Here is a 127830-nt window from a genome sequence, read left to right on the forward strand (position 1 = left end):
ATTTTTCTTATTTGTTGACATATTTTAGTTTGAATGTGAGTGGATTCTTTCTCTGTAGCTAGAAGCTGCTCTGTTGTATGCCTTCTGTTCCTGGTGATTTATTTCTCCCAAGTGCCCTAAGTGTAGCTTCCATTTCACTTTCTAAAATTGTAGGTTCCTCTTCAAATGGTTCTTCTCTGAATAAATCTGTCATTCTTTCGTCTCTTATATTCTTCTTCTGTGTATTGTTTCCATCAATATATTCCTCAGCTGATGGTAGAGCAACACCACTCTTGGTTTAAATTTCCCTTTGATTTCTCAGATCTTGTGGTAGAGGTCTCTTGCTCTTCATTTTCTCCTTCTATATCTCTCAATTAGTTATGTAATTCTCTTTGTCCCTGCACACAACAGTTGTATTCAGGGTTCTATCTTTTTGCATTCCTCCCTGACAGTGTTCCCGGAAATACATTCTATTTCTTGTTTCACTATGTCTAGTTTCCCGATTAATGCTTTTCTCATGCTTCTCTTATTTTCCATATTCCTGTAATACGTGTTGTACAGCTTCAGACTTTCCTTTCACCTCTGAATGTCAACAGCTGAATGTCCTTTCAGCTAGAGTGCAGTTGCATCATTAACCTTAGTGCTAAGTCATAGTTATTGTCTACTATGCCCCAGTAACGTATTGAGCTCACACTTTTGGTTCTCATTTTATAATGCAATCTGTATTAAAAACTGTACCTAAGAATACTGTTAAAATGTATTTATTTTGTTTTTAACGTTTCTGATCCTTCTTTCATTCCAGGACAGTGTAGAACACTAAAAATACAATATGAAAGACAAAACACTTCCTTCATATAATTTAGCTGGGAGGTAACAACACCATAAAATTGCAGACAGAGGTGATAAAAACCAACATAAAATGCCTGAATAGGCAGATAGTCTTTGTGTTGAGGAACCATTAATTTTCTGCATTAAGTATAACTGGTCCTGTGCTGGCAAAAACATTTCTGGTTTTTAGTCAAGATACAACCCTTGAGGGCATGTATGGCACAAAATTTGCACTAGAAATGTAAGAGAGGTAGTTTATTTTATTTTTTTTTATTTTGACTATGTGTTTTCCCCCCCCCCCCCCCACACACACACACTACTTATATAAATATGTTTTTGCTGGGTGATATAGAAATGTAGTTATACAAATACTAGTTACAAATTGTGCCATGAAAACATGGACTTTCTTTTCTTTTTCAGGTGGGCAATCATGTTGATGTAGTAACTGCCAAATGGGTAGCCCAAGATGCTGGGATTGGAGCAGGAGTGGATTCTTATTTTGAATATCTTGTTAAAGGAGCCATCCTTTTGCAAGATGAAGAACTCATGTCCATGTTCTTAGGTAAGAAGCACGTATGGTTTACTAGATTCCTACTCAAGAACCTTCTTCAGTATGTTGTCAATGGATATAGGATAAGAACCTACTTGTAGGGCTGCTGTTAAAAACAAAACCTCTGGATCAGGATTAGAGCTGCTTCTTCACTCTCCCATGATTATTTAGGCGGGTTACACACCGCCATTAAAGTACCCGTGGAGCGCGTACTAGGGTTAGGGAGGTGCGGTGCTTCCGTACCTCCCTAACCCTAATACGCGCTCTGCGCGTAAAAAATGACGGCAGCCGTTCCAGACGGCTGCTGCCATGAGGACGTCACGGCCGCGCCGCCTCTATACGGGGCGGCGCGGATGTGACGTCCTCGCTCCACGCCAGGGCGCCTAGTGCGCCCTTAGTGCGGACCAGGAAGGAGCTCCATTTCGGAGCTCCTTCCTGGTTTGCAGCGCCGCTTTGCGTCGCTGGGCGCAGCCTTCAGACGGCTGCACCCAGTGAAGCAAGGGAGAAAGGGGCCAAGCGGCCCCTTTCTCCTCCTCCCTGCCACCGTGGGGTGTCCTTGGGGCTTGAAGCCCCAAGGACACCCCTTTTCAGGCTGCAGGGAAGCAGAGTTTTGCTGCTTCCCCGCAGCCTGAAAAGCGGCAGATTGGGGCCTCAGCGGCTGCCGTTCTGGCAGCTGAGGCCCCGATACACCAGGGAAAGGGGCAGGTACAGACCGCCCCAAATGGGCGGTCTGTAACCCGCCTTAGCCTTGAGATGGTCATAACTAGAAAAGGAGATTTGATTTGCTCTCCTGAGCTGCTTATTCTTATGTTACTTCCTGTTTCTCATTAACTTTAAATTCACAATCATATAGGCATTTTGAAGAACTGATGACAACACACTTGCACAGAGGCTTGGTTAACCTGTCTGCCCTAGCCTCTGGCAAGAAATCATGGATCTGGTTTAGCTTAGAAACATTTTTGTGAGACAAGTAGCCATTTCATTCAGTGCAGTCTGATCTTATTTACTTGCTCATCACGTTTAAGGGGACTCTGGGGCTGAACAGACCATCCCTAAGGGGCGGCCTGCAGCCGCCTCTTTCATTGTCGGATCGGCATTTCCACGGCTCCTTTTTGCGCCGCAGAAAGGGCACCCTAGCCGCAGACTTTCCTTTCACCTCTGAATGTCAACAGCTGAATGTCCTTTCAGCTAGAGTGCAGTTGCATCATTAACCTTAGTGCTAAGTCATAGTTATTGTCTACTATGCCCCAGTAGCGTATTGAGCTCACACTTTTGGTTCTCATTTTATAATGCAGCTTTTATAGCCGCAGCTTTTGACAGTTGTTCAGCACAGCGCATGTAAGCCAAAGACGCGGTGTGACTCTGCCCGCCGTCTGGTCAGGTGGGCAGCATGGGGTGGCGTATGGGTGACCAGCGTGTGGACACCATACCCCTACTCCACCCCAAGGCCGGCTCTTTATGCCCGTCTGTTGAGGCCCGCAGTGAGCTTTTCTATCTGTGTAGCAAATTTCATACCTTTAAAGAAAGTCATTTTCATGTTGCCATTCTTATGATATGTTCAAGTATAACAAGAGAATTGGCTGATACATTTCCCAAAGGGTGACCTCTTGCAGTATCGGTAGCAAGAAGACATACAATTTCGCTCTGAAATTTTACATTTCTTATCTGATCTTTATTACTGGCTTTGACTTGTCCTTTCTACAGACTATAACAGAGCTATAAAGAACTATACAAAATTTGATGATTGGTACCTCTGGGTCCAAATGTACAAAGGGACTGTCTCAATGCCAGTTTTTCAGTCCCTTGAAGCCTACTGGCCTGGATTACAGGTAAGGGATTCTCTTGAACAATCATATTTCAATTGCCTTTCAATTCTAGTTCAGTTAGTTCTGTAAAAAGTGAAAGTAGACACTACGCAAAGTAGAATCTGGATCCAATATTCAGCCTGTATAAATGGAAATTCAAGGAAGCCAATCTCACCATTGACTGTGTGAACCACCATTCCTATTGAGCATCTGGGGAAATTATTCCAGTATTGAAATTAAAGGAGTGATTTCTTAAGCAGAGTAGTTATTGAAATCAGAAGGCTAAAGTCTTCTACAGCCATCCTACCCTGTAATTATTATTTGTAGCTTTTAGTTTTCATGTCAGCTTAGAAGAAAAAAGGTGATGTTAAGTCTGGTGTGGTCAGTTCCTTATTATCTCATTGGTTCGTTTCCCCCATCCCACAGAGCCTCATTGGAGACATAGATAGTGCAATGCGAACATTCCTCAATTATTACACGGTTTGGAAGCAGTTTGGTGGGCTGCCTGAGTTCTACAATATTCCTCAGGGCTATACAGTGGAAAAGCGTGAAGGATACCCACTGAGACCTGGTAAGTATGTACATGACCATATTTGTACAGGCATATGTCACTTAATAAAACATCTGAACAAGAAACTCCTTTTTACAGGCTGAGTCTTGCTTATCCGAAATGCTTGTGACCAGAAAAGTTTGGGTGTTTGGATTTTTTTGGATTTTGGAATATTTGCATATACATAATACCTTGGAGATGGGATCCAAGCTTAAACACAAAATTAATTTGCTTCATATGTTCATTTATGATTCATTCACCTTGTACACATAGCCTGTGTCCAATAGACAATATTTTAAATAATTTTTGTCTTAAAACAAAGTTTGCGTTCATTGAACCATCAGAAAGCAAATGTTTCTAGTTCAGCTATTCATGTGTACAATTTTGGATTTTGCAGTATTTTGGATTTTGGAATTCCAGACAAGGAAGACTCAACCTGTACAAAGTATTTTTATGCCTCCCCAGCCTGCCCTTCTCTTCCTTGTCCTCTGTCTAACTTGAAGGATTTTTAGCAGCATCAGAAATGGGTGGATGGTGAAGGAGGGCTGGAGGAACAGATTTTTGATACTCTGTTACAGCAGTGTGCTTGCAGCAAATACAGTGTGCCCACATTATAGGTGGGTGCTCCATATGCGGCTTCTAGCATATGCTGGAAGCCGCACTGGAAGAACTCCTCTCGCACCACGGAAGAAGTAATGTGATGTGTGCCCCATGGCGTGCCACGTACATGAGCCCCATTATAGTGCACCTGCGTCATACACGGCTTTCAGCGTATGCTGAAAGCCGCACGGGGAAGAAGGGATGCCGCGTCCCATAGGGACTAATAGTGCGTGCATGCCACCACGTGCACAAGCCCCATTCATTTAAATGGGGCTCGAGCATATGCGGAATTTGCTTTACACGGGGGAGTCTGGAATGGATCGCCCGCATAAAGCAAGGGCACACTGTACTTCTAATGGGGCTCAAGCATACATGGTTTTTCCCTTATGCGGGGGGGTGGGGTGGTGGTGTCTGGAACGGATCCCCACATAAGGGAAGGGCGCACTGTAATACAATAAAAATAAACCTGAAAAAGAGCAGGATTCTAGCCAACCTGACTGTAGTCATATATTCCTGCCTACAACAGATAAGGCAAACAGCAGCTGCCTCCAGAATCCCTTACCAAGCATGCATAAATAGCAAAGCAGATAGAAAAGGGGAAAGTAAATAAGCCTGTCTCTCCAACTTCACCCAGCATGTTAAAGAAGCATAGATCTGATGGTTCAATATACACAAACTTTGTTTCATGCGAAAAATTATAGAAATGATGAGGAAAGTAAGGCTAATGAAATAATAAAAAAGTCATCCTTGGAAACTAATCCTATTACAGTCAGCCCTTTATCAGTGCGGTTTCAGTTTATGACATACACATACCTCAGAACATAACAAAAAACATTGGACCTCAAGTCCCATCAGGGGTCAGTGAATGCCAACACACGCCACCATTGATAGCAATGGGGCAAGGGACATGTGGATTCTCCATTCTGACTAGCCCACCAATATGGAGGGCTGATTGTATTTCTATGTCATTTTCATCTCTGGAACCAAATTTTCTGTTATAGCTGTAAAGCCCAGGAACACATCTACTTTGTTAACTGAGGTATACCTGTAATAAGTTTCTCACTTTCTGTATGCAAGATGTAAATACATAAATAGTATTGATGGCTTCCTTCTGGGAGTTCCCCATATTACCTTATGGATTGGCTTGGTTGTAGACATAAGGCAGGCAAACTCCAGAGATCCAAGGACTATTGTTACAGCTCCAACAGCCTCTGAGGGTCACACCACCTCTCCATATGAAACGAGTAATGATAAGAAAGTCACTTCCAGTTTGCAAATTTAAAAAATGTGAAAGAGGACTTTCTGCTAAAACAAAACCCCTTTGACACTACTAGCAGTGATTCTGTTTTAACTTCCATGGCTGCATCCTATGGAATCCTGAGGTTTGTAATTCAGTGAGGTGCTAGAGCTCTCTGGCTGAGAATTTTAAATGCCCCTCTAGACTGCAAATCCCAGGAATCCACTGGATGGAATTATGGTGGTTAAAGTGAAATCATAGTACTGTAAAAAAGTGTAGTTTGAAAGGGCTCTAGATATTTAATGCTCTCAGAGTTTTGGCAGAGGAGTCAAGAAAATCTGAGGTCACAAAAACATCCTTGGAGGTCACAAAAACAGCTGGAAGAGCTGCATAAATCCTTTCTTTGCTGTAAATCAATCCAAATTTCAAAAGCTGTACTTCTATTTCAGATTTCTTCAAAACTCCTTGCTAACTGGAGTGAGTGAGTGAGTGAGTGAGTGAGTGAATGCAGGGTGAGGAAAGCCCAAATAGCCGAGCTGATGAATATGTCTAGAATGGGTGTTATATTTTAATTATATGAAAAAAAGATCAGCTGCATCTTACATAGAATGTGATGCATTCTAAACATAAGAGTGGTATGCTAAAAGATTCCATGTACAGCAGCAGGAGACATTTCCTTTATAATTTCCTGTATTCAGAATTTTAGGAGACTGACCAGGTGTACTGTATATATTGCATCCCTGCCTATGCAAAAAGGTGGTTAAGTGTATTTTTTCTCTGTTTTGGATTTTGCAGAACTAATAGAGAGTGCTATGTATCTCTATCGAGCTACACGGGATCCCACCCTTTTGGAGCTGGGCAGAGATGTTGTAGAGGCAATAGAAAAAATCTGCAAGGTTGAGTGCGGCTTTGCAACAGTTAAGTATTTCTTTTGAACCTTCTAGTAGCGGATTGGCTCTCTCAAGCTTTCTTTACCAGCAGCGTAAACAAAAAAACAAATAAAGAAACCAAAACTCTTTGCTGTCTGAGGCAAAGAACAAAATGGCACCTCCATCTGCACTTAGGAGTCTCCCAAGATCAAGTCAGGACATGTTGTATTACCCACATAGCTCTGTCTTCTAATAGAGGAGAATAGATGGGTTGCTTAAGAGGAATAGCCAGGTAACTGTTTTTGCAGTCCCCTCCCCACCCCTAGCATCCACTACCTGTGATGGCTACTTCTTTCTACTTAATGTTAGGGCCAGTCCTGCCCAGTATCTGTTCAGTCATCTTTCTGTAGCACAAATACATCATTGATTCTTAGTCATAATTCTGAACCAGCAGAATTGAAGCAGAGTCAGTCCCCTAATTCTTGTTTCTTGTGTGTTCTTCCAGTGCAACAGATAGCTTACTTCTGAAATAGTTAAATGTTGAGTTCTGACATGCAATGTAACTACTTCTTCCCTCCCTTTAGATCAAAGACCTGAGAGATCACAGACTAGATAATCGCATGGAATCCTTCTTCCTGGCTGAAACAGTGAAATACCTATATCTGCTGTTTGACCCTGACAACTTCATTCATAACAATGGCTCATCTTTTGACGTCACACTGACACCGTATGGGGAGTGTATTCTTGATGCTGGTGGATACATTTTCAATACTGAAGCCCACCCGATAGACCCTGCTGCCCTGCACTGTTGCAGGAAACAAAAGGAAGAGCAGTGGGAAGTGGAGGATTTAATGCGGGAGTTCTATTCTCTCAAAAGAAGCAAGAAGTTCTCTTTTGCAAGAACCTCTGATCAAAGGGAAGAGGGCAGGCAAAAGCATTCTGCAGATACTTCCTCAGAAAACTGCAAGGGACAAATAAAACAGAAAGAAAAAAGAAGAACAATACTAAGCTGTCCCAGTCAACCCTTCAACTCAAAACTGGCTGTTCTGGGTCAGGTTTTCCTGGACAATACATGATTCCTCTGCTCTGATCCAGAGTTGCTGAATTAATAAACATCTATTTTATTTGCACCTTTCTGCTGCTGTTTCCTTGATAAATAGGAGATACTATTCTTCAAAGCAGGGTAGTTTTTGTTTTGAGGAACATCCACAGTGGAAAGCAGAAGTATTTTGTCAATGAAAGATCAGCTACTGTCTGACACTTCTGTATTGTTTTCAGATTCTACCAGTCCCCTTCACACCTCCATTTTTTACTCCTCCCCCCTTTTCAGAGAGTGTGTTTGCTGTTGAACTAAAGTTGAGCCAAAGAAAAGTACTGTAATCTGATATTAATAACCATGCTGGCCTCATGCAATGAAAAATTTAGAGCCTCTTACTATTAGACTGCTATTAATATTGCAAGAAAGCTTTTGAATTATTCTTTGGGTAAAGATGTTTAGAACAAAGATGAGGGGGAAATGTTACATGTCCATGTTGTGGGTGCCTAGATGAAATTCTGTCAGCTGGATGAGACCAAAACCAGTAATGGGCAGCCTGACTAGCTGATTTGGAAGCCATAGGCTGTTACAATAGTTCTCTAGTTAACAAAGGTATTGGAGGGAGACAGTAAAGTTAACATAAGTGAGTTGCTGGATTAGATTCAGGCAGGCTATTTTGTCAACAGGAGGGCTCTGCCCATTCAGAGGAAGCACCAAGCTAGAGGAAGGTAATGCAGAGATGACCTGTGCAGATCCCTTGAAGGAGCATCCAGCCCTTCAGGGCTACTTTTCTGGAGGATGCATGAGCAAGACATTCATGTTTGCCTCCCTACTTTTCCTCCACTGCAAGTGGTGCTCTGTTAAGTGTTTGAATTAAACTCCTACTACACTGTGCTATCTAGGAAATAGCTGATGCCTGAGAAGTAGCTGGTTCAGGTTTGAGCCCAGACAGTCTGTCTGAGACAGGAGTTTGCTTATGTGAAAGTACTACTGAATTTGCTTTATCTTTCTGTTAATTTGAAGCCATGTTATTAAACTTGACAAAACTCTGGGAAAAGACTGAACTCAGGGCAGTTATGTTGGGTTTCTTTGAAACTGGCATCCCTCTTAGGCCTCTGCTGAGTGGGTTGTACACCATGAAGTTGAATTTACTTGAATATTTTAGGACTTGAGTATAACATTAGAATGCTGTGTGCTCTCAGACTTTGCTTCCTATCTACAAAATTAAGATATTACCTTCCATAGCCATTTGAAAGGGCCAAACTATATGTTAAAAATGTAGCTAGAATTTTTACTGCCAGAAGTGGTCCACTGACAGTGCATTTTGGCAATAAAACTGCAGTTGTGGGGAATCATGGCCCATGCCAGGACCACAGCAAGGAGCAAAGGACTTTCTCTAGAGAAAAGGAAAAACATAGCTGCTGGCTAAGTCTTTACAACATGGGTAGGTAATGTGTAGCCTTTCAGATGAGGTTGGGTCAGAAATATTTCTCTCCATTGGCTATGCTTGATATGGGCTCTTGGGAATTGCAGTGCAGTAATATCTGAAAGATCACCAAAATTCCACTCATGCTTTAACATATCTTCTGGTCACAAAACCCAAAGACTGAGCTAGTAAAACCTTTTCCTTTTGGCAATATTGGTTAAGATGTAAACAGTAAAATACATTACAAAGATAGTATTCTTTTGGATAATTGTATTCTACTGAAATAACACTGATACCAACATTGTTATACCATCAGATGTGTTGGTTTTATTTCTTTCAGCTTTGTGTATACGATATTGGCCTAAATCCAATTAACAGTTCCGATTAGAAGAAACTCATAGGTGCAGTTGGACTCTCTATATAGGTTTTGACTTGCCATTCACTAGCTGATTTGATGGTGTTACTCTAATTAGAACTGGCAATTGGATTTATGCTATTTCCTGTAATCCTGCCAAATAAAGGCACTATGAGGATCCTGCACCCTGTAGAGAGCATAGAATTGTCCATCTTAAATCAATTGTTTTAAAAATATTCATGAGTTGACTCACCAGCTGTTTAACATAGCATGAAACTGGAATATATACCATGCAATAAAATACTTAAAGTGGCCTATATGGTCCTTTATTTCAGTGTTACTTAAGTTATCTGATGTGGGAAACCAGCAGGTTGTTTTTGTCCAGTGCCAGGGACCCATGTGATATTTGTTCCCATTCTTTCTTTGAAACTTTCCAGGGACCAGCAGCTGGTGGTTCTTGCACTGGCAGTGGTCCTTGGGCCCCCACTTTCAGTAGCACTACTCAACAACTGTCAGAAAGCAGTCTTTTATTTGCCTGTTTCTTCTCTTTGAAGGGCTATCCATTTCATGTATGCTTTAATGATCAAAAGCATTAAGAAGGGCATTCATCATGACAATACAGAGTTTCACTCATTCCTGGCATAGAAATTGAAGAGAATGGTAATTACTTATCATCATGGAATATAGGAAACTGCCTTTTAATGAGCGGAGAGCCAGTGTGGAGTGGTCTGAGTGTTGGACTACAACTGGAGACGGGTTTGAATTCCTCCTTGGCCATGGAAACCCAAGGGCAACCTTGGGCAAGTCATATTCTCCCAGCCTCAGAGGAAGGCAAAGGCAAAAACCACTCTGAACAAATCTTGCCAAGAAAACCCCATGACAGTTTCATCTTTGGGCTGCCAAATATCAGAAATGACTTGATTGATGGCAACTTTTAATGAGTCAAACTAGTGAACCATCAAGCCCGATTGTCTAATTTGTCAGTGACTATTCAGGCATATTTCTTTTCTAGTCCCATCTAGAGATTCCTTGTATGTCCTGCTGGTCCCCCTTCTAAGTAGCAAGCAGTTTTGACTCTACTTAGCTTTGGAAATCAAGTCAAGATGGGGCTTCTGATGCATATGTAACTGTTCTGGTGAAAACATCCCACCTATAATTCCACACAATTGGTAGCAAACTGTATTTTTAATATTACCAAGGGCAGATTCCTAGATCTGCAGGAAGTAGCTTTGGACAAAGTAGAAACCACATCTGTCACATTATTAAAGAAATGCAAAAAATATCACTTTTTTCCCATGGGTGATAATTGAGATAGAACAGATGATGTAATTTAATGATGAATTACTGATATGTAGCGGATATAGAGCATTTCTGGTGGCCAAACCAGTAGAAGATGGAGAACAACTATCCCATTTTGCAATTCCATCCTTTTAATTTAATGTTGTTAAAAATTAGTTGTTTGTTGCATAAAATATTTCTGATGCCGAAATGGAGGAAAATGCTGCCTGTTATGCAAGCAGGAAATGCTGTTCATCAAAAAATGTGTTGAAAACCCTTTTCTATCTCTGGATATTCTGATGATGTGCTTTTAAAAAAAAAATCCTGTACCGATTAATAGTTTTATATACTTTTTAATTTTCCATGCTCCTTTCTCTGCTATCTTGCAGTTGGCAGGATTTCCCTTCCCTCCACCTTTTTTTAATTGGGGGGGGGAATCTGTTTTCTTAAATTATAATAGGCCATTGTCTTACTATTTTTGCATCATGCCTGTTGCATATTAAGCACAGTTAATAAATAATAAATGAAGATAAATGGGTTAGCAGGAAAACTAAATCCTGAAACAGTTTGAGAGGAGACTAGTGGAACAGAAGATCCATGTTGGCAATTCTGCCTCCACCTTTCATTCTAATAAGACCATTTGTCTGGAAGGAACAGAGAGGTTTCTATTTTCTGACTCTAATTGCATAGAAGGGTTCTGTATTTATTTTATTTTTTTCTGCCAGCCTGTCATTCCAAGATCCAATTTAAGCATTTACATAAGTAAAAAGTAGTGAATGCTATGTCTAAAGTGTGTTGAATGATATTTTAAGCAACATGCAAAAATGGTGCATTTTTATTGTGTTTGAGAGTGATTTGTTCTGCAGAACTGGAAGGAGAAAGTGGACCCACATGTTTTTTTAATCAATAATATTTGCTGGATTTTTTGACCTCTCTTCACACTTCCTTTCCCCTTGCTTGTATCTGTAGGTTTGTCAAAGAGTGCTTGATTCACTATGGTACAAACTATGGTATGCACAAAAGCTCCCAAGCTGCAGGATATAGTCTGATGTCAGCATGTCAGCTTTGCAAATGTACAAATAGTCTCATGAAACCTGGCTAGAATCCTTTCTATAGATCCCAAAATCACAGACAGCTGCAAATGGATATGTACTCCCACACCTCTGTCCCTCTCCAAATTCGAATTTCTAGAATTGGATAGCAGCTCTAATAGTGATATGATTCTGTATAAATGCACCTAGAATTACAATATAATTAGCTGCTTCTTAGGGGACCATAAATATGACCTCTTGCAGACCCCGATCTGAACCTCTGGTCCTCCAGATGACAGAGTGCATCTGACATGCTAAAACATACATGGGGCAGATTATGTTTGATTTATACTTTCTGCCTCTGTAATAACCCTATGCATTTTCTTTCATGACTGTTATTACCAAGAGGCTGGGGAAAATCTAATACTGTACAACACATCATACAGCTTTTCCCAGGCCACTGCCCTGAACTCTGGACCATTTTGCTCCATGACCTCATGACAAGCAAGTCACTGAGCAAGTGGCTAAATTTCTTGAATGTGGCAGTCTTCACCAGATCACTTATTGATTTGATGTATTATTTTTATAAATACAAAGTCTATAAATACTACATCTATACATGTTAGTTTAATGTATGCTTAATATGATGCCTTAATGATCTCTAACATTCCATTTTTGGGAAACATTCCAGAGCGTGTAGTGGCCTCCCAGCTCCAAGGGTTTTGGGATGAGACAGATTATATAGATCCATTTAAATCTGGTTTCAAGCCTAGTTAGAATCATGGAGTTGGAGGAGATCACAAGGGCCAGCCAGTCCAAACCCATGCCATGTAGGAGCAAATTCAGAGCATCCTAGACAAATGGCCATCCAGCCTCTCTTTAAAATTTCCAACAAAGGAGACTCCACCACACTTCAAGACAATGTATCCACTGTTGAACAGCTCTTACCATTGGTAAATTCTTCCTAAGGTTTAGGTGGAATATCTTCCCCTGTAGCTTAAATCCATTGCTCCGTGTCCTAGTCTCTGGAGCAATAGAAAGCAAGCTTGCTTTATCCTCAATATGACACCCTTTCAAATATTTAAACACAGCTATCATGTCACCTCTAGCCAACTCCCTAAGTTGTTCCTCATAGGACATGATTTCCAGACCTTTCACCATTTTGGTCACCCTCCTCTAGACAGCTCCAGCTTGCCAACATCCTTCCTTCCTTCCTTCCTTCATAGTTTTTATACCCGGCTCTTCTGCCAGAGCTGTTTACAAATTGTTAATTACGCAGTTTCCTGTCCTCAGGCTTACAATCTAAAATAGATATGAAATAAAAGAAGAAGGGAATGACAGTGGGGAAGGGGATCAAGTCTAGTGGTTCTTCCCTCCCTCTGAGGCCAAGGCCATGGCAGATGAATGGAGGGAGGGCTATTCTGGGTCTGGTAGAACTTATTGAATTGTGGTGTCCAGAACTGGACACACTATCCCAGATGAGAGGCCTGACCAAAGCAGAACAATGTGGTACTATTGCTTCCCTCAATTTAGACACAATACAGTCTAGAATCATATTGGCTTTTTTAGCTGCCGCATCATACTGTTGACTCATGTTCAACTTGTGGTCTACTAGGGCCTCATTCATATTATTATTATTATTATTATTATTATTATTATTATTATTAACCTTTATTTATAAAGCGCTGTAAATTTACACAGCGCTGTACATGCAATCTTTTTAATTGGATGGTTCCCTGCCCTCAGGCTTACAATCTAACAAGACATGACACAAAAGGAGAAGGGAGTAGTGGTGGGGAAGAGACCTCTCTAGTAGAATAATACATATAAAGTACATGGCAATACAGGAAATGATTCAATAAAACAGGCAACAAAAGGACATCAAATAGCAAGTGACAGTTATGCAATGCCTGGGAACGCTTCCCTGAACAGGATGGTCTTCAGCTCCGTTTTGAAGCTGGTTAAAGAACTGATGGCTCTTGCTTGTGGGGGAAGAAGGTTCCAGGAGTGAGGGGCAGCGAGCGAAAAGGGGTGAATCCGGGATGGGGCAGAGGAAATCCTGGGCTGAGACAGCAGACCTTGACTACCAGAACAGAGGGCCCTAGTGGGAAGGTGAGGAGAAATAAGGTCTGATAAGTAAGGAGGGGCCAGTCCATGGAGGGCTTTAAATGTCGACAGCAGGAGCTTATACTGAATGTGGAAAGGGAGGGGGAGCCAGTGAAGGGATGCCAACACAGGAGAGATGTGGTCAGAGAGGTGGGTGGAAGTGATAATGCGTGCAGCTGAATGCTGGACAGAGATTAAAGGACGGAGGTGAGAAAGAGGAAGCCCAGCCAGGAGGATGTTACAGTAATCGAGTCGTGAGACCACTAGGGCATGGACCAGGATCTTGGCAGGAGAGGCGGAGAGATACGGTCGGATTTTGGCAATATTGTATAGAAAGAATCTACAAGCCTTGGCTGTGGTCTGGATCTGAGGGATACATGACAGAGAAGAATCAAAGATAAAACCAAGACTGTGGGCTTGCTGGAATGGTTGAATAGAAATGTTGTCCACAGAGACAGAAAAGGAGTGTTGAAGGGTGGACTTAGGAAGAAAGACAAGAAGCTCCGTCTTGGATATGTTGAGCTTCAAACGCCGATGGTGCATCCACTGCGAGACAGCTGTGAGACGATGAAACTTGCTGTTCAAGTGTTGGAGAAAGGTCGGGGTGGAAAGATACAACTGGGTGTCATCAGCATACAGATGGTAGGAAAAACCAAAAATCTTTTCTTTTACCGGAATGATACAAATAATGTTGCACTCACACATTTTGGGTTCGTGTGTAGAGAGATCTTGTAGTACCTTTGAGACCAACTTTTGCTCTGGGTTTTCCAGAAAAACCTGGAGTGCTGTGCAACGGTGGCGGGTGGTTGTTACTTGCCACTACTGCACAGCACTCCCAAGTCTTTCTGGAAAATCCAGAGCAAAAGTTGGTCTCAAAGGTACTACAAGATCTATCTACATGCTGATTCTACAGGCTAACATGGCTATATTTTTACATTCTGGGTTTGTTATTCACACCATGGAACCATATCTTTCTGGGAACCCTATTACTCCTCATCTCTGTGAGTTCATCATCCTTCCCTCGTCCCTGCACCCACCAGAATGCAAATGCATTCAAAGCCCATTAAAGCATGAAGAGTTTTATCTCGAGTCTATTTGGGTCGATTCGCATTGTTGTTCACACAGCCAAGGATTCAAATCTTTTGTAAAAATCCAAGGAAATGTCTGATATCGATTATCCCAGGGTAAGTGGGGGGTTTTTGAAGAAAAAAAACCCATAAAAAAACTTAACTGAGTGCATTTGGGATGCATGTGAACAAAAGAGATTCATCATTATTTTCATCATGTGAATAACCCCTAGGCTTCCTACAGCTTTCTTAGATGATGATGATGATGATGATGATGATGATAATGTGTAGAGAGATCTTGTAGCACCTTTGAGACTAATTGAAAGAAAGAAGTTGGCAGCACAAGCTTTCCCAGACTTAAATAATGATAATAGTTTTTTGTGGGGTTTTTATGCTATGTGGCCATGTTCTAGAAGAGTTTTCCATATATATAACTATAAGTCGACCTCATGGTTAAATCGAGGGCAGATTTTCAGGGCAAAATTATGGATTTTGATATGACCCATGGATAAGTCGAGGGTAAAACTCAACAAAGGCATATAAGAAAGGATGAGGAGGATGAAGGAAAGGAAAGTAATGCCAAACAGCCTTCAAAATTCTGGCAGGCATAACTGTTTTTGCTCACAGTAAAGGCTGGATGGAAGAGAAAGTAGAGGGAGGTCAGTGCTTCCATGACAGATTGCACTCTTGCCTTTCACTGGGGAATGGTTCCCTTTTTTATAAGAGTTAAAGTATAGTATTTTCATCAACCTGTGGATAAGTCGACCTGGGTTTTTGGGGTCACTTTTCTGACTAAAATTTCTAGACTTATACATGAGTATATACAGTATCCCTGACATTTTGCCTGCAGCTGTGGCTGGTGTCTTCATAGAATGCCAGCCACAGACGCAGGCGAAATGTGAGGAAGAAACTCTTCTAGAACATGGCCGCATAGCCCGAAAAACCCAGAAAAAAACTATGGATGCCGGCCGTGAAAGCCTTCGACTTCACAGTAATGATAATGATAATAATATGCAGAGAGATCTTGTGGCACCTCTGAGACTCACTGAACGAAAGAAATTGGCAGCATGGGCTTTACTAGACCTAAATCTACTTCCTCAGATGCGTTTGATCCAAATGCAGCTGAGGAAATAGACTGAAGTCCAGGAAATCTCATGCTGCCAACTTCTTTCTTCCAGTGAGTCTCAAAGGTGCCACAAGACCTCTCTTTCTCTATTATTAGTATTGTTATTATTATAGTCTAGGGAAGCTCATATTGCCAGTGGGTCTCACAGGTGCTACAAGACTCTGAATTCTATCATCATCACCATTGGGCAAGCAGGCAGGCAGGCAGGCAGAGGCCCACTGCCAAAAGACTACATTTCCCATCAGCCTCCGGGGGCGGACAGTGCTGGCGCGTGCTCCCTCTCTCTCTCTCTCTCTCTCTCTCAGCCAATGAGGAGGCGCCCCTGCTCCGGCGCATGAGCGTCCGGGCCTGTAGGTGGCGCTGTGGTGCGGCCTTGCTACAAAGCGGCGGAGTTTCCTGTTTGCCAGAGTCAGGAACGGCAATGGCGGCGTTTGGAGGCGGCGGAGGGAAGGGGGCGACCCCGGCCCTGGCGGTGGGGCCTGCTTCCCCTCCTCTCGCTCCCGGTCCGGGCCGGTGCGAGGCTCCTCGGGGAGGGACGCTGAACATCTTGACGCAGCTCCGGAGGGCGCAGCTGAGCGGCCGAGGCCTGACTCGAGGGCCGCAGGTAGCTCAGCTCCCAGAGCGTCCTCCATTTTGGGCACAACTAAAAAGCCTGGGTCTCTTGATATCGGCGCTTTCGAGCCTTTGCTTTCTGCCCAGGAGGGATCCCAGAGCGCCCTCCATTTTGAGCAGGGCTAAGAAGCATAAGATTTGTGTTCATGGGAGTGGTTTTGGCTGTTTATTCTCTGCCCAGAGGAATCCCAGCATGTCCTCCATTTTGGGCACAACTAAAAACCATGATTTCTGTTTACATGAGTACTTTGAGCTTTTGGTTTTCTGCCCGGGAGGAATCCCAGAGCGCCCTCCATTTTGAGCAGGGCTAAGAAGCATGGGTTTATACTTATGCGGCTCTCTTTGGGTTTTCTGCCCAGGAGGAATTCCAAAACACTCAAAGAAGCGTCTTTTTAGTTGTGCTCAAAATGGAGGGCGCCTTGGAACTCCTCCTGAACAGAAAATAAAAGCTCAAAACACTCATATCAGGATAAACGCATTCTGCTTAGTCCTGCTCAGTGTTTCTAAGCCCTGGCCCAGCGATTCTTAAACATCGGTCTTCAGGTGTTTTTGACTTCAGCTCCCAGAATCCCTGGCTGTTAGCCAAGCTGGATGGGGATTCTGGGAGCTGAAGTCCACAATAGTTTGGGAACTGCTGCTCTGGCTCAAAGTGAGAGTGGAACAAGGGGTTTGTGTCCCTCCTCTTGCACCCAGATTTTGTGCCTCTGTTTGCAACTGGATGGAGCCCTGAGCGCCATTTCTCTCCCCACAGCCCCAGAGGAGGCTTTATGCCCCTGGTCTTGCTGCTTTCTCGGCTTCTGGGGCCTTTTTTGTTTTCTGCTTGTGATTTGACAGCTTTTCCGTAACCAGACAGTGCCTCAGTAGTTACTGAAGCTCCTCCACTCCTCCTCTCTAGTAGTCAGGTATCGTGTACTTAGTTGGAAAGATGACTTCTTTCAGCGTCATCCCATAAACAGGTATCCATGGCAGGTCATATGCGACATCCGTGGCTCAGGATGTGACTTCATGCCCCTGGTCTTGCAATAGCAACAGCAAGTACGTTTATATACCACCTATCTGTGCACTTAAGCACTCCCTGAGCCAGTGGTGGCAAACATTTTAGAGAACAAGGGCCCAAACTGCAACTCAAAACCCACTTATTTATCGCAAAGTGCCATATCCCTCTGGCTTTCTAGTAACAAACTTTGGCGAACTGTACTGGGACGATGGGGTGTGTGCCCACAGAAAGTAGTTAGGTATCATGTACTTACTTGGAAGGATGACTTCTCTCAGTGTCATCCCACAAACCAAGTATCCATGGCAGGTCATATGTGACATCCATGGCTCAGGATGTGACTGACATCTACAGTGGAATCCTGTTTTAAATCATGAGTTAACAGTTAACAGAGGTAACTTTTGTAAGCAGTCCTGATAAATGTGTGTGCAGTAATTACTTTGTTGTTTGTACAATATCCTTGGTGTGTTCGATGTTTCATTATGTATGTTTATTAAGTTTTACTATGCACCTTAAAACTGTTGGCCTGTGACTAAAGTATGTAAGATATTAACTATTATTCATTACTAATAATAGGTCCTTATAATTCCCATGTTCTTGTTACAGTTTCTGTCTAGTGCTTGAATGTTCTCTTTAAATGTTGAAACAATCCAATGCTAGTATTAATGTGGAGCAGGTTTTTCGTGTTGTTTTTTTTAAGAATATGCCAGTCTACAGCTTTCTCTAAGGTACATTTCAATTCTAGAAGTCTTAGATTTTGTTCTGAAATTCTGGCTTCATTATCAGAATAGTTTTAATTCCCATTCTTTCTTTATTGAGGGGAAAAGTACAGTATACAACAGTGTGCCATTTTTGTAATTTCTTATAAACACCAAAATAGTTTGACTGAAAGTGATGGTCCGTAAATCAGTACTGATCCATGGTGAGTTTCCAGAGAAGAAGGAAAGAAAGCTGTGGCCAGTGGCCCCAAGTATGGTACCCTGGGTGCAGGGAAATTGCTGGTCTCACACATGAGAGGGAGAGGATCTCTGATATGATGCTTTGTCTGCTGCTACTTAATACTGACCACAGCAGAAAAGGCAATGTTCTTAAACTGTAGTCAGGTTTCTTGAAATTGTAGTCGAGCTTCTTGAACAGGTGTTGAAACTTACTCCATATGTATTTTGCCTGTATTCTTCTATTCTTTTTGGCACAATGGCTGGCAGCAGGTATGCCTGGAAACCTTTGCTGGTGCATGTGCAGACTTTTTTCTGTAAGTGGTGGAGCCACCATCTTGGTGTTAGACCATCGAGATGTAACACCATCAAGATGTTACTTGAGGCCAGGGTGAGTGGATGATCATATGTGGTGTGTGCACAAATTCCATCCACAATGGGTTGAATTAAGACAGTTGCTTCCTGGCACACTATATATAACACTGGGTGCTCTTAAGCTGTTTAATGTACTGTATCTCCTTTCTGGTTCCCAGCCTGCATACACCATATTCGTCCGTCCAAGACCATAGTTAAAACTGAATCTACCCACATGTTTTGCATTTCCATGGGTATTCAAACAGTCTGTTAAGGTCCTTCCTGGGCATGAGTTCACTCCATGCATCTGAGGAAATAGACTGAATTGAGGCAAACTAATGTTACAACTTCTTGTGCTGCAAGATCCCTTTGCATACTTATATTCCAGACTAGCACAGCTATGTCTCTCTATTCTTTATGGAGATCATTCTGCTCATAATGCAGAGAGATGCCCCCTGTAAATATGCCTGAATATAAACAATTAAACCAGTCAGGTACATTGTTGCCTGTCTTCTCTCTTTACTTTTTTTAGTTGTATTTGTGAGTAGATAGTTGTCATATCTGTAATCAGTTTTTAGGTTGCTGTAAAAGCAGATTCAATTTCCAGCTTGGCCATGAAACCCATTGGGTGACCTTGAGTAAGTCATTACTTCTCAACTTCAGAGGAAGGCAAGAGAAAACCTCCTCTGAATAAATCTTGACAAGAAAACCCCATGCCTTAGGGTCAGGGTATGTGGGAAATGACTTGCAGGCTCACAACAACAACAAAGTCATCCAAGTCTAATATAGAAATAGTCCCTGGTTCCCATAATCCTTCATTACTGGCTGTGCTATCTGGGCTGGTGAAAATTGGTTCTTTAGTCTCTGCTAGGATTCAGTTTTATTGTCTTTTTTTAAAATTGAAAAGCAAGTGAGAAAATGAGGGGTTTTATTTTGACTGCTCTTGATAATAGCTAGACTGTGTTAGTCAGTTGAGGGAAATAGCTCAAAATGAGGGTTAGGGAAATATTTTCAATTTGTCTTAGAGTTACCCTGTTCAGGAGTCTAGAACATTCAGTTATCAAAGGATTTACTTCAATTGATCAAGATCACAGCAATTATTTTTTAACAGTTATTTCCAAAATGGAGTACTGGAATATACAGTTATGAAGCATTATGGAGAATTTGAGCATAAGAAGGGAGGAAGGATGGATCTAGCAGCACCTTTGAGACTGATACATTTCAGCATCCCTCTTTTGTGTCCATTTCATCAGTCCATGAAAACCTGTGCTGAAATGTCTCAGTCCTGTTTTCCTCCTGATGCTGAAACAGCTTAGCAAGATGTCTCCATGATGAGGTTGTCCAAGAGTTCTAGGGAATCTGAAGGTGGCACATGCTAAGGATGGCTGCACCTAGTATAGCATGTGAAGTTAGCTGGAACCCCAGCCATTGCCCAGCTGATTCTCTGGGGAGAAAAAAAATCTTGATCCATTTGTGCTGTTATCTGTAATAGGACAGCAGTCTGCTGGGGATCATTGTGGGTTGGGAGAAGCTTTTGTCTCTCCCAAACCTCAGTGGTCCAGCTTTTGAGATTGCTGTTCAGTGGTCCAGCTTTTGAGATTGCTGTTTATTTGTGACTAATAGTCCTAGCAAAACAACACTCAGTGGTGATACCTGTGGAATGGGAAAGGCTTTTACCTCCACCATCCCTCTGCATTTCAGTGGATGAGGAGAGGAGGTTTGATACCCTCCCATTCCTGGTTACTGGGGGGAGCAGTCTTGTGTGTGCATGTATGACCCCTGCCATCACTACATGAAGATTGTGGGGCCAGAAATGTTGCCCACCCCTGTGCTGTTTAAAGTATACCTATGTTTATGAGGTGAGGGCATAGAATAAGATCTAGCTTTGTTCTTTTTAAGCTGAACTGGAGGTAAGCTTTAATTCTGTTTTTAGAAGCTGGAAAAAAATATGTGACATAATTATATGTGTACAATCTGACAACTTGGGATAGTAAATAAAGTATTGGTTGTATTGTATATGTGCCACAGCACAGGCTTGGCATGATAATTCTACAAGGCTTTAAATATCTGCTTTGGCCTGAATAAGAACATTTGGCACTCACAATGTTAATTACTTATAAATAAAGAAATACAGGCAAAAGTTATAATTGTCAATACAGTAAAGACACTCTTTTCTTGTTAAGAGACTGAATAAATATCGGTGCCCCTCTTCTGTAAACCATTACAATCTGCTTGGCACTGAAGACCTGTTGTAATTAAGGTCACATGGTGTAGTCTGTCTCAGCATACAGAACCTTCTTTGTATTCAGATTTTCATGGGAATGACAACTACATTTTCAAATCTTGTTTTCTGTGAGAAATTTTCCATTCTTGTCAGTGCATTGTTAGTACCCTATCAAGTATATTTGTTATTCATAGACATCACTGATGTGGGGGGAACCTTAAAAAGTATTAAAATATTTTGGGTTTTTTATTACATTGGTAATTCCAGACACCATTATTCAATGTCAGGTGATTCTACTGGTGGATGAGGGAACTGCCATTCTGATATTGAACTTTCCAGCTTGGATTAGAGATAAGACAAAGTTTGGTATGAATGCAAAGAGTCAGAAGGCACAGCTGAAGCCATGGATGCTTTTTCCCTTGACTCTCCTGTACCTTTTTCCCTTTCCCCCCATCCTCCCAAAGCTGTCTGCTACAGCCTTACTCTTTAACTTAGTCCCATACCATCATGGATGAGGGGAGCTGCTGATACTGACATTAGTCAAACAAATGTCTGCATAAGCCATGCAATAGGACAGGCAAATGAAGACACTGGGTGCAGATGGCTCTGAGCGCCACAGTATGAAAAGTACTGCTAAAATGGGAATGTCTTAAAAGTACCTCAAAGATCTTTCTTAACCTACAACTAAGATAGTTTGAGAGGTTACGCATGGGAATATTAAAACCTGTAATGGATAAATGTGTCTCCTTCCAGCATAGTTCCTTTATGCCTTTTCCCAGCCCCACTCTTAACAAAAACAGAGACAGGCAGACAAAATTGTCCATGACTGATCAGTTGAAGGAAAGATGCTAATAGTTTCGAGACAAACTAGGGCTAAACTGTTTTCATATAGGAAACTGAAAATCCTCCATTTGGCAAATAGGAATGTAAGTATTTACATTTGAGAGTTAATCAGACTGGTTCTTCATTTGCATAGAAAACCTTCTTTGACTCAATATATTTGGAAAAGATTCATTCATGTTAGAACAGAGATGGGGATCTATGGCTCATGAACTACATAAAATTGGAGAACCTTTTGATACAGAATTGATTAAATAGCATATGAGCCATAGCTTTATCTGAAAAATTAGCACATAAAATAATATTAAAGAGATGAGAAATAAAAGAAAATTTATTCAAGGCCATATGGAAATCATTTGTAAGTTACATGTGTCAGAGTAATAAATTTAAACCACTGTTAGATCAGGTGAGATTTTGGATAAATAACTAGTGGAAGATTAACATTAATGAAAATAGATAAATAAGTAGAGATACTTTTCAAAGTAAGAGAATTGACAGAGAAGTGTTTTGTACAATTGTATAATGGATGGGAGGGAAGGTGGATGAGTTTAAAGGAAGCTTAGATTATGATTTGTTGTTGGGTTCTTAAACTGTGTGTATTGTAATTTTAGTTAATAAAAGTGTTTTGGGGGGAGGGGAATTTCACAATCCTTTTAGAGAGAGTCCTGTAAGATCCCTGGGATATCTCTGGGGTACTCTCCCCAACTCCTCTCAAAAATTTCCAGACTAAAAAAAACATTTTTATTGTTGTTGTTAACCACCCTTGAGTCAATATCAGCCCATGATGACCCTGTGGATGAGACATCTCCAAGACTCCCTGTCCTCCACTGCTCTGCTTACCGTAGTTCCTTCAAACTCATACACATGACCTTCCTAATAAAGCCCATCCATCTAGCATGCAGCCTTCGTCTCTTTCTGCTTCCTTCCACCTTTCCTAGCATTATTGTTTTTTTCCAATGAACCATGTCTTCCCATGATGTGTCCGAAGTACAGCAGCCTCAGTTTTGTCATCTTGTCTTTCAGGGAAATATCTGGCCTGATCTCCTGTAGGATCCATTTGTTTGTCTTTTTGGCTGTCCATGGGATCCTCAGCACTCTTCTCCAACATCTCAGTTTAATTGAAGTTTTTCCTATTTCTTTCTTAACTGTTCAGCTCTCATATCCATACATGGTAATAGGGAAGACAATGGCTTATCAAAAATTACGCAAAAAAAACACCCTACTTGTTTGGGTCAGATTAGGCCATTCTAAGATGTTGGTGATGAAAAGCCTACTCTGAAATGGCTTTACTTTCTCCTAAACTATATTTACAGTGGGCACTTGTTATCTGCTGTGGTTTGGTTCCACTCACCCACCCCCCACGTGAATAACAAAATCCATGGATGCTCAAGTCCCATTAAATATAATGGCACAACAAAATGGTGTCCCTTATATAAAATAGAAAATCAAGGTTTGTTATTTGGAACATACACTTTTTAAAAAAATATTTTCAAGCCGTGGATGCTCAATTCCATGGATAAAAAATCCGTGAATAAGGAAGGCCGACTGTATGTATTTAATTTCTTTCCTGCCTTTCTGCCAGCACAGTCCATAATTTCTGGTCCACAAAAATGGCTCTTGCAAAAGACGTCTGTGCGCCCTGCCTCCATCCCCCCCTCCCAAAGAAGAGCTAGAAAAGTAATTGAAAACTGAAATATTTTTCTAATGTACCAGGGATTGGTACCACATTTGTGATCATTGGTTGCACACCTTTCTTTTCAGTGCATCCCAATAACTGAATTCCAATAGCTGATAATGGCTCAGGGACTGACAGTGGTTTGTTAACTATCACTCTGAGTAGCGCTGCTCTAAGCCAGTCTTATATTTAGAATAGAAACAGAAATATGACTTCAGTTTGTTTTTTTAAAATGTCTTTCTGTTTTAAAAATTATCACTGTTTTTGTCAACTCTCATTTTCAAGAACATCTTAAGAATATTAGAATGGTTATACAAAAGAGAAACACAACCTGGCATGTTCAGGGACAGCTGATGGATTCAGTGCTGTAGCGGCAGCAAATTACCATCTCAGTTTTATGGCTCCCTCTCTTACAATTGTCCCAGGTTGTACAGGAACCATCCAGGTGCTGGACCATATTTCTCCCACAAGATTGGCATTGAAGGGCCTTCCATACAACCTGGAGCAGCTGTGGGAGGAATAGCCATAAACCGTGATTGAACGTCCTTCCCCCATGGCAACACATCCGCCAGCCACCCCTGAGGATGCTGTATCTCATGCTTAATATTTAATGACAATAATTTTGGTTAAAAATTGAAATAAATATTTGTATTTTCCATATTTATATAATAATGTATACATACCATCAGATGAAAAAGCTCTCTGTTTAAGAATATATTGACCAACTTAAAACCATTGTCAAGCATGGACAAGATGCAAATTCTTAGTTTTGAAAATGTATGTGTCCTCCCATTTTGTAGATTACAGAAGCATTGTTAAAGGAAAGAGATAAACAAGCAAAATGGAATGGCATTCCGTTGCTCCTACAAAAGCTGTATGAAAATAGCCATCCCAACAGTGATTTTTCCCAGTGCCAAAGCATCTTAAAGGTAAGGTTTCTGATTGACAGGCAGAATGTTGTGTGAAGAAGGATGTGTTGTGTTCTATTTATTTTCATTTTCCTCAAATATTTTAAACCTGGGCCCTTAAGAATTGCACAAATTCACTGATTCTGAGGTGAGTGAAATATCCAGTTTGCTGTTCTCCCCCATGCTTTGCACAATTTTATTAGAGTACAGTGGGCCCTACTATCAGTGGGAATTCAGGTCCAGAGCAACACAGAGGCTAAAAAGCATGGACGATCACACCACATATTATTGCATGGTGCTGATGTGAACATGCACGCTTCAGCATGTAAACTCAGGTCTCTGCTATTGAATAATATGGGGGTGGAAACTCACGGGCGGTCAGAGTCACAGATTGGAAGCCCGCCAATGGAGAGGGCCCACTATAAGAGAAAGTCCAAGCTAGTTCAGAAAAAAAAGGCACTAGGGAACATTTTGCAAACATCCCTTGGGAAATTAACTTGTGTACAGCAAAGCCTTTGATTGTGTAGATCTTGAGAAATTATGATTTGCTAGAAATGGGAATGTCACGACATGTGATTGTCCTGATATGTACATGACTTCTACATCTGTTTAATTTGTATGCAAAACATATACAGAAAGCAGGATTAGACTCAGAGGAAGGAGGTATTAATATTGGGAAAAGGAAAACCAGCAATTTAAGATATTCAGTATATAGTGTGTGTGTGTAAATTGCAGTATATTGAAAAGATTTTGAATGACAACTGATGAAAGTTGAGGAAGACTATGAAAAAACAGGGTTATAGATGAATATTAAGAAGACAGAATAATGACTACACATGATTTACATAACTTTAAAGTAGTTAACAAAGTGTTTGCAATAGTCAAAGGTTTCCTATACCTTCACTCAATTATTAATCAAAATGGAGACTGCGGTCAAGAAATCAGGAGACAACTAAGACTTAGGAAGGCCGCCATAAAGGAACTAGATGAGGTCCTCAAGTGTAAAGACATATTATTACCAAGCTGATAGGAAGAAAATCAACTCCTCTGAAATGTGCTGGAGAAGAATTCTACAGATAGGGTCATTCATACGGTGACCATTGTTGCAAATAACAATTTAATTTGTTTTCTAGGCCCCAAAGCTTTAGCCATTCTTTATAAGGAAGGTTCCCTTGGTCATTTTTGGTTTCCAATTTTTGTAGTAGAAATTGCTGTAGAGTCAAAATTGGATATTGGCACAGAGACTGCTTATCTGACACTTCCCCCATAATCTTGCCTATTTGGAAGCTTCACAAGTCTAGCTTGACTGGCAGCATATGTGGTTGAGACAAGACTCGATCGTGCCTAAAGTAGACTGACTAAAATCAATGGCTGAATGTACATTTGTTGTTATGAAATCGTTTGTTGATACTAGTAGGTGTATGCTCCCAATGTGACTTAGATGGGGGAAAAAACACTGCAGAAATAATCCAATTTGAGGCCACTTTAACTGCCCTGGCTCAATGATAGAGAATCCTGGAAATAGTAGTTTATTGTGGCACCAAGCTCTTTGACAGAGAAGGCTAAATAAATGTCTCACAAAACTACAGTTCCCAAAATTCCCTAGCATTGAGCCAGGGCAGTTAAAGCAGTCTGAAACTGGATTATTTCAGCAGTATATTTTGGGCCTAAGTTGTGATCCAGTCTATTATGCAAACTTTTATTTCTGTTGCCTTTAGCTGATGCAGTTATTTAGTGTGCATTTGTTGATGAAATAGAGTATCTGATTATGTAAATTAGTGTTCTGAAAATGCCTTAAGTAACATTCACTCAGTAACATTTGCTTGTAACTTGACTTATTTTTTCTGGTATGAAATGTAGCTGGGTGCTTGTAACTGTATTTTTATTTCCTGACAGGAGATTTCTCCCCTCCTTTCAATGGAAGCCATGGCATTTGTTACAGAAGAAAGAAAAACTGCTCAAGAATCCACTTTTCCAAATACATACACATTTGACTTGTTTGGAGGAGTTGATGTAAGTGATATATGGGTTCTGTTTTGCTCTTACCTCAGAAAGAATCAATGTGTGGCTTTTGCTCAAGTTTGAACTGATCTCTTTATTGGCTGTTAAGATGGTAGTTCCCAAAGATAGTTCAACCCTTGGGGAAGGAGAAGCTTGTTTCTCTCACACAGAGACTGCTTGGCAACCTATGAGCCCTAGTTGTCTTGTAAGAAGATGAAAGCCATGCATACCAACACAAGACCAAATCTTTAAACTTCACTAGAAATATCAATCTTATCTGTCCACTGCATTTTAAGTGTGTCTTCTTCATTGGGGTACTCGGCATTATATTATGTATGGTAAAGTATTTGAAAAATAGAATATAGAACACAGCTCCTCTAAAGTATTCACTCAAAATGTATTAGGGGAAAGAAAATACACATTTCTATTTCACAGTAAAACAAAAGTGGAGGATCTGTGGTTTCCCATGTGCAAATAATCCACTACTCTCATCATCCTTTACTATTGGCCATGCCAACTGAAGCTAATGGAAATGGGGAACAACATCTGGAGAGCCACAGGCCCTCCTCTTCTACCTTACAGGTGTCCTCTAAATATTTGCGACCAACTGGTTTGGTTCCAATTGTCCATCTGGTACGTAGTAACACAGAGATGGCACTTTACACTATTTTGGTCTCAGTTAATTCCATTGGGCCAATTGCAGTATACAAATTCTGTTTCTAAGCTGGCCAGCCAGATCTTTCTTGAACTTCTGAAACATCTCCAAGACATCCTTTTTCTTAGTGCTCAGAAGTGGCTCAGATCAGAAGTGGCATGGGATTCTTTGTAATGTCATACTTTGCAGGATCTAGCAGTGTATGTAATTTATAACTAGTCTCAGTCTGTACTGCAGTTCACTTTGTCCAAATACAGTTAAGTCTTGCACCTGCAAGATGCTATCAAATCTTAAATATTGCTTCATTTTAATGGAATGTTATGGCTCTGACAGCTCATATGTATGTGTGTAAATATAGGATGCAATAAGATAAGATCTTAATAAATGTATCATGGGTAGACCCAAATAAAAATCATTTAAAAATGAAATACAAGGTCAAAATTCCAGTTTTTAAAAATAGCATGCATAACTTTTTAAAAGATCCAGTTAAAATGGCATCTTCTTTTATTATCAGGAAATCTTCATAACTTTTGCTTAAATAGAGCTACCTATTACATCAAAATCTTATCCTTTTTCATTTTTACTCGAGAGTTATAATTTACCTGATTTGTGCGTAGACTGCAGTGGGAAAATGCAACTTGTGCTCTGATTGTTTTCAGGCAAGCATTCTCTGAAGATGCCAGCCACAGATGCTGACGAAACATCAGGAAGAAACTCTTCTAGAACATGGCCACATAGCCTGAAAACCCCACAAAAAACTATGGATGCCGGCCATGAAAGCCTTTGACTCCACTGTGGGCTGATTGTGCCCACAGCCCCATTTTTGCAATCCCAAAGCCCCCTGAACTGTCCCAGTTTTTTTTTAAAAATTGGTGCACTTCTGAGTCAATTTTTGACTGAAAACAATGCCAAACCCCACCAAAATGCATAAAACCATTCTAAAAAAATGTATAACACCACCTTCACGTGCCTCGAATCCTCCACTCCCAACAACACTTGTGTTATCGAACATATACTTCCCAAAATGGTAGTGGTAGTAATGTCACATCACTTGCAGTAGCCTTTTGGACTGTACAAAACAAAAAGCAGATATTTTCACACATTATCAGGAGGTTGGATCCTGCATGGAATTAGGGAAAATTCACCCCTGTCATTATGCAGTTGTTTACGCTTTGCTATAATACAATGAACACTAACCATAGTAATCCAGACATAACAGGCAAATAAATATTTTCTGTGTCCATTCCCTGGGAGTATACAAGCCCAAGAGTTGTGTACAGAACACTAAGCTGTGGGTAAGCATTATTTTTGAACACATCCATTGTGTGTACCCACTCTTGAAATAGGGCTACTATTATTTAGAGAAATTGGATTTTTGTGTGCTATGAAAAATAGGTGTAGTGTCTATTATTACTTAATACTTTTATTAAAACTGAAACAGTTACTTTTAAAGTAATGGCTATACCACTTTTATGTAAATATATCTAATGTAATTGTATATTTCATTCATAGCTACTGGTAGAGATACTTATGAGGCCAACTCTTATTACACAGAAGAAAAAACAGAAAAGTAAGTAAATACATAAAGTGTTATTTTGGTTCCTTGTTTTCCCCTTGTATCTTCAAAGAAGAATTAGCCACTTGTGCAGGCTCGTATGTACTTAACTGTGTACAAAAACATCAGTGTTAGGTTAGAATTAATATGATGGCTTCAGGGTGGTAAATTTTAGATTAAAGACATATTTTTCTGAAGCATTGAAGGTTAAATCCAAACTGTGTCAGCCTCACAATTTCTTACTTGACTGGCAATTTAATACATTGTTTTTTTTAAAAAAACCATTAGTTTCAAAATGAGAGTATGGCAAGATGACTGCATTCTGTGTCAGCTGTGGATAGATTTGACTTACAACACTAACTTGGTGATTTTGATCTGAAGGAATTGCCTACCTGCCATAATTGTTGGCTTCTCATCATTAGTGATATCTCTTCAGCTGTGATCGGATTTGTTTTTACTTATGTTTTTAAGTGTGGCCTTGTTTTTACTTACCGTATTTTCTGGCGTATAAGACGACCCCCAGCTTTTCCAGTTAAAATATAGAGTTTGGGATATACTCGCCGTATAAGACTATCTCTCTTGCAATGCAAACCAAATAAAAAATTTAAAAATCAGATTTGATTTCAATATGGTAATTTTAATTCAAATGCTTATGACATGCAGGTACTTAGCAGGAAAACTTGTTGTATGCAAAGCCTGCTTGAATTGGTCAGCTCTCCCTGCCTGCCCAGCCCTCCCTGTCTCCAAGATTTTATTCTACCGTACTTGCACAGCGCCGCCCTTGCTGCTTTCGTACGGTCACCACATATGGAGGGGATGCGGCCATGGCCATTTTGAGCTTGCCCCACATATGCAGCAACCACAGATTCTCCAGTCCAGCTCGGAAGTTTCAGCACCCATCCTATAAGACAATACCCGGCATATAAGACGAACCCCGACTTTTGAGAAGATTTTCCTGGGTTAAAAAGTAGTCTTATACGCCAGAAAATACAGTATTAAATTTTTTAAAAAAAAATCTTTACAAGTGTTTCATTTAGATAATTTCATGGTGGTGCTTACAGAATTGAAAACAAACAAACAAAAACTTGGTTATAGTTTTGTTTTGCTTTTAAAATAAAACATTAGATGACAACAGCACAAAATGATAACCAAAATTAAGACAGCACGCTATAAAACTGCTCTAGGAAAGCGGTGTATAAAGTTCATAGGAGGAAGGACCAAGAATATAGTTCCACAGTTGGGGAGTGAGAGGGAGTACAAACCTGTATTGCCACATGCCTGCCTACATGTGCCTTACCCTTATTGGTCCATTAACTCTAAACCTGTTGAATTTTACCAGCTGATATGCTTGCTGTTTATATAATTCCTGTATCTGTTGGGTGTGCACATATTCTTGCATGAAAAACATGTCTATGAGAAAAATCTATTTTATGAAATTATACATATAAGTGTATGTTTCAGATTGGTAGTTCAGGAAGCATTAACTGGTGTTTTATCTCTTGCAGTAAGTGATGACCTCATCAAGGATTGTTTAAGCATATTGTACAACACTTGCATATGTGTAAGTCATAGACTATGAACTAAAGAGCACTTTTGCTTTATGATGTAGCCAGCCATAAAAGATTCTTGACATGACTGGATTAATCTGATGCACAGCAGTAATCCTGATACAAACTTTTTAGTAGTACAGTCATCCCTCCATATTTGTGGCTTCGATATTTGTGGAGTTGATTATTCACAGATTTCATTAATAGGTTCTCTCTGGGTCCTCCAGTGCAACTCTGTGGTCAACTTTAACTAAAAGTTGCACTGAAAGACCATTTGTAGCAAATCCAGTGCCATTCTATGGTCAGTGTATGTTGGATATTGACCACAGAGTTGCCCTGGAGGACCTAGAGATTCCTAGGGAGGTGTCCTCTCAGGTAAAAACAGTGTTTTTGTTATTTCCTGTTTTTTTCATATTCACAGGGGTCTTGTTCCCCTAACCCTAGTGAATATGGAGGGAAAACTGTATTTCATTTGTTGTAGTATAGTAGTAAAATTATTACTACTACTTTTGTCCAGATTTCTGTAATGATTTCTTTGATGTTAATTGCTGAAATAAATACTGAGCAATACAGTGGGTGTCTGTGGGAATTTGATAGCTTTCACCAGGGATACAAAGATAAGGCATGCCTTACCTTGGCAATGTGAAAGTTTGATCATGTATGTCCCTTTTCTTATTTGTGTAGACTGAAGGAGTCACTAAACGATTGGCAGAAAGGAATGATTTTGTGTTGTTTTTGTTTACATTAATGACAAACAAAAAGACATTCCTGCAAACAGCCACTCTTATTGAAGACATCCTGGGAGTGAAAAAGGTTTGTCAATAATCCTTTATTATGTAATTAATCTTGAAAACATTTTGACTGTTAGAAAGTATGTCTAAAAATTGAAGATATTTATCAGATATATGTTAGATATTTTTACCACAGTGTTAATTGATAAACCTGCAGTGCCTACACATATGTAGTTTAAGACTGAAAACATTAATAAGAAAAAGAACTAGTTTTCTGTTTTCCTAGGGAAGAATTAGGGTTGCCACACTGTCAGCTGTATATTTCAGTTACTGGTCGAAGCTGAATGGAATAGATGTTTAATCAATTGAGGTTTGGAGGCCATACACAGCATTTTTAAAATGGAGGAAGAGGGCAACATGAACATGAACTTTCAAGGAGGGAAAGCAGAATGATGATTGGGGTCAACTCCATATAAGCAGAATTTCTGTACTTGGTGTGACAATATACATAAATACATACAAAACATTATCAGTTTTTAAGCACTTCCATTATGGATTATAAATTGCACAGCAAAGAAAACTAAGTAAAATGTTCATTATAAATTTTGTATTCTCTTCTGGAGTATAGACTGTGATCTATCTGAATGTACAAGATTTTTAATAAGATTCATTAACAAACAATATGGCACTTGTCTCCTTTTAGGAAATGATTCAACTGGAGGATATTCCAAATCTCTCCAGTCTGGTTTCTAGCTTTGATCAACAGCAACTTGCAAATTTCTGCAGGATCCTTGCAGTTACAATTTCAGAGCTTGACACAGGCAGTGATGATAAACATACACTACTAGCAAAAAATGCTCAACAGAAGAAAAGCTTGGGTCCTTCTCGGGCTGAAATTAATCAAGGTAAAATGTCCCACATTGTGTGTTTCAAGTAAAGATGGATGGGGTAGGGAGGGACTGTATGCTTCCCTTAAGTCTACAGGGTAAGAATGTTAAAACATTTTATCCTCTGGAAATAAACAAATGACTCCAAGGGAAACAAAAATCTCTAACTATAGTCATTAATTAATTAAAATGCCTAGAATGTTTTGGAAAAGTTCCTAATTCCTGCAACAGGAGTAAACATTTAAAATATGCTCAATCATTTTCAGGATCCAAGTCTGTACTGGGCTTTTTAATTGATAAATCTAAGCACTTTAAAAACTTTGCTTCAGTATGCAAAGTAATGATCAACTGAAAAATCCTGAGACGGAAGTAAACTTTCCAACATTTTAATATTTTAAAACAATACTGTTTGCTTCTTGTGATAGCTACACTTCTAAATATACCAGGCTTCATTGAACGATTGTGTAAACTAGCAACCAGAAAAGTTTCAGAAACAACAGGAACTTCCAGTTTTCTTCAAGAATTAGAAGAGTGGTACACCTGGCTAGATAATGCACTTGTCCTCGATGCACTAATGCGTGTGGCAGATGAAGAGACAGAGCAAAGCAGCACAGGTATCTACTTTGAATAACTCCTTAGCTTTATCACCTCCATCTGTGCACTATGTCTTGAGAAGAGGGTCAACTATACGTTTTTTAAAATCTTTTATTAAGTGTTCATAAATCATATTGAGACAAAAGATAAAGGAGTTTAATAGCTTTTTGCCATTCAATAGTTATGCTTTATGACAATTTTTTTGGCAAATTAAAGTATGTTTTGCCAAATTAATACGGTCTTAAGTCTCTCACTATGTTTGCTTATCTCTCACTATGGTTGCATATTTCCCCCTGCAGAAATGAGCAACCACACTCCCTTGCATGTTAACAGTTTGCCCTGTCATGAGAGTCAAATCTGAGGTCTTGATCTCATTTGGCCATGTCTACTGGTTCAAATATTTAAAGAATTATTGTGGGTCTTGCACACTAGAAATACTTTTAAGTATGTTTGATATACAAGTGTATATCTCCCATCTTGAGGGAGAGAGAGGCAGGCTAGCTCCAACAGGCTTGCCTGGAAGAAAACAAGCCCTCCCTTCATCCACCATCTTGAGGAAGAGAGACGCAGGCTAGCTCCATGAGGCCTGCCTGGATGACGAGAAGCCCTCCCTTCATCCACCATCTTGAGGGGGAGAGAGGCAGGCTAGCTCCACCAGGTCTGCCAAGAAGAAGAAAAGCCCTCCATTCATCTTGAGGGAGAGAGAGGCAGGCTAGCTCCAACAGGCCTGCCTGGAAGAAGACAAGCCCTCTCTTCATCCACCATCTTGAGGGAGAGAGAGGCAGGCTAGCTCCAACAGGCCTGCCTGGATGAAGATTAACCATCCATTAAGAAGCCAAGTCCTCCCTCCAGTCCATCTCCCTTGGTCCAGACCTCAGAGGTAGAGAAGAACTGCTGGACCTGATCCCCTTCCCCACCACCATTCCCTTCTCTTTTTGTGTCGTGTCTTTTTAGATTGTAAGCCTGAGGGCAGGGAACCGTCTAATTAAAAATATTGTATGTACAGCGCTGTGTAAATTTACAGTGCTTTCTAAAGGTTAATAATAATAATAATAATAATAATAATAATAATAATAATAATAATTGTGTACCTATATGATTTGCCGTTCTAAACAGGAGAAATTAGACACATCTGATATGGGGTTTTTCTGTATTCATGCATTTTAATACTGGGATGGGGCATACACTTAACATGTGCAAGCAAACTCTCTAGGTACTATGATCCATTTCTACTTCATCAAATAAAACAACTTGTTTCTGTGTTCTACATTTTTAATACATTGATAACTATTGCTTTTTGTAAATGCTGCCAAGCTGAACATTTCTGTGCCTTTTAGAATCTTCAGATGAGAGTGGGTTTGCCAACCCCTCTACAAGGAATCAGCTTCCGCAATCTATGAAGATCATGCATGAGATCATGTATAAGCTGGAAGTTTTGTATGTTCTCTGTGTACTTTTAATGGGCAGACAAAGGAATCAGGTGAGAATCCATCCTTAAATATTCAAATACATAAAATGAAATGAAATGCATAATCTACCCAAAGCCAAATGGAAGTCTGACTATTCCAATGAGGCTTGAATATTGGCGTTTTTCATTTGGGGGGGGGGGGGGTCCGGAACGAATCCCCCACGAAAATGGAGGGGTGACTGTATTTTAAACAGACAATTATTTTCATATTTTATATTTATTCATGGTGTGTGTCCAAGATAGATTATTTTGTGGAAAGGTGAAGGGAAGAAGTGTAAAGAATAATTTACTTTGAACATCTTCAAAGAGTTTACCTGCTGGTGAACCTTGATATCTTTCTTGTAAATGGGATCTATAAATGTATTGAAGTGCTTGATTTGATTTGAAGTTATTTTAATAAAACTATTATATATATATGCAGGGTTGTTTACTGTGTACTGATAGAAGATGCAGAGATGAGACATTGACTGAACATTCCTTCTGCCTAGGTTCACAAAATGATTGCGGAGTTCAGATTGATCCCTGGCCTTAACAATTTGTTTGATAAATTGATCTGGCGGAAACATTCAGCATCAGCTCTTGTTCTACATGGGCATAATCAAAACTGTGACTGTAGTCCAGTGAGTATTGGGCAAAGATCTATAACCTTTCTAGACCTATGGCTACACTTTGAAATTTCAAGGGCATGCGGTAAACAGAATAAATAGGTCTTAATTTGATTCAGCACAGTGGTCCTCTGTTGCCCTCAATAGAAACAAGGTATGTTTGGTATGGGAAGGTTGCATACTTCTGCCCTTCCACCCCATGTTGCTTTGCTTGAGCCTTATTAAACAGGTGCAGGGTAGCCACTTGGTTCTCACCCTCTGCAGGCAGTCATTTGACAGTCCTCAGAATGCATTGCCCAGATAGCAAGAGCCTTCAAAGCATCTCACTGGAAATACCAAGTATAAAGTACCGTATATACTCATGTATAAGTTGACCTGATGTATAAGTCGAGGGCAGTTTTTGAGGCCAAAATCGTGGATTTTGATATGACCCGTGGATAAGTCGAGGGCATGTTACGAAAGATCTAAAGGGGGAAACAAAGCACCTCTTCCCTCTCTACATCTCCCTCTTTGAACCTCTCTCAAGAGTCACAGTATCAGCATGGGGAAACAAGTCTGGGTGCATATACACACACACACACACACCTCTTTGCATCAGCATTTCCAGACTCATGGCTTGCAAAAAAAGAGGCACCAGCCTTGCTTTTTCCCTGCCTTTAACCTCAGTATTTCCAGACTCATGGCTTGCAAAAAAAAGAGGACACCAACCTTGCTTTCTCCCTGCCTTTAGCCCCAGCATTTCCAGGCTCATGGCTTGCAAAACGGGGCCCAAGCCTGGGTATGCTCCCTCTCTGCATCCCTTCCCTCAGCAGCTGCTTGTTAGCTCCAGCTGTGAGGGAAGGCTGAAGGATCACACACACACACACACACACTCGTGGAGAGAGGAGAGGCTGCCAGCGCCGGGACTCAAACGGGGAGCTGTTTACCTGGCTACAGAGGAAGGTGGGCACTTTTTTTTTATGAACTTTATCAGTATTAGTAACCTATTGCCCCGTACATAAGTCGATCCTTGATTTTGGAGTCCATTTTGGGGCATAAATTTCTCGACTTATAGTCGAGTATATATGGTATGCCTTTGGAGATGGGCATTAACAGCTCAGATGTACAGTGCTATTATATATATAAAATATTGTTTTCTCCAATGGCTAAAGACAATTTCATTAGTCCCTGAATTCCATTCATATTTTCAAAAGATTGCTTTAAAGTGATTTGAGTTTACCACTAGGCCCGTAGTAATGGTATTCTATAATAGTAGTTGTAAAAGGAATTGTCAACCTTTTTCTTTTTTAGGATATTACCCTGAAGATCCAGTTTTTGAGATTGCTTCAGAGTTTTAGTGATCATCATGAGTGAGTATAGAGGATGTTCACTAAACATTTTGATGTCCTTTCATATCTGAATTGTGTGAACATCAAACTTAATTTGGATATTCAGAACTGCCTTAAAGATATATAGATAAAAATAGTTGCTCATTGTTTCCCTGTTACACTTCAAGGAGTAAGTGCAAAGAAACTGAGCTATCTGGATTAATGTGGCATGTTTTTGGAGATTGTCTTGAGACAAAGGGACATGTGAAACCTAATGCCTAGTAATAGCTGGATAACTAGTGTGTCTCAAATGTCAGTAGAGACCTGCAGTTGCATCAAAATATGTGGGGAACCCTTTTTTGAGCACTGAATGCTTCTAGGGAGTAATTTCAAAAATGATCTACCGTTAACCATCTATCCTTTCTGTCTACATCTACTTACTCTCCCCCACCCCACCCCCACATGTCTTCTATTTCTAACAAAATGACCAAAGGGCCATGTTCAGAAGTATCTGAAATGGTATGTACCAAGTATCTGTTTGGAGTACCATTGGTACTGCTGGGATTTTAAAGGGCATTAAGCCTGCTGAGCTCCCTCAATGAACCAATGTGGAGTTAGAATTAAGCTCTGAATTTCTTTCTACATTGACCCAATTTATTGACATTTTGCTTTAATACAAAAGCATACTTTAGTAGCCCTGTATTCTGTTCAGCACTTGGGTCAAACTTAGAGGTGAGCAAACAGTATATGGGTGTCAGCATGGGTGTGAGGAAGGAACCAAATAATTTGGCTGTTGGTTGAGGCCCTCCCTAAAAGCCAGCTGCTATTGGAAGCCACCATGTGCATAAAGCACTTTAGCAGTTTGTCCCATGTTCAAAATCTAGGAACTTCTGTCATGGTGATAGTGTTGCCACCAGTGTGTTTCTCCTATGAAACTGATCAGAGATTTAAGACCAGGGGGAATCTGATATTATTGTAGGTTGTGTCAAAATAACACCAACATAAAAAATTGAAAGTAAATGATGCATTAGTGATGAAAATAGATGTGCTCAGTCTGCCTGTTCTGATTTTTGTATTAGGAACAAATACTTGCTTTTAAACAGCCAAGAGCTAAATGAACTGAGTGCGATCTCTCTCAAAGCCAACATTCCTGAAGTAGAGGCAGTTGTGAACACAGACAGGTAAAAAGAATGGAATGTATGTTTGTGTACCAATTGGTTGTTTCTGAAATTGTAATTGCCTATATTCCATTTTACCAGACCTGCCTTAGAGTTCTGTGATCTCTTACTAACTTAAATAGTATGCTGAACTCTTAAGGCCCCATACCAGAACAAGCAGCTGCATCTGTCAGAGTTGTATATTGAATAAACAGATTGCTGTTTAAACCATTGGGTTGTTTATAATCCTCTATAATTTGTCCCTTACTCCCATCACTGAAGTTTACCCTGATCCCTTATGTGGTAAAAGCTGTAGAGTTATGAGGCATTCTAACCAAGGATTATAGTACACTGAAATACAAGAACTGTTTTTTGCTCTAGCTTTGCAAGAACGGACACAGTATATTTGATTTCTGTGTAAAACTGGTCACTGTGTTTAGATTAGAGCGAAACTGCTAGACATTTTCTTTGTATCTTCCCAATACAATCAGTGGTGGTTTCCTTACTGTTACTTCTCTCTATATTTTAGAAGTTTAGTTTGTGATGGAAAAAGAGGCTTGCTAACCAGACTGCTTCAGGTAATGAAGAAGGAACCAGCAGAATCTTCATTTAGGTGAGTTTCCTTCCTGCTGCCTTAAGGTAGAAGTTTTTAAAAGAGACCTCCAGAGATAAGATATTCCTGTTTTATGGAAAGAAGGGATATTTTGTTGTCTTAATATATAGTTAACAAAATGACCTGTTCCCAACAATAGCTTCTTTTATTTTCTGCTTTCCAGGTTTTGGCAAGCAAGGGCAGTTGAAAGCTTCTTACGAGGTGCTACTTCCTATGCCGACCAGATGTTCCTGCTAAAGAGAGGGCTCCTAGAGGTAATGTAATCCAAACAAGCCCGGGCCTCTTTATACAGTATGTACTTTATAATTTAGTGTGGGGTGGGAAAAAATTGGCAATCCAGATGTGTGACTATGGCATCCATCATCCCTGGTCATTGGTTTCACAGGCAGGGATTAATGGGAAGTTTTTGGGAGGGGGGAGAGGGGAGAAAAGCATATTATGAAATATGAATTGTGTAATTTGAATTATGTACTGTGTAATAAAAATGAATTTGTTTTAAAAAAAGAATGTTTGATTGCCAGCCTGTGAAAAAGCAAAATGTAAATGTTACATATCAAATCATGAATTCATCTTGGTTCTTTGTCACATTTTTCTCCTTATCAGCATATTCTCTACTGCATTGTTGACAGCGAGTGCAAGTCACGAGATGTGCTTCAGAGTTACTTTGACCTACTGGGCGAACTGATGAAATTTAACATAGATGCTTTTAAGAGGTTCAATAAATACATTAATACAGATGAAAAGGTAAAATTAAAATTCCAGAATCCCACTTGTGAAACCTCAGCTTTGTATTAACTTTACATTCTGGACAGAGTCTAATGGGCTCTTTTACTTTAGTTTCAGATATTTTTGAATCAGATCAACAGTTCACTGGTGGATTCCAACATGCTAGTTCGCTGTATTACTTTATCCCTAGATCGATTTGAGAGCCAGTCAGATATTAAAGGTAATGGCATAATCATTTTTGAAGTGAAGAAAGATTTTTAAAAGTGTGAGCAAGTATGTTGTTAAAAGATTTCTTTGCACAGCCATGGAACTTATAACGAACATTGGAAAGCAACAAAAATGAAGAAAACATTAAGCCGAACCCCAAGGCTATGTATTTAGAGTCTTCCCGATATGTCATGCAGTACCTTCAGTTTAACCTCTCCTGATGCAGAGCTCTGATGTAAGGGAAGAATGCTGTGTACTGCAGTGCAGGAGTATTATTAGCAGTTTCCACGTGGCCAAGGGATGTGTGAAGTTTAATTATTAACATAATCATTTAGCATTTTTAGCAGTGTGGAAGCTTTTCTTCAAACTTCACACCTGCAAAGTGTGTCTAGCATGTAATAGTAATTTAGGGAAGTACTGTACTCAGACTAATAATTGCATTATCAGTGGAAACAAGACTGACAATCCCTTTACTTTGACACATGATAATCTGATTTTTATTTTATTTTATTTTTGGTTCAGCTCTTTAAAACCTAATTAATTATTTATTTCCTGCAGTTGCAGAAGTCTTGTCTGAGTGCCGCCTGTTATCATATATGTCACAGATGTCCATGAGGATGTCCTTCCTTTTTCGGCTCATTAATATTATTCATGTACAGACACTCACACAGGTAAAGACGGAGCACTAAGGTCCCATGGATACATATGAATAGATTTCTAGTATGCTATTTTCCATTAAGTTAATATCCTATAGAGTCTTGGGGCCAAAATCCCAGACGTTCCTGTTAATGCAGCCTTTTATCTGTTCTTTCAAGGTTTAACTTTACTTTTATTCTTATTTTATTTTTAATTTAGGAAAATGTAAGTTGTCTGAACACAAGTCTAGTTATCTTAATGCTGGCCCGAAGGAAAGACAAGTTGCCATTCTATCTGCGTACGCTCCAAGAGATGGAATACACGAAGAAATATCCTGGCTTCATCCTGAATAATTTTCACAGTCTTCTGCGTTTCTGGCAACAGCATTACCTCAATAAGGACAAGGATAGCACCTGCTTAGAAAATGTATGTCTGCAATCCAATTGCTTTGTCATAATCTCTCTTTGTTTTGTGATTGTGACCCAGTAGAAGAGAAAATATTTTTGAGGCCAGTGCAGTTTGGCAGCACATTAGTTTGTCAGGCTGTATCGTACAATGGGATAAGTAAGAATTTCAAATGGTTGTGTTTCAGCTCTCAGAAACATAGAAGCATTGTGTAGCATTTAATTTTTTCCCTTCAGAGTCAGCACAGACACTGTACTGCACAGAAACATTAGTGCTTTGTCCAGCCTGAAAATTTGTACTGGTGTAGACTACTTTCAGTTATAATCTGCTGCATTGACCAGGTGGGAAGCTTGTATTAAATGTAGGTAGGTCTAAATGAACTCAAAGTACCTATGTGATTAATTCATGCTTTTTAGAGCAACACCCTGTTATTTTATTAAGTGGCAAATACTTTATCATGCAATAGCTTTCAAAATACCCTTTGATTAGCATGGAAGATGCCTTATGCTGCATAACAAATTGTGGCATAACACTTTTCCATGAAAATTTATTTAAAGAACATTTAAGTTAACTTTGAGAGCACACAGCTACCACAAGACAGCTTACAAACCCATAAGATAAAAAAAAATACAATTATAGGGTAGTTTTGTAATTTCTTTTGGTGGAGGAAAATATAGAAGGCATTATCATTGTGGGCTTCATAGTTTCAAGGATTGGATGATTGAATTATTGGATAAAGAATCTGTGGATATCGAAGTCATCTGTGCTAAATGGACATTCTGGTATAATCCACCAGGTGTCTTATGAGTATTCTTGTGAACAATAAACATAGTGATACTGAATTTCTGCACCTGAGAAGCTTTGCTTTCATTTCAAAAGTAGAAAGCTGGTTAAGCTTAAATAGTATGTTTGAGCAGTCTTTGAAATCCCTAAAGGGAGAAAAATTCTCTTGTATTTTCAATGGACAGAGAAATGAGCCTGCTTAAGCAGGAGAAATTAGATGAAATTTACAGTATACAGGGAGCAAATCAGCTTTTTTTTTGTACTCAAATTATTATTTTTCTGTTGTATGTATATTATGCTAACCAGTATGTTAGCCTAGAGTGTGTTATGCTGCTGTATAACAAAAAAAGTCTAGATACATGTCTTTGAAACATTACCTGAGTTGACATGAAACCACGCTGAACCTAATTCTGAGACGGAAGGAGCAGACATACAGTATGTGGGATAAAGCTTCCAAGTTGCTCAGAGTTGTGTTAAACATTGCTGTTCTCTTCTTTCCTGCCAGTACACTTGTCACAGTTATCTCAGTCCTACATTTCTGTATTAGAACCAGTTCTCAAACAGTTCCTGTGCTAGTGTGCAACATGCTTACAAAAGCAGAATTAGTTAGGATGTGCATGCAGGTACTCTGATCTTAACTCAGTGGAACATTTAGGTTTGTCAGTACTTGATTAAAGGTGGGGATAGGATTTGGTGTCTGTTCAGAGATCTTGGTGTTATTTTTCTGTGGCTCTTTATGTTTTACTATAGCCTAAACTTTGTCCTTTCCTTCCACAGAGTTCATGTATTAGTTTTTCCTACTGGAAAGAGACTGTATCTATACTGCTTAGCCCAGACCGGACATCACCTTGTGCCATAGTTAGCTACATTGATGAGGCATACATGGACATTGACAGAGACTTCACTGAGGAGTGATTCTTCAGTTTCTGACTTCCAGTGGACTGTGCTTCAGAGGGAATCTTGCAGACAACGGATTTTCAGGGATATGCTATGTGCACAAGCTTAGACATATGGGGTGTCACCATGTTAAAAGTTTTTTCTCCACTCCATCCCCCACCCCAGCTCTGTTTGGAAGAGCAGGACTTCACAAACTTCCAGGGCAACATATTCAGGGACACTCATGTGCTGTGAGAAATTGTCTGCAAAAAAAAAAAAGTCCAGCTTTTTTTCCTGCTCGTAATGGCTAGAACTCCGTGAGCCTGATAGATGGGATCCATCAGATGTGCAGTGATTAGCTGTGGCTTTCCTGCCTGATTACCAGAATAAGATGTTAAAAGTACAAACAGTTTTCTGGACAATTCAGACAAGCCAGTTTTGTGGTATGATACATACCAAGTGCACACCAGCTGTATTTAAGCCATCTTGAAAGTTTTTTTCCATTCTTCTTCCTTTGCATTGGGATTTTGAGCTGCTTGTTTATGGGTTTTGTTTTAAACTTCATGATGGAAGTGGCTGTCTGAGCCTCAGCATACTACTTTGGAATTGTTTCTTTCCTACAAAACTGTACCCAAACAGCCTTTTTTACTGTACTATGGTACTGCATACAGAAGTACCTCTCTCTCTCCAATGGAATTTTTTTTTTTGTTTCCAGTTGAGTTTACAGTAGAGTGGGCATACATTATGGTGATAGTTTTAATCTAAAAGCCTAGCTTTGACTAGGTACTAACAAACTGAAACTTAACTTTTTCTAAATGCTGCAGCCTGACCATTTTGTCAATAAAGAATCTATAGAAATGTAAACCTTCCTACCAAATTCCTGCTTTAATGGAACATAAAATCTGCTCTTGAACAGTCATGCTAATCTTCAGTCTGGGGACCTAGTAACACAGCCTACAATTATTAAATTAACACCTTTATTCTGATGAATGTATTTTATGTTCCTGAAGCATAATAGTTATTGGAACTTTCCATACTTCTGTTGATACCTGTATTAGATGCTGCATGTTGTACTTTATATGGGATGAGGTATTCAGCAAAACCTGAGCTGATTTTTGAAGTCAGAAACTTTCTGGAATGAACATTTCATTGCAATACTGTGCTAAAACACTTTATAGGGTTTATGAAACATTATCAATTCTATCTTCCCCTGTTTTGAATTATTCTGATCATCCCTTAATCTGTACATAATGTGTAGTTCTGGAACATATTATATACTGCAGAATATATCCCTGTAAAGCCTTGTGTTAGAATGGTAAGTCCTTGTGGTATTTTTCTTCTGACACAAAGCATTTCTCTAAATTAAAATTAAGTGGCAGAATCACTTCTTAGTTACATCAGCAATTTCCAGGCATCCACATAAAGCTAGCAGTGTCTAGGACTGAAGATTACTTGACTTGCTATTTTGCCTCGTCTTGCATTCTTTCCGACATCTTATTTAGGGTATAACTTTTGGTGGAGAAACATGGTTGTTCAGCCACAGATATTGTCTTCATTACTGGAGTATTTACTAGGGGTGGGGGGAATAAAGGCTCTCACTTCCAATATAAATTATATAGTAGTATTCCCTATCACACAGGTCTAGTTGCTCTTTCATTTAAAGAGTACAACTGGCTGTGCATTTATTAGTAGAACAAGACTGCACTTTATTAAGACTAAGTCCATGTCTTTTTTTTTCCTTTTTGAAAATTAAAGTGGAATCCTGGGAGCAAATCATGTATTTGCTGTATAGTAGTAGACAGCTGCATGCTTGAAAAAATCTCAATGATACATTGATGTTTTCTTCTTGAGAGGTGCTTTGGTTTTTACTATACTGCCTTTTCAATTCCACATGCTCTTGTAGATGTTACTCAAGAGTCAAAACGTTTGAACAACTGAATGCATGTGTCTCCCTCTTGTGCTGATTCTGTGACAGCAATACCCATGCACTTCAAAGTAACTGTTGTGTATTAAAAAAGAAATTAATTTGGACTTTATTAATAGCAATTATTACAGCTAAATAGCACTGCCACAAATCTGCAGTCTACATCAGTATGTCTTTCTTTGCCATTGAATGGTCAGGCTGCTTTTTTCCTTTATAAATCTGGCTTGAGTGAGACTGATCTCACTAGTGAAAATTCTTCAACTGCTCCTGGGACAACTTGGGGGTTTCAGCCATCATGGTCTTTGTTTCCGAATTACTGGTGGAGGCAATTCTGAGGGGTTGAGTTGAATTTTTGGCTCTGTCTACATTCTTTGCCTTCAGGTTCCTGTGAGGGAATCAGTGCACCTAAGCTTTCCTGCTACAGCAGAAACTTCTCTGCAGATGTTTATAGAGACTGCGGGGAGGGGCTTGTACAAAACACCTATTGGTTCAGGATTTGTTCCAATGATTTATACTTGCCTGTAGCTTAAAAAATTGAAGAGGTCACTAGTGGCTGTGTGTTGGAGTTGGCTTGGATTTGTAATCACTAAAGCAATGGAACTGATGTGTGACAAAAGGTGGAGCCTACCAGGCCAGCAAATGTTCCCCGAATTTTTAAGTATTTTAGATGAATTAATGTTCATGCTGCCCAGATTAATGCTGATTTACTAACAGCACATAAATGTATTAAATGGAACCTATTAAAAGAATTTTATTTTAAAAATATGCCTGGAAACATGTTTTCTTTACTCCTGACAACAATGCAGATAGCAGGTGAGCTCTTGTACTTCATATGGAGAATGTAAGTTGGTTTTAAGTATAAGTGGTATAAAATTAATCAAGTGAACTTGTCAGGGCTTCTTGCTGATATATGTTGATGTAACCTGTAGTGTCATGGGTATAGGTACTTGGGGTTTGGAACCCAAAGTATCAAATAATCTCTTCAGCAACTGACTCATCCATATCTGCTGTAGCAGCTAGTGGATTCTTCACTGAAGCTTCAACTTCACCCACTCCGGTCATGGATCAGCAGTGGAGGTACACCTAGAACATTCACCCAGGGAATAAGCAGCATCCTTACACAGAGGTGGCTCTTTCATCAGGTGTGCAAAGGTAGCTGGACAACGCTTAGACATACCCCTGGAACCAATTACTGGCCAGGAGGATAAAGCTGCACTGGTGAGACAATCTCTTCAGAGGAAAAGGAGAAGTATTGGCAGTAGACGAGGACTCTTGTATGATGGGCAACTCCAGCTATGCTGGTGGAGAGCTGTACTCTGCCAGTTGGATCTTAACTATGGAATGCAGCCCACTTCAGCTACTTCAGAAAAAGTGGATTGCTTATCTATGAAAGGTTGTGCCAAATAAAACTGACTAGTCTTTAAAGTGCCATAGAACTGTTTTTGTGCTGCAACAGATGAACATAGCTATTCCAGGCAACCTGACTGCAATTTTTTCCCCTTTAACAGAGCAAGACATGCAAGCTCACCCTGGTTGGGGATGATACTTCCTCTTTTTATGGGCTCCTTTCTCCTTAGTGTCTTAGCCATCAATTCCACTTTTCCTTGGCAGTTTTATATATGATACACCATTACTGCTTATACTTCCATTTTTAACTGGAACCAGTTTCCACCGCTCTAGAACTTGAGAAAGCAAGGCTTTTGCTGTTGTGTGCCTTCAAGTCGTTTCTGACTTATGGCAACCCTAAGGGAAACATATCATGGGGGTTCTTAGCAAGATTTGTTCAGAAGAGGTTTGCCATTGCCTTCCCCTAAGACTGAGCCCATGTGACTTGCTCAACTATGAAAGTGACCCTTGTACATGTGTATAGGAGCAGATACCTCTGTCCTAGAAAAACATAGGACTTTAAATAGAAAGCTGGGGTTTTAAAAATCCATTTAAAAAGATTTTCAGTATGAAAGAAGTATTACAATTTTCTGAAGTACTTAAAAATGAATCTGAGCCTTCCCATCATGAACACTAAGCTTTATTTACTACAAAAACTGCAATGGCTGTTGCAGCCATTTACCTCTATACAAGTGCAGACATGACAGTCATAGAGCAGTTGAGCTGTAGCTTCTTACTCTTCATGCTGTAAATGGGGGGAAAAGTTTTTTTTCAAAGTGGATCCTACAATCCCGTTTCCCTGTGAAACTCCTTCCACAATGTGTTGTCTCAGATGGAGAGCGGTGGGCCTGCCATCAGTATGCAGCCCCCAACAATTATCCCTGGGGGAATTCAACCCTCAGAGTCGCTGCCCCTACCCTAGAGCAGCTCTTACCTTCAGAGTCACAACTTCTCTAGTGCGAGCTCGCAGCTTGTTGACTTGTGTCTCTGCAATATCAGCCCTCTCTTCAGCATCATCAAGCTCATGTTGTACCTTACGGTATTTCACCAGGTTAGAGTTGGCTTGTTGCTCCTAAGCATGAATAGATGGAATTTTATGTAGGTGGGAGAGAGAGTTAATAGTGCTCCTTGTTTGCTGTCATAGTTGGATATACCAATCATGGTTTGTTAGTCAGGTGAAAGATTTGTTGTTGGGAAATGGTGAAAATCTTTGTGCCCCAGACTGGGAATGGATTATGCAGCAGCTGTGGAGGCTGACTTGCTTAAAAGAAATTACCTGAATACTGTAGAAGTAGCATGCTAACCTGTTTGGATTACCAAAGAGTCATATTGGATTATGGTTCTTGGTTGGAATTATTGTGATGGCAGAGTGGTTAAACAGAAATATATAGTATATTAATGGTTTCCCTAGGATATGGGGCAATGGATGAAGACATCTAGTTTCTGCAGCCTTTGCAGGGATGCCTTTACTTACAGCCTCCTCAAACTGGCGCTTGTAGCTCTTGACTTTGCTCTGCAGTTTGTCAATCAGCTCCTGCATCCGTGCCAGGTTCTTCCTGTCTTCTTCAGTCTGGAAAGCAATGGGCAGACATGAGCTGGCTCGGCTTCTGCCAGTGTATGTCCCCCATACTGTGATTTAGATCTTCCTTTTTCTAGCACCTCCACCTTCTGTAGTGTACACTTGCTCACTGCTGGTCTCCAGCAGCTCTCTAAATCTCTACAGGTTTGTAAACCCAAGGTTTCTATTTCCCTTTTCTTCTTTTTTCCTGGTCTATGTAGATACTTGTTCAATGTGGTCTGCGTTAATCATTCCCAAACTGGTCTTCCAGGAGATTTGGACTTCAGCTCCCAGAAGCCTCAACCATCTTGGCTAATGGTCTGGGAGCTGAAGTCCAAAACACCTGGAAGATCAGAGTTCGGAAATCATTGCCTTAAAGAGAGGTTGCCTCTTATAGCTATGTCTCCCAGTACTACCCCACCCACCCACCTTTTAAGTGATGCAGTCACCACAGCACAACCATTTCTATGTTGTTGGAGAGCAGAGGGATCAGCAGAGATGCAGCTATTTTTCCATACCTGGATGTGCTGTAAGGATGGCATCTACAAGGTCCTCCAAAAGACCCCTGGAGGTCTCCACAGAGGCTGTTGCAATGCAAGCAGCTACAAGAAAAAATTTGGATGCATCTCCTCTGATTATCTCGCTCTCCAATGACATGATGGCTACCATATGGGAGCTGCCTAGCTTAAAAGGTGGGCTTGGGAGAGTAGTTTGGTTGTTGCATAGTCAGTAGAGAATCTTTGTAGCAATGGAAAAAGTGAGTTGTGGTGGTGTATGCCTGACTTACACCATCATAACTCACCATCAGCATTCTAGACATACTATTTATTAGCGCTAAGCTGATTTTTGTGTGCAGTCATCTTCAGTGTGAAAAGGGGAGCTCCAACCTTTTGCCTCTTTTTGCTCCTGTTTACTGCTCTGTCAGCTGCTTTGAGGGTAGTGCTTGCATGTTGTGGTGCAACCAACATGGGATCATATAGCCAGTGTGATAACACCACACCACCAGACTGCCATTCAAATTTGGGAGGGGGGGGTGTTGACATTACAAACTGTTTGGAGTGAGCACAAATACTTTCTCCTCTGTCTAAATAGTAAATATTTAGAAATACTTTCCATAGAAAGTATTTTACTATAGGCTTGTTAACTTTCAACTATATTAAATATTGTTCTAATCCCACAGAATCAAGTGATACGAAGGGTGGGGCCCTGCCCTCCAAGCTCACCCACTTCCTGGCCCTGGTCTGACACTATTTCCTCTTACATGTCAGCTTTCAGATACTATAATACTGGGGGCTATGTATCAGATACTGTATAATCCCCATATCCACAAGGCATCTGTTCCCATTGTAACCATGGATAATTACCATGGTTAACAGCAATGGCTATACTTTTGGCAGAAAGAGTGATGCTGGAGGACCTTCAGATACATAGAGAGATTTTTTTCCCCAGACTTGGGTAGTAAAACTGTGATTAGCAGTCACATGGATATGGGAGGGACAAACTGTACTGTTAACTGTCACAGTCTGCAAAATGCTGGTACTGTTAATTTTTAATTAATATTAAAATATTAATTTAATATTAATTATTTGCTATCAAAATATACTTTTTTGGCATATCTTCCTCCCATAGGACACATTTTTGGTTAAGCTTGATTTTTAAGGGTTATGAGACTGTATAAATTGGTGTGAAGATTGTACCTGGTAAGTCAGTTCTTTGATCTTGCGCTCATACTTCCGAATACCCTTCTGAGTCTCTGCATTCTTCTTCTGTTCTACATCCAACTCACCCTCCAATTCTCTCACCTGGAAAGAATAAATTGTTATTAAAGTTTTTTTCCCATCTGGCTGCTTCCTTTAGAGCCCTAGAATTATTTAATGGTCACATGGAGGAAGACTGGGAATTCCTGTGTCCCCCACCACATCACAAACTGTGTAGTCTCCTGTTAGAGTCTTGCAGTGGAGATTTTGTGTGCCCTGAAGCCTGGATACAGTAGTTGCACCTTCCCTCAGAGTAGTGAATTCCACTTTTACTTTTCAAAAACAGAGACTTATTTATGCCAGTTTTATCTTTAGTCAACTCCTGTTGAGTAAGACCAGGCCCTCTTTTAGGGTTACTGATGAGGACTGTATTATATTAAGTGTCAAGGTAACCCAAATCCTATAACTAGAATGAATTGTGCAAGGTAAGCACATATGGACGAATTTCATTTTCTATATAAGCTTCTATACCATTTTCTATTGTTCTCTCTGATGTCTAGGCCTGATAGACACTGCAGAAGGATGGCTGCTGCAAGGGAAGAATATGTTTACGTAGTATTTACCCTAGCCTCCAGTTTCTGGATCTGCTTCTTGCCCCCTTTGAGGGCAATCTGCTCAGCCTCATCTAGTCGCATCTGTAGATCCTTGATGGTTTGTTCCATATTCTTTTTCATCCGTTCCAGGTGGGCGCTAGTATCTTGCTCCTTCTTCAGTTCCTCTGCCATCATGGCTGCCTGGTGAGACAAAGGTCAAATGAATTATGCCACGTTGTTTAGGCCCTGCAAAGAGTTGAGTGCCAATATGACTTGCATTTTCCTAGCTGTGCTTGAGATTCCACTATTTATCCAACCAAAAACCTAAATATTTTTACTCACTAGGAACAATTTTATAGTGGCACCATAACCATTATATTAAGCCCCTACTTCCAAGTCTCTTTGGTTTAGTGTCTCATCAAGTTCTCCACAGTGAAGATGGTACAAGTGTGCTAGCTATCATCTATTCCTACAGATATTAATCCTTAGAATCATAGAATCATAGAGTTGGAAGAGACCGCACGGGCCATCCAGTCCAACCCCCTGCCATGCAGGAAATCCAATCAAAGCATCCCCAATAGATGGCCATCTAGCCTCTGCTTAAAGACCTCCAAGGAAGGAGACTCCACTACACTCCGAGGCAGTTTATTCCACTGTCGAACAGCCCTTACTGTCAGGAAGTTCTTCCTAATGTTGAGGTGGAATCTCTTTTCCTGGAGCTTGCATCCATTGTTCCGGGTCCTGTTCTCTGGAGCAGCAGAAAACAAGCTTGCTCCCTCCTCAATATGACATCCTTTCAAATATTTAAACAGGGCTATCATATCACCTCTTGACCTTCTTTTCTCCAGTCGTTCCTCATAGGGCAAGGTTTGCAGTCCTTTCACCATTTTAGTCGCCCTCCTCTGGACACACTCCAGTTTCTCAATATCCTTTTTGAATTGTGGTGCCCAGAACTGGACACAATATTCCAGGTGAGGCCTGACCAGAGCAGAATACAGTGGCACTATTACTTCTCTTGATCTAGACACTATACTTTTATTGATGCAGCCTAAAATTGTATTGGCCTTTTTAGCTGCCGCATCGCACTGTTGACTCATGTTCAACTTGTGGTCCACTTGGACTCCCAGATCCCTTTCACATGTAGTTTCATTCAGCCAGGTGTCCCCCATCCTATATCTGTGCATTTCATTTTTCTGCCCTAAGTGCAGTACCTTACATTTCTCTGTGTTGAATTTGATTTTGTTAGCTCTGGCCCAGCTTTCTAGTCTATTCAGATCATTTTGAATGTTGATTCTGTCCTCTGGAGTACTAGCTGTTCCTCCTAATTTGGTGTCATCTGCAAATTTGATAAGTATGCTCCCAATTCTGTCATCCAGGTCATTGATAAAGATGTTGAATAACACTGGGCCCAGGACAGACCCCTGTGGGACCCCACTGGTCACTTCTCTCCAGGATGAAAAAGAGCCATTGTTGAGCACCCTTTGCATTCGGCCAGTCAACCAATTACAAATCCATGTAACAGTTACTTTGTCTAGCCCACATTTCACTAGCTTGTTTGCAAGAATGTCATGGGAAACCTTGTCAAAGGCCTTACTGAAATCAAGATATACTATATCCACAGCATTCCCTTCATCTACCAAGCTGGTAATTTTATCAAAGAAAGAGATCAGATTTGTCTGGCATGACTTGTTTCTCTGAAACCCATGTTGACTTTTTGTGATTATGGCATTGCCTTCTAGAAGTTCACAGACTCTCTGTTTAATGATCTGCTCCAGAATCTTTCCTGGTATTGATGTCAGACTGACTGGATGATAATTGTTGGGATCCTCTTTTTACCCCTTTTTGAAGATGGGGACAATGTTTGCCCTCCTCCAGTCTGCTGGGATTTCTCCTGTTTTCCAGGAGTTTTCAAAGATTATTGCCAATGGCTCCGATATTACATTTCCCAGTTCTTTTAGTACCCTTGGATGTAGTTCATCTGGTCCTGGAGACTTATATTCATTTAGATTAACAAGGTATTCCTCTACTATCTCTTTACTCATTCTGTGCTGAAATTCCCCTATTCTGTCCTTTGCTTCATTATCCTCAGGTTGAGCACCCTTTGCCTTTTCTGAGAAGACTGAGACAAAGAAAGTGTTGAGTAATTCTGCCTTTTCTCTGTCCCCTGTTAACATTTTGCCATCTTCTCCACGTAGTGGCCCTACCATTTCCCTTCTTCCTTTTGCTGCGGACATATCCAAAAAATCTCTTTTTATGCTTTTTAACCTCTCTAGCAAGCCTGAGCTCATGCTGCACTTTAGCTTTTCTGACTTTACCCCTACACATGCCTGCTATTTCTTTGAATTCCTTTTTTGTGATTTCCCCCTTTTTTCCATTTCTTGTACATGTTCCGTTTCAAACTTAGCTCGGTTGAAAGTTCCTTAGTCATCCATCTTGGTTTCTTGAGACACCTCCCATTTTTCTTTCTCACTGGAACTTTATGTGGTGTCACTTTACCTAAACTTTATCTGAACTCCTTGCCTGTCTTGTTCTGCCTCAGAGATCCAGGGGTGAGCATTTGAGTAAGCCAGGAATGGGATTATGCAGCCCTCACCTAGATAGCCAATGGTGGGGAATGTTTGCAGTAGATATTGAATAATATCTGAAAGGCTACATAATCCCCACTCAGCCTTACTATTGCCTGTTTTCCTCCTTATGACATCCCTATGATAATTGCTAAACCTTTGCATGAAACTGATGCTATAAGTCTCTTCTATCCATCCGAGCAGCAAATTATGATGATGCTCTGGCAGCCACCAATAACAAAGAGGCAGTGCCAACCCTGTCCAGTTGTTAGAAAAATGGGAGTGGGGGTAATCCAGTGAACATGTAACAGTGAAACCTCAAGCTCTCTCCTGGTAAATCTGATATATTTCAAGAATATTTAGTTAATCCCCAGATCTGAAACTTATTTTTATGGGAGGATATTGTCACCACTCAAATCTTCTATTCAACTTATGCAATTTAGATGTTGATACCAGAAATGGAACCTAAACTCCTTTTTCTATGTTTCCTCCTTAATGCAGTCTATGAAATGCTGTTTTAAGTCAGAAATTGTTAGTCCATAGCTGCCTCTGGAGGCGAGTTGGACAATTCTCTAAACCATCCAGCAATCAACCTTTTATAACAGGAGTGGGGAACGTTTTAGTACAAAGGAACACCTCTGCCCCCAAACCTGGGAGTCTGTGCTTTGAGAAGTTACTGTAGGGAGTGGCAAGCTACAACTCCCAGAATTTGTCAGCCAGCATGACTAGTACCAGTGTTCACGTTGGCTGCAGGACTTTCCCCTTCCCCAAAAATACCCTTTCAAAACTCTCCATACAAATATCCTCCATGCCCCTTACATCAGTAATGGCTTTCTTGGCTTTTTCTTCTGCATTCCGACACTCCTGCACTGCATCCTCTACTTCCGTGCTCAGCTGGGAAATGTCTGCCTCCATCTTCTTCTTCTGGTTGATCAGGCCTGTGTTCTGGGAAGGAAAAGCAACCTCTGAAATTTAACTCACCAGGGCATAGGAAAACAATTTCTACACTTAACCAAATATTTTCTACTTCAGACTCTTTGGCGGGGTACATACCTCCGCTTTGCGGCGCTCTGCCGCCGCCGCCAGTAGGTCCGCGGGGGAGCCGGAGCCTTCACACGGCCTGACTCCCGCGCGGACCAAAAAAGAAGCTCCAAAATGGAGCTTCTTTTTAAGTCGCGTTTGCGACGTAGCGAGGCGCCAGGGGCGCACTCACTACGTCACAACGCCCGCGACACATACGGACGCTCAGCGTCCGATACGTAAAGATGGCGGCGCCCGTATGAACAGGGCGCCGCCATCTTGTACGTATTCAATACGTACTAGGGTTAGGGGGGTGCAGAAGCACCGCCCCTTCCTAACCCTAGTACGTATTGATGACGTACTATTTGGCGGTCTGTAAACCGCCTTTGTGTATCCTGACTGCTAAAAGAAGTTTTCTGAAATCTCAGGCAGAGAAAGATGTTTTGAGTCATTCTGTTCACACAAAGATGTTAGGAGCTGAACCTGTGACCTTCTATATACAAAGAGGTGCCTTATTATTGAGCTAGTATTCAAAGAGAGAATCTATTTTATAAAAAGACATAAAAGAATCCAGTAGGACCTTGGGATTAAATAAAAAGAAGAAATTTTTAGCACAAGCTTTTATGGACACTGCCATTTCTTCAGATGCTAAGACTGTGTCCATGAAACCTTATGCTCTCTGGGGTACTACTACTTTCATTTATATCTTTTTATCATTGAGCTATTATCCTACCAGAGTAATATATCAGAGGTCGGAAGGGTCATGGTGGTGTGGTGCTTTTATAACTAGAGATAGTGAAAAGTGTCCAGAGAAAGTGAAAAGCAGGTGCAAAAATGGTGTACAAACACACACACAACACACACACTAACCAGTCCTTGGTGCTCTGGTGTGCAATCTATAAAGTTGTTTACATAATTTCAGTGCAACAAAACAAGACAAAATTAACTTCATGTTGCCTGATAGTTACCATTTAGCTCTGCTTGTTTTCTTTCATTGAGATCCAGGATGCATTTAAAAACTATACTGTGATTTGGAGAAATCAAATAACATTGATAATAACAGCATATAAAAATCACATGCTTTTATTCAAATTCAGTTATTCTGGGAAAACTTATTTTTGAAGTTTTGCAGACACAACTACATACAGTATATAAACATACAAGTCACTCATGAAAAGAGCTCAGAAATATTACTTTTTGAACTACAGTTCCCAGAATCCCCAACCCAGCATAGTCAAGGTAGGTTATAGTCCAAAACAGTAACAGCTCCGATCTTTATTCATGAAGAATACATTAAAACCAGGGAGGGGGGATTGGCTTTTACAAACTCACACACACGCACATATCCCAAAACAAAGTTTCTTTATACATCTGTGAATTGAACCCTTCTGTCTCACCTGGGAGTGCAACAAATTGACTCTTTCTGTTGCCTCCAAGAGCTCCTGCTCAGCCAGCTTCCTTCCACGCTCAGCCTGTTCCAGGGCTGCACGCAGTTCCTCCACCTCAGCCATCAACAAGTTGTTGCGCCTTTCCAGGGCAGCTGCCTGTTCCTTCAGATCATCATTATAGCGCAAAGTGTCATCCAGCTCTATCTGCAAGTCCTGTCAACCATAACAAAGGAAGAGTGTGAAACAAACAAGTTAGAAGCCTGTTGCTGAATGAAAGAGTGCAGAGAAATTTAAAGGAGAGCTTGGGAACATTACTTCTTTGGAAAAACAACTCCCAGAACCCCCCACTAAAATTAAATAATAATCCCCTAAAGTAACATTTTGAAGCTCTGCCTTCAAGGATCCTCAGACAGCAGGCCCAAACAAGGGAAGCATCTCACACCATTCACATATGGTCAAGTATGACCTTTTCTTACAGAGAAAATTGTTTAGTACTGAAGGTGGCAGCAATGGAGAAAGTCAGAAAGCTCATCTAGCAGATTCAGCAAGAGCATTTACCCAACTGAATAAAAGGCATGACTGACCTTCATTTGGGCCTGGAGCTGCCGCACCAATTTCTGAGATTCAGCAGCCTGGCGATTTGCATGGCTCAGCTGGATCTCCATCTCATTCAGGTCTCCCTCCATCTTCTTTCGTAACCTGACGGCCTCATTTCTGGCTTTGGCTTCTGCATCCAGTGAGGCCTGCATGGAGTCCATGGCTCTCTGGTGGTTACGCCTGTAAGTCCAAAAGAGGCAGTTTACTCAGAAATAGAGTTAATGTGAGCAATCATCCTGGTGTGAGGGATGCAGTGGCTTAGTGGCACCAATTCTTAACCAATTCTTAACTCAAGGCCCAAGTGCTGCATGATGGGGTGAGCGCCTGTCACTAGTCCCAGCTTCTGCCCATCTAGCAGTTCAAAAGCATGCACATGCAAGTAAATAAATAGGTACCACTTCAGTGGGAAGGTAACAGCATTCGGTGCGGTCACGCTGGCCACCTGACCACCAGGGCAGTTCTCAGACAATGCTGGCTCTTCTGCTTAGTAACAGAGTTGAGCACCATTCCCTACAGTCAGTTATGACTAAACATCATGTCAATTGACTACCTTTAGCTTTTTAATCATCCTGGTATTTTTTTTTCCTCAACAGTGTCTCTGAGGGGAAGATTTGCTATGTTTGTTATAAAGGCCTCAGGAGGCATAGAGCTGTGACATTCATTACTAGCAAATCCAGAGGCATTTGATGCCTCTGGATCCAGAGGCTTTGTAAAACCTGTCAAAATTCCTACCTCAAGTTTTCAAACTCTTCATCCTTCTCAGCCAGTTTCCTATCAACATCTGCTTTGATCTGGGACAATTCCAACTGAATGCGCAGAGTCTTGCTCTCCTCATGCTCCAGGGCTCCCTAAAGGCAGCAAGATAAATAAGATCTTAATGACAGGCATCATTTCTTTCAATTGGGTTTCTTTGTGAAATGGCTTCAGTGTTTCTGAGTAGCCAAAAATTCATGATAATATCTTGCACTTAGGAAAGGTGCTTCAAGCACAGGCATGAAATCTACTTTTCTGACCACTAGATGTCACCAAAAGTCTGGTTGGATGGCCTCCTTTTACTCTAATTGTTTCACCTGTTAGGCAACAGCCAGAAAAAGCAACAGAAACAAGTGATAAAGATGTTGGGAGGTAAAGGTGGAGGGGAAAATGAAAAAAGCATTGTCAAAAATTTGCATGTTTTCAAAGATGCTGTAGCTAAACAGTTTAGCACCACCATTCACTGGTCTTCATAATATCTTTCACAAGCATAATGTCAGATACAGTGAGCCCTTGGTATCTGCTAGGGTTTGATTCCAGTATGCCCTGGTGGATACCAAAATCTGTGGATGCTCAAGTCCAAGTACAGTGGACCCTTGTTATCTGCTGGGTTTTGGTTCCAGGAATCCCCGTGAATAACAAAATCCATGTATGCTCAAGTCCCATTAAATACAACGACATAGTAAAATGGTGTCCCTTATATAAAATGGGAAAATCAAGGTTTGTTACTTGAAATGTATATATTTTTTAAATATTTTCAAGCCATGGATGCTTGAATCCATGTATTAAAAAGTCCGTGGATAAAGAGGACCGACTGTATATACAATGGTGTAATAAAATGGTGTCCTTTATATAAAATGGCAAAATCAAGGTTTGTTTGGGGGGATTTATATATTTTAAAAATATTTTCAAACCATGGAAGCTTGAATCCAGTGATTTAAAAAAGCTGTGGATAGGGAAGACTGACTTTATATTTTCTCATTCATGTACACATCCAGATAAATCTCTCCACAGGGCTGGCCTGACCATTAGGAAAGAATGCGTTGCCACGGGCCACAGATTTAATTTTACATTATTTTATTTGTTATCTTGCAAGGGTAGCACACAGCGTGTTAATTTGCTCTAACCACATTGTTTACTACCAAGTACAGGGACAGATCCATGTGGGACTTGCTATCTTTATGTCACGATAACTTGCTTGGCTATGGGTGAATGGGGAATGCCATTTGCCACTCTACCTCAAGCCAGTCCTGTCCTTCAAATTATGCCATTCATTTTGCACCGATCGACTCTCTGTGGCCTCCTCTTTGGTTGGGATGCAATTTGGATTCCCTTCCCATTGAAACAGCCCACACTTTAGATTTCTCCCTCCCCTCCTCACACACTAGGACCTTACCTCAGCCTCCTCCAGGGCAGCCTGGATGTCATTCTTCTCACTCTCCAGGCCTTTCTTCAGCTTCTCCAGCTCATGAATGGTTTTGCCACTCATGCTAATCTGATCAGTCAGGTCAGTAATCTCCGCTGGATAGGAAGAGACAGAGGCAGAATTACAAACTTGTTTGCAGTCTGCATACACATTTGCTTGTTCTATTTAATGGATTCTGTTTCATCTAGTGAAGTGGAGGGCAAAAGGTGTAGTCCAAAGCTCTCCTCTCACTTTGAATATTGAACTTTTTGTCAATATTTACATTGCTCTACATTCTATATTGCTCCCACCTCTACATTGCTCCAAGATTTGTATGTACCCCTTGCAGCCATCAGGTCTAGAAAGTTGCTTTCAAGAAAGTGAAAGAAAGGACAAAGAAGGGAGGATGAGGAAGAAAAGGAACATCTGTGGAGATATTCCAACTCCTGCAACTGTAGGACACATAGAGCCCAGAGCCTGGAAAATTTACTATTGGAATTTGAAATTTCAAACCATTTGAAATACCGTATCTCCCCATACGAACCTGCCAAAACCCTAAGATCTACAGGGGAAGGTTTTCTCTTTTACAGGCTCACTTGGTGAGGACACGAGAGAGAGAGAGAGAGAGAGTCTTCTCAGTGGCTGCTCCACCCTTCTGCAACACCCTCTTATGAGAGGGCAGGCTGGCCTCCTCCCTGCTCTTCTTTCATCAGCAGGCAAAAACCTTTCAGGATTTTGATGTGTAACTTTACCCAGGGCGGATTCTTATTGGGGTGTTTGCTTTTGTATGTTTAATATTTTTTTTATCTTAGTATGTTTTTAATGATTTTATATTTTAAAATTGTTATATTAATGTGATGTTTTAAATGTGTAGTCGAAGGCTTTCATGGCCAGCATCCATAGTTTTTTGTGGTTTTTTTCGGGCTATGTGGTCATGTTCTAGAAGATTTTCTTCCTGATGTTTCGCCAGCATCTGTGGCTGACATCTTCAAAGAATGAAGATGCTGGTGAAACGTCAGGAAGAAAAATCCTGTAGAACATGGCCACATAGCCCAAAAACACCCACAAAAAACTATGATGTTTTTAAGTCTGTTTTAAAACTTGTTCTATTTTTAAGTCTCTTTTGTGAGCCACTTTTGGTCCAATTTAGGAGCCAATTTAAGCAGCATGCTAAATAAATACATAAATAATACATCTCTCAGAATAATGTTGGCTGGGGGCTTCTGGGAATTCAGAAAATAGTGTTTTCCGACCTCTACCAATAGTCCTAATTATGATACCTTGGAGGTTCTTGTTTTCCCGTTTAAGAGTCTCTAGATTCTCCAACGACTCTTCATAGGCATTCTTGAGCTTGAAGAGCTCTGTGCTTAAGCTACGAGACTCCTTCTGAGAAGACTCCAGCTCTGACTGTGTCTCCTCATATTTCTGCTTCCACTCGGAAATGATCCTGTCAAAATTGCGCTGCTTTTTGTCCAAAGCAGCAGCTGCTGAATTGGCTCTCTCCAAGTCAATTGAGAGATCCTCTATCTCTGTCTGCAGACGGTGCTTGGTCTTCTCCAGAGAGGAGCACTTGGCATGTGCGGCTTCCACAGCCTCCTCTGCCTCCTGAAGACGGATGGCCAGCTTCTTCCTACAAATGGTGTGAGTTAATTAGGAAAGTAGCAACTGCTATGCACACACAGAATAGGAGGCTTCAGAAACACAAGTAATGCCACCCATCTCTTCAAATACTTTTCACTATTACACTGGAAAAGCAATCTTCAAAGCAAAAATGAAATGATTAGTTGAAAGTGAAACTAGCAGAAGCAACCAGAACATTTGATATACTCCCTCTCTTTCCCCATAATGCTATCTTGCAACATACCCTTTTTTTGTTACTCTGCATTACAAATATATCTTGACATCAGTGTAATGTGTCCTGATGCTAAAGAAAGAATTTCACCTGGTTGCCTGTTGCTTCCACTTACTTGGCTTCCTCCAGCTCCTCTGTCCTCTGGATGGCATCTGTCTCATATTTGGTCCTCCATTGGGCCACTTCAGCATTGGCCTTGGATAAGGACCGCTGTAGTTCTCCTTTAGCCTCTACCTCTTCTTCATACTGCTCCCGCAGAAGATCACAGTCATGACGGGAAGCTTGCAAAGCATGAGCCAGTGCATTTTTGGACTGGAAGGTTGAAAGTCATATGGATTACAATTAAAACAATCACTTGCTTGAGTTAATGTAATCAGGAATTAATACTGATTTCATCCAGTGTCAAATAAAGGCAGGCATCAAATTCATCCTCACAAATACATTCTAGAAAACTGTTTTTTACAGGAACAGGGGCTATTGCTGCCAGTGAAAAGTGTATCCTTCTTTGCAAGGAATATGCACAGGCTGCAAATCAGAGCTTGGGGAGGGGGGGTGCCTTTTTGGACTATGGTTCCCAAAATCCCCTAGCAAATGGTTAACATAGCAAGTAGTTACAGGCATCTGTCCAAGTGGCACTCTGGGACTTCAAAATAGATATCTCAACACCCATTTCTCAAAACTTGAATAAGTTACTTTTTTGTGCTACCACTCCTAGAATCTCCCAGCCAGCAGAGTACAGGGCTTCTTCAAAGATGAACTGGAATTCATGGCTTTCATTATTAAGACCTTTCAGAGTCTGGAGATGAATCATGGCTAATGTCAGCTCATTTTTTAAAAAAAAAAAATAACATAGTTCACATAAGAGATTTTTGCTGTCTTAAAAATATAATTGTCACTATTTGTACTTTTATTATTCAAATCACTCTTCCACTGGAGATATGGAGCAGTGGAGGTTAAAACTGGTTGTGTTTTAATCATCCTCCACTTGTATACAGTGGTTCCAATTGTAACTGCCTATGTCTATTTGAAAGAAAGAAAGAAAGAAAGAAAGAAAGAAAGAGGAGGAGGGAGGGAGGGAGGGCCTGGAATAATATGGCAGCAGCCGGACATTTCTATCCAAGGTAAAACGTCACATTCAGTTTAAGATCATGGAAACAGGGTTGCACTTTTGGTTGTACAACACTGGTATTTAACACAGGGATTGTACTGCATAATCAATGCATACCTCTGTATGTGCAGATTTACTCTACCCAGTCCAGAGGTAGGGTCTGGGCCAGAGATCTGTACATGTGCCCTTTGCATTTCATATTAATGTTGGCTTTTGGTTTCCATATTAACGGAGTGGTAAGTCTGCTCTGGATGTTGAAGGAGCTATCCCAGGTTCTGAACTCTGTCCACAAAATAAGTTCAGCACTTTTCTCATTCTGAGGTCATTCTGAAGGCTGGAGTGGATTCACCACCCACTGACATGGAAAACTTCAGCTTCTATTGTTTAATACAGCAAGTAGTTTGGCCTCTTAGTAAACTACAAGAAAAATCTTCCTGCATGCTATGCCTTTTTCTCAGAAGGCCATGATTATAAATCCTAAGGTGTGTAGGGAGAAACTGTGGTAATTTCACTGGTGGTGTGAAAGAGTCTCAACATTCTTGGGACTTTTTTTTTTTTTTTTTTACTATTGCTGCACTTATTCCAAAATTAACTTGGATACTGAGAAATGGTATCAAGCTGAGCCCAAGTGAGCCTCTGGAGAAATTAAGTCCTATTCCCTCTAACAGCATCTATTTACTTCAATGTAATTTCAGTCATATAAATGCTCACCTTGGTCTCTTCTTCTAGCTGTCTCTTGAGTTCTTCAATTGTCTGCGTAAACGAAGTCTTGCCCCGACTCAGTTGGTTTATAAGTGACTCCTTCTCTTCAAGCAGCCGACTCAGTTCTCCTAATTTTGTTTTTAAAAAACCCATTCCCAAATGTTTCACATAAATTGTTCACTGGAAAACTCATGTTTTAATATTACTTTAGCATCCAAATAACTATGTCAGCTTTCAGGACTGATCTTGATTATCCTACTCCAACCCAGAATTTATCTTAAGCCACAATCAATCAGTGGCACTTGCTGGTGAAACATCCAAAGTTCAGATGACTGGCAGCTTTGACCAATCTCATTGTACTTATTAGCTGTCAAAGCACAGACCGATAATCCAGTAATGGACAGAAAACCTCTCCTTATTCATGAGACATGAATTAGCTACACACCAAAGATTACAGAAATTTACTAATAAGCAGTATAGCAATCCAATTCCAAACTCAATTCCCAGCTGCACTGCAGTGGTGTACCTTTTAAAGCATTGTGGGGCAGGGGAATAAAAACCCAGTCGTTTTCCCCTATGGGCTTTAAACTTTATGGAGATTTTTACATAGCTGTTTGCACCTAGATACTCTATCTGGATATTCTGCAGGTGTTTTATGGATATGCTACAGGAAAGCTTGCTATAGGCAACTGATTAGCCACTTTGTGAACAGAATGTTGGACTACTTATTCATCGACAACTGTGTCAGTATGCCTGGACACCATATCTTATCAAACATCAGATAAATAATGCATAATCTTTAACCCTCAAGGCTGCTTTGCTGAACTAATCTCTTGTAGGGTTTCAATGTGCAATCAATCAGAGATCTATAGATTAGGAAGACAGGGCTTCTATCAGCAACTTTTTGCAAAGCATTTTGTTCAACGCACCACTTTCAGTCTGCAGTCTCCCACGCTGAGTGCTCACTTCAGCCAGCTGACGTTGGAGCTCATCTACCTTTGATTTGGCTTCGCTCAGCTGATCCTCATATGTTCGGCAGAGTTTTTCAGCATTTGCCTGCAACAGCAATGAAAGCTCTGTCCACTCCAAGCAAAGACTAGTGCTCAGTTAAGAGTTCCAGCATCCTAATGTGCTGCTTCATATTGAAACTCAGGGAGTACATCCAGATTGTGGTGCACAACTGGAAATATATTAAATAATTCCTCAAAAGATAGATGCTGCTCTCCTCACCAACCCAGAGGCATGATTATCCACATGCACAGTGATGGTGGTTCTTGTCATGTGAGTAAACCAGCAAGTCATTAGTCAACATCTAAAGAATGGGAACTGGAAATGTTGAAAGCACCAAAATCTTCCAACTTGGTCTGGAAATTTTCAGCAGGAGCAGCCTCCAACATAGAGCGGCAAAGATCATGTCTCTCCATTTGTGCACCCAGACTGGAAGCTACCTCAACCCAGTGTGGAAATTGTGTTTCTGATCCACTATGTTTTAGCCATGTGATGTTTTTGACGAAATGAAAAACGGAAATGTTCTGTATTTCTAAAGAAAGGTTCATACTGACTGTGACAATCTCATGCTAGTCCAAGCAACAAACAAAAAATTAGCTGGATCCACCTAAATGGCACCGAAGCAGCAACTGTTGTGCAAAAATACTCCATCAGTTGGTAATATCCACAAGGTTCTTTCTCCTTCTCCACAATTCTAATTTATTTACAGCATTTTAACTAGATCCAGAAAAACTAAATGCCTTCACTCATTAACAATGCTACCCTGTATTTGTAAACATACTTCTACATCTTCCTAGTAGCAGCTGGTAGTTTTCATATCAGTGGGATGGTGAATCCAGTCCAGGTTTTGATCTAGGTTTAAAGGGAGTTATCCAAGATACTAAACCCTATCTTCTCAACAGGTTCAACACCTTGGATAACTCCTTAAAAGCTATTCAAAATCGGGAATGGAATCACCACCACACTGACATGGGACCAGCAACCACTGCATCTCCCTCTCCTTCCAACACACTGGTGCATAAGAAGAATACACATATTGCAAAACACAGCCATTCACCTTATTTTTGGTGAGGTAATCAATGTTGGAGGACAGGTCATCCACTTCCATCTTCAGTTCACTCTTCTCCTTCTCCAGCTTCTGTTTGACCCGCTGCAGGTTATCAATCTGTTCCCCCAATTCAGCCACAGAGTCTGCATGCTTCTTACGCAGGGCTGCAGCAGTTGACTCATGCTGCAGTGTGGCCTCTTCCAGATCCCTCCGCAGCTTCAAGAACTCTGCTTCCCGTTTCTTGTTCAGTTCTATCTGACAAGCTGTGGCACCACCTGCCTCTTCCAGACGTTCACTCAGTTCCTCCAGCTCATGTGCCACCTCTGCCCGCTGCTTCTCCACCTTGGCTCTTGCAGCTCGTTCTGCTTCAAGCTCTTCTTCTAGTTCTTCAATGCGGGCCTGCAAGTAGATAAAGGATGGTAGGAACTACCAGTTACCTCTGTCCTGAATAGTTACCTACTGATTCTGTTTGGAGCAGAATCATAAAGTTGAAAGTGATCACAAGGGCCATCTAATCCAACCTCTCACCATGCAGAAATACACAACTAAAGCACTCCCAAAAGATAACCATCCAATCTATGTTCAAAGAGTTCCAAAGAAGGAGTGTCCACCACCCTCTGAGGCAATCTATTCCACTGTCAAGCAGTTCATTCAATCCTAATGTTTTGGCGAAATCTCTTTTCTTGTAATGGGAATCTATCAGTTTGTATCCTAGTCTCTGGAGCAGCAGAAAACAAGCTCACTCTATCCCTTCAGGAATTTAAATATGACTCTCAGTTTTCTCTTCTTCACGTTAAACATAGCGAGTGACTCATAACTGCTTCTATCTGAGGCTCCATCTACTAAGCGGACTATCTCAATATGACATGACCAAGAACATCTGCACTGTGATAGACTGCTGTACATTTCTCAAGAGTTGCCCTGAATCTTTGACCATTTTGTTTTCAGGTATAAAAGAAATGCTTAGATGGCTCCCCAAATTTTCTTCACCCCTGCTGTGAATATTTATAGTTTTTATAGTTGTTGGTGCCTGTTATTCAGTCTGTTCCCAGCACTGCCTTCCCAATTACATTCTGTGATTGAATAGTGAATGTTATGATGCCACAGCAATCAGGTTTGGCTATGTGATATTACTGAGTGAAACTAAGATGACAGAGTGAAGCTAATGCTTCCTTTTTGAGCTGGTTGTATGACTGATTTCAATTTATCATCTTACTTGGTCTCTCTCTGAGGCAGGTCCAGAAAAAAAGAAACACTTTGCTGTGACCCTTCAACAAAGGAAGTCTTTTTCAAAGCTGCTGAAGAAGTTTGCAAAGCACTACCATGATGGCTCACAATCAAAAGGGCAAAAACCACCCAAAGTCATGTCCAGACAATATACTGATAGAGGCAAGTGTGTAGTTGGGGAATGGAGCAAATTTAGGGCACTGCCCCCAAATAATAATTCTGCCTTATCAAATATTTTTCTTCAGATCCCAAGTTTCTAGCATTACAGAGCACGAGACATTGAAAATTGCTCAGACTTAGAACTCATGTTTGCTATGTTCACATTCCCTTGAGCTCTTTGCTTGCCCCTTTCTTTGGATACTTAACGCTATTTCTAAATGCTGAACTGATGTTTCAAGTTACTGCAATGGTAGACATTTGGAAACTGAAGGAAAATTTAATTCAAGGATGCAGAATCCCTTGTAGCTAAACTCCTGGCTGGGTGCTAAGAAAACTCCATTCTTCAGCAATGTACTTCCTTCTGAGAATTCCTTATACTGGGTTTATTCAACTCTTAGCCTGAATTCTAGACAATAGTTCCTCTGTGGCCTTGAAAGTCCTCAGAGTTTTACCTGCAGTTCTTTAATTTTCTTCTGCAGTTGAGTTGCAAGGACTTGCTCGTCTTCAATTCTTGAATTTAACTGGTTCATTTCAAAATCTTTCCTATGAAAGAAAATACAAACCACTTATAATGACTGTGACTGGGATTCACTGGATTCTCTGTATTTTTCATTGTGAGGAAAATGAGGAAGGAATAAAGGAATTTTCCTGGTTCAGATTACTTCCTTGTTGAACATATCCTAGTAAACACTTGGTTGGAGGGCTGGGGGATCTCAGGAAAAAACAGATTCACTCCTTAATATTGTTTTCCTTTTCTAGATGGCAGAATTCTGAATTAAGCTCCTAAGTGTCTTTCCTGCATAACTTCTTCTCTTACCCTTTTTCCTCTTACTTGACCCAGTAACTGAAGGTTCCTTTCAGACGTGGAGAAAATCCTAGGCAAGAAGGGCATGTCCTAATTCTCCATTCTTGAGCCATCTCTGCTATTAGAATATTATCAAGCAGAGGTGCAGCCTACTCAACCCACTATTTTATTGTAAGGAATAGGTTTCATAAACTGCAGTTCTTACTTTTTGAGTTTCTCCTCTAGTTGCTGCTTGTCATTCTCCAGATCCATCACAGATTCCTGAGTCAGCTTCAAGTCACCTTCTAGCTTGCGCTTTGCTCTTTCCAGGTCCATTCGTATCTTCTTCTCTTGCTCTAAGGCACTTTCAAGCTTCAGAGCAAAAAGGATAGGGGACGGAGAGTGAAATAAAAAACCCACATGACTGGTTTTACTCAACCCTGACCATTTGTCTCTTCCTCCCTTTCACATTGTAGCCAACTACAAAGATGCACCTTCTTATAAGGAGGCTCCTGGTTTAGAAACTCATCCTTGTCAGCATCCAGCTAGAAAGTTTATGGGGGGAGGAGGGGATGTGAAGGCTTCCCCCAGATGTTATTGGGTGGCAGCTCCTAGCATTCTTCACCATAGGTTATGCTGGCTAGGACTACTGAGATCTTCAGTTTGACCACATCTACAAGTTGCATGGGTCTTATCCCTGGCTTAGAAAATCACCCACCCTCAGTATGTTATTTAAATAAAGGAACATATATAAGATAGAGCACACATTGCAAGGCACTCAACAACCAGCTATTGTTTAAGCATCTGATGATGATCATAATGATCACGATTTTATTAACACAGCATTGCTAACTAAACTCCTGCATTCATCTACTCTCTAGCAAGGCTCTAGCAAGATCTCCTTCATATAGATGAGGAACAGATCTCTTTTCAGATACTTTGTACTAAAAACCCCATAATCCTAGACTATTTGCTATTCTGGCTGGAGCCTATGAAAGGTATAGTAAAAAAAAAATGTCTAGGACACAAATTTCTCCACTCTAATTATATACCAATATACAGATGTAGTGTAGATTCAGAATATTCTTCTGTCAGCATAGGAATTTGCACTGACATCACAGAATTTTACATTCATCAACTCACATCATCCACTTGCTGCTCCAGCTTGACTTTGGCCTTGGTCAGAGTGTTGACTTTGTCCTCCTCAGCCTGAAGGTCATCCAGAGCTTGCTGGTGGGCCTCCTGCAGTGCCTTCTTTTCCTTGGTCAGCTTAGCAATGACCTCATCCAAAGCAGCCATTTCTTCAATCAGGTTTTTCACCTAGGATGATGGATATATGGATATATGGTAGAGTGAACACCAGTAAACATCTGGCCTTTGACAAATCATAGCAATAATAATGTCAATCACAGAAGATGGAAACATTCTTTTTTTTTAAATCCCCACCAAATAAGATAAAAAGAGGAGGAAATAATGCTACTTTGCTGCCCCATACATCCCAGTTGTTCTACAGAACTGATGAACTGAACTGAACTGAAGAAGGTGATGATTTCTCTCCTTGTAATAGTGTTTGATTCTTCTGAATTATTTTTTAAAAACTGCAGGTGGCCAGTGTTTCTTAGGAAACTACCCTAGTTGCTGCTGAGCCCCTGTATCTGCCATTCTTATAAGTACGTAAATGTGGCAAGCAGCTTAAATTGGTGCAAATTCCTAGGGCGCATACACAGGGGGATAAAGATATTGTTATCTTTATCTGGTCTGCAGAATTACCCCACTAAAACTGCTTGTCTACTTGCAGATGTATTTTTACCTTGTTTTCTGTAGCATGCTTTTCCTTTTCCACCTTGGCCAATGTGATCTCTAGGTCATCAATATCTTTCTTTAGCTCAGCACACTCATCCTCCAGCTTTCGCTTCTTAGAGGTCAGGTCTGAATTCATCTCCTCCTCATCCTCAAGACGTTCCATCAGTTCCTTCACCTTAGCTTCCAGCTGGATCTTGGTCTTGATCAAGAGATCACAGCGTTCTTCAGCATCAGCCAAGTTGTCTTGCTCCTGTGAAGAATGTCCAGCACCAGTACTTTACCATGACAGTCAATTGGCTGCTACACTCATGAGATGCATATATAAAATATATTTAGGGATGTAAGCTTTCATAAATTTTGTTCTTGCAGGCAAAACAAATAGATTTACCATCTTTCTCATCGTTGTAAGAAAGTCATTGAAAATTGTGCAGTTTCTAAAGACTAGTCACAGTTTATGACTCACTGTGTACAAAAACTGTGTATGCTTTTTTTTGCACACAAAATATTTTCTCCACAAAAATGTTATTTACTGGACAGAAAATACTAGTATCGAACTGTGAAGATTTTTACTTGTCTAGTATTCTTGTTATGAGGGTTTGCCGGCAGAAGAGAGACTCATTTTTCATTCATTTTCCCAATGTTTTTGAATATTCTTTTCATCCCTAAATATATGTGGTGGTTAAGGTACAGTATAAAGATAATACTTATCTATACCTTTGGAAGTTAAAAGTAGAGTCTCACTGCTCTACTTCCTTGATTACTTCCTATTCTCCATCTTCCACTTTAAATAACAAACCATGCAAACTTGAAGACCGAGGAAAGGAGATTCCAAGTATAATGCCAAGACATAATGAGTAGGATTGTGGTACTTTGCATCAGTAATCATCCCTTTTCCTTGGCAGCTATTTTCTGTCTGATGATTACTAATCTCTACTGTACTATAATATCCCTGTTCCTTTAGCTATCCTATCCTATGACAAGTATATATTTCTGAAGACTTGCTTCTGAATAACTATTAATCCCAAAGCTGGAGAACATTTGGAGAACAGAAGAAGTAGATAAAAGCTGTGAAGGAAATTTCTTGCTTCTAGACACATTTCTGAAATGCAATGGTGTCCTGTCTTTTCCAATTCCAACACCCTTTTTTAGCTTGGCCAGCAATACCAGGGACATACAAGTATAAAGATAATTTGTATGGCAAAGCCAATCAGTGTCTGTAACACTACTTTCTGTCCCGTCCATTTGTAAGCATGCGTGCATAAGATAAACTGGGACTAATTCATGTTTGTGATGTATATTACAGTCCATTCATCTATCCATCTCTTTATACCCTGCCTTTTCTGTCAAACTGGGATTCATGGTGGCTTATCGTTAAACATTTTGAGACAACATAAAAGCTACTTATTTGATTTTACTGTATGTTATTATAATGCAAGTTTGAGCCAACAAGTCTTCAGTGGCTCTTATATCATCTAGTCTCTGTCTTTGTTACTCATTTTTGATGCCTGCTGTTTAAAGTAAAGATGGGAATCATGTGTCTCTCCAGATATTATTGGGCTTCAATTCCTACCATGCCTTACCACTAAGGCTAAAGCTGGTAGGTATTGCTGTCCAACAACACATGGGCCTGTTACAGACAGGCCAAAATAAAGCTGCTTCGAGTCACTTTGGAGGTATGGTATTTCAATGATGCATGCGTCCTAAGAGTCCAAAACCCACACCAAAGCCATGCTCCAGTCCTAAGGACTGGAGTGCAGCTTTGGTGTGGATTTTGGACTCTTAGGACTCATGCATCATTGAAATACCATACCTCCAAAGTGACTCGAAGCAGCTTTATTTTGGCCTGTCTGTAACAGGCCATAGAGGACCAAATGTTTCTGATACCCAATTTAAAGGATTTCAGTGGAAAACATCAAGGCTAGATATATCTCTAATTTCAACATACCTCAGTATCTATGCCACATTTGGAGGAATTAATGATATAGATTACTCACTGCTTGAAGCTGCAGTGACAGATCATTCTTCTCCTGGATAATGCTGACTTGCTTCTCTTCCAGCTCTTTCCGTTTAGCCTCCGACTTCTCCAGAGCCTCCTTGAGCTTCTGGAACTCCTCTTTGAGAGTGGCCATTTCTTTCTCTGTCTGTGCTGACTTTAGGAGAGGCTTTATCTTGAAGAAAAGCTTCATCCAGGACCAGTTCTTCACGGCATTGAAAGCACGGATATTCCACTGGATGGTATAGAGGGCATCCCTAAGGAAATGAACAAAGCACATTGGGAACTATGTTCTGCTATCTGGTGGACACTCCTACTGTCGTCACTACCCATATCAAATCAGGTAGATTCATTTTCCTACCTGCAGCTCTGGTCAGTTAGCTGAAGACTCCCACAAAAAAGAGATTTACAGACAACCTCAATATAATAGGCAGTAGCTTTCGTACAGATTATTTCTGATAAACATAGCACTGGATTTTTTTCATCCTGGAACTTAAAACTAATGAACTAAGGACTTTTTTTTTTCTAAATCAGTGTGGCCAACAAATTGCCCATGGTCACTCACAGATCCCCCAAGGCTGTTTTAGTAGTACATGAGCCCACCCAGAAAACAATGCTGCTGAAATAGCAAAATGTACCTCTGAAATTTAGCAGCAAACTGGGAAAAGACATTGAAAGCAACCAAGCCCTCACCCAAAAGTTGATTATAGGCCTTTGCTGTTTGCAGCCAAATTTTGGTGCGCAATTGTAAAAAGTTCTGCCATTAGTATGGGCTTTAAAAAGTTTTTCTGGTGGAACAATTTTGGCAGTGCAATAGCAACAAGTGGTGTGACCTGCAACATGTTCTATGAAAGTAAAATTGTGCCCCCTGGATCTACTGAACTTGTGCACCACTGTTGTAAATTAATGACCAAGATCAGACATAGGACATCCCTCAACATCTGTGGTGAACCAGTCACTGGAAATAGTTCATTTGGAGAGAGCCTGTGGAAAGGTTTGCCTGTTGCCATACCTTCTACCAATAATCCAGCCATATTCAATTCTCATCAGACGTCCCCGCATCCTAGCCTGCAGCAAGGTGATAATCTTGGCCAGACGTTCATCTCTCATCTCCTCCAAAGTACCCAGCATGCCAGCTTTGAAAAACACCTGAAAAGAAGGAAAATTTGTGAAAGTGACTAGATATGGTTTGGGGTATTAAATTTTCTGTTTCCTGATCCTAATTTCTTGCCTATGTTGTGATTGGTTATGTTCCCAGATTAAAGGGCACTAGAAACTATCTTATCCTTATAGGAAAATCATAAGCATCTCTTCTCAGAAGTACATTTTGCTATTTTCAATAGGACTTATATTCAAGTAAGCATATAGCATTGCAAATAGTTAGTTACCTGCAAGTAGTAATTACCTTCTCAATATAATTTTGTTAAGATATCTAAAAAGTGCTTACATTCCCACCGTGTGTGTGTGTGTGTGTGTGAGAGAGAGAGAGAGAGAGAGAGAGAACACTGTTATAGCACTATTATTCCATTTTAACTACTATAGCTGCCTCCTGTAGAATTCTGGGACTTTGTAGTTTAGTAAGGCCTAAGAACTCTCTGGCTGAGCATTCTAAATGTCCCCCATCCAAAGCATAAATCCCAGGATGCTACAGAAGGTAGCCATAGCAGTTAAAGTGGAATAATAGCATTGTAACAGTGTAGTGTAATATTCAGCATTTGGCCCAGTGGGTGACTAAACCTAAGAAACAGACTGTACTTGCTAGGTGAGTTGAAAAGGAAGAGAACTGGAGAGGACCAGCAGTTGCCAGGGCTAAAGAGTAGTTCCATTTCTGTTTGAGTAAGGTAGTGATATTTTCAGTTGTGTATTTAGGAGATAAAAAAAGAGTAAAAGCTTAGCTGTATAATTTCTATATTGCATTTGATTCTATTTTGTACTTTTTTTTTTAAAATTTAGTGCATTAAGACTGCACCAAATATTGCAGAAATAATAAGCAGCATAGGCAGAAGAGTCCTGTAATCAAGTCCTGTATTGGCACCTAACTGGATGCATGGAACTTTTGAGACAGTGTATATGTGTCAATTTCAATATATAATTTGTATTGTTGTTTAAAATGTATACTGAGATTTAAAGTGCAATTCTGTTTGCAATATTCAATTGCAGTTGGCCCCATAGAACCCCAAAAGATGTATATGACTGTATACCACCCTCAGCAAAATTCTTCAGACTCGTTTACAGAGCCAAAATAAACAAATTTAAGGTAGCAACTATAAATAGAGTAATGCAATACAAACTTATACTGTATTAAAGCAAATTAAGACCAAAGCCATTCAAATTCTCATAGCAAAACACAAGAAATATGCTTGGGAGAACAATCACTGACTTTTGTGAAAATTTATTGTAGATAAATGACTATGTTGTACATATTGAACAAGAAATGTGAAACAGGATAACACTGGAGAGCGGAAACTTATCACATGACAAAAGAATGCCAAGAGAGAGAGAGAAGTGGCTTCCTCCTTGCTTCTCTGCATGCCATGGAAATACATTCATTCTCCTTCGAGAGGAAGATGGTCGTAAAAGCATGCCTTTTGCAGAATAGACTTTTCCAGCATGGCAAAAGACACACTTTTATGACTGTTTCCCTTAGGAAGAGAATGGAAGTGCTTCAATTGCATGTGGAGAGGCAAGAAGAAAGCCACTTCTCTCTTGAAGCCTTTCAGCTTTCTTTTGTCATGAGATAAGTCTCTAAAGCAGAGCTGCTGTAAAGGGAAGCATTTATAAACTTAGGTTTATGCATACATATTATTTCCATTTGTGGCTTTCATTTCCTGTCACAGCAAGATAGTCAACTCATAAAATTCTATTTGCACACCGCATACCTTAGTGTGCCCAAATTTGTACTGTGTAGGGTCAAGCTCCAAGGAATTCAATAGCTTCTCGGTGGCTTTCCTGCTATCCACGAACTTGTCATCAGGAATGGCAGCAGGGTTCAGGATACGGTAGCTATAAAGATACAGGACACTAATACATCCAGGAGGAAATGTGGAGAATCAAAAGTCTTTCCTTCTTTAAAAACTAACTTCTGAGCCTATGGCCATACCACCTGAACATGCTCGATCTCGTCTGATCTTGGAAGCTAAACAGGGTTGGGCCTGGTTAGTACCTGGATGGGAGACCGCCTGGGAATACCGGGTGCTGTAGGCTTTAAAAAAACCAACTAACTTCTGTAGCTATTTTGGGAGAGTAGAATCAGTAGTGTCTTGAAAGGGCAAAGAATTGCTGTTTAATTTCTCATGATTCTATCTTTAGTGCTGGTGGGGAAAAGATGCTTGTGATATCGTCTGCCTCAGGTTGACTTTGGCTACTACGCATCTTGATTTGAAGGGCATGTATTCACTGTTGTGCCTTGATCACAAAATTTCTTTGCTAGCCTTACCTGTGTGACTGATATGGCTATGGTACCAAACCAAGATGAGTTAGAAAAGAAATGTGAAAACCCAAACTATTAAGGTAAGCACTCAGATTTGTCTGACTGAACAGATTTGTGAACTTCAGTTCAAGTTTGGTTTGGTTTCGTTTGGCTTTTTGTTTTGTTTTACTTTTTATTCAACTCCTTTCAATCCTGAATAAAAAGAACGTCACAAATTTTGGAAAAATCATTTTTAAAAAACAGTCAAAATCAAATTGCCATCCATTCTTACTGGAAATATAAAATAGAACAGAGATAGCTTTAGAAATTCTAACCTAAATCTAATTGCTCATTTCTGCTGGAGTAGACACAAAGAATGAAAATAATTTATGTAAGTGTTGACTTAACATTTGGTAGTTCATGGCTCTAGCAGGGACTAGTAATTGGTTTTAGGCCATTAATGAAAACAACAATACTCCCTACTGGGTTACCCAAATCCCCCCAAAAAAATCCTTTCAAAGAAATCCTTTCAAATCTCAACCCAACTTTTTTTGTTCAACTGAAAACTACCAGTGACGTTTGAGATGAGTCTCCCTTAAACATATCATGCAGTGGTATTTTAATGAAGCTAAGGATGGCAGTAGAATGAAATGCATAAATTATAACCAATATACATTTGGATGCATAACTCATGATATGTTCGCAAGGAGGGCCTTGCTTGCCCTGTTAAATGGCACTTGAAGCTCTCCTTTCTAATGGACCTAGTGGGATACAGGAGGCTTTAGGAATCTAGAAGCTGGAGAGCCATCTGTAGGGGATGATCCATCTCTGGATTTCCTGCATGAGGAAGAAGATTGTAAAAGGTGGCCTGCATGGCCCTCTCCAACTCTATGAGTCTATTCCTAAATGTCTAGTCTTGTTACTTGGCAGGTTGTTTAAAGTATTTTTCCAGAAATGTCTTTGTCTTCTTATCGTAGGAAAAGGCAGCATACAAAAGGCAGCCCCCCCTCCCCCAAGATCTCCAGTTTTCCCCTAAAAAAACCATGAAGTGTACAAACTTTCTGTAAAATAGAATACAAGCTTTAAATTATGTAATAATAATTCTGTTTTCTCACAAGACCCTGAAAACTCAAGTTACCAGGGTAACTTGAAAACTCAGACTTGTGACAGAATTCTTGGCACTTCTCCCTACAGTTTCTATAATTCCGTCTGAAGAAACTGAAATGAAATGACATACATTTGTACCACAGATCCACCTCAGTGGGTCATATTCTGTGGCAGAAACCAAGTTCCGGAACAGTACACCAGGCTTGCAGACATGCATACAGCAACCCTGATTCTCTTGCTGGGGACAATTACCAGTGCCCATCACAGGTGAGAGAAAAAATGACTTACCGCTGCTTGAAGTCAGCATAGAGGATCCTGTTTGGAAACCCTTTCCTACAGATACGGATACCTTCTAACACACCATTACATCGTAGCTGATGCAGGACTAAGAAGGGGTCCATGGCACCTGCAGAGAACAGAAAGAAAGGATGCCTCCTGACACTTCTCACCAACTTTCAGTTTACTTTAAAAATAATATCAACAACAATTTCAGAAGCATTTTTGAAGTGTTTGCACCTATTTAAATCTAAAAAATAAAATAAAAAATAATACACATATACAGAATAAAATGTATTAATTTTATGCAAAATGGTGGGAAGGGGGAAATATGACAAGTGAGCCTGATTCTAAACACATTTTTATTTAGGTCTGAATTCTAGAATAGACCCTCATATCAATTGTTGATTGTAAGCAGATTCAATGGATCTATTCTGGGTGGAACTAACAACAAGATTCAGGCCTAAGTCTCACTGTAATTAGGATCCACTAAAGTTGCCAGATAGGATCAAGATGGGGTTCCTGTAACTATAATTCTTAACAGATCTTGGAGCAGGATGAAATATGGTAAAAGGCAATTAGCAGGATGAAGGTATTTGTCTATCACTTTCAAACCCCAACTTTCAGCCACATTTATCCCTCTAATAAGCTGTGGCTTCACTGGTAGAAGCAGGAGGAGGAACGTACAGGAACACTGAGTTCTGCTCTTGTCGTCAAAGGTTCCTCCAGCATGGCAATATCCATGTTGGGAGGAGGTGGCTACAGCTGAAACATGGGAAGGACACAGACCTTCATCCTGCTTGATGGTGCTTTACAGGATCTTGTCCTACTCCAAGATCTTTTAAGGATTAAAGTTATAAGAGCCCCAGCCTGGATGCAGTCTGACAAGCCTAGTCTAGCCTCAGTAATGATAAGCCATTTCACATGTTGGTCACAACAAAAAAGCTTCTAAGAGATAACGAATGAACAGCATCTTGCATATAGACGGTTTCCTGGCCAAACTAGCCTTCATATTCTTTGTAAGTGTGTACCTGGAGTCTTTGTTTCATTTGGGATGATGCAGCGGACAAAATGGGGCTGGGTGGCACGCAAATTGGTCATCAGTTTGTTCAGGTTTTCCTGTAAGGCAGACATCAAGGATTGAATAGCTTTCCCTGGTTATAAGTCCATTTCTGAAGTCACTTCCAATCTTGATTTTAACCTTTCAACCTCTAAATAGCATGAGTGTCTGGGCAACCTGCTTATTACAAACTTGCCTCATTATTACAGTCTTCATCCATGGTCCTCCTTAGGATATCACTGCAGTCAGAAATCAGTTAGACTGAGGAAAGGGCCTTTTCAACTATGGTACCCCCACCCCTTACAGAGTTCTCATCCCAGGGAGGCCCACACAATGCCACATTTATTAATGGCCTTTAGGAACTAGATAGAGACTATTTAATTCTTAACTCCTTTTTTCATGCATGCTATGATGTTTCTATTTTATTTTTCATATTGCATTTTCAATTGTTTCTTAACTGGATGTCATAACCTGTTAGCTTCCCTGGAAGCTTTTAAGTGAAAGGCGGGAGATAACTATTTCAAATATGCTTTTTTTCAGCCCTCAAGATTTCCAGTGGCTGTGTGGTCCAGCTTCCACTGAGTTACATCTCTAGAATAAATCAATAATGACATTCTAATGTCAGGAGGAAAAAAGTAGCAGCCTCTTTTATCTCTCCAACACATATTGTTGGATGAAAGAGGGACACAATTGTGGTAGTTATTTTATGCTAGATCTTCTTCCCCAATCACTTTGTGTGTGCAGGGGTACTTTTTAGAAGAAAGGGAGTGGATGGGGACTGCAGCTTATTCCCACCTCATTCCATGGGGAGAGGAGGGTAAGAAATAAATATCATCATCACCATCATCATAGAATCATAGAGTTGGAAGAGACCGCAAGGGCCATCCAGTCCAACCCCCTGCCATGCAGGAAATCTAAATCAAAGCATCCCTGACAGATGGCTATCCAGCCTCTGTTTAAAGACCTCCAAGGAAGGAGACTCCACTACACTCCGAGGGAGTGTGTTCCACTGTCAAACAGCCCTTAGTGTCAGGAAGTTCCTCCTACTTTTCCTGTAGCTTGCATCCATTGCTCTGGAGCAGCAGAGAACAAGCTAGCTCCCGCCTCAAGTATTTAAACAGGGCTATCATATCACCTCTTAAGCTTCTCTTCTCCAGGCTAAACATCCCCAGCTCCCTAAGTCATTCCTCATAGGACATGGTTTCCAGACCCTTCACCATTTTGGTCACCCTCCTTTGGATACGCTCCAGTTTCTCCACATCCTTTTTAAATTGTGGTGCCCAGAACTGGTCACAATATTCCAGGTGGGGCCTGACCAGAGCAGAATAGAGTGGGACTATTACTTCCCTTGATCTAGACACTATACTTCTATTGATGCAGCCTAAAATCACATTGGCCTTGCTAGCTGCCGCATCGCACTCATGTTCAATTTGCAGTCTACTTGGACTCCTAGATCCCTTTCACATGTAGTCTCATTCAGCATCATCTCCAACTCCTCACAGTCTCTTCCCCTGAGTGCTTTTCTTTTCAGTCACATTTTGATACCACTAGGTATCAAATGCTTGGAAAGGAAAAGGCTAAAGTAGAATCAAGCAAATGCAGGAATTCCAGGGGCCATTTTTTTGGCCACCAGAACTCAGTAGTGGCTCCTCTAGCTGCAGAAAATGCCAACTTAAAAAAAAAATGACTGGATGTCTCCTTCTAATTTGGGTTGGGTTGGGTTGAATTGCTTTTCTTATTCAGGAAAAACAACATCTGGGGGTGGGGGCATGCTGTAGCCAGTTTAATGCAAAATTGCTACTACTGAAAGTTTCCAGGAGTGGAGATTTCACTTGTTAGCTGAAGGATGTGTGTACACACACGTGTGTGTGTATATCATACATGTTCACACATTCAAGTCCCCACTCTGGACTAAGGAAAGAAAACACAAGGATATCTGAAGCTCCCATACACTGACCCAGCTCACTAGTGAGCTACATCCATCAACAGATAATGGATGCTGAATCTGGAATCTTCTACATGTAAAGCTTGTACCCCAACCTGAGCAAAGGAACCTCCCCATAGACAAGGAAGTGCATGGTACTTTTGCTCTAAAATCTGGATCTTCCCATCCAAGAGGGGGAAAGAGAGAGAGAAAGAAAGAAAGAAAGAAAGAAAGAAAGAAAGAAAGAAAGAAAGAAAGAGAAGTAATTGGGGCAGAAATATTTTAAGCTAACATATCACTGGCTGTATGTAGGTTAGCCAATCTACAAATTGCTACTTTCCCTTCAGTGGTTTTAAATCAGGGGTAGGCAACCTACGGCCCGCGGGCCGGATCCGGCCCAGTGAGGCCTTGGGACCGGCCCCAGCCCGGTCCTGCCACCGATTGCCGCCAGGGCCTTTTGCCTCTTGTGGGAGGGCGTGGGGCCTTTGGCCTCTCGTGGGAGGGCGCGGGGCCTTTGGCCTCTCGCCTGAGGCCTTTGGCCTATCAGGAGGAGGTGGGCAAGGGGGAGCAAGCGGGGGCAAGGGGGGGCAATTGTCTATAGAAGCCTCAGAAACATGCATTTATATTAACATTTTTAAAAAAATCAGCAAATTTTTTCGCGTGTCCTCCACTTTTTAAAAAAAAGTGTCCTCCATTTGAAAATGTTGCCCTACATTTGTCCCAGTATGTATGTGTGTGTGTGTGTGTGTGTGTGTGTATATATATATATACACACACATATTATTTAATTATTTATTTTTTGGCTTCGGCCCCCCAGTTGTCTGAGGGACAGCAACCCGGCCCCCGGCTCAAAAAGGTTGCCTACCCCTGTTTTAGATAATAACTTTTTTACTCTCTGTATGTCCCCTTTATTGGACTATCCCAAATGTAGCTGTCTTTTTGGAGCAGAATGTGTAGTGGCAGCAGGGCAGGGGGTGTCTGAAATGTTATTCTGAATTGTGAAAGCTTGATTGTTCATCTAAGAAACACAAGAAAGAGATGGGTGCTTCTAAGTGGTCCAATGTGAGACAAGTTACATCCTGCTAATTCTCTCCTAAGAACTGAAAGGCAGAGGGCCATTTGCTGTCAGCCATGTGAAATCCACACTGGTTTTCTTCTTGCCAAAGATTGTCCTTCCCGCAGTCATGATGAAGAAAGAAGTAGCACAGACTTAAAGTGATGTTCATGTAATAAATTCTCTAAACATCACTGCAAGTCTTAACTGCCTCTCCCTCAGTAACAGAGAAGCAGCAGGAACCACGTAGCAACGTTATCATCATAGATGAAATAAGCATTCTCATAGAGAACCAGATTCTTCTCCAGGGGAGTTTCCTTTCTCATCCAGTTCCTGAGCATTAAACAATAATGATCTCCAGGAGATGCCCATTTCTGATTTCCCCATTTGTAAATTTTGCAATGCTTGGTAAATTCTGCGCAAAAAGAAACAAAACATTTGCCCATATCTAGAGGATGAACAAATCTGTCGAGTTTACTATCTCCCTTATTTTGATTGTTTCAGATACTGGTACATTCTGACTAAAACAAACTGAAATTAATATTCTCACCCATCTACAAAAGGAGTGACTACAGATGTGAATTTCTGAATAATCCCATTCTTAAGAAAAGAGAACACCCTGGATCACCTGAGAAGAAAAGCCAAGCCCTTAATTTCTGTCTGGATTCAACACTTTATAGTTGGGTCAAGTTTAGAATAATGCCTAAAAGAGCTGTCATGTCTTTATATACAAACAAAATCCTAAATGGAATTCTGTAGGATTTAGCACATTATTCTCTTAGAGAGGAGGAGAAACTCACCTTATGTAGCTGGGACACTGTTTGGAATGAAGCTGCCTTCTTACGTTTCTCTTTCCCACCTGTCTTTATTCCATCATCTGACAAATGAAATGACAATTCATTACCTTGATGCTAGCCATTTATTTCAAGGGCTCATTTTCAGGAACTAGGAGACCAGCTCTCTTGCTTGAACAAGCAAGAATGGAGGAATAACTTTATTTCCTATCCATAAATCTTCAAGTACCCCTAAAAACCATCTGAAACTACTCTTTAAACCTCCACCTTAGATGAAAAACAGGGAATCTAGGCCGCTTAAGGCTGGATATGTTCTGTACACCACTGAAGGCCAAATGTGGCAATATTACATAGCAGTGGAGTGGGACCAGGGCTATAAGGGTCGAAGTGCCATGCTTGTTTGTTTGTTGGCTAGCAGAGATTGTTACATGATCTGCCATCCCCTCAGACCTCACTATTCCTTCTGAGAATAGCTGCATTCTTGACAGCATGGGGGAGCTATCTCTGCTGTATTTCAGGGTGGCTTGGTTTTCAATAGGCTATACAGATCCATTAGATTTAGAAATAATGTATAGGAGATGGAGATGAAATGTGTTAGACCTGATTTGTTGACTTGGAAATAACTGCTTTTGACAAAAAAAAACTCTTGGAAAATCTTGTGCTTTATGCTGTTTGTAGGTCTGTTGTGGGTACTTCTTTCCCATTCTCATGCAATCTGAGGACTTTCCAACCAAATCTGAATGCTACTCACTGCCCTCCCTTTTGCCAGTTCTCTATTCCTGTACTGTCAGCTGTCCCTAAATACATAGTGTATTATGCCATGAACTGCTGTTCTTTGGTGTGCGTGCATATATAAAGATACAAAGATATGGATCAACACAACTACTTGCATTTTTGAACTCTGGCTGGGGGCATGACTATAAGCATTTTAAACTATATCAACAAAAGTTTTGATGACTGCAAGAAAAAATGGTGATCCACAGAAGCAATCTGTTGCACATTACTACAAGAGGTCTCAACAAGGCTTTTGCTGACCAGAGTGGAACCATTTGCATCCTGCATATTTGTCTTTTACGCTCAGTAGCCCCTAACATCCAATTGTTATCTCCTTGCCCTTACTTATACCCCCCATCTGTTTGCAACTGTACAGTCTTGCAAGGTTGCCAGGTCAAATAGTGGACAGGACTCCTGTTCCTTTAATAGTTGTGTAGAGGCCAGAATTTCAGCAGGTGTTCCTTTCATGACAAGCTCCTGAAATTTCCTCTTCTAACAACCATTAAAGGGCCAGGGCCCCTTCTCTTAGTTTACCTAGTTTGGCAAGCCAATATTATGCCAAAATATTTCAGTTTTTGTTTTTCAAAAAATAGTCATCACTATGTTCTAAGAACAGAATTTGCTTTGCTCTGCTTTTATTTCCTTACATATGGCATCTCCACTGATAAGAAAATTAATAGAATCTTAAAATTGGAAGGGATTCAACAGTCATCTTATCCAGACAGTTGATGATAAAAAAAAAAAAAACCTCAGCTACAGCATCCCTAAGATGAAGTCTGCTTAAAAAATTCCAAACAGGGAAGAATCCATTGCCTCCTAAAGCAATCTGTTCCACTGCCTAACAGCTTAAGTTATCAGGAAGTTCTTAATATTTAGTAGAAATCCTCTTTCTTGTAATTTGGAACCACTGATTCTAATCCTTCCCACTGGAGTGGTAGAAATTTGTTCTGTCTTCTATGTGACAGTCCTTCAGATGTCAGAATACATTAATCTTATCACCTCTTAATAATTCATTATCCAGATTAAACATAAACAACTCCTTCAGTCTTTTCTCATAGAATTTGATCTCCAGACTTATCTCTATCTTTGTTGCTATTATTTTAAGTGATGGCTGGTTATTTCTCCAGTCTTCAAAGCAGTGCTGCACTGTCTTAATTCTGGTCCTGATAATAATTCCTGTCTTTTAATCTGAAGTAGCTCCCTATTTACCCACTAGTCAGGTGCGTATATTTAGGGTCATCTACACTATAGAAATGCTATAGCTCCACCCTAGCACTTGTAGTTTTGCAAGGTCTTTGCTGGTACCTTACAAAACAACAAATCCCAGGATTTTATAGAGTAGATTTTGTAGGATGACAGTTAAAGTGGTGTCAACCTGCATTATTTTTACAGTATAGATGCACCCTAGGTCTTCTTTGTCACTTCAGTCACCAAAGTTCCACAGCACAGTTATGTTACTATCTGGTTCATCACATATTCTATCTAAGGGACAGCCATCTATTCAAGATCAGAAATGTTTGCAATATGTCGGAAATGATGGTATATACTACCATACAAAGCTTTTATATCACTTAATAATACCAAAGAAAGATGGATGAGATATACCCTTTCCTGGAAGTATCTAACCAGTCATCATTAGAAACAAGAGGAAAACTCCACCATTGGTCTAATGCAGCAGATTTGTTCTTATGTTCTAATGGAACACCTAGTGCCATCCTGGTGTGTTGAACTAGAGTTACCCAGCTTGTACTGGCTAAACTACATGGGGATAATGGGAATCATAGTCTGAAGTATATGGTGAAAGCTGTTCTTCTGCACACTGTATTCAGCAACATATAGAATGTGTACAGCTGAGAATATGCCTCACCTGAAGAGCTCACATAGTTTTCGTATAAAGTAGCCAGTAGCTTGTTTTGTGATTTTTGGAAGATGGTTACCACCGTCTCATTCAAGGGGTCTTTATTCTTATCTAGCCAACCAACAATGTTATAGGGCACCTGTCAAAGAGCAAAAGGAACAGGTAACAGTAGCACAACGTAGAAAAAAATGATACTCAAAAAGAATCTGGAAACTGGGAAACAAGACATACCACTCCTGCATAGTGCACCAACTCAAAGTGGGCCTCATATTTGCGCTTCTTATCTGGTCGGGGCTTTTGGAAGTTGGGTGATTTCCCAATGTGGTTGTCATATAGTTTGGCCTTGAATGACATATCAGAGGCTTTGGGAAACATACACTCTTCCTCCAAAATTGAGAGGATTCCTAATGGCTGTAAAGAAAGGATATTGATCAAGAGACTGTAATTAATGTGTTAATTTTGTCTTGTGTGACCAGGGTTAAATAACCTAATATCCTTGAGCTCTTTCAGACAACAGTTCCTATTAGGTCAAGTCAGCATGCCCAAAAGTTAGGCTCTCTGGGCAGAAGGCACCAGTTTGCCAGTCTTGAAATAGTCACCACTTTCATTTGGGACAAATGGTTACCAGTCTTTAACTACTTCACCCATATATAAAGTTCATTTACAAAGTGTGAAGAACCTGCATTTTATCATTAGTAAAGCAACCTATTCTCCACTACGCAGAGAGATCATGAGACTAACTGAATAAAGAAGTTGGCAGTACGAGCTTTCGTAGACTTCCTCAGATGTATATCAATTGTTAATATTGGCTATACTACTGCCTGAGGCCAACTGGAGTTTCAATTCAACAACATATTCCCTACTCTTGGTGTAAATTGCCCCTTCTTTATTGGAAAACTCTCATTAAAAGGATGTTATCATCTGTATTAATGTGTTCCAGGTTAAATGTCTCTTGTAATGAAACTCTTTAGCAAACAGAAACAGATGGCCAAAATGAAAGGAGTCAATTTTCTAGCCAGAAATATAAAAAACTAGTATGTTGTCTAGTTACAGCAGAAAGGAAATTATTTTACTGTTATGGGAGGAGGGGAAAGATCATTCAGACTCTACCTGATTCATCTGGTAGAGTGGTTGTGTAAGCAAGAGGAACCAGACATAGGAGTAATCACATACACATCATCTATTCCTTTCATGGTCAAACTCACACACTAGTGGCAGGGTAGGTGCAGCCCATGGACCACATGTGGGCCCCTAAGCTATCCCAAATTTTTAAAGAAATGGTAATAAATTGACCCCAAATCGCCCAAGTGTCCCATGGGGAGTTGAGAGAGCAATGTTTCTTTGTTTCTGCTGCTCATGGACAGCTTTAGGTCCAGGAGAAGCTTTGTTCCCCAACGTGAAGTGCCCTAAAAGCTGACTTCCTGTTGTTGGAGAATGGCTTCGGCTGGACTAAAATGGCTAAGAGAGGGCCAGAAATGTGTGTGTGTGGGGGGGTTCTTCTCCCCAACAGCATCGGGGGACTGAAGAAAATCAAAAATATTTTTCAAGGGGTACAGCTCTCTAAGGATCCCTAGAGAACCAATGCAGACCCTAAACCCTGAGAGTTCCCCACCTCTGCCATACACAAAGGTGTACTTATTGTCCCATCATATATCCCTAGTACTTTACCTTTTCAATCAGATCAATACAAGCCTGCAGGTCCAGCCCAAAGTCAATGAAGACCCATTCAATCCCTTCTTTTTTATATTCTTCTTGCTCCAGGACAAACATATGATGGTTGAAAAACTGTTGCAGCTTTTCATTTGTGAAGTTGATGCATAATTGTTCAAAGCTGTTATACTGGAGACAGAAAATAAAACAAAGGCTAAAGTGCTTGTTCACTGTTTAATGGTAGATAGACTTTTTTTAAGTCTCGCCATTTAACTCTAAATACATGCATCTTGGAAAAGTATTGAAACATCTCATTAATGTCATTTGTTGTGTGTAGGCATAGAAATAATATTTTTAAATATCTGAACAATGGTTGAAAAACATGCTTCTTTCTTTCATCATATAGTACAACAAGCCAAGTTTTCATACCAAGATGTTCCTGTGGGCCTGGCTGGAAACTCACCTCAAAAATCTCAAAGCCAGCAATATCCAGAACTCCAATGAAGAACTGCCTGGCTAGTTTAGTATCCAGGGTTTTGTTGATACGAAATACTAACCATTTAAACATGCGATCATAGGTAGCTTTGGCTAAAGCTCCCACTGCATAAACCACCTGCGAATGGCAATATATGAACAATTTGTCAGATTAAATGTTTACTCCTTATTTATTAGATGAGATGGGAAACTGGACAGTTATTTATAACATTGAAATAATATAAGATTAAGAATCTCAATTTCAGTGATAGTCTTGGGGTATATGGCACTTGGGAAACTACATAAACAGAGAACTATATATTAAAGTGTTGTCTGTGTGTATCTGTGTCTGTGTTTGTTCTGTGTACAATGTACTGTTTCTTGTACCTCTGGGGCTGTAGTTCCTGTTCCCAGTTTTAAAGCTGTGCAACATTTAAAATAGTACAACTTTAAAGTTGTGCAACATATAAAACTATGCAATTTGGGGGGGGGGGGGGGGCTTTCCATCTTTTTGGAAAGCTACATAGCTTTTGAAGCTGTGCATCATTCTGTTTTCTACTCTCCCCATCCCCCCTTTCCAGGTTGAGCAACTTTTAAAAATGTGTAACATATACAGTTGTGCATCATTCCTTTATGCTTTTTTCTCTATTTTACAGAGAAAACATCTTTTAAAGCTGTATGTTGTACAACATTTAATGTTTTGCAATTCCATTTTGTGCTCCGCCCCGCATCCTCCATCTTTTTGGAACATTCTGGAGCTTTCATGGGAAAGCTGCACAGTTTTCCAGAAAACTATGCTGCTTTGGGGGAAGCTCCATAGCTTTCATTAGAAAGTTATGCAGTTTCCCATCATTGCAGGGGAGAAAGTTCCTGAGCGTCTCAACAGAACAGGAAGAAAAATGGATTGCTTTTTCCTAACATCTCTCAAGAATGGAAAAATCTACAACTTACATCCCTATTGTGGAACTGCCATAGGAGCGTGACCAAGTCATAGAGTCCCAAATGCTTACCTGATCAACAGTCTGACCTTTGGTCACATATTCATTTCCAACTTTCACCCTCGGATGGAGCAGCCCCTTGATGAGATCACCTGAGCTGATCCCCATGAGGTATGAGGCTTTATCAGCACCTGCAGTGTATAATAATCAATGATAAATTGGAAGTACTTCCATATGCATTTATTAATTAGAATTATGTACTGGTGGTTTGCTTTATTTGGATTTCTTCTTTTCACCCATAACTGGAATTCAATGTAGCTTATAATTAAATCAAATGCAATATGGTTTAAAACCATACAACACATCATCATTATTCTCACTATCATTAAAATGTAATTTAACCTGTCAAAACATTTAAAATAATAATAATCTCAAGAATATATTTTCAAAAATTAAACAGTTGGCTATCTGGCCAATATCCTTGGGCAATTGACAAGTAGTGTGTGTGTGTGTGTGTGTATGCAACCCTACAAGGTCTTCTGGGGTGCTAATGTGGCCCCATAGCCTTCCACAGTTGCCCAAAGCAACTTAGAATTTGAGTTGACTACTGGGAAATTGTGAGGGAGATATTGGAATGGCTTGTTCCACACTGGCTGCCATGTTTTTCTCGTGAGGCTAATTTTCCCCATAATGCCACAGAAATTTCTTTGGAAGGTTTCATGCTAACACATTTAGCCCACCTGAGTGCTAAGTACTGGGAAGAGTGGCTCTGGCACCACCAAAAGTATTGCAATCAACCATTCCCACCATCAAAGGGAGTGTTTTTAATGGGGAGGAGACTTTCCTCACCTCAAACATCTCAGAAGGTCATTTATGAGGCATTGTTGAAAAGCTGAGGATCTGGTAACTATATTTTGAAATGGGTGAAGGGGGAGAAGCAGACATTTGTAGTAGGGCCTGAAGGGGCCCTGGCATCTGGTGGTTCTGCAATGCCACAAGGCCCAATGTTTTTTTTTGCAAACTAATACAGGTGCCTTATTTATATCTGTTCCTAGTAGAGACCACAGGAGACAACCTCCTTACTTTCAGTGCCTTCAGCTTCTGCCTGTTCCTCACGCTGCTTCTGCTTGAACTTCATGTTGCCAAAATGCATGATGGCACCTACTATTTTATAGCAGCCATATTTCTCCTCAGGGCTGAAGCCCAGGATGTCCATTGCATGCTATAAAAGAAGCCAAACAGAACTTATGTCATATGAAACAACACTGACATCACTTCACAAGCAAAAAATGAAAGGAAGAACCAAGCATATGCTAACACAGATCCAGAAGGAATTTTGCACCATTAGGTGCAAATGAGTCAAATACATGCCAATAAATGTCAGACTAATACCATTGATTTAAAACTTTTAAAATTTATTTTTAAAAATTTAAATTGATTTTAAATCAATTCACCTGTTAACTTACCAATGCTTACCAATATATTTTGCTTCTACTCATCATGTTGATCATAGTATACCCTTAATCCCCTATTAAAAGTTTCTTTATAGCCTGCAGACTGTGCTCCCCCCCCAAAAAAAGATAAATCCAATAAGCCAGTGGTTCCCAAGTTTTTGTCCTCCAGATGTTTTGGACTTCTCTCAGAATTTCTGACTGTTGTTCAAGCTGGCTGGGGCTTCTAGGAGATGCAGTCCACAGCACTTGGAGGACCACAGTTTGGGAATCACTGCAATAGCCCATAAACTTAGCAGGTTAACTAAATGTTATGTTTTCAGTCCAATAAGTGGAGCTGTTATTACACTGTGACACCTTTAAAATCAATAATCAGCAAGTAGGGAATGCACATTTCCCATTGGAATCAGTTGTGTCCAGCCTTCTTGCTAATAGGGCTGGATAACATAGGTATCCCAACATAACTGTTTCCATCAGTGGAACTATTGAGGAGAGGTGTATTCCCCATCCCCATTGCAGCCCCAAAACCTTCTTCATAGGGCAGGGAAACCCACCAACTTCATTTTGAATGTTGTAGAGCATTGTAGTGGGGAAAGATAGCCAAGAATGTCCAGTCACACAAATCAAACTAATGGTCAGGTGCTAACGCAATGTTACATTTAGATCAGATTCACGAAATCTATGATCAATTACAATTGTGCTATTGAAATAATATTTTAAATGTTTTTAACATAAGCCATGTTGGCTGGGAGATTCTGGGATCTGAAATCATAGAATCATAGAATCATAGAGTTGGAAGAGACCACAAGGGCCATCCAGTCCAACCCCCTGCCATGCAGGAAATCCAAACCAAAACATCCCCAACAGATGGCCATCTAGCCTCTGCTTAAAGACCTCCAAGGAAGGAGACTCCACTACACTCCGGGGGAGTTTGTTCCACTGTCGAACAGCCCTTACTGTCAGGAAATTCTTCCTAATGTTGAGGTGGAATCTCTTTTCCTGTAGCTTGCATCCATTGTTCCGGGTCCTGTTCTCTGGAGCAGCAGAAAACAAGCTTGCTCCCTCCTCAATGTGACATCCTTTCAAATATTTAAACAGGGCTATCATATCACCTCTTAACCTTCTCTTCTCCAGGCTAAACATCCCCAGCTCCCTGAGTCGTTCCTCATAGGGCAAGGTTTCCAGACCTTTCACCATTTTAGTCGCCCTCCTCTGGACACGCTCCAGTTTCTCAATGTCCTTTTTGAATTGTGGTGCCCAGAACTGGACACAATATTCCAGGTGGGGCCTGACCAGAGCAGAATACAGTGACACTATTACTTCTCTTGATCTAGACACTATACTTTTATTGATGCAGCCTAGAATTGCATTGGCCTTTTTAGCTGCCGCATCACACTGTTGACTCATGTTCAACTTATGGTCTACTTGGACTCCTAGATCTCTTTCACATGTACTTTCATTCAGCAATATGTCTCCAATCCTATATCTGTGCATTTCAATTTTCTGCCCTAAGTGCAGTACCTTACATTTCTCCGTGTTGAAATTCATTTTGTTAGCTTTGGCCCAGCTTTCTAGTCTATTCAGATCATTTTGAATGTTGGTCCTGTCCTCTGGAGTATTAACTATTCCTCCTAATTTGGTGTCATCTGCAAATTTGATAAGTGTGCTCCCAATTCTGTCATCCAGGTCATTGATAAAGATGTTGAATAACACTGGGCCCAGGGCAGAGCCCTGTGGGACCCCACTGGTCACTTCCCTCCAGGAGGAAAAAGAGCCATTGTTGAGCACACTTTGGGTTTGGCCGGTCAACCAATTACAGATCCATTTAACAGTTACTTTGTCTAGCCCACATTTTACAAGTTTGTTTGCAAGAATATCATGGGAAACCTTGTCAAAGGCCTTAGTGAAATCAAGATATACTATATCCACAGCATTCCCTTCCAAACAAGTAATTTCTTCAAGCTTTGAGATACATATGTAACACACCACTCTTTATCCTTGGATTTCTATCATGTTGGCTATTAGTATGGAAAAAACAAAGTTCAGCCAAATTTTAAGTACTTTTATTAATTTCAGCAGGAAAGCACAAACTATTTTCCCATTGAAATTATTGGGGGTTATAATTATTTATATAGCTAGATTCTGCCTTCCCACCCTTGCTGGATTTTACAGTGGGTAACTACATACATCTGTAGCCAAGAGTTCTTCCCCGTCGTCCAGGTTGTCCACGGTTGTTACGCCTTGTGAGCAGAAGTGATAGTCATATGGATTGGAAGACAGCAGAAGCATATCTGAAAAGAAGAGATTGGAACTGAAGTCTTGTGTTTTTATTAGTTATATGTATCCTGCCTTTCCAATGAACTCCAAGCCAAATACATGGTTTCTCTGTTTTCCACTTTATTGTCACAACAACACTGTATTGTAGGTCAGGCTGAGAATTAGTGATATGTGCAAGGTTTCATGACTCATTGTGGATTAGAAACTGGATCTCCAAAGTCCCAGTACAATGTCATGTGTCTCTTTGTCTATTATGTCTCTTGTTATATTGAAGGCATAAATCCAGTTTGAACTGTGAGCTTGAAAGAAAAGAAGTATGCAACAATGGATTTAAATTTATCCTTTCCACAAAAGTAAAATCTACCTACCATATATACTCAACTATAAGTCAACCTCATATATAAGTTGAGGGCAGGTTTTGTGGCCAAAATTATGGATTTTGATATGACCCATGGATAAGTTGAGGGTAAAACTTAGGGGCATGTAATGAAAGATGTAAAGGTTGAAGCAAATGAAAACAATGCTAAAGAACTTACAAAATTGCAGCAGGCATAACTATTTGTACTCATACTAAAGGCTGAATGAATGAGAGAGTAGAAAAGGGTCAATGCTTCTAGGAAAGTTTTTTTGTGGGTTTTTTGGGCTATGTGGCCATGTTCTAGCAGAGTTTCTTTCTGACGTTTTGCCAGCATCTGTAGCTGGCATCTTATAACTCTGCTAGAACATGGCCACTTAGCCTGAAAAACCCACAAAAAACTATGGATGCCAGCCATAAAAGCCTTCGGCTTCTAGGAAAGCTTAAACTCTTGCTTTTCACTAGGGGATGGATACACACACACACACACACACACACAAAAGTTGAAGTACAGTACTTACATTGACCTGTGGATAAGTCAACTCAGTTTTTGGGGTCAGTTTTTTAGCCTAAATATCTAGATTTATACATGAGTATATACAGTATTTCAAAACCAACAGCTAATGAAGGTAACTGTAGTCCACGAGAGCTGGGGTGTTTAATAATATATATATCTCCCAGTTAATTTCTGCCAACCCATTTTTTCAGCTGAGGAGAGAAGAAAATAGGGGCAGAGTCTTGTGCTTCCCTGTAGACTCAGGCAAAAGCAAACTGCTGCAGCGTCTCCTAGCTTGTTTGTTCTTCCTCATTAACAACTTTATACCATCTTATTCTGAGATGTTATTTGGACACATGTGTCCCAGTTTTTATCTGTGAAACTTTGAAGGATATATCTTTTGTTTTTCATACCCTAACTGAAATTGCCACACAGGAGTATTTTCACTTTTTATGTTTGCTTGTGAAAGCTGGACAGTGAAGAAAGCTGATAGGGAAAAAAATCACCTCATTTGAAATGTGGTTCTGGAGAAGACTTCTACAGATACTGTGGACTGTTAAAAAGACAAATAAATGAGTCCTAGAGCAAATCAAGCCTGAATTTTCTCTAGAAGTCAATATGACTAAATTGGGACTGTTGTACTTTGAACATATCATAAGAAGACATGACCCACTAAAAAAGACAGTGGTGCTTAGCAAGGTTGAAGGCTTGGAAGGAGGAAGACTGCACTGCAGATGGAGAGACTCAATCAAGTCATGGCCCTGAGTCTCTACGGCCCAAGCAGGGCTGGTGATGGTAAGGAGACATGGAGGTCTCTCATTCATAGGGTTGCCATTAGTCAAAGTCCACTTGACAGTAGTTAACAACAGCATTAGTTAACAGGCAGCTTTAGTTAACGTGTGTATGTGCCTTCAAATCACCTGTTGACTTATGAAATGCAAATAACAATATAATAAATTAAAAGTATTTTCCTTTTTGGCAGATTTGCTGTCCAGGGAACAAGACAGAAACATGCCTAAGTACACCTCCTAGAAAGATTCCCAAATGTTCCCTTGAAAGCAGGATTATAGCTAGAGCCCAGAAGGCTGCAGAGTTTGATTATGTGGCCATTAGAAAGGCATGTGCACTGCACCGTATAGTTTCATCTCCTGTTAGCTATCTTAGGAACACCCTAGGGCTGCTGACTGATTTAGAAGTGGTCAGTCTTAGCCTTGTGACCACCAGATAAGATTACTATCCTCTCTGTGAAGCTCTCCAGACCTGCCTAATATGGCATTGTCACACCATAAAACAAGAGCACTAGGCAGTAGCCAAGATCCTTTCCTTCCACAGGGCACTATGCTAAAGATCTCTATCTGGTTAGAAAAGAGTTTGCTTCCCTAGTATGTTTCCTGTTGCATAGCATGTGGTTCCACACAATAAAGATGCCTTGAGGGCAGAGCATAGCATGAATGGGTGGAACCATTCTTAGAGAAGTTAGCCTTCCTCTTTCAAAGAGGTCCTGGAGCATAAGCTATAAAGGGCCTCCCTGGTCTTATCTGCATGTTGTATAATCTTGTTTTGATTTGTATGAGATTTGTAGAAGCAAATAATGAGAAAAGGTGTGAGTAAGAGGCAGAGACATGCACACTGTGATCCTATTATAGACAAGTGTAGTTCCATCAAAAGGAGGATAGAATTTGGATCTATGTCCAGTAAAAAATGAAACAGTAAACATAAAGGACATCTGCTCTCGGGTGCAAACGTGCATCAGAATTATTTTCCCTAGCACCTGTGGGCATTTTTAAAGAAATTGTTACTGGGTATCCATTCTTCCATTCAACAAGATAAGGAATGGAAGCTTCTCTAGTGCATAAAATCTTGACATTCAGATTTCTTGAGAGTGATTTTTTAAAAAAAAGGATGAAGACAATACAGTACTAAAATTAAAAATAAACATTCTAGAAATTTTTATTCTCACATAATCATAGAGCTGGAAGGGGCCCTTTGAGTCCAACCCACTGCTCAATGCAGGGTCTCCAGGTAGAGCATCCCCATCAGGTAGCTCTCCAGCCATCATGTGAAGACATGCAGAGAAGGAAACCTCACCACCTCTCTAGGCATTGGTTCCATTGCCAAACTGTTTTCATTGTCAAGAAGTTCCTTCTAATTTCCAGCTGAAATCTACCCCCCTATAACACAAACCATTAGACTTAGTTCTGGCCTCTGAAGCATCAGAGAACTATCCTGCACCTCCTCTTTGTGGCAATCCTTAAAGTATTTAGGGTGTGATAATGTTACCCCACAGTCTATCCACCAGCGGAAAATACTTGAATTAAAAAGAAGAAAAATCCCTAAAACTCTTATCAACCAATTAGAAAATTTGGTTAATAAATTTATCTGAACTGGGATTACAAAAAATGTATGTCTGGGGATTATTTTTATTCTCAGTTTGCAGTAATTTGTAGAAGGCAATGAAACAGGGGTGAAAATCACTTGGTTCAGTGATTAAATAGTATGTGTGCTTTATCTCAATTCGGTGTCTAGCAGCCAGGTGTCCATTGGGGCAACTAATTAAAAATGCCTTATGTGGGGAATTATTTGTATAATTCTGTGACCTTATCTGGATTAGTGTAAGTGATTCTAAATTAAGTCAGAAATCATCGAATCATAGAGCTGAAAGAGACTGGAAGGGCCATCCAATGCAACCCCCTGCCCACTGATATTCAATGAAATCAAGTTCTGAATAATATGCATACTATGGAAGCAATGAAGAATTCTGATGTGTGACCTCAATTTTATTACCTTATCATCTTAAGGCTGTAATACATTCGTTTTTATTTATTTTTTTACCCATTTTTGTATCTTGAATCTGTGATGTACTTTTTTATGATCAGTTTAATACTATGTCTCATTTTTAGGTACTGTACTTTTAATGTACTTATATTGTTTTACAGCCATACAGTATTCTATATACATTTTAGAGTCCATGTCATTACATTTTAGTTCTTTTCTATTTGCTTTAAAATTTCTATAGGATTTTATAGTGTGTTTTACTTGTTTTAGCATTGTTTTGTGTTATTTTGAAATGGCCTAAGGGCTAATCAATAAACATTTCTTCAAGTTCTGGTGTGTTTATTTGCTTACTTTTACATAAATTGAGAATATGTAATGCAACACTTCAAAATTAAAATGTTACATTTCAAATTTCATACATCCTCCATTTCACTTTCAATATTAAAACCTGAAAGCTACTGAAAAGAATTAATTCCTCTGTATTGAAGTTTTAGCTTGCCAAAGTCACCATTTTTACAACTTTAGAAATCTAAAGCCTAGAAAATCTAATAGCACCTTTCTTTTGAAGCATGTGTGAAGAGGTTGGGAGGACTGAAGTAAGAACAGAAATGAGATTAATTAAAATTCATAGGTTTTGCTTAAGATTCCTTTCCACTACCAGTCCCATTTATTTCACATATAGAAGAGCTACCTGTAGAAAAGCAATCAAGATACTTTGGAAAAGGAAATAAGTGGTGATATCAAGGCAGAACCATGCCCTCCAACTTTCCCAGTGTGGCAGGGACAGTCTCCATTAATTCTTTGACATCTCACTTTTTCAGCTGCTTTTAAAATGTCCCAAGTTCTCTCCTCTTCCTCTATTTTCTCTATTTTTGTCCTCAGCTTACATCAATTGCTGCAGAGGACAAAGTACAAAACACAGTTTGCACTGTGGGGAGAGGACAGAAGGTGTAGAATCTTGCCTTTTCCAGTGGGCTCAGGCAAAAGAAAGCTATTGCAGCCTTTCCTCACTTGTGTATTCTTCCTTATTAATAACTTAGGTCACCTCGACTACACTCTGATGTTGCTTGGCCACATGGGTCCTGGATTTCATCTGTGATATGCAAGACTGTTGGACAGATGTCCAGAGCCTCACCAAGCATAAAAAACAAGAGGAACCCAAATATTGCAGGGTGGCTTATCAGATGTTGAAGTAAGCAAAGTACAGTAGTACACATTGCTATCCAAGAAGGAACCCTGTGAGACTCAGAATGGTATGACACCCAGAATTGAAAATTACCTTCCTGCCCTCTTGTAAAAAGTATTTACAGTACCTGCTCTTGTTTCAGAGCTGAAGTAATATGGGTTGCCTCACGATCACCAAAAGCAACACTGATATTTGGAAATACTGGTTCAAATTTTTCCTGAGTGGATTAATGCTGCTGTCATCCTCAAAAAGGCAGATGATTGAGATGTGTTTTGGGATCTTCCCAAATGCGTTGCAAAAACATTTGTTCCTGTCCTGGGAATTGGAGCCACATCCTTTGCATACAGACACCCATGTTTCTCCAACTCCCATATTAGATTACTGCAATCTTCTTATACTAGATGGCACTCCAAGATTGTGAGAGGCAGGGAGTGGCTGAAATAAGAGGAGTTCCACAATAGGATACATCTGCCTAGGGGCAGTGGTGGCTTCATGACAGCAGGGCAGTGAATGTACTCCAGCTTTAACTCTGGACTTTAAAGCAGTTATCCAAGTTAGTGAACTCTGACCCCAAAACAGTTTCAACACCTTGGACACTTCCTTTAAAAGTCAAGCTGAAAATTGGAACATCAAAGTCACCAGCTACCACTATTTAGGGTTGATGAAGAATTTGAGATGGTAGTTGTGCTGATTATTTTGAAGGCTTTCAAGAAAATGCTAGCCACAAACCTTCAAAAGATGTGTTAAGTATGTACTGCCCTGTGATGGGACAGGATGTTTTTGAAAATTAGGTGATTCTGATTCATCTAAAGAATTTTTAATGGGAAAAATTAACTGTTGTTGGTTTCTGTTACATCAAAGGCATGTCTTTTGATTGCTAATTGTTAATTCAAATAATGGGAAATAGGGAACAAAACTGGTAACAAAGTTGGTAACTTCACAAATCACCAGAGAATTCTTTATTATTCTATGGTCTAGCAGGGAAACATGTGAAATGCCTTCCATTTTTCACTTATAGTCTTGACTTCTGCTCCCTATGGAGCTGTCAAAGTGACTTCCATTTCAAGCAAACACTTACTAAGAAGACTTTGCACCAAGCAGTTTTACCAGCTCCCCTGAGTATGGGAAGGTTTCCTTTCATTGGACAGAAGCTAGGATTCCTTTTCCACCATCTCACTTCTGACTGTTAAGTCAAATCAGTCATTCTCCTCACCATTTACCCAACTCTAGATAATTCATTAAATACGTTTTACTCTAAAAACTGCCTGCTTTCAAAGATTATAGTTGATGCCCCCACATAAGAACTGAATCCCAGAACTACATACTGCTGAAACATATTCCATTTTCCAAAACTAAAACATCTTTTTTATGCTGCCTATCTGCATTATACCCTGAAAATTTTACTTTGCTGGACAACAATTCTTGGCCATGCTAGATGAGTGATTCTGGGAGTGCAAAAATAAAATTTAAAAATATCCAAGCTATTATCTGCTTGTCCAGTAAATGCTTTGAAAGTTCCTGCACCAGAAATTTCTGTAGTCAGATTCTAAGTAGCCTCTGAAAAGGGTCTTGAGAACATATACAGTCTGAAACAAATTGCCACACCCCCCCCCATAAAACATCCATTAATTGAACACCTTCACGTGTATCTCCAGTTTCTTCTTCAAGCTGTGATCTGTGTTATCTACATTTATATGTAAACATAGCATATGATTTTAAAATAGATACCTTATTTTGGATAAACTGATTTGCATGTTGTTTCATGTTGAGAGGGGATGTAATTAAAATAAAATGAATTCATCTCAAAATACATCTCATTATGTGTGCACTGCTAAACACTGGTCTTCTAAAGCACTGAGGTTTAAACAAAAGATTAACACTAATCATAAACACTAGATTTGTTTACATTTAAAGCATTTCACTGCAAAGTCATAGGTGCTCTTCTTATTGATGTCATTGTGGGCACTCACAGTCCTAGATTTGGGACTATGGGTTAAACTAGATATCTGGACATACGATATTTCTTTCTTATGCATAAGTAAGTGTACAAGTGATTTCATCTAGATCAAAGTCACTGCGTGCAAGTTTTGCTGTTGTTGTTGTTAACTGCCCTCAAGTCGATCTCAGCTCATGGAGATCCTGCTGATGAGACATCTCCAAGACTTGCTGTCCTCCACTGCTCTGCTCATCTCCCTCAAACCCATACTCGTGATCTCTTTAACAGAGTCCATCCATCTTGCATGTGGCCTTCCTCTCCTTCTACTTCCCTCTACCTTTCATAGCAATACTGTTTTTTCAAATGATTCAAGCCTTCTCATGATGTGTCCAAAGTATGACAATCTGAGTTTTGTCATCTTGGCTTTTAGGGAGGTTTCTGGCTTGATCTGCTCCAGGATCCATTTGTTTATCTTTTTGGCTGTCCATGGTGGAGGATTAAACCACCAAACTAATGGAGGAATTTTTTTTTTTGCCCCAGTGTGGATGAATGGAGTAGGAAATTTAGGGGCCCAACAGACTGCCCCGAAAGGGCAGCCTGTAGCCCCCCAATTTTATGCTGCAAGGAGGCCACACCAACCAAATGGCGTGGCCTCTGTCAGGACTAAAAAGAACCCGCTAAAATTGGGTTCTTTTTAATCCACGCTTCGGGCACCATTGGTGCGCCATAGGCACACTTGCGCACACTGATGATGCACGTATGGCATGACAATGTTTGGACATTGTGCCATACCTGCATCATCATGATGGCCCCCATGTGGATGGGGCCAAGCCATGATGGTGCCAGCAGTGCGCGGTAGGGCTCAGGAGTGTGTGGACGCTCCACATTCCTGATCCCTAAAATCGGCCCTAGACCGCCACTTTCTGGCAGTCTGTATCGGGCCTTAGTTTTTAAGACTAGCTAAGAGATTTTTATTACAGCCTCATCTATCATGGTGGACCTAATCCAGACTGAGATATACATACTTCCTTATGAATGAGAAATGGAAAAGCTTACAGATGGATGCCATGCTTTTAACCAAGTGTTTGATTGTCCTTGCAGTGTGAAGTTGAAGTCCCTGCAGTGCACAGCTCTTTTGCAATTCTGCACCATGAGTATTTCATGTTGATTGACAAATTCCTTTGAAAATTTGATGTGTTTTACCTTGAATCTCTGGTTTCTTTCCAGAAAGGATTTGATAGTAGATGTGATAGCTCCTCTCTCCTGGCTGCTGGAAAATCACTCTTGATTTTTCCAACAAGTCTAGAAACAAAAGAAAAGTAACTAGATATCAAGGCCACTTTTGTTTCTCAAACAATAGAAAACATGGGATTTCATAGGGCATCAACTGCCACTTAAGGACATAAGAGGAACTGCACATGATCAGAACAAAGGCCTATCTAGTCCAGCAACCTGTTCACTGTTATGCAAAACAGATACCTATGGGAAGGCCCAAACAGCATTTGAGTGCAATAGCAAACCCACGTACATCTTCCTCCACAACTGGCAAGGAAAGGCATGTTGCCTCAGATACTGAAGGTGATATGCATTCATCCTGACTAAAAGCTGCTGATAGCCTCCTCTTCCATTAATGTCTATTTGTGAAAATGTCTGTACTCATGACCATTTCTACTCACAGATATCAATGTCAGCAGAAGCCAGCTTTCCTGATGGACCAAAATGGATGCGGATGAACTTGCCCTAAGATAGGATAAAAAGGAAAGTGGTTTATATGATGAACAAATGAATAAAGACACTTACTATGATACATTGGCCCTTATAGATTGGTGGTTCATGATCCAAATTGGAGGATAAGATGACTCACTCTTCTATTTTGAGTTGATGTTCCCCCCTCTTTCCTGAACCACAAACTTCCCCATGTCTCACAAAGGATGTTTTATTAAAGTATTTCTTTAATATTTATTTATTATTTGGCCATCTAACACAAGAATTTTGCCTGTTCTCACTGACAACAGCTATCCATACGCATGGGTTCAGAACTATCACATCATGTACTGGTAATGTAGAGATGAAACCTGAAACCTTCAAGATGCAAAGCTGTACCAATAAGCTATCGTATCTCCCTTCAAGCCTCTTAAAGAATTATTTGCATTTTATTTTAGTTTATTCTTACATGGGAAAGCATGGTTTTATGACATGTACATGATAGCACTGCACTGACTAGTTGAAACATGAATTAGAGAGTTGTAGTATGTATCAATTTGCTAATCCATGTAAAGTGCTGCACATACAAAACAAAGAAAGAACGAAAGAACGAAAGAAAGAAAGAAAAACTTTTTTGTTACTTGGAATCAATTTAAGAACAAGCCTGACTTCTTATCCAATAATCACTTTCAGATAAGACAGTGGTGGATAACATGATCCATGGCTATCATATTATTTCTGCAGCCATTTAGGGGTACCCATCCCGCATTGCCGCTTATCTGGTTAAATTCAGCAGCAAAGCAGTGGGGAAAACCCCAATATATTTGCTTTAAAACTAAGTTTTTGAATTTTTGCACAAGAAGCATGCTTTTGTTTTATCAGAAGCCTGGCAAAAGTGAATATCTGTCTCATAAAGTCGAAAGCCTTACTTATAGGGGGAAATGTGGCTTCAAAGTGAAAAGCCACTTTTTGCTGCTATGTTTCCTCATTGCAGAGGCAAATGTTTGGGCAGTACAGCCCACATGGATTTTGAAAAGGGGTAGTGGTCCCAGAACCCAAAGTAGGTGCCATCTTCTAATACAATAGAACATTACAAGCCAAATAAGACAGGTCCCTAACTGTGCAAATGAAATTAACACAGTGTAAATGGAAGCCATGGGGAAACCTGAGCAGTGAATGCTGTCTCTCCTTCTCCCTCTTTATTAGGATCTCACAATTATCTTTCTTAAGCTCTTGTAGTTCAAGGGAAGCTCCCATTGGAACCAGTGAAGGCTTCTTCACTGCAGTGCAAACAGTTGATTCAGAGAGACCATTTTTGTTTAAACTATGGCAAGGAGAGAAAGCATTATGCTTCTCCTCTCTATCCCCCACAGCCCCATGGTTCATTAGACTTTCCAACAGCTGCTTTTTAAATAACATGAAATGCCTGTTAATCCCACTTATGTAATTAATGTGTTTAGTTTAGCCTTAAATGTGAAATCTGTTCTCTGTTCCAAAGACCATCTCTCTCTGGCTTTTCTTCGCGGACGAAGATTCAGGAAGGACTCATCCCGCACTTTCTACAAGCGCGTTGATGACTAAAAAGGCCAATCCCAGATAAACAAGTCCGGTTGCAGAAAGCACAGCACAAAATCTCCTTGGCTGACGTTTCCGGGTTGTGGTTCTTTCTGTGTTGTTGTTTCTCTTCGAGACTCGTTCGGTGTGAGCTTTCAGACCCTTCAGTTGTGACCTGTCTGGCATGGGAGGCCCTACTAGTGCCCATTATACCACCGCCAGCATAGCTCACAATTTCATTAGGGTACACAAGCCTCTCCCCCACGACAAGGGGGTGTCAATGGAGAGGCCCAAAGACCATAATACCATTACAAACAGTTTCTTGTTGTTATGTACCCTCAAGTTGACTCTGACCTACGACAATCCTATTTTCTTGCCAAAACATATTCAGAGGAGGTTTGTCATTGCCTTCTTCATAAGCTGAGACAATGTGAATAGCCAAAAGTCACTCACTGGTTTCTGTGGCTGAGTGGGAATTTGAACTGTGGTCTCCTGGAGTCTTGACTAATATCAGTTCATTCCACTACATGGGCTCTTACACAACTTAATTGAGTAGATATGGAAATAGTTCCTCAATATGTAAATCAGTTTAATTATAAACTTTTTAAGAAGCTTACCAACAAATGTGTATAAGTACTGTTTGCATAAAGTCAGTGCAACAGCATGTTAATTTAAAGTATACTTACAAACCGTGAGGAGTTGTCATTTCTCAGAGTTTTCGCATTCCCAAAAGATTCCATAGCTGGGTTAGCCTCAATGATTTGATCTTCAAGGGTACCCTAAGACATGCAACCATAGGATATTTCAGATCCCCTGTTTTACAACAACACAGATTTACTCTGAAGGCTACTTCACCAAAAAGAGGAACATAGTGCAGGGAATCCTGTATCAGCACATCCCTCCCCACCCCTGGTGATCAATACCAGCTATTGTCAAAACATCATAAAAGTCCAGCTTCATAAAGAGTTCAATGTAGAACTTGGAAACATTACTTGGCCATGATAGATGGGGCATTCTGGGATGTATAGTCCAAAAAAGTAACATGTCCAAGTTCTGTGTCCAAACAGATTAGAGCCATTCTGCACAAACAAGGAGAGAGGCTGAGTTGCAGAGACTGCTTGACTGCACTACTTCAGATTGCAGGGAAGGGAGGCTAATAATTTTTAATGGTTTCCTGTATCTAAAAATCCACTTACATAGTGAAGTACAGTTGGCCTTCCGTTTTCATGGAGGATCCATTCCAGACCCCCCTCCCCATGTGAAAAAAGAGACTCATGTATATTCAAGCCCCATAGGCTTGAATGGGGTGCATGCCCATGAGCACGCGCAAGATGTGTGCTGCAAGGGCATGCCCCATTGACAATAATGGAGGTCACCCCTCCGTGAATCTTCAAGACAGTGGACCTCAAGTCCGCAAGAAAGGAGGGGCGACTGTATCATCATCATCATCATCATCATCATCATCATCATCATCATCATATATCCTGCCTTTCTCCCAATATAGGACTCAAGGCAGTGTAGCATTTCAGGCAGAACTGTTTCACTCAGCTTTTCATACTAGTTTGCTATATGAAAAGAGATCTATCTATGAATGAACATTTATCAATATGCAATATGTAATAGTACAGTATAAAATGTTTCCATCTCAATTCCTTTTAATGGCTCTGCAAGGTATGTGATAAAAGTATTTACCTAGGAATGGGGAGTGAATATGTGGCCCTCTGGGAACTGAAGAATGGCACCTTTGAGTATGCTGGGTATTACTGATGAGAATTGTAGTCCAGCTACTGAGGAGGACCACAGTCACCCACTCCCAGGCTAGAAAGTGGTCTATAAAATATTGTTTTTATTCTATCTGGTGGGTGTGCATTGAACTCTTCATTTAAAGGGAGAGAGAGAGAGAACTTTGAATGTCACAATGGACACTGAAGCTGGATGTACTTTTGCAGTTTAGCCTGAGCTGCTTCAAATAATTGTAACTTACATTGCCAAGTGATAGAAGTACAGTCGGCCCTTCTTATATACGGATTTTTTATACACGGATTCAAGCATACACGGTTTGAAACATTCCCCAAAAGTACACATTTCAAATAACAAACCTTGATTTTCCATTTTTTATAAGGAACACCAATTTGCTATGTCATTATATTTAATGAGACTTGAGCATACACGGATTTTGTTATACACGGGAGATCTTGGAACCAAACCCCAGCGTATAACAAGGGTCCACTGTAATGTCTGATCTAGGCATAGAGATAAATGCAGGGAGAATGAAGCAACAGAAGGCCAAAATAGACATGAGATTTGTTGGGTAGCTTGAATTTGAAGCAATTTTTTTACACGCAGATTAGGATTGTGGCGTGTGGCATGTTTGTATCTTAACCCTTTCCCCCTGTTACAATCACAATCAGTATCCATCAGCATCACTCTGCCATGCCTTATGTTTGCAATATATGTCGAATCCATATTTATTCTTTGAGGTCTCTAGCGTAATTGATGGACTTCCCAAGTTTACCCATATAGTTCAGTTACAATTTGCGCCAAGTAGACTTGGGATCTGGGAACCTTGTTGTAGCATGAGGCTCCATCTGACTTATGCTAAGAGACCACAAAAAGCAACTGAGTGGGTGTTGTTTCTGGCTGAAGAAAGGAGAGAAGGCATGCAGAAAGAGCCTCAAACTATGTTGGCAAGTGACAGAATGTCAGAAAAGGCATAAAACGAGAAACATTGGATATGAATTCAGTCTGGGGTGATCAATTCATATCATTAACACAACAAAAACCACAGAAGATTTGTATGTTTCCTAATTCTCTTTCCTGTATCATGTTTTTAGCTTCATATATACACATGAGAAGAAATCTTTTGAGATCTACATTTTGTATTTCCATAAGGCAGGATTGAGAAACCGTTCTCCTGCTGCATATACTGTTGAACTGTGAATCCCATGGCCTTGACCATTAGCCATGGTGGTTGGGGATGATGGGAGCAGATGCCCAACGACATCTGAAAGGCCACAGCTCCACTCCACCACACAGAAAGAAATAACATCACTTCTTTTTCATACTTTTAAAATCAAAAATATGGGGGGAATTTTAAAAGCAGTAAAAGAAGGATAAGGACACAACTAAAAAACATCTAAATATCTAAATATCAAATTAAATTCACTAGAGCTTGGAAAATTACTTTTCAAAAGCAATGTATTCCTGATACGTGCTATAGGAGATGAAAGGTAATTTATTACCATTGATCATTGTAATATGTAGAAAATAAAATTGTGTTACTTGTTAATTTTTATTACCTTTTTTTTTGGGGGGGGGGGGACCCTTAGGACTGATGTGAAAATGACATAAAACTTTAAAAATTCTTGACAAAATGCCTCTAAAGATGGTAAGTAACTTATAGCATTCAAAGATAGCTAGAAAATGTTGCTCATAACAGCAATCAATTAACTTTGTTCCCATCCATTGTATTACTTTTGAAATTTAGCTTCATTACACCTTTGTTACCTAAAGCAGGTAACTTGTTACAGGAAACATATGTTAGTTGTAACTTGTGTCCAAGCTCTAAAGTCTATACACACTTTATTATTTAACAAATTAAGAGGAAACAAAAAATCTGCATCTTGGAAAGTTCCTTTTTAGCAGATTTTTGTTAACATTGTACAATTGTCCTATATTTGTACATTTTACATTATATATTAATTAATATATACATTTATATTTCTGGACACCTGAATGGAATCACAAGGACCGGTCCACCCAACTATTTTGTTTATGGCGACTGGGTGAAATTCTTGTGAGTACCAGCTCCTCACCTATTGTCAGCTGGTTATGTAGTGATCCACTGTTATTATACACAAGACTAAACTTTTTGCATGCTGCTCAGTGGCCTAGAATGTAGGTCTGTATCAGCCTGCAAAAAGCCGAATCTCATTCATAGAAGCTGAAATATGTGGCTGGCTGACCACAGCCAGGATGCTGACATACACTTTGAGTAGCTGATAATCATATTACTTGCTCTTTTGGCAAAATTTTCTTGGCACTAACAACTATATCTTTAAGCCTGAAATTGGCTTTTCCTTTTAAATACTTACCCCAGTTTTAGTGGCAGGAGCTTGCTAGAAAAGGGTAAGAAAACAGATTTACAATTCCAGAAATATAAATTCAGAGTCAAAGAAAGTGCCAAGTTGAAGATATTCCAATTCTGTCCATAAGATCAGTCAAAAGAATCAACCATTTCAATTTTTTTTAAAAAAAAGGAATAACATTTTTAAAAAACCACCAAAAATAGGTTAAATAGATTAGATCAAGAAAATGAGCAGCAGCATCAAGAAGTAAGAGGGTTAAAATCCAAACCCAGGGAAGGAAAACAAATGCTGAGTAAATTTCTGGTTTGGTAACCAAAGTCCAAAAATTACCAGTAAGAAAATAAGCCACTGCAAGGGTATGTCAAAAAAGGAAAAGGAAAGAAAAAGGAAAAAAGGAATGCAAGACGGAGAAGAAAGAGAGTAAGAAAACATACAAGATGAAAAAGAATAAAAAGGAACAATAAAGATAATGGGGGTGGGGAGACCACAAAAAGCAAGGCTTAAAAGAAAGAGTTACAAGATTGCCTTGGGGAACTTCCCCCCCTTTTTTGGAAAAGAAAAGTCAAGAAGGTGAGGGCAACAAGCTGATGTCTTTTTTTTAAAAAAATCTATCTTTAAAACAGCCACCACTTGGGTTTCAGAACCCACTTTATGAAACTCTTTCCCCAAAAGCAATTTTTTCAAGCCTTGCTTGTTTCAAAGTAAAAGAAAAGCTCATGTCCAAGCACGCTACCAAACACAAAAGAAGTCCAAAACAAGACAAAACAAAAAATGAACAGAAGAAAACAGCAAAAATAAAAAAGTGTTCAAATGAGGGCCTTACTCCTTTCTTCCCCGGAGAGTCACCCAGGGCTGCGACAATGGCAAAGTATTGAATGACTCGCTTGGTGTTTACAGTCTTACCAGCACCAGATTCTCCGCTTAGAGTAATAGAAATACATAGATCAAGAACATGAAGCAGCTCCTATCAAAGATCATACAGACACAAACAAACAGCCAGCAACATCCCAACTGCCCCTAGATATATAATAGAGCTGGGAGTATGGCAGAGTGGGGTGAGAGAAAATGCTATTGTATTAGCCACCCTTCATAGTCCTAGGCCCTGTGTTTATTTGGGCTTGATGGGATTTAGCATACAGGGTATAGTTGCTTACTATCTGCATGCAGAAAGATCTCAGGTTCAACACCTGTCATTTTCAAATAGGGCAAGGAACATTTCCTGCCCTTAAACCCTGGGAAACTGTTGGCCATTAATGGATCACTATACTGTACATGGTGGACCAACGAGCTCCATTGTTATAAAGGAGCACCTTACATTCTTGTCAGATAATCCAGGATAGAAGTCTGTTAGAAGAGGAAGGACTATGATGTGGCATGAAAGAAGTCTCCTCTGATGTTTTTGAAACAGCATTGAAAAATTATACCCATGCTGATTCAGTTTTGCCTTTGAAGTCCAAAGATGCAGGGAATTAGAGGCTGTGCAAACAGCCAGATCACGGCTGCAGTGTGAGGTTGCCGCAGCCCAATCTGGGCTTTCCAGAGTGCGAAAATGAGCTGCAAAAAGTGGCTCCTTTTTGCGCCCTGGAAAAGGCATGATAGCCTCGGTGCTGCGGCTATATGGCGTTTCTTCAGTGCTGAGTCATGCAGACGCAGCACTGAAGGACTGCCATGACACCGCATGCCATGTGGTGTGGTGCGCAGCATCATGGCACTCTGGGGGCAAAGTCAGGGCATGCGTAATGGAGATACTATGTCCTGACTCAGCCCCCCAGCTGGACTTTCAGGCCTGTGTCTACAGGCTCAGGATGAAGCCTGTGGACCAGACTTGTATGTGTGAAGCAGTTTTGCTAAAAGATAGTATTTGATGTCATAAGCAGGAAACTATTTAGAATTAGATGCACCTAAATCTAATGCATCTAGAAAGACTGCCATCTTGGAGCTATTACAAGGTGAGTTTTGCTTTGGATATGATTTATTGGAAGTGGAAACAAAGCAGATGTGCCTATACCCCCCCCCCCCCCCCAATGTCTCTATTTGCCATGGACAAGGCTGAAGGGTGCCACAGGTGATTAACAATCTTCTAGGAAAGAAAAGAAGTCCTCCAGGATGTATTGAGTATATAAAAAGCACTTCACCATCATTTTCCATTCACATCTTCACCATCTTGGAGACAATTCCACCATCTTGAAGAATAATGGGGCACCTCTATTCAATTTGTAGTACAGAGCCAATCTTGGAAAAAAGTTATTTTTGGAGAGGCTGTGTTAGCATGGAGAGGGGCAGAATCTGACAGTTGTAGTCCAAAAAGGTAATTTTTCCAAGCTCTGATAAAGAAGTTCCCAGATCCTCCACAGTACCCTTGTGTACGGCAGCACAAATATATTGAAAAGGTGTTTAGTTTTCTAAATCAACAGAAAGTGCATTTCACTACTCTTGCAAATTATTGCTGAAGTAACAGGGAGAAGATGGATCTTGATCATGTTATAAAAGAAATATCTCAAAAGTTTAAATGTGTCTCTATGACAGAAGCTGATCCTCAAAAGAGAAAAGCTCTGGCTCAGGTCCAGCAGGATAGCTCCAGGGTTGAGGCTTCTTTATCACTCAAGCTAGTATCACTCTACCATTCTCCCTTGATTCTTCAAAGCCCTCTGGCACTGGCTTGGCATTGATTTCATGCCTATAGTTAGCTGTTCTTCCATTGTAATCCCATCACACAAAGAGCTGTGCTCATGAGGGAGGGGGAGAGAGGACTCTGCAGGACAAGAGCCAAACATCTCATGCTCTCGGCCTCTGCTTTACCTAATTAGGCCATGGCCAAGGCCAGAAGCATCAGGAGCTTCTGGCATCAGATTAGACTTTATATAGCCTTCTCAATATGGCTGTTTCAGCTAACATGTCTCTACCCTGCTTGTTGGGCTTCAGTCGACTCCATCCTATAATCCCTTTCTTTGCCCCAGTTCTGCCCACTGTTGCTTCCTATCTTTTCTCTCTTGTCCTGCTGGTCTCATGCTCTTTCTGCCTCCATACTCAGCTTTCACCAAAACATTATCTCTCGTTTTCAAGTTGTTATGTTATCACATAAGCAAAGCCTAGGAAGGTTTTGGATTCTTTTGGACTACAACTCCCAAGATCACCAACTGCTATGCTGACTAGGAGATATTCTGGGAGAAAAACATTTTTTCAGACTCTTCTCATAGGCTACCCACATTCTGTTTTCATTCTCTTTCACCACCACATAGACACTGCTGCCCAGTATCCTTGAGTATTAGCATCTGAGAAAGTAGACTGAAATCTACAAAAGCTCATGCTGCAACTTCTTTCTTTCAGTTATTCTCAAAAGTGCTACAAGATCTCTTTACATACTGATTCTACAGACTAACACAGCTATATCTTTGAATTCTATTAACTCCATATATTCCACATGTTACTCTCACAGAGTAGTTTTGCTCCTCAAGCTCTTGTTCAGGAGACCTGCACAACATGTTATCAATGTAACCAAAGTGCAGTCTACAAGGAATGTCTGCTAGTTTACCTCTACAAGGGAACTTATAAGCTTGATTCTATTGTATACCAGTGACTCCTATAAGTGAGGAGTTGTTGTCAAGTATTGTTGGAACTAGTATAATGGTTCACCAAAAAAGCTGTATGGACTTTTTCTGATTCTATACTAGGTTCATGGATACTTTAGGAACTTAGCTTAGGACATGAAACCATTCAATTGGGCTTTTTCATATATCTTTGCCCATGTTGGAATAATTAGACATCTTGCCCAAAGAACAGCTGGTGCAGACAGGAAGTAGAAATACACAAAAGTATGAGCAACTCAACCATACACTGACAGGAATTTTCTGTCCCATGTTTTTTGTTGGCACTGTACTCCTGGGATAACTGTAGCAGCTGTTAGTTGATATGTAAGAGCCAGAAAATCTGTTCTTGGTGTCTGTGTGTGTGTGTGTGTGTGTGTGTGGTGTGTTGCACACGTGCTTGGGAAACAAATTGAAAGGAGGCAGGGAAGGAGTATAAACACACACTATTGATCCTAAACTATCCTGCGTTATGCTCAAATAATTTTACTTTCTTCTCAAAAGGATGACATGATATATTCCCTCTGCTTACTATTGTTTTATGTATAGCTAGCTATTACAGACCAGAAAAGGCTATGTGGACCTCAAGAACTGATCTGAAAAAAGAAACAAAAGAAATGAGATAATGGGTTAAAGACAGTACTTACGTGATGAGCATAGACTGATTCTCACGATCTGAAAGATAAGGAGCAAAATGAGCCTCAAAACCTTAGCATACATGCTCTTATCGTATTCAGATTACTAGTTTTTACTTTAGTAATTCTCGCTAAGAGACGTTAACACTGTGACTTACCCACTCACTTAGCAGTTCAGTTTTATGGTCACATTTTCATATACATTCTCATAATCTCATAATTCTCATAATTCACTTATGTCCCACTGATTTCAGTGGGTCTATCCTAGCTAGGGCTACAACTTTAGCTCATGATGCATAAGCTAACTGTAGAAAGCACACTTGCTGAAGCTAAGCAGATCTGACTCTGATGAGTACGTAAATGAGAGACCTTTGTTCCGCTCATTACAACTGCACCATGAAAGAAAGGCAGGATATAAATCTAAAGAAGCAAAGAAATTGTAATCAAATCTGAAGTCCCTGCTCCTGATCTCATTCAAAAGTCTTAACATAGCCTATAGAAATTATATGAGTGTTGGCCTCACATGAGTGAGAATCCCACAGAAAACAGGGTCCCTGAACGTATGAAGTTTTATATACATCCAGATTCAGGATGAACACATGGAATACCCAAATGCATACACACACAGCTTCACTGAAAATGCACATACACTAAAGAAATAAAGGTCTGTCTAAATGAAGAATTCTAGCTTGACCCATTAGATATGATCAGACAGTCAGACAGCTAGCTAGCTAGCTAGATCATATCTAATGGGTCAAACTAGAACTCATGTGTGTGTGTATTTGTATATAATATTTTATATATATAAGGGAGAGAAACGTTGAAATATGCCTCACACATTACTTTCTGCATTTGAAGTACGGTACAATCCCATTTCTTCTGAATCTTTGGTTGGGGACTTTGTACAAACGGCTGGTATACATTCACAACTGAACACATGCATGTGTTTTGAGCCATGTAGCGTTAGAGGTAGTTATCACAGAAAATTGAAGCCTACTAGTTCACTGACTAGAAAACCTTCTGGGTATATTTTTGTAATAATAAAAAAAGCTATTAAGACTCTTCTATAGGCCTGTTCTTCAGATAATTTACACAGAGTGAGAGAAAACTACGTATTGTGATAATTAGGTCTGCCTTACTTTTGGATAGAGCTTGGATAGCTATTTTGAAAAAGAACAAATATAATTACATGGTGAAGCAAACCATACCTGAGTAGTGGTAGGACGATGGTATGGAACTAATTATTCTTTAAAGTAATGTTCTGAGTTGTGCTTCTGGGAAGAAAGACCATTTTCTTCATAAAGAATATTGGCAAGATAAGTAGATCTCATGTGTGAGTATGAATGCAGAGCAAATGAGTATGGATGAGCTAATCTTAAAAGAACCAGCATGGTGTAGTGGTCTGAGCACTGGACTCCATCTCTGGAGACCAGGATTTGAATCTCTGTGTTGTGTGGTGCGTATTTGAACTTGGACAAGTCACTCTCAGTCTCAGAGGAATAGCAAACTCCATCTGAAGAAACTTGCTAAGAAAACTCCAATATAGCTTCCACTTAGGGTTGTCATAAGTCAGCAATGACTTGAAGACACAGAATCTTAGGAATCTTTTCAGGGTTTTTTGTTTTGTTTTGTTTTGTTTCTGGTTTAGTATGTAAGGGAGAAGTCAGTTTTCATTTCCTTCCCTACAACAAATTCATGAGAGGAGAGATATGATACTTACTGCGTAACATGTCATTGTAGGCATTATCTGCAATGGCATAGATGTGAGGTGGGACCTCAGACCTCCGCTTGCCCTTATAGGCAGCGACAACAGGAGGAGTATAAACCGGAAGCCATTTATATGGGTTTATGGTGACACAGAACAAGCCTGAATAGGTCTGAAGGAAAAGAAACAACATAATTATCATGCATGGAATCAGGGGTGGGATTGGAGGTAGACATCACTGAGTACCTGCCAAAGCTCCTAGTCTGACAAAAACTCATTGTCACCCCCTGGAACCCTGGCCCAGCGTCTCCTTCTTCCTTGCTTTCATATCCTGCTCGTTTGCACCCTCTACTAAAGTGATAGAATTCAAACACATAGCCATGTTAATCTGGAAAATCAGTATGCAGAGGGATCTTGTAGCACCTTTGAGGCCAACTGAAAGAAAGAACCTGGTAGCATTATTTCAGGTAGTCTCGAAGATGCTACATGAGCTCTAAAAAAAGTGAGTAGTGGCAAGAGTGAAGTGATGGGACAAGTCCTCCATATGACTCTTCCTCTCCAATTGTGTGGGGCTATGCCCAAACAGAGATCAGTGACTCCACTGAGGAGAAAGTTGGCCCAGAAGGAGGGAGCTCAATATTGGCATCTTGCCCAGGATCTCCCCAAAAGCTGGAGGCTCTGCTGAGGGTCATACAAGCACCACCATTTCTTGCCATTAGTGATGGTTCACCAGTCAGTGAAGTCAAAATATCACAGTCTACTCTTACCACATTCTGGTTCATGTGTGATTGTTCTTGAAAAACACATTATGACTAACTATTCAGAAACTTAAAGTAGCTGAAACAGAAGATAATTAAAAATTAACCTTTCAGAAATCTGTTTGCATGCAGCCCCTTTACTGACAACCAAACTGCTTCAGAATTGTAAAAAAAAAACCTGTGCATTATTTACTCACATTTCTCAATCGCATTTCAAGCACTAACACACACACAGGACTTATCCCATTCTCTAAGTGGAAGTCTAATCAAAGTAGGTAACCAAATAGTTTTATAGGCAGAAATGCCTAATATAACATGGAAGTTAAAAGTGAAGAATTTCACAATAGCAAACTTGCTTTTTGGGCTAAAGAGAAATCTCATGTGGCTGGTGTAGCCAGATTCAGATACTCATATAAACACTGTAGTGCATTCAAGAGAGTTCTTTTCTTTTTCTTACATAGATCATCCATTTGCCATAACGCCGTTTCAGGTTATGCAGCACTGAAGCCTCATTCAGGTGAGTTAACATAGCCATGTCCTCAAGCATGTCAAATTTTGGAGGATTCATTTGTTGAATGTCATCCTCTTTAACAACACGACTCTGCAGGGAATAAAAAAAAATGATTGTGATGAAGAGATTTCTCATGATACTGCAGGACACTGCTGAATTAGATTTTTTCAAGAAATCTAAATTTGCTTGTTTAAACTTAGAATAATAGAATCCTAGAGTTGGAAGAGATTCCAAGGGCCATCCTGTCCAAGCCCCTGCCATGCAGGAACACAGAATCAAAGCACCCCCAACTTATGGCCATTCAGCCTGTGTTTAAAGACCTCCAAAGAAGGAGAATTCATCAAACTTGAAATAAAATTATGGTTTTCTACCTCACTACAGATGCAAAATCTAACAAAGGATGATTGCATCATCATCATCGGTTACTGCTATTGGCATCAGTTGTTTAAGCTTCACATAGAATTTTCACAGATTGTACTTCTAGTATTTAATGGCAAATTGGCTCACTTTACTTTTTTTTCTATTCCAGTCTGTGTGCGTATAGAATATAGCTACAGATGTAAATTAAATGCATTGTCTTTCACTCTTTTTGTTACTGCAGCATGCAAAAATGACTGGGCAAATTTTCACCAAATTTAGAGGTTATCTTTGGGATGGTCTGACTTAAACTATAGGCTATGCAATGTACATGAAATGCCCACAATGATTTTTTACATTGCATTTTTACTAGATTTGAAGGGTATGTTTAGCATTCATTCATTCATTCATTCATTCATTCAATTCATTAATTTTTATACCACCTTTCTCCCAGGAAGGACCCAAAGCAGCTCACTGATAAAACATTTTAAAAGCCCTATAAAATTCAAAACAATTAAAATCATCTAGAACAATATAAAATCACATAAAATAGTCTGACATATGGAAGATTGTGACATATGGAAGATTCACTTTAAAGGGCCTGGTAGGCACCCCAATTTTTATTTTTTCACTTATACAGAATAGTGTGATGCACTACTGGAAAGATTTTGATGAGTTGAGTTCAGGAGAAAAAAAACTGATGTTTTCTTATAACTATATAAAGATAATGGAGATATAAAAGAGATGTTTGGGATAGTCTGACTTAACATATACACATACATAACATGTAAATTACTATAAATGACATACACAAAATTCACTTTGGGAGACGCCCCAATTATTTATTCATTCAGAGTATTGCATTTGGCAGGTGGTTGAGATAAGCATATATGCATGTAAAGAACATCTCAACGATGTGCAATGTGAGGAATATCTGACACCTAGAGAGATACAAACACATCCTCCAGAGCAGTTGAAACTGAATAGATATGATTCTTCTGAGTAATATTGTGCTACTACAACTAATTTGTTTTGTTAGCTGCCCATGAGTTGACCTAAACTCATGGCGCTCCTGTGTACAAGACATCTCCAAGCCCCCTATCCTCCAACTATCCAACTTGAGTACATCCTCCAATGCTTGCTTAGATATTGTAGATTCAGGCCCGTAACCTCCCTAGCTGAATCTAGCCATCTGACATATGGTCCTCGTCTCTTTCTACTGCCTTCTGCCTTTCCTAGCATTATTGTCTTTTCTAATGAGTCATGCCTTCTCATGATGTGGCCAAAGTACGACAGCATCAATTTGATCATTTTGGCTTCCAGGGAGAAGTCAGGCTTGATTTGTTCAAGGATCCATTTGTTTGTTTGTTTGGCTGTCTGTGGTACTTTCAACACTCTTCTCCAGCACCACATTTCAATTGAACTGATTTTCTTTTTATCCACTTTCTTCACTGTTTAGCTCTCACATGTATACATAGTGATGGGGGATACAATCGCATGGACGATTCTACCTTTAGTGTTCAGTTGTATAGCTTTACTCTTTAGGATTTTGTCTAGTTATTTCATTGCTACCCTTCTCATGCCTCGTCTTCTTATTTCTTGACTGCAGTCAACTTTCTGATCAATGTTTGATCCAAGGTATGGAAAATCTTTAACCATTTCAATTTCTTCATTGGTTAGGTTGAATTTATGTAGATCATCCATGGTCGTTATTTTTGTTTTCATTTTGTTTAGCACAAGACTAATCTTTCTACTGTCTTCCTTGACCTTATTTAGTAATTGTTCCAAGTCCATGATGTTTTCTGCTAGTAACTACAACTGTTGTATGGTGTAAATATAGATATGTGCGTGTAGGCATATTCATATTTTGGCCATCCAAGAATGACTGCTTCATGCAACTGATGAACTGGGATCTAGTCTGTTAAGGTTTATGCCCAAATAAATCTGTTAATCCTTAAAATGAGGCATAAACCTGACCTATCAAGCATGCTTGCACCACTATTTTAGCAGTTTCTTGTACTGCTTTTATTAGATATTACCAACCTTCCCCAGATACTTGAGCTATTGGACAAAACAGAAAGGTGTCTATTTAAAATAAACATGGGTTTAAATCCTATTGTTAGCCCTACCTAGAGTAGAGACATTGACTCAACTGGTTTTACTTACACATTGACTCACTATTGAACAATTACAACAGATCTACTCATAGTGTTGGAGATAAACAATTCCACCCATTTTTGGCAGACTAATATAGATATCCCTCTTTACGACAACTCCTGTGTGTTACCAGTGACTCCAACTTTAGTAATTAATAAAGCACAATATTTAACGGATCTCATTTTAGGTTTCACAGTATAAAGTACATTTGCTTTTATTTTGTTTTGTTTCTCTGATCCCACTAAAAATAGGCACAGACACTCATGTAGTGCTAGAATTATGTGGTAAGTATTCCAACTCAAATCTCAGTGAACAAAACAGATATTGTATTACAGCATGATTAATATCTTTCTTCCCGCTCCCCCCAAAAATGAATGCCAGGGTCAAGTTAAGTCTTGTACCAACTAGAATTTGCAAAACAAAACAAATACACAGCTTTCAGTAACCTCCAGAGTGAAAATTATATCCCCAAAAAAGTAATTCTTGTAAGCTCTGGCACAGACATTACAATGTTCACAGTGAGGGAGAAGAGGAATCACGTGTATATTTTCTCCACACCCCCAACCTTCACAGATTCAGTATGTTTCAGCAAACCAGGTATCCAGAGTGGTTGCTGATGTTCTGTGCCTACAAGCAATTTCTGACTTCTGGTGAACCTAAGATAAAAGGCATCATGGGGTTTTCTTGCTTTTGCCTTCCTCTGAAGCTGAGAGGATGTGATTTGCCCAAGGTCACCCAGTGGGGTTTTATAGCCAAGTGGGGATTTAAACCGTGATCTCCAGAGACCTAGTCCAGCATCCAAGCTCCATGTTGGCTTAGGAATCCAGTGCCTTGCCCCATCTTCCCAACTGCTTGGAATGTGCATGCTGGCTCTGTGGAGCTATTCAAATGAACATCTGGGATTTGTAAGTGGAAACAGTGCATGCAGTTGTATTTTCCTTCATCTTCCTCCACTTTCATAATGTTTTCATTGTAATGATGAAACAGGCAATGAAGCCTGAAATGGAGAATCACATTCTGAATGTGTACATCAGCTTTCAATTGTTTTTTTCTTTCTTTCTATCATTAACAAGTTCCTCATTTTAAAAAAAAACACGATATTTTACCCTCCTTAAAAACTGATGCAGGAGTTCAAAAAGCTTCAACTTGAGTGCCAGGTTTTATTGTGATATTTCAAAGTGCAATGCTAACAGACTGGACTTAAAAGTGATATCAAATGAAGATAAACTGGCTTGTCTATCACAGCCTAGATGCTATATACAATAAATGTCTGCCAAATATTTTCAAAACTATGAAAACTGTTTGATCATGGAATTTTCTCTTGAGAAGCACAAATATTTCTTCCTTTCATTTTACAAGAAAAGGGGTTAGCGATCACTGATCAAGGATATATTTCCTGCAATGAAAAATGGTTCCTTGCAAGTTTGTAATCCTAGAATTTCAGTTCCATCATTCTGTGAAACTTAGGCCTGTTACAGACTGCCAAAATAAAGCTGCTTTGGGTCTCTTTGGAGGTGTGCTGTTTAAATGATGCATGCACCCTAAGAATCCAGAAGCTGTACCAAAGCTGCACTCCAGTGCTTAGGAATGGAGTGTGGCTTTGGCGCAACCTCCGGACTGTTAGGACCCATGCATCATTTAAATAGCATACTTCCAAAGAGACCCGAAGCAGCTTTATTTTGGCAGTCTGTAACAAGCCTTATTCTCTTTATGATTCCAGCCATACCAAGAAACTAGAGATTGAATCTTCCTTATTCAAAATGCTTGGAATAAGAAGTGTTTGGGATTTCAGATTTTTTCAGATTTTGAAATATTTGCATATACATAATGAGATAATGATGGGACCCAAGTCTAAACATGAAATTCATTTGCACCTTAAAACAGATAGCCTGAATATAATTTGATACGTAATATTTTTAATATTTTTGTGCAGGAAACACAAAATGCTGGCGAAATGTCAGGAAGAAACTCTTCTAGAACATGGCCTGAACATAGCCTGAAAAACCCACAAAAAACTAAAGGTGTCACTATCTCAGCCACTCATGTGGACAATTTTGGAGTATTTCAAATTTTAAAAATCCAGATAAAGAGTATAACCTTTACTTTTTGTTATTTGTTCCAAATTCAGCACTAGACTGGAAATATATGAAGCCAGACTGTGGAAGTCAGTGCTTTACTGAGTGGTGACTAGCAACCCAATCCTAGATGTGAATATGTGGAAGTAAATCCCATAGACTTTCAAGTGTGGAGCCTTAGGGATTTAACAGGCCTTAGTCAAGTCTTGTCGTGACTCCTGTAATTACACTGCAATTGCTTCTATGGTGTAATGCGGCTGCTGCTGTCATGGGTTTGTGCAGATAAATATAAACTAAACTAAACAATATGCCACAGGATTTTAATCAGGAAGGTTTTAGATTATTTAGACAAGCAGCTGAAGTGTACAATTCATTACTTATAATAACTGGATTTAGTTTGAGCCTATAAACCCAACCCAAGAACTGAATAACTATCATATTACACATCTGTGCCTTGTTTAAATGAACTGCATTTAACAAATATTCTCATATGAAAAGAAAACAGACTTCCCTATAGTAACTTAATTAGACAGACATATCTAGTGCTTACAAACATAACTATGAAATCTTCAAAGACACGCAGCCAGGTTCTCTTGTGAGATTAAGGTAGGAAATAAATAAATAAATAAATAAATATACAGAAGTGCGCTGAGAAGTCTTACAGGTCCCAAAGACTGAGAATAGTATTATTCATATATGCCATATCTAAAGAGAGCCAGTCTGGTGTAGTGGTTTGAGTGCCGGAGTACAACTCTGGAGATCAGATTTAAAATCCCTGCTCAAGCATGGAAACCCACTGGGTGACCTTGGTCACATCACATTCTCTCCACCTCAGAGGAAGACCTATCTGAACAAAACTTGCCAACAAAACAAATGATAGGTTTGCCTTAGGGTTGCCATACATTGGAAATATCTTGAAGGCACACAACTACAATGCCATACCTATTTATTTGCTTATCAGTATATTGATTTTAATCCACACACTGTCTCTTTGGTCAGGATAGTTAACAATAGATACTAAAACTGTAACACACTGGAGACAAGGGCTATAATCTAATAGTAAAGTATATGCTTCCCATACCAAAGGTCTTTGGTTTAATCCCTCTGATCTCCGTGTAAGACTAGGAAAGCTCCCTTGTTTCAAATCCTAGATAAATGCTGCCAGTCAGTAAACAGTTCAGAACTTAATAAACTGACTCAGTATAGGCAGATTCCCAAGCCAAAAATATATTTTCTAATTATAAAACAACTAAAATTCCTAGAAATCATGTGTCTAAGGCAGGGGTGGAAGTCATGCAGCTCCCCAGGTGTTGTTTGACTCAGGGACGTAGCTAGGATTTTAGGAAGGGGAGGGGTCCAGACTAAGTGCCACCATTATATAATGGGGCTTGGGTGCAGCGGTGCAGCAGCACACACCATTCATTTTTCTAATGGAAGGGGGAGGGGTCTGTACCCCAAGAACCCCCCCTCCTTGGCTACGTCCCTGTTTGACTGAAACTCTCATCAGCCTTAACCAGTATAGATAATGGTAAAGAATGAGGCTGGGAAGTTGCAGTCCAGTAACATCTGGAAGGTTTTTTGATTCCCATCCTTGATTTAAGGCTTAATCCAATTGCTAGTTTCAACTAGAGGTAATATGATTCAACACTTAAGTATGTTCCATTGCTTCAATTGGTCTAGTCCAACTGGGACTACCAGTTTGGCTCATATCAATAGTTGATTTATCCCTAATAATCAATTACAATAAAAACTGTGAACTTAACAGGGACTTCTTTGCAGTGCATTCTGACTGCAGAACGCTCTCTCCAAGGTGATATGTCTAACAACATCTTTTTTATTGGTTTAGAGGTTTTTATTTCATGCTGCTGAGTATATTTTAGTAATGCTGTTCTTAAGTTTTAATTGCTGGTTTTATGATTGATCATATACTCAGACACACATACACATTATTCAAACACACATATGTACATGTGTGTGTTTGTGTGTGTACAAATACTTAGATGAACTGCAGGTGTCAAGCATCCTTAAAAATGATATTTCCCTTTTTCACTCATATAACGAGCAACACGTATTCTAAGCAGACATCTTCTATGACAGACATGAAATTACCATTGTATTTCAATATCATTAATTCATGAATTTATTAATCATGCAAAATTCATCTGATTGAATGACCTAGGGGCTCAACAGACACACCACAGTCCCAATCGGGCCTTTTTGTGGAGCAAAAAGAAGCTGCAAAAACTGGCTACTTTTCACACCATGGAAAGGGCACCCTAGCTGCTATCGCCATTGCTTGTTGGTGCTCCTTTAGTGCAACACATTTAAATGCTGCTCCAATGGAGTGTCGTGATGCCCCCCACCGTGCAGGTGGGCGCATGGCATGAGGCCAGCGTGGGGGCAGCTGGCGTGCATACACCACGCCCCCATGCCGCCTCCACACCGGCGTATAACGTCAGTCTGTAGAGGTTCTAAGATTGCTTTATTTTGTGACAACCTAGGTATTGGTTGATTGTTGAAGAGGTGCCAGATGTCACTAAAAATCTATTCAACATTCTTTCATTTTGAGGGAAGCTTAAATTGTAGTCAATAAAAACCAAAATAAGAGCATATCTTTAGCAAGTACTTTTGCAACAAATTTTCATTGAGCCAGCATGGTATAGTGGTTTGAGCATTGGACTCTGGAGACCATGGTTCAATTCCCACTCGGCCATGAAACCCACTGGTCACATGCTCTCAGCCTCAGAGGAAAGCAATGGCAAACCTTGTCTGAACAAATCTTGCCAAGAAAACCCCATGATAGGGTTGCCTTAGGGTCGCCATATGTGGGAAATGACTTGAAGGCATACAACACACACACATACACACACACCACCAGAGAAGATTACTGCATGACAGCTATCAAATGCCAATATCAACATCTTGCTGGTTTCTTATCTGCCAGCAAGACTTCTTTTCAGGCATTCAGCCCAGAAAGAATGAAATCATGTGGCAAGAGAGCATACTTGCTTTATGGATCAGCATGGCATCTTCACAGACAACAATCATGGCATGAAGCTTGAGGATGTTGCCTGCTGCTCCTAAAAGGAACCTGCTGCTCCTAAAAGGAACTAGTGTAATTTTAGTTTTAGTAAAGAGTTGTTGTTAAGTGTCAACTAGACTGGACTGTCATAAAACTGCTATTGAAAAAAAATAGAAAAGCTTCTTTTAGTAGTATTCATGTAGTACTAGCATTTGGCCTGAATTAAATTTTTAAGTATTTTGTACAGATATTTTGCTTATTATAAATAAGATAAGCAAATGACTGAAAAAGAAACTGATGGACAGCACTAATTGTTTAAGAAAAAAATTAGTTAGGTGATTCATCTTTCTTGGTATCATTATAGTTGAAAGGACAGAAGAACGTGGCTTATTATTTTCCCTCTTACTTCTTAAGCTTATCGAGATAGTCAAAACCTATTGTTGCAGCTCGCTGAACAAGGTGAACCATTATGACTGTGGACTGTTGTTGCAGCTGTTAAGATGAGACAGTTGATCACTTTAGGGGGCAGAGGCAAAGGTTTTCAGTTTCATTCTTTCAACACCTTCTCTTGAAATACTTTTTGAAATGTCTTTAATAATCTGAAGCACTGCATGATACAGAAAGTACTTTGTCAGAGTAATGGACTTCATTGACAACCAAACTAATTTTCACTAATATATTACTTGCTGTGCTGTAGAGATCACAGCCTATATCCAATTGTTTGTCATAACTAGAGAATATCTGTTCTATTGATGGGATTTACATAAGCATTGATTTACCATTCGTTAAATTGTTAAATGTCATTGGGATGTTGATGATGATGATGTGTGCCTTCAAGTCATTTCCAATTTATGGTCACATTAAGGTGGCACTGTCATGAGGTTCTCTTGGCAAGATTTGATCAGAAGTGGATTTGTCTTTGCCTTTCCCTGAAGCTGAAAGAGTATGACTTGCTCAAGGTCACCCAATGGGTTTCCATGGTTGAACGGGAATTTGAATCCTGGTCTCCAGAGTTATAGTCCAACGCTTAAACCACTACACCACTAATACTCTGTGCGACTAGCAATTTATATAGTTTAATTTATGCATACTTTGCATAAACAGGAAAGCGCACTAGAAAACACAAAGTGCATTATAATAACTATAACAATTTTTTAATAATTTACTCTGAGCTATGACTTACTGCTACAATTACAGCGGTGGTTGATTTGCCACCTTTCTATGTTTCTATCTCATAAGACACCAGTAAGGTCCAACAGGGGGAATCATATAGAAGGAAGACAATGAGTTTATCTCCCAAATATTTGTGTGTGTGTGTGTACACTGCAATGGTAATACCTTTGCTCCTTTCCTACATGAGCTCTCCCTAAGGCAGTAGTTCTCAGACTTTTTATCCTTAGGACCCTCTTTACATCTAAAACTGGACATCGTCCCCTTCCGACTTGATGTAGTATATGAATATAAATATTCTGTTTGTTTAGTGCACATATTTTCATTCACATATTCATGTATAGTCATATTTTAACATCTCATAAGGAAATAGGTTTCCTTTTCCTCCTTCTTCTCCTTCTTCTGCTCCTTCCTCAGGCAAAGACTCCAGTGCCTTTCTCTTCCCCTCCAGGACAGAAAAGGTTTGGGAAATGGAGAAGGAGAGAAAGAATGAAAAGGAAGGAAGGGGATCAGGGCCTCCAAGTCTTGCACCTCCCTGGAGCAGCTCTCATGCCCACCCTGCGGCTGCAGGTCCTACCCAGCAGTTGAAGAACCACTGCTCTAAGGAAAATCGGAGAACCACAGAGACAAGAAGCTGTAACAGTTTTATACCTTCTTCATTTCAGAACTATAAGTAATTTCAGAGAAAATGCCATGTTTAAATGCATACTTCTTCCCTTGATTCTTCTTTTGTGTGATCTCATGCAAGCAGATCATTTCTATTTCTCTTCCTTCCACCCATCTTTATTAGTTAGGAAATTGTTTACCTTTTTATCTTTGGTTTCCACAGTGACTTTGCCACCAGAGGATTCTTTGATTTCAATTTCAATATAGGCTTCCTTTTCATCTGGGATCCAGGCCCTCTTCTTTCCTTTATGATACCCAAAAGAGAGAAGAAAACATTTAGGAGGAAAGTGAAAGATAAGTGGGTTTTCGCCCATTCTCAATAATTTTCAGATATTACAAGCTACAACAATATTGCACAAAACATTATCCCCCCCCCCTCCTTTTGTTCTCCAGGCATTGGACCTGGAAATGTTGGATATTGCATTCTAACTTTATAATTTTTCCCTTTTTGTTTCAGGGATTCTTTTGGGCATTTTGTTATAATGTTGCATATTGCTATAACTTTTAAAAATAAAATTAAAATGTTATAAGTAAATGGTGACTCAAGAGCTGAGATATTTGGGCTGGGCAAACTTTCCTGATTCAAATGTGTTTGCAAAACTCTGATTCAAATCTATCTGCAAAAATTTTCCTACTTCACATTTTTAGTAGTTGAAAATTCAGTAGTATGTGACACTGGATTACATTTTGGATTAAAGAAAAACATGTTGACAAGTAATGTTGTGCCTTAAAATGTATTCAGAACTCTTAAGATTTCATTTCGTAGCAATACTTTTCAAAAGCAAAGTAATAGTGTTTAAAATTAAACTTTAAAATATGAATACTATTTTTTGACATTTTGATCATATTTGGAATTGTGTCATCTCTAAAGCACATTTGCATTTGTCTGAATAAATGTCGGCAATTCAGTATCAAGGAAATAGTAGAATTGATACTGGCTGTAATTATGAGCATATCTAGGCTGCTAAAATCCCATTGACTTCAATAGGATTTCAGTAGATTTTCATTGAATGTACAACTGAAGAAGATGATTAGAGATTTCTGGAATTGTTCAGTCAGGTACTTTGCAATTTGCCCTCAGTAAAATCAGAATTGACACATGTTTAGACACAGAGTCTAGAGATGCCAAAAGAGAGTATGATTTTCTAGAATCTGCCCAGCAATGTTTCCGGATTGCGTCCATGACACTTTTATCCTCAAGAGTCAGCGTCAGGTGGAAAATGTATTTTAGGAGAAACAAAAGCATTATCTTCTCACATTCCTTGTGCATTAGCCTAGAGGTATTTATTCTGAAACAAACCAGATCACACTTGTAAGCTGTTAGCAATGGCAGTGGAATAACCCACATGTAATATGATAATGGCAAGGGTGGAAAGGTACATGTCAAGTATCTAGTATGCATTCCCTCAATAAACTCTGTTTATCCCTAGTGGATAAGAGACAGCTTCCTGAACTACCATTCTCTCTATGTTTTTAGAAAGCAGGTATTTCTATCTCACACAATTACTTCCAGAAACATTTTATTCATCTGCCCCGTTTACACATAACTGTAGAGGTATAGCTGTATAATGATCTGACCACAAATCATACAGACATCTGCATCTACAAAGAGGAACCCATCAGATTAATGGCAATTATAACCTTGCCCTAAACATGGTTAACAGAAATAGGTAAACAGGCCTACTATGAGCCCTTGATATAATGTGAAATAAAGACAACAGCCACATCAACTGGACCTAAAAAGGAAGAGTGAGGGGACACCAATCACTTTCTTGTCCTCCCCATTAATGCTATTAATGACTGAACAAAGGGATAGTTTAGTAGACTGGGCTTCATCTTATGGAGGTTCCTATGTAAACCTAAAAGACAGACATCCTCAAGATCTTTTACCCTTGCAAGTCTGAATTAATTGCAATTAATTAAGATTATTTAATTAATTTAGAGTATTTAATTAATGAGAGTATTTGGGAGGAATTTATTGCTTATATTACTCAAGGCAATACTGAACTTAAATCTCCTTTCAATGAAGAGAGATTTTGGGAAAATGAGTACTGAAGGTTATGATTAATATATTTTTAGAATTGTAACTATTTGGAAGACAATATCACAATTAAAATGGTTAAAAAATAAAATTGCAATTAATTAGAATGGATTTACTTCTCTAAAGTACAGGGAACACTTGGATTTATAAACTGGGCAGAAATCTCTAATTTGTTCTCATGAAGAATAAGAAAACATGATCAAGTGGTGCTATGGATCCCCTAGGCAGACCAAAACTACTAAGAAAGTAAGAAAGAAGCAAGGACAGGAGCATCTTCCTGCCACCAAAGGTTGTCTCACCATCAAAGGGCATAGTGTGATACTTCATCAGCTCCTCATAACTTTTACGGAGGTACTCGGCAGCCTCCCCAAACTCCGTCATGTCCATCATACTTCCAGCAGACATCTTGCCTATTGGGGGGAGAAATCCAGGACAAAAGCAAATGGTTCAGCAGAACACTCCAGGCCCTTGAGGAGGAGGAAGAAAGAGAACATAAGCAAAGTATTAGCCTACCACCTTGCTCTGAAGAGCCACAATATTTACTTTATATATATTATATTCAAGAAAACCCTCTGATAGGGTCTCCAAAAGTCAGAGTCAACTTGAAGGCACATGACAACAACAAATATTATGAAACATAAATTTAGACATCACAAGAAAATGTTCTCCAGCCTCTTTCTGTCCTGTCTAAGCATATAAAAGTTTCCCCCAAACTAGAGTTAATCAGTCACCCTGATAGATTAGATACATATTTTGTAGAAGAGAAATGACAGTCATCTGTATAGAATCCTATGCATGCTTCAGATATATTAACCAATAGGCCTTTTATATCTTCCATAAAAATATTATTCCAAATCACAAACCTAGCTATTTATTAAATTTAATCCTCCAATATAGGAAGGAAGTACTTTACTCTGCAGTCTCCTCTTTTTTCCTTTTCCTTTTTCATTTAAAAATAGAACCCCTGACATCTGTGTGTGTGTGAGAGAGAGCGAGAGAGAGAGAGAGAGAGAATTTATATAGTAGGATTAGCTTACTTGCTAATTAGCTTACTTGCTGTTCACCGCTATGATCTTTGGAATAGCGGTATATAAATAAAACAAATTATTATTATTATTATTATTATTATAATATAAATGTTCTTAATATTTTCTACAGGAATTGCTTAAAAATTATAAGTCCCTTGCTATATTAAACCAAGGTCCAAAAGTCCTTTGCAAGTGTCCCAGAAATCAGTAATGCTTGATGAGGTAGCCATGTTAATCTGTTCAGTATAAAAAGTGAAGGAAAAATAGTTTTGTGGCTAACTACTAGCCACTTTATTTAAGCATAAACTTTCATGATTTGCGGAAATCAGTAGACACCAGATGGTCAGCCTGAAACCAACAAATGTTCTACTAGTGAGCTGGGATCTCTAACTTCTGCCCACTCCTTTTTCAGGATACCTCTGCCAGTTTTCATTGCAGATAATCCCAGTGCTTCATTTCTAAGATAGCAGCCACCAAGTTTTCTTATATTAACAGCCAGATGCTCTTCATGTGGTTACAAATGTATGCGTGCACACAGGCGCACACATGCACACACACAGCCAAAGAAAACAAGGTTCTAGCATTAGACTTACTCAAAACGAGTAAATTAAAGAAACAGTTAAATTAAAGAAACTTTTGTAAAACAACTTTGCTGTGCAATTCTGAGAAACAACTGCTGTAGCATTAAAGAGCTATAAAGCATCTGCATTCAGTATCCATGCACATCAATACATCATCAATAGCACATGTTGGTGGCTTTGCTCAACTCATATCTTAATAAATTCATATTTCCCCATTTAACCACCCCTTTTTGCTCACCATCCCTCAACACAGTCATGCTTCCTAGTCCATTTCCTTGTTCTTTTTTTTAAAAAAAATGCTAAGAAAATCAGGGTAATAGCAGAGGACAAACGTGCAACATAAAAGACATGCTCTTTATTACCAACCTTAGCTACTGGGCTGAGTGACTCTGTGTGTGTGTGTAAACTGTGAAGCCCCTTTTTATTGTATCTGTCAAGGTCAGAGTAGGGAGAGATATGTCAGAAATTCCCATGTGTCATATCCACAAAGCTCCATTGGTTCTGCTGTCCTACTGCCCAGTAGAGACACAAAAGGCAAACTTTTATCTCTCTGCAGATGCAGGCTGGTTATTTTTACTCTTGTATTGTCAGACAATTACAAAAGCAGAGAGAGGGGCTCCAGATCTGAGAGACAGCACAACCCCTCTTAAGGGTTATCCTGTTCCAGAAGAGGAAAGCAACAAAGTACAGTCCCATAATCTGCTCATTCATCTCTTCCTTTTGTCATTGTTTCAGTTTTTGGTCACTGACATTTTCACTCCTGAGAAGGTAATTAATAGCTGTTTATAAGCCTTAGGCCATTCTGTGTCCAATGCCACAGATTATCTGAAAACCTAGCTTTTAACAAGTGTTAGTGATGACAGAAGCAGTAGCAGTTTCTCCAACTGCTTGGGATTGAAGTTCCTTAATGTTAGAGAATCCAATTCAAAAATATAAAAAATCAGATTTTGGGTGGAATGAAAGAGAAAGATGGATCCACTGACACTTTCATGACTGCAATCCTGAAGGCATTTTTTGAAAAGAGCTTTCTCATAACATAATTAGTTACAACATGTATTTTTAAAAAATAACAAATAAAGGCAATATGATATAAGGGAGAATGGGAGAAAGAAAGAAAGAAAGAAAGAACAAATAAACCGCAAGCTATTCTTTTCACTTCCAGCAGATTGCTTGTGATTCCAGCAAGGTGTGGATTTTAATCACTCTTCTTATGCAATGTGTGTCTGTGTGCTTCTTCCAGTCACCTGTCAACCTGTGATGACCCCATGAATTTCATAGGGTTTTTTTAGACAAGGAATATTCAAAGGTGTGTTTGTCAGTTCCTTACTCTGAAAAATAACCTACAACCAGGGACGTAGCCAAGAGTGGGGGGGTCCGTGGGGTCTGAGACCCCCTTCCGTTAGATATAATGAATGGTGCATGCCGTTACACCGCCGTGCCCAATCCGCATTATAATAGTGGCACTTAGTCTGGACCCCTCCCCTTCCCAAAATCCTGGCTACGTCCCTGCTACAGCACCTGGTATTACAGAGCCAGCATGGTGTAGTGGTTTAAGTGTTGGACTATGACTCTGGACACCAGGGTTTGATTCCTAATTCGGCCATGAAACCACTGACCTTGGGCAAGTCACATTCTCTCAGCCTTAGGGGAAGGCAATGGCAAATCTCTTCTCAACAACTGTTGCCAAGAAAATTCCATGATAGATTTGCCTTAGGGTCACCATAAATTGGAAATGACTTGAAGGCACAAAACAATAGCAACAACAAACCTGGTATTAGCTGACAGTCTCCCATCCAAGTACTAACCAGGGCTGTTTAGCTTCCAAGATCAGACAGGATCTGTAGTCCATCACAATGCAGACTGGCTGTAACATCATTTATGTATTGTTCAGAAACTCCCCATGCAAATAAGGCACTATTTCCATACTGTTCTGGAGAAAAAACTTTGCCTCTTTTTCTACATTACACATTATTCTTCTTGTACACAGAAGATTTCAGGCTACCTAAGAGAGCAAGACAGAGTAAGCAAAACAGTGTGCAGTGGCACAATGGAAATTTCTAGCAGTGACTGAAGTTCACTGAAGGATGGATTTGTATGTGGTTTTGGACTCGCTAGAAGCTTGCTGATGACAGCTGTCAAGGAAGTTCTGTGTCGAAGGGAAATGGATATGCAGATGGCATGGGTCTGGTGCCCACTGGCATCCAACCAATGACATTAATTCAGCCTCCCACTTTGCAACTACATTGTTACACGCCAAACTTGGGAGGGAGATGTCAGAGCAAGCATACTCTTTTATTATTTCTTTTACTTTCTCCACCTACTTCTGGTGTTCATATCTATAAATAAAAATCATTGGGGTTATTAATGTGCTTGTAAAATATTATTCCCTAAAATGAGCATGAGTATCTTTAAGAAGGATTCTAATCCTGAATTTAATGAATCCATTACCATGCTTGATTTTATAGCCACTCCTCCCAGAACTATTCCAAGTTGTACAGAAGTTCTCCTAGTGCCAACTGTCTGTTGGGAATAGGTTCAGCATCTGGATTACTCCTCTACAACCCACAGTAGCTACAGAAGGAGTGGCCATAAAACCAGGAATGGATTCAGAATTGCCACTCCTGGAGTAATGGATCCAACAGTTGACCCTAATTTCCAACCTGATGTTGTTATTGTTTGTCTAGAGGAGAATTGGTAAGCGAAGGCCTCTGCCCCAATCCATGCCCTTAAGCAGTCCAGTTGCCCATCTAGACATGAGAAGAGGGTTGGAATGAAGGTTTGCGACAGTTAGGACTGCCAGTTCTCAGAGAGAAGAAGAGGAATCCCATGTAAGATCATTGGCTATGAAAGTGTGTGCGTACTTATTTTCCTCATTTATTTGTCTTGGAAGTGTTTCTTTTTTAAAAATTTGAATAGCATACAGTGTGCAGCTCTGGTTGATGCCTAATGTATCGTGGTTAATTGACATCAAGAGCCACATCAAAATCTTGCATTTCTGGGTCCTTTTTAATCGAACAGCAGCCATTACCTACCTTGGAAGATCAAAATGATGGCTTTAAAAAGAACCAAGGTATTGTTTCTCTAGGGAGAGTGTGTCAAACATTGTTTTCTTGTTATGTGTTGTCATGTTGCAGGGATTTTAGGAAGGGGGGATCCAGACTAAGTGCCACCATTATAATGGGGCTTGGGTGCGGCGGCGCAGCAGCACACACCATTCATTTTTCTAATGGAAGAGGGGGTCCAGACCCCAAGAACCCCCCCCCGGCTACGTCCCTGCATGTTGGCTTCTACCTATAGTGATAATATGCATTAAAGACCTTCAAGAGATCCTGTTACTAATAGCCCTGCTTGTGTCTTACAAACTCAGAATTGTAGCTTCGTTTATGGAGTCAATCCAGCTGTACTACCATCTTCCTCTTCCTACTGTCTTCAGTTTTTCCCATCATTATTGTTTTTTCCAATTAATCATGTTTATTCATGATGTGTCCAAAGCGTGATAGTCCCAATTTAGTCTTTTTTGACTCCTTGTGAGGGTTCATGACTCATTTCCTTTGGGACTCGTTTATTTGTCTTTTTTGTGGTCCATGGTAGCTGTAAAACTCTGTTCCGATACCACATTTCAAAGGAGGTTTTTTTTTTCCTGACCACTTTCTTTATTATTCAACTTTTATATTCACATACAGTAATCTGAAATATCATGGTATGGATGATCCTGATTTGGCATTCAGTGATGTTTCATAACACTTGAGGATCTTATCCAGTTCCTGTATTAATTGTCTTCCATCTTTCTGGACCTTCTTCTTATTTCTTGACTGCAGTCTCCATTTAGACTGATAAATGAACCAAAGTATAGAAAACCTTTAACGATTTCAATGTCTTCATCAACAACTTTAAAATTATATGAATTGTCTGCTGTGATTATTTTAGTCTTCTTTACATTCTGCTTTTGCACTTTCTTCCCCAACTTTCATCAGTAGTCATTCCACGTCTGCTATTTTCTGTCAGTAATAAAGTGCTATCTGCATTTCCTACATTATTTATGTTTCATTCTCCAGTTTTCACACCTTCTTCATCCAAGACTAATCCTACTTTCCATATGATATGTTCTGCATATAAAATTAACAGATAGGATGATAAAATCAACCCTAATCTGATAGCCTTGCTAATTGGAAACCATTCTGCTTGTCCATATTCCATCCTGGCTGTGGCCTCTTTTCCAGATTATAGGTTACATATCAAGATAATCAGATGTTGAAGCACATCTATTTTATCAAGTTTGTTTTCATGATTTACACAATCAAAGGCTTTTTTAAAAATCTACAAAATTCAAGAAGATTTTATTCTGAAATTCTTCAGTGCTCCCCATTAGCAAACCATTGTTACTCATTTTTATAACTTAATTCATTGGCAAAGATGCTAAAATGTGGCACCCAGACTCTTAAAAAAAGCGGTCTCAGACATAGCTCTAAATCTTTCATTGGCTAACCTGAGCCCTCCAGGTGTTTTGGATCAAAAGTCCCAAAAATCATCAGCAGTGGCTACACTGGCTACAGCTGGTAAACTAAAGCCCAAAAACATCCAGAGAGCTGTAGTTTTAATCTTTGCCTGCCTCAGTTACATATAAAGGGTTTGTTCCCTCCCAGAGCTTTCTTTCCCACAATTAATATTCTCAGCACTTTTCTCATCAGCAGAGTTTGGACCCAGTCTGCTCACTCCAGATCTGACAACATTACTGAAGCTGGATGAGCCAGTCACATACCCACCAACTATCCCAATGTGGCAGGGACTGTTCCAATTTTTGTCCCCTTTATGTTCGCTTTATTTTCACATCATTTCTGTTTTGCAGAAACGCATGTAAAAAACCTCACACATTTGTGGGTTTTCTCTACTTCTAAAATCCCATTTCTGAGCAGGATTTATCTAGTGTGATAAGGTCCATAGAGTTGAAAGAGGCCATAAGGGCCATCCAGTCCAATCTCTTGCCATGCAGGAATACACAATCAAAGCACTCCCAAGTGATAGCCTTCCAGCCTCAGTTTAAAAACCTCCAAAGGAGGAGACTCCACCACATTCCAAGGGAGTATATTCCACTGTTGAACAGTGCACACTCAAATTACTTAACAGGGGCAGAACCTTGTCCTTCCCAGTACATTCAGGCAAAAGCAAATTGCTCCAGCTTCTACTAGCTTGTGTGCTCTTTCTCATTAACATTTGCCTGACAGCTCTCTGATTTTGCTTGGCTATGTGTTCCTGTTTTCAATTGAGAAATCAAAGAGTATGCAGCCATCTATCCAGATGGGGAATGACCTGGAATCCCACATTAAAACAAGATATATCCATGTGGGTGTGTGCACATGTGTGTGCATTTAATATCGTATGTCAAATCAATGGCAGTCTTTTTTGAAGCAAGCTTTGTGAAATATCCAAGCATGAGCAAAGAGGTTGTGTAGCTTGAGGGACTGCAAAATTCAATCTCATGTTACACTGGCTTGTGAAAAATCCCAGGAGAAGCTGGTGTGGTATTGCTAATTACCAGAGTCCCCTCTAGAGAAATATTTCTCTGTTAAGATTTGCTTTGATTAGAGGCAGGAAGGGAGATGACTGCAAGTTGTTGAACCATTTGCTGAAAGGTTCTGCACTCAGCACCATCATTCCTATCAGCTGGTGTGAGAAGTGAATGGAATAAGGAGGGCTAGCTCATAGATTAGATAGGCGCAATCGGTAGAGTAGCTATTTCAGGCATATTTCCATTCTGCGAGCGAGCCACTTATAGGGAAGTGTTCAGGGCTGTTGTATCCGTGTGCTGATTCTCCCACTCTGGGCTGTGCTAATGGCAACAATGGCAACAACATCCTTATAGCTCTTTGTGAGTGTTCAAAGCAGTCATGATGACATTTGTGAGCTGAATGTCTTTGATTTTCCCAGATGAAGTTAACTTCTACTTTTAATGCCAGACTGGAGATTATAATGCATCTATTGCCCCAGAATTTCCATAAAAATATGTCTGAGAGGGACCAGGGGCATCATTCGATAATTATCATTTCAAAAAGGGAGTTCTCAAGGAATACAGCACACAAGGCTGTACATCAGTGATCCTAGTCTTGGCTCTTGCATCTTGGAGAACGCTAAAGGGACAATTAAGTAGCAAACAAACTAAGGGATGTGGTGCCAATAGCCATGACAAACTGGTCAGCCATTTCCCCTCAAATTCCTGACCATTCCACTCTGCTGGCGGGTAGAGAAATATGCCCTGCCTTCTACCGCTTAAGCTAGACTGCTGCCTCCAAGTGCAGTGGAGGATACTGTCCTTTTAACAGTGTGGAAGATTCAGATAGCTTCTGCACATAGAATGGGAGTATGGATCCCTAATTTTGTCATCCACCACAGGTAACAAAATGGCTTCACTTGGCCCTGGGATTCACTTAAATATATATACTGACAATAAGAATGGGTGAGGTTGAGACAATGCTAATACCATGAGAGATAGGAGAGACAAAGGATATTTCAAGATGGACAAGCTGTATGGCGCATTGTCCATAAACTGGAATCTCAATTAAAAACAACAACATACTGGGGAGAAGGGGCTGTAGAAAGGGGCTTTAGGGAATGCATAAAGCCCATAGGCTGTGTTTCCCCCATTCCTATCCTATACTGAGGTGGGTAAAGTGTGACCAGCCCCCCCCAAATGTCCCA

The 127830-nt window shown here is 39.9% G+C and overlaps 3 protein-coding genes and 1 pseudogene across 3 annotated transcripts in view; 3 read left to right on the forward strand and 1 right to left on the reverse strand.

The window, feature by feature from the left end:
- LOC121929502 (ER degradation-enhancing alpha-mannosidase-like protein 2) overlaps positions 1-7548 on the forward strand; it is a 21660-nt gene extending 14112 nt beyond the window's left edge. The window contains 5 exon segments of the mRNA XM_042465121.1: positions 1228-1369; positions 3062-3186; positions 3589-3733; positions 6345-6466; positions 7003-7548. Coding sequence (XP_042321055.1) covers positions 1228-1369; positions 3062-3186; positions 3589-3733; positions 6345-6466; positions 7003-7494 — 1026 coding nt within the window. The 3' untranslated portion in view covers positions 7495-7548.
- An 8687-nt stretch (positions 7549-16235) lies between these two features.
- On the forward strand, positions 16236-43827 carry LOC121927585 (transient receptor potential cation channel subfamily C member 4 associated protein). Its single transcript, XM_042461317.1, has 19 exons — positions 16236-16447; positions 24278-24406; positions 26282-26398; positions 28554-28611; positions 30102-30157; positions 30828-30956; positions 31578-31779; positions 32187-32375; positions 33693-33835; positions 34312-34443; positions 35719-35777; positions 36815-36916; positions 37422-37505; positions 37669-37759; positions 38109-38249; positions 38343-38451; positions 38997-39109; positions 39294-39500; positions 41040-43827. The coding sequence occupies exons 1-19, from the start codon at positions 16265-16267 to the stop codon at positions 41175-41177; spliced, it is 2382 nt and encodes a 793-aa protein (XP_042317251.1). The 5' UTR covers positions 16236-16264; the 3' UTR covers positions 41178-43827.
- A 1245-nt stretch (positions 43828-45072) lies between these two features.
- Positions 45073-121638, reverse strand: MYH7B (myosin heavy chain 7B). Its single transcript, XM_042461315.1, has 43 exons — positions 121504-121638; positions 119828-119995; positions 117628-117731; positions 107987-108130; positions 106787-106943; positions 105079-105106; positions 101671-101767; positions 100854-100877; positions 97446-97538; positions 95178-95241; positions 94705-94803; positions 86664-86767; positions 84109-84247; positions 83098-83216; positions 82077-82226; positions 81632-81802; positions 80195-80374; positions 79973-80102; positions 77338-77414; positions 73531-73618; positions 72512-72629; positions 70587-70710; positions 68720-68856; positions 67709-67964; positions 65722-65964; positions 65055-65231; positions 64138-64283; positions 63580-63670; positions 61751-62140; positions 60615-60741; positions 59695-59813; positions 57991-58187; positions 57304-57653; positions 56015-56139; positions 54598-54713; positions 53853-54045; positions 53278-53481; positions 51680-51805; positions 48327-48497; positions 47704-47808; positions 45923-46018; positions 45383-45520; positions 45073-45193 (listed from the first exon to the last, which is right to left on the reverse strand). Exons 2-43 carry the CDS (start codon positions 119931-119933, stop codon positions 45182-45184), a joined length of 5835 nt encoding a protein of 1944 aa, XP_042317249.1. The 5' UTR covers positions 119934-119995; positions 121504-121638; the 3' UTR covers positions 45073-45181.
- On the forward strand, positions 70794-70911 carry LOC121930257 (annotated as a pseudogene).
- Positions 121639-127830: the final 6192 nt, after the last annotated feature.

The sequence above is a fragment of the Sceloporus undulatus genome, chromosome 4 (genome assembly GCF_019175285.1).
Source record: "Sceloporus undulatus isolate JIND9_A2432 ecotype Alabama chromosome 4, SceUnd_v1.1, whole genome shotgun sequence".
NCBI lineage: Eukaryota > Metazoa > Chordata > Lepidosauria > Squamata > Phrynosomatidae > Sceloporus > Sceloporus undulatus.

Bases quoted from the DNA above. Each gene is read 5' to 3' on its own strand.
- LOC121927585 (XM_042461317.1), top strand. From the start codon at position 16,265: ATGGCGGCGTTTGGAGGCGGCGGAGGGAAGGGGGCGACCCCGGCCCTG. The intron at 16,448-24,277 runs GTAGCTCAGCTC...CCCATTTTGTAG, and splicing joins GCCTGACTCGAGGGCCGCAG to ATTACAGAAGCATTGTTAAA. The intron at 37,506-37,668 runs GTGAGTTTCCTT...TCTGCTTTCCAG, and splicing joins CCAGCAGAATCTTCATTTAG to GTTTTGGCAAGCAAGGGCAG.
- MYH7B (XM_042461315.1), bottom strand. From the start codon at position 119,933: ATGTCTGCTGGAAGTATGATGGACATGACGGAGTTTGGGGAGGCTGCC. The intron at 105,107-106,786 runs GTAAGTATCATA...CTTATCTTTCAG, and splicing joins CTACAATGACATGTTACGCA to ATCGTGAGAATCAGTCTATG. The intron at 54,046-54,597 runs GTAGGAATTTTG...TTGGACTTACAG, and splicing joins GAAGAGTTTGAAAACTTGAG to GCGTAACCACCAGAGAGCCA.